This window comes from Musca domestica, unplaced genomic scaffold, assembly GCF_030504385.1.
Source record: "Musca domestica strain aabys unplaced genomic scaffold, Musca_domestica.polishedcontigs.V.1.1 2, whole genome shotgun sequence".
NCBI classification, from domain to species: domain Eukaryota; kingdom Metazoa; phylum Arthropoda; class Insecta; order Diptera; family Muscidae; genus Musca; species Musca domestica.
The window spans coordinates 40530982-40675160 of record NW_026712249.1 but is presented as its reverse complement, the minus strand read 5'-3'; the positions used below and the strand labels follow the sequence as shown (position 1 = coordinate 40675160).

The 144179-nt window shown below is 35.4% G+C and overlaps 2 protein-coding genes across 5 annotated transcripts in view; both read right to left on the bottom strand.

The window, feature by feature from the left end:
* Positions 1 to 40930: 40930 nt before the first annotated feature.
* On the bottom strand, positions 40931 to 126048 carry LOC101896135 (galactokinase). 2 transcript variants are annotated; one of them, XM_059122171.1, is made up of 8 exons: positions 125688 to 126048; positions 120272 to 120678; positions 119743 to 119882; positions 104990 to 105175; positions 104210 to 104335; positions 87871 to 88058; positions 63377 to 63492; positions 40931 to 41577 (listed from the first exon to the last, which is right to left on the bottom strand). In XM_059122171.1, exons 2-8 carry the CDS (start codon positions 120458 to 120460, stop codon positions 41281 to 41283), a joined length of 1242 nt encoding a protein of 413 aa, XP_058978154.1. In that variant the 5' UTR covers positions 120461 to 120678; positions 125688 to 126048; the 3' UTR covers positions 40931 to 41280. The 2 variants fall into 2 exon arrangements, with proteins under 2 accessions (XP_058978154.1, XP_058978153.1); XM_059122170.1 differs by having other exon boundaries at positions 125694 to 126048.
* A 13580-nt stretch (positions 126049 to 139628) lies between these two features.
* The window catches only part of LOC101901391 (peritrophin-1), a 289820-nt gene continuing 285269 nt past the window's right edge, over positions 139629 to 144179 (bottom strand). For all 3 annotated transcript variants that reach the window (XM_059122169.1, XM_059122166.1, XM_059122168.1), the window contains one exon: positions 139629 to 141191. In XM_059122169.1, the coding sequence (XP_058978152.1) occupies positions 141126 to 141191 (66 nt within the window). In that variant the 3' untranslated portion in view covers positions 139629 to 141125. The remainder of the gene's footprint in view (positions 141192 to 144179) is intronic.

Below are 144179 nucleotides of genomic sequence, written 5' to 3'. Positions count from 1 at the left end.
AATGTGTACTATAATTGTACGAAGAGGACTGAATGGTACTATGCTTGGTATTGGGTGATCGGATAGAGATAAAATTCTGAAATTTGATATTTGGATTACTGATACCATATCTGGGAGAATTACTGATACCAAGGGAGAAGACATAGAGATAAATTTCAGAAATTCGATATTAGGGTCATTTTTGGTTTCTAGAGTTTACATATGAAGACGTTGAAATAGTTTTGGACAGAAAAAAGGAAATATTTGAATAATATAAAGAACGCTTAATGTCTGAAAATTTAATACAATGTATGAAGTTTTGATAAAAACATTTTGGTAATCTGACTAACACGAACTGCTAGAACGAATCTAAAAATTTAAGCTGGATTTTTCGCTGACGAGTACCGGCCACTTGCTAGTCTCATATAAAACCTGTCGTGTTCCAGACTTATGCCCAGGAATAGGCATGGAAAATATTAATGCTAGGAGCAAACATCAAAATGAGCATCAGGATTATTTCTAAACTTTTCTATATCAAAACCGATCAGAAATCTTAATTGAAATCGTCGTTTGGTGGTAATAAAGAAGGTGGTAATGTTTACCAGTGATTAGGACAGGGAAAACCATGGTTTCGGATTTGTTGTAGTCTTGTAGGCGCGGTTATAAAAAAAGCGAGAAGAATTTTATTTTTTTTGCTTCTCTTCTATAAAGCTTATTGATATCGTAACTTAGTTATAAATGTTTCTGTCATAGGAGTTATTTTGAAATAACTCCTGGGGAGGATATCCCGAGTCAAAAATCAAGATACTAATGAGGATTTTTTTTTAATTTACTATAAATTAATAATTTATTTGCAAAACCAACATTCAATACTGGATTTGTGCATTTAATGTCTATTTTCGTCGAATAAACTTATTTTATGCGAACTTTTAACTTTCAGTTCTTTTTAAACAATACGAAAAATACTTGAAGTCAACTTAAGGGCAACATCTGTAAAATCTTCCCACTAGGTTACTAAACTTTACCGAGTGCAGTTAACAGTTCAATAAACAGTCAAAAGGAAGCAGCTTAACAACTTTGATGTTGGTTAAACAAACTAAAAGGAAATGTTTGGTAAAAACGAGAGTTTACAAGTGTAAACTTAATGTTTTGCAAAATCCGACAAAGACAGTAGCGTAGATGCACATAATTAACAAGTAAGCAAAGGCTATAGTCGTGCGGGGCCGACTACGTTATACCCTTTCGCTTTTGAAATTAAGATTTTGACTAGGGACATTTGCCCAACATTTATGCACTCCGTCGGGCTGTTAGTTGTTGTAGTCCATTTTACAGCTAAATATAATCCAATGGTCATCCAAAATGCTAGAATTCTTGCCTGTCCTTAACTCTCTTCACAGGCGTGTCGATTGGCTTCAATTGTGTTATCGGAAAAACTTTTCTGTTTTTGGTTAATTTGAACCCCTAAATATTTTCCAATCATCTCCAAAAGCAAGAAGCCCCTCTGTATCTCCAAATTTAGACTCATTTGTATGATTTGCTTGTCTACGATATTTGGCTATATTCGTCAACGAAATCAGCATAAAAAGCCAGAAGTTCGCCTTTTGTGTATTTCGGATATCGCCTGTAAGTAATGCTGGTATCTTTTCACACAAAATTAGTGGTCTATTCTACCCGCTGTCCTAAACTCTAACTTTATGCGAGATTTCGTGTATTTTGGTTTCTATTTGTGACCTTTATAACGGCTGCAAAATCAGGAAAATTTTTAGTTGTTGATCCATTTCAACCCCCTAATATAATGCGGACATCTTTGAAAACAATAGGCCTAGCCCTTCTGAGCCCAACCCTACCCTTGTGAAATTTTCGTGAGAGTCAGACGATATTTGCAATATTTATATAATATCCCCAACTTGTGTTGTATGGTAAAAAAATATAACAAAATATTAAAAGTCAAACTGAAAAAATCGCATGCGATAAAAAAAATATAAAAAAATGTCACAAAATACTACAAAATCTATATTAACATCATTATTGGCATATTTTTCTGCGATTTTTTTAGATTTTTTACTTTTATGTCAAGAGGGCATTCTGAATTGACAAAATTTGTCAAAATCGGTCCAGCCATTCTTGAGATATAAGCATTCTAACTAACATACCCTTTCTTTGTATATACACATTGTATATATTTCGCTATGTATAACCGATATAATTGCTATCGGCATCTACATAACGGTCAGAATTGACCTGTTCATCTATTTGTGAATTCGTCGGATTAAAAATATTCGCGGTTTAATGGAAAATTTGACTTTTATTTAAGACAAATGTTGTGGCCTATTTCACCCACTAAATATTACCCGATGACCATCAAAATTGTAAAGCTTCTGCCCAGACCTAAGCTCTAGCCCCATGCTAACTTCCGCTTTGATTGGTCTATAATAGCGACCTGTAGAGCAACTGCAAAATCAGGTTTTTTTTTCAGATTTTGGTCCAACCCATAAATATTATGCGATCATCTCCAAAAGAAATAGGGTTCTATTCTGGGCTCAACCCCACCTCCATTTTCAATTTTGTGAGGATCGGGCCATAATTGCGACCTGTAGAGTGATTACAAATTAACATGGACAGACGGACGGACGGACATACATAGCTAGATCGACTCAGCTCGGCGAGATAGGAAGATCCATATATACGTTCCTATGTGGGAAACCAATATTTCGAAGTGTTACATAATTTTTGGCCCAATCAAACTTATAATACCCCCAACACATAGTGTTGTAGGGTATAAAAAGGGGTAGGTGAAACCTACCAGAAGTCCCTGAAAGGTTAAAAAATGCAGCAGTTTTAATAGATATTCCACGAAAGATTCCTTCAGGATAAACATAGACCTCATCGAGAGAAAGCTAAGTTGTTTCGTATAAACCTATGCCCTCGCTCATCGAATGTACTTTCAGAATATATATTTTTCATTTCACATTTTTATAACAACTTTCCCTTCATCTCATTCGGTCTAAATTACCTTTACCTTTACAGCATGCAATTAGAACAGCTAACGACTTAACTGTTCCAAATATGGCAAAACTTCCAAAAGGGATTTTGCACGTCTCATTGTTTAAAGTTTTGCCGCAAAGTACTACTTCGTTTGTTTGTTCGTTCGCATTACAGGGTAGTTGTAGTGAAGACGAAAAAGAAATTGGCGAACTAGAACTCAGCGAAAAAATACAATAATTGGAGCAAAACCATCAACAATTTGATGTGGCATTAAAAGCTAATTAACACAGTTAGTTGATGTGGAACTACCTGATCCTTAAGGGTGAATATATTCCTGTACTTTGCTCGTTCGTTTTTGGTCTGTGAGGGAAAGAGAACATTAACATTATATGTATAATTTTATTTCCGTATGTAAAAATGTGATATTAGGATGGTTTTAATTATGGTGGTACGTATAAATATTTCAATTTGGTCTTATTTTTTTATTAAAAAAGTAATTCAAGAGGTAACCTATTTCTTACTAGCTGGCAAAAAAAAAAAAAACTGGTCAGAAGAACAAGGAAAACATGATATTTATCATTAAATTGTTTTCTCTTTGTGGGGGAGATGTCATGGATGGACCGATATTACCCCTTTTTCGTTTTGACAACTTTAGACTGCATCGTGAACTTCCGTCGCCATATATGATTTTTGTGAATTTTGAACTTTTTTGAAGGATTTACCAAATGGATTTTAGAAGTAGCAACCAAATTGGGTACTGCGTTCGTTTTCTATGAGATAACTAATTTGTATTTATTTATTTCTTTAATATAACCATTTGCGTGGAAGATGCCAGAAGGATAGGATCAATACTACACATCTCCGAAATTTATTTATGTTAGAAAGCAATATTTCATTGTGAAAAATTTGGATCAAAACATCGCTCAACATAAAATTAATTTTACAAAAAAATTTACAAAAGTCATAACTTTTTTGTAGAGCATTCTTTGGTATCAGAAAAAATGCTTATTTCGCTTCCCTTCAGTGATTTGTTTTTTCAAATCTTGACCCCTATGTGGGGGAGGTACCAGAAGAAATGGTCCGATCTCTACCATCTTTATAACAGATCTTGCGTTGATGCCCGTGAAGATAAATTGTAAAATATAAATGCAATGTGTTGGTGCGCAAGGGGTTAATTGAAAAATAATTTTTTTTAATATTAATGATTTTTACCATTTTTTTTGGATAAATCAACGTATTTTTAAATTAATTTAAATTAAATTAGCTAATTAAATTAATTTAACAGGAAAATGACACAATTTCCCGACGAGGACGAATAACCAGAGTGGTGTTGGCGGTAGGGAAACTGCATGGAAAATGCTGAATTGCACAAAAACTATGCTAGCTGCGTCATTGAGGCGGGTCTTAAATGAAAGGTCTCGAGGAGTACTTTCTGGCTATATATGCCTTATATTCCCAACTGATTTCAGATAATCCTCCAGAATGTAATCAAATGTTAATTCTGTGTTTTGTGAGCTTCATGAATATTCAAAATGTTGATCCTTTGTTCTGGAGGTACCAGAAGGAGAGGACCGATATATTCCATCTTCACACTAGACCTTGAGTTAATAAAAATATCATGACGTGTATAATTTGAAGAGAGCCAGATGTTTATTTTGGATTTTATGATTGTTTTGGTTATTCAAAACTTCGACCCTTTGTTGGGGGAGGTACCACAAGGAATGGTCAAATATTCAAAATGTAACCCTTTGTGGGGAACGTACGTATCGACTCCAAATATCCTGAAACGGATTTGGGCCAAAGAAACCTAGGGGTCTAAGACCATTATTTTGATGAGGCCATTTAGACCGTATCAAACGATATATACAATGGGTACTACAGTCTATGACAGAATATTGTCTGTGCAGGACCACGTCTTTGTATAGCCCCATACAACGGTACCTCCTGATATTCGGTATTTTAATGATTTTAGCGACATTATTCACCAGAAATGTTTCAAATTTGGTACTTGAAGTTCATAACGGATGCTAGAGCCTATGACAGAAATTGGTCTGTGCAAGTCCACGTCTTCATATAGCCCCCATATAACAGTACCTCCCGATATTCGGTATTTTAATGATTTTAGCGACATTTTTCACAGAATTGTTTCAAGTTTAGTTTTTGAAGTTAGTAATGGATACTACAGCCTGTGACGGAAAATTATCTGTGCAGGTCCACGTCTTCGTATAGTCTTAATATAACGGTACCTCCCTATATTCGGAATTTTGATGATTTTAGCTACCGAATTTTTTATTCAAATTTCGCATTTGAATATTGTAATGGTTTATGACAAAAGTTGCCTATGCAGGTCCCTAATACAGGGTTGCCCATATTCGACGGACCCATCTGGCAACGCCATAACTTTTGACAGAGATGTCACATCGCTTAATGACATACCGCGTTTGAAGCGTCAATCCAAGCAGATTTTTACCATGAACCAATAGACGCCACGCGAGCGCTCTGAAATAGTTGAAATTTACATTCAACAGAAGAAGTCAATTGTGAAAACTCAACGTGCTTTTAAAACATTAAAAAATGTGAGAAGTGCGCCTTCTAAGAACACCATTAAGCGTTTATACGAAAAATGTTCGACTAGTAAGGCTCTTTCTAATCCGAAGAGGCCATATAAAAGTCGGCCGAGAATAGTGTTGAGAGGTCCCCAAGAACATCCCAAAAACGCCGTTCTCAGCAGTTGAGCATGGCTCGGTCCACTTTACAACGGATTATTCGCATTGATTTGCATTTGTTCCCGTACAAAATTCAATTGACGCAGAGAATGTTGCCTGCAGACAAGCCTCGTCGATTGGAATGGGTCCAAAGGGCCCGAAGATCCGTCGAATATGGGCAACAGTGTATTTTTATGATTTTAACAGAATGTTTAATGGATTTTATTTTTTGAAAATTTTCAAATTTGTACCAAATGGTGGATGGTATTCCAAGTTCGTCCCGGCCGAACTTACAACTTTTTTTCTATTTTTTTTTTTTTTTTTTTTTTTTTTTTTTTTTGTCAAGAATTGCATTTACCACAGAACATGGTTGTAATGAATTTTGGGCAAGACATTTGGTTTCAAAATTTTTAAGGTATTTTTTCAAAGAATTCGCCAATCGATATTTTAAATGAAAATGACAAAAAAAATCATGGATTTTTATGCTATTTCCTTTTTGTTATTTCCAAATCATTAATTGTATCTAAATAATTTTGTATTAGCAATAATTTTTGATTTTTTCCCAGCATTAACTTTTTGGAAAAACTTGTTGATTTTCAAGTTTATTCATAGAACTTCATGCTAAGAAATCTCTAATAGTTTGAAATTTATGTAAACATTTTTATGGATTTCTGGGAAAAACGTCACTTTGAGCTTTCAAGGCCAATAATACCGTGTTTTTTAAATTGTTAAAGATATTGCTTCCTAATATCTGCTCTGGAAGTTTATTTAATCGTGTGACCATTATTTTGCAATACGGCATTTAATTTAAAGTATGTAGCGGTTATCAGCACGATTGAAAATTTGTTCTATTGCCTGTCTCCCCATAATTAATCAACCTTGAAACATTTTCCGGTAATGCTTAGCATATTTCCCCCATTTAAATTGAATAATTAAATATTCATGCCATAACTCAACTCTCAACGCACAATTAAACAATGAAATCTAATTGATTCCATTGTCTAAACGAAACTTTATCTTAAAGCCCGAGTATTTATAAAATTTAATCGTTCCATTGTAGATGAAAACTTTTTTAAATACTTTCAGAGTTCAATTTGCAAAACTATAAGTAATTAGAAAAACTATACACAAAGGCCCCCTTTGAGGGTAGCTGCTCTTTGACGACGAGAGTATTATTCTGGGCATTACTATGAAATGAACGGAAACGTAGTAAACTTCAATGAAAATAAAATAAAGAATGAAATAAAAGAACGAGCGAACGAACGAGAACGAACGAATGAGAATGAATAACAATGGAATCCTCAGCCCTGAACTAATTAACCAAACAATTGAGTGCAGGAACTTGATTGTACCAGAAGTCAAGATGACTTTCAAAGTTAACTTTTTTCTGTCCAGTTTGACTTTACAGTGGCGAGGGGAGAGGGAAAGAAGAGAAGAAAACAAAGGACGTTTTTTTCTCATTTTATGAGAGCCTTAGGCTTTGTAAACTAAATCACATATAAGTCCATATGCAGTTTTTCTTTTTGTTGTTATTTTTGTTTGGCATTGTCCAGGCTTAGCATTAGATAATGCGTTTTATTTGCAAATCGGCTTAGTCTCTCTCTGTAGATGTCTTTGTTGTTTTTTTTTTTTTTTTTCGAAATGAAAAATGTTTGTTTTCCAACAGAAATTGAGTATTCTATCATTTACGTATGTAAATAATGTATGAGTTGTTTATGTGAAACATACACACATGTACTTGAATTTAATGAACTCTACTTTATGTGGGTGTGTCATTGACATGCGGAGGAGTTCGGATGGCTGGATGGATGGATATTCAAATAAAATGTAAAAACCTTGCCAGTAATGAGGATATTAACATCATCTTCACAAACATTTATGTATGAATTTTTAATAATCAATGATTTGTTGTTGTTGTTGTTGCTTTATCATGCTCATCAGTTGTCACAAATTAGAAGAACTCTCGAATGTTTTCATCCGATTTGTTGGTAATGCATGAATCAATTTGAATACATTTTCAGATTCAATGCTTTCAAACGAATTTGGCGTTCAAGAGTATAAACATCAATATTTAATGCTAATATTCGAATAGATACGAAGATAATCTAATGGAGGGAGGCAGATACTTGAAGCAAAGTTGATAAATGACAAATAAATATACAAAAATTTGCACTGTGAGGTTGAAAGGTTAATACCCTAGACCATGTTGCGGGAAAGTTATCATAAAGGGGGTTTAAAAAGTTATGCCTCCGCTTGACAACCTCTACTTGTTGTTCGACCGAAAAAAAATATAGTGGTAAGGGTATTATGTCTTTGTGCATTTGTTTGTAACAGGCAAAAGGAAACGAGATAGACCCACAGTTACTTTTGAGGATCTCCATAGAATCACTTTCTGAGTTGATTTATGCATGTCAGTCCGTCTATACATGTATTCTTGTGAACAAATGTAGGTCGCATTTATTATCCAATTAAGGCGAAATTTTGCACAAGTCATTTGTTTGGCCCAAGGGCGAACCCTATTGAAATTATTGGAGATAATCGGTAAAAATTTAGATATAGCTCCGTCTGTCAGTCCGTCTGTCCATGTCTCCTTGTGAACAAAATGTAGGTCGCATTTATTATCCAATTAAGATGAAATTTTGCACAAGTCATTTGTTTGGCCCAAGGACGAACCCTATTGAAATTATTGGAGATAATCGGTAAAAATTTAGATATAGCTCCCATATATATCTTCGTCCGATTTGCATTTTATTGTGCACCAAACGTGTAATATCAGCCCGAATAGTATGGAATTTTGCCTATACACCCAAAATAGGCCTGAAAATATGTATGCCAAATTTGATCGAATCGGTTAAGATATAGCCATTGCTTCCATATATATTGTTCATCCGATTTGTTATTTTTGTCCTCCGCAGCCGTAATATGCACTCTGTAACAACAATATTTGGGGAAATGAATCAAATGCAGCTCAGAAATACCTTTGCTAAATTTTATCGAGATCGGTTCAGATTTGGATATAGCTCCCATAGATAACTTCGTCCGATTTACCTTTGATTGTGCATCAAACGTCTAATATTTGTCCAACTGGGATGAAATTTGGCACTTACGACCGAATTAAGTCTAGAAGCAAGTATGTCAAATTTGGTGTGGATCGGTTTAGATATAGCTATAGCTCCCATATATACTGTTCATCCGATTTGTTATATTTGTTACCCACAGCCATAATATGCACTCCGTAACAACGATTTTCAGGGAAATATATCAAATAAAGCTCAGAAATATCATTGTCAAATTTTATCGAGATCGGTTTAGATTTGGATATAGCTCCCATATATATCTTTATCCGATTTCAAATTGATTGTGCACCAAATGGGCAATATAAATCCGAATTTAAAATATACAAATGCTTCGGCATATTTAGTCCTTTGAACTTTAAATTATAATTATAATCATAGCGTGTATGATTGAATTCTTCCATAAAAACTTTTAATTGCTATGCGCAGCTCTACGAAATTAGCAAAGTGGTGTAGGGTATCAAAAAGTTGGCCCCGCCCGACTTTAGGACTTTCTTTACTGGTTTTCTTTTTTTTTTTAGTTTGTCATTCCGTTTGTAACACCTCGAAATATACATTTTAGACCCCACAAAGTGTATATATTCTTGATCAGCATAAAATTCTCTGTCGATTTAAGAACGTCCATCCGTCTATCCGTCTGTGGAAATCACTCTAGCTTCCGAACGAAATGAAGTAAGTTGATAAAAATTTACTCAAATGTTTATTATGTCTGCAGGACGTTTGGTATTGAAAATAGGCAATGTAGGTCCTCGTCTTCGTATAGCCCCCATATAACTGTACTCCCCGATATTCGGTATTTTCATGATTTTAGTGAATTTACCGGAATTGTTTCAAATTCGGTATTTGAGGTTCGAAATGGATACTACAGCCTAAGACAGAAAATGGGCCATGGAGGTCCACGTCTTCGTATAGCCCCCATATAACGATACCTCCCGATATTCGGTATTTTGATGATTTTAGCAACATTATTTACCGGAATTGTTTCAAATTTCGCATTTGAAGTTCGTAATGGATACTGCAGCCTATGAACGAAAATTGTCTGTGCATGTCCATGCCTTCGTATAGCCCCCATATAACGGTACCTCCCGATATTCGGTATTTTGATGATTTTAGCGAAGTAATGAATACTACAGCCAAAAAATTGTCTGTGCAGGTCCACGTTTTATAACCCCTATGGTACCTCCCTATATTCGGTATTTTGATGACTTTAGCTACATTATTAACCTTTTTTTTCTATGTCTCGCATTTGAATATTGTAATGGCTTATGACAAAAGTTGCCTATGCAGGTCCACGTCGTCGTATAGACCCTAATACACGGCTACATTTGGTATTTTTAAGATTTTAACATAATTTTTAACGGATTTTAGTTTTTTTCAATTGCCGAATGTGTTCCAAATGGTAGAGCGTACTCAAAGGTCGTTTTTTCTTGCTAATATCAATTAATATCAAGTTTCAGGATTTCAGCTCTATGATTTCCCTTCCCTACCAAATCTAGTGCCACATACTACAATTATTGTACGCATATCCAGAACCAGCTCCGTCTTTTAACTACAGACAACAACAGTAACATTCATATCAAATTTCAGGATTGCAATACCATCATTAGTAGCATTTAGTACGTTTCAAACAATTACAGTATTAATTTCCAAGACCACCTTCATATCTTAATTCCATACCAACAGATATCTCAATAGCAAATTTGAGGATTCAAGCTTTATTCCCACAATTTAATACTATTTAATACTTTTCGTTCAATTATAGTACACATTTCCAAAAACCGCTTCCATATCTTAACCACAGCTACCAACAGTGACATCCATATCAAATTTTAGGATTTCAGATCCCTTCCTTCACTCAATATCAAATTTAGTACCAATTAGTACTTTTCGTACAACTATAGTACACATTTACATAAGTACCTTCATAGATTAATCCCAAATACAACATAGACCTCAGTATAAATTTCGGAATTCCAGCTCTATCCCTTCACCCATTACCAAATTTAGTACTATTTAGTACAGGGTGAGATAGAAAAGCTGCAACATAGTCAAACGACATAATTTTTACATTTTATTAAAAAAAATATTGAATGAAAGCAAAAAATGTCGGAAATAGCATCAAATTTTAGAATAATTTTAAATTTGTTCGAATTGCTCACCTTTGGCACGAATTATGGCCTTCAAACGGCCAATGAAGCGGTCACACGCTACCCGAATGTTGCTCTGTGGTATTTTGGCCCATTCCTGATGGAGCTCTTGCTTGAGGTGATCGACACTTTGGTATTTTTTAGTGCCAACCTTGCTTTCCAAAATTACTCCAGACACAATAGTCCAACGGATTGGTATCCGGAGATTTTGGTGACCATTGTGCGCTGGAAATGAAGCGAGAAACCTCATTTTGTAAACATTCTTGGGTGGCGCGTGCTGAGTGCAATGGTGCTGAGTCCTGTTGGAATGTCCAAGGCCTGCGACCAAAATGTTTGCGTGCCCATGGCTTAAATACACACTCTGAGACTAGCTAATCTACAAAATTAGCGTGTGGATCCTCGTAGTCTAGAACAGCGACCTCTGTGGCCCTAATATCTACAGTAGCGACTTCTGAGGCCAACAGCTTGAGGTAGTGGCGTCTAACAAAAATTATTCTAAAACATTGACTTCTGAGTTCACAGATGTGAAGTGAAGAGTAGGGATAGCAACTACTCTATAACTCTGTAGGATCGATAGCAACGACTTAATAGTAGTGGCCTCTGAGGCCAGAATATTTTCGCCATAATATTCGACATTTATTCTGATGCCACGGTCGAATAATACTAGCGTCGGGCCACCATCGGCTGTTATGGCGGCCCAACCGAGTTCTGGTGGCCAACCGAAGGTCCACATTTTCAGCTGACCTCCTTGGCAAGTAACCATGATCATTTTGTTTGTTCTCAAACTACTGGACAACGAATGTTCTCTCATCAAAGAAAACCAAATTCGGCAGTTCACAACTTTCGGCCAAGCGAAGCAACTCTTTAGCTCTTTTGAACTTTTGGAATTTCAATGGCTTTACCCCGAGCTCATTTTTCAAAATTTGCCGAATGGAATTTTTGCGATATGTTCAGCTCATGAGCCATTTTTCGGCCACTGCGACGCGGGTTTCGATCAAGTCGCTTCTTTATTGTTCGAACCATATTTGCTGATGTTGCTGTTTTCTTCCGTCCACTTCCTAGACGTCGGGCTTCGCTACCAGTATCACGGTAACGAGCGATGGTATGAGACACAAAAGATTTATTCACATTTAAATACTGAAGTGGTCTAACGATAGCCACTTGTGGTTTTTCAGCCAAATATAAAGATATCACCCTATCACGCTTGAGTTCCATCACGGATAACTTTTTTTCTGGAAAATTCTCTCCAAAATGCTTTTGTACGCTTGTAAACAATATAATGAGCTGTCACAGGAATAATTTTAACAGCTCTCGGGCGAGTGGCTTAGAAACGCCAGCAGTCTGAAGTTGGTTGCAGTTTTTTCATTTTACCCTGTATATAGATATGTATGCATAAATATTACAAAAAAATTGCTCAATCATTTGTAATATTACAAATGACTTATTTTATATACAATATGAACCTACATGAGTAGAATTAGTCACATTCAATATATGAAGAGTTTATTGTCAATATTCTTCAATTAGTTCTTAATATCCTATAATTGAAAATCATTTCAATAACACTCTTTGCATCATACATGGTAAATAACACTGTTTTTTCGTTTCCTCAATATTGGCAGATCACCCAATAGCACAAGAACGACAGAGAAGAGAAGACATCATCGGTTTTATATTTCTTGTGTTCTCCATTCATTCATTTCTTTTAATAAAGTTCAGTTCGACATAAAAAATAAAAAAAAAATCCCTCTATCCCTTGGCAAAGGGTATACAAATCATTTCGGAAACCTCTTTTTGTCCAGAGCATTGTATCATCATTGGTTTTGTATTTTATTTCGAGCTTCCTGTCCGTTTTAAATATAGAGTTGCTTCATTTGAGCGTTCGGGGAGATGGAGGTCTGCACACAGCAAATTACAAAGAAACAAATAAAATAAATGCAGATGCAGATGCAGAGAAATACATTTCAAATGAAATGTATGAAGAAGCATCACCACCGACGACTCTTATGCATGGTTCGGATAACTTGCTGTTGTGCCAAATTAAAAATGCTAGAAAAGTAATTACAGATTGGGGAATACTATCATTGTGAGAACCGTCCGAAAGGGGAACAAAAGGAGGTAACAAATTAGTAGAGTTGAATAAAATGAACTTTTTGCTAAAGATCAAATAAATATATCATAGAAGTCAGGAAAATTGAGTAGAAACAGATAAGGAACAAGAAAAGAGTATCCAATATGTTCCAGGGAAAAAGAAAATTCTGCAATTAGGGAGACTGTTGACCTTTAGTAGTAACCAAAGTTAAGCAGTCTAGTTGTCGGAATCGAACAATTTTTTTGAAACCGGACACTGAGGCGTTATTCTATTCCGTATTTTTTCATATTATATGTGTCATCCAGTTTGTAACTCCTCTAACTATTCGTCTGAGACCCTATAAAGCCAGCGTAAACTTTTATGGCGACTTAGCCACGTCCGTCTGTTGGAAACATGACAGAGCTCTCGCTTTTAGAGATAGAGCATTGAAATTTCGTTCTGGTATATATATTATTCCAAGGAGGATCTTTTTTCGTGCCAATTATTGACAAAATCTGCTGTTATTTGAGGAAGTTATAATTGGGAGCTATATATTTAAATCTGAACCGATTTCCACTAATTTCCATCAAGTTTGCCCTTCAGCCGGTTTTCAAATATCTGAGCACAAATATTTTTATATATTTAGCAAAGAGTTTTATTCCTATAATTTAGGGTCGACTGCGGACTCAGCTTCGTGAAAAAATGTGCTCGAGGCGCAATATAATCAAAAATAAATTATTTCCGAAACCATGTCGGAAGCTATCCTTTATTGTCACCGACAACAGTAAATACTCTAAAGTCAAACAGTCTACGATGTGTGGCTTCTGAGGACCACTACTCTATAGAACTGGCCAACAGCTTTTTAGTAGTGGCCTTTGAGGCCAACAGCTCTGTGGTAGTAGCCTTTGAGGCCAACTACTCCATAAAATCGGCCTCTGAAGCCATCTACTCCACAGAATTGGCCTCTGAAGCCACCTACTCTATAGAAGTGGCCTCTGAAGCCACCTACTCTATAGAAGTGGCCTCTGAGACCGAATACTCTATAGAAGTGGCCTCAGAGGCCAATTACTCTATAAAAGTCGCCTCTGAGGCAACTAATCTGTAGAAGTAGCCTCTGAGACCCACTTCTCTATAGATGTGGCCTCCGAGGCTCTCTGAGGGCCACTTCTCTTTAAAAGTGGCCTCTGTTGCCAACTGCTCTACAGTAGGACTTTTAAGGCCTTATTCTATAGAAGTGGCCTCTGACACCAACTTCTCTATAAAAATGGCCTGTGAGGCCAATCATTCTTTAGACGTAGCCTCTGAGGCCAACTACTCCATTGAAGTGGCCGTTGAGGCCCATTTCGCTAAAAAAGGCCTTACTCTAAAAAAGTGGCCTCTGAGGCCAATCATTCTTTAGAAGTAGCCTCTGAGGCAAACTACTCCATAGAAGTGGCCTCTGAAGCCAACTACTCTATAGTAGTGACCTCAGGGACAACTATTCTATAGTAGTGACCTCTGAGGTCAACTATTCTCTACTAGTGACCTCTGGGGTCAACTACTCTGTAGAAGTGACCTCTGAGGTCAACTACTCTATAGTAGTGATCTCTGAGGTCAACTACTCTATAGTAGTGACCTCTGAGGTCAACTAGTCGATAGTAGTGACCTCTGAGGTCAACTAGTCGATAGTAGTGACCTCTGAGGTCAACTACTCGATAGTAGTGACCTCTGAGGCCAACTACTACTCCTCTGACGCCAACTAAGGTGGCCTCTGAGGCCTACTACACTATTAAAGTTTCCACTGAGGCCTACTACTCTATAAAAGTGGCTTCTAAGGCCAACTACTCTATAGAAGTGGCCTGTGAAGGCAACTGCTTTATGGAAGAAATCTCTGAGGCCTACTAATATATAAAAGAGACTCTGAGGCCAACTTCTCAATAAAGTTGGCCTCTGAGGCCTACTACTCTATAAAAGTGGCATCTGAGGACAACTTCTCAATTAAGCTGGCCTCTGGGGCCAACTTCTGAATAAAGCTAGCCTCTGAGTCCAACTACTAAACTATAAAACTATAAAAGTTTCCCTGAAGACAACTGCTCTATATTGTGACCTCTGATACCAACTTCTCCATGGTCTCTTAGGGCAACTACTCTATGGAAAATGCCTCTGAGGCCAACTTCTCAATTAAGCTGGCCTCTGGGGCCAACTTCTAAATAAAGCTAGCCTCTGAGCCCAACTACTCTTTAGAAGTGGCTCTGCAACAATGTCCTCTAAGACATCTACCCTATAATATTGAACTCTGAGGCCAACCTCTTATTTTAGACCATTTTCTCAACAATGGGACCCCTAGTGCAACTACTAATTGGGAGGGGTAGCAACGATCTCTGTGGCCAACTACTCTGCTTTTGGGACTTCTGAGGCTACAGTACAGGGCTCTGAGGCCAAGTACTCCACTGAAGTGACCTCTGAGGCCAACTACTTAACAGTATTAAAACTATATTGATGACTTGATTATACCCTCAATCTATCACATGTATCTATTTAGAAGACCTCATCCAGGTGTTGCATTAATATGAGTGAGGCACATACTCGTATACCAAACAAATTAACAAACGCCCATAAAAATTCAATTTCTTGCAGCTAATTTGCCAACAATTTATGCCTCATTTTTTCTTTCAAATCCCAAATCATAATTTTATTTTTTTCCCTCCCAGTTTTTTTTTTTTTTTTTTTTTTGTAATTGAATTTTCTATAATGTATTCTAACTGGCTGCAATGCTAAGTTGCCGTTGCGAATGGCACAAATAAAAACAAAATTTTAATGGACATTTTGTGCAAAGTTTTAACATTTCAAATCTATTTCATTTTTAATTTTTTATTGTGCAACTGGGCCGCGTTATATAGTCAGTCAGCCCTTTTATTTGTTGTTTTTCGTTTTGTTCTCTGTTGCAATGTCTTCGCCGTTTTCATCGTCTTACCCTCATTTGAAGCGAAGAGTCATGACAAAAGAATATTATTGCTGGAAGACTAAGTTTTCTATGAACGCCAAATGGATTTTCTGTTTCCTATTTTACTTTCATTTCGTTGGCTGGCTGGCTGGCTCGCTGTTTGGCTGCATTGTCGGCATTCTGGCTTAGCTCCAAAATCATAATGATAAGCAATAAATTCCTAGTTCTATATAGATACATGTGAAAGGGTGTCACGATGGGGTGATATGATTTGGTGATTTTGATGTCTGTCTCTTCCAATGGTACCCTCAGACTTTGTAAGATTTTTCTGCAGAAATTATTGATTACTAGCAAATGCCAGCTGCTTCGTGTGAGGAATAAGGAATTTATGTGAAGGTAATGTTTTTCCACAAATCATATGTATTAAGCGGATTCCAGCTCTATCAATTCGCCCAATACCCAATATAGTAGCACGTAGTACTTTTCGAACACTTATAGCATACCTTTCCGGAACCACCTTCAAAACTTAACCACACGTACCAACAGTGACACCTATACATATTTAAAGATTTAAGCTCAATCTCCTCACCCAATACCCAATTTAGTACCACTTAGTACTTTTCCAACAATTATAGTACATATTTTCAAAACCACAACCATATCTTAACAACAGACACCAACAATGACCTTAACATACATTTTCTGAATTCCAGTTTTATCGGTAAACACAAGTCCAAATTTAGTACATTTTAGCTTTCATAAGTACACATTTCCAAAACCACCTACATATCCCAATTCTACACTCCGACAATAATTTTATTTCCAATTTCGAGGAAACCACCTCTACCGGCTCAAACAAATCCAAATTTTACCGAATTTTGTAATATATACTTCAAATTTCCGAAACTACTTTCGTACCTCAATCATAGAATCCCATAGAATTCTCATTACCCAATTTTGGGATTCCAGCCCTATCATTTCTCCCAAACCCCAATTTTACTAAATGTGGTACTATATATTACACATAAGTATGAATTTCCAAAGCTTCCTACATACCCCAATTCTACACTCCTACAGTAATATCAATTCCAAATTTCAGGATTCCAGCTCTATTGGTTCATCAAAATCCAAATTGTACTCTGAAGTACACATTTTCATAACTATTTACATCATGCAGTCCAATGGAAATCTAATTTTCAAAATTTCGGATTTCAACTCTATCGGTTCACCGAAAATTTAAATTGTACCAAATTTAGTACCATTTAGTACACATGAGAATGAATTTCTAAAACCACCTACATAACTCCGTTCTACAATAAAATAGTTATTTTATTACTGAATGTCGGAATTCCAGCTCTATCGGTTCTCCCCAAATTTAAATTGTACCAAATTTAGTACTTTTCGGTACATAAGTACAAATTTGGAAATTTTCCTCCATATCCCACTCATACACTCCACCACTTTTGTTACTTTCAAACTTCAGGATTCCAGCTCGATCCGTTCCTGCAAATTGAAATTGTACTAAATTTAGAACAGTTTAGTACTTTTCGTATACATGGGTACACAAACGACATAATTTTTATACCCTCCACCAAAAAAAGTATGGAGGGTATATTAAGTTCGTCATTCCGTTTGTAACTCATCGAAATAATCATTTTAGACCCAACAAAGTATATATATTCTTGATCTCCGTAAAATTCTAAGACGATTTAGCCCTGTCCGTCCTTCTGTCCGTCTGTTGTAATCACGCTACAGTCTAAACGAATTAAGATAGGAAGCTAAAATTTTGCACAGATCTCTCTTTTGTCTGCAGGCAGGTCAAGTTCGAAGATGGGCTATATGGGTCCACGATATCGTATAGCCCCCATATAACGTTACCCCCGATATTCGGTATTTTGATGATTTTACCCACATTTTTCAATGGAATTGTCTGAAAATTCACACAAGTAGTTCCTTGTGGGTACTTTATACCTCGGCAGAGAATTATCTATATAGATCCACAATATCGTATAGCCTCCATATAACGGTACCCCCCCCGGTATTCGGTATTTTGATGATTTTAGCCACATTTTTCAATGGAATTGTCTGAAATTCCACAAAAGGAGTCCCTTGTGGGCATTTTACCCCCTCAAAAAGAATTGTCTATATAGGTCAACGATATCGTATATCCCCCATATAACTGTACCCCCGATATTCGGTATTTTGATGACGTTAGCCATATTTTTCAATGGAATTGTCTTAAAATCCACACAAGTAGTTCCTTGCGAGTACTTTACACGCAGACATAGATTTGTCTCTATAGGTCCACTATATCGTATATCCCCCATATATCGGCACCTTCCTATATTAGATATTTTAAAGATTTTAAAAGAATTTTTAATGGATTTTATTTATTTTTTTTTTTTTTTTGCAAAATTCGAAAATTCGATTCGATCCAAATGGTGGAGGGTATTCAAAGTTCGGCCATTTTCTATTTAATTTTATTGAATGAAAGCAAAAAATGTCGGAATTAGCATAAAATTTTAGAATTTTTGGCACGAATTATGGCCTTTAAACGGTTGCTCTGCGGTATTTTGGGCCATTCCCGGCGAAGCGCTTGCTTGAGGTGATCGACACTTTGGTACTTTTTTACTCCCAACCTTGCTTTCCAAAATACTCCAGACACAATCGTCCAATAGAACGGTATCCGGAGATTTTGGTGGCCATTGTGCACTGGAAATGAAGCAAGGAACCTCATTTTGCTGAGTGCGATGGTTGAGTCTAGTTGGAATATTCAAGGTCTGCGGCCAAAAATTTTGCGTGCCCAAGGCTTTAATACACCCTTCAGAATATTTTCACGATAATATTCGGCATTTATTCTGATACCACGGTCGATTAATACGAGCGTAGAGTGACAATAAGCCGTTATGAGAGCCTACACCTTCACCATGGTCGGCGCTTGAGTTCTGATGGCCAACCGAAGGTGCACATTTTCAGCTGACCTCTTTAGCAAGTAAACATGATCATTTGTTTGTTTACAAACTGCTGGACAACGAATTCTCGTCGGAGAAAACCAAGTTTTGCAGTTCAGCACTTTCGGCCAAGCGAAGCAACTCTTTAGCTCTTTGAGTCTATTTTCTTTCTGTTGCGGTGTAAGTTCTGGCACTTTTTGGAAATTCAATGGCTTTACCCCGAGCTAACTTTTCAATATTTGCCGAATGGAATATTATGATATGTTCAGCTCACGAGCTATTTTTCCGCCACAGCGACACGGGTCTCGATCAAGTCGCTTCTTTACTTTTCGAAGCATTTCTGCTGATGTTGCTGTTTTCTCCGTCCACTTCCTTGACGTCGGGCTACACTACCAGTATCACGGTAACGAGCGATGCTACTAGACACAAAAGATTTATTTACATTTAAATGCCGGAGTGCTCTAACGATAGCCACTTGTGGTTTTCCAGCCAAATATAAAGAAATCACACTATCATGCTTGAATTCCATCACAAATAACTTTTTTTCTGGAAAATTCTCACCAAAATGCTTTTGTACGCTTATAATCAATATAATGAGCTGTCACTGGAATAATTTTAACAGCTTTCGGACAAGTGACTTAAAAATGACAGCAGTCGGAAGTCGGTTGCAGTTTTTTCATCTCATTCTGTATAGCGGACCGGAGTATACCATTATCATACATCATCTAATGTAGATAAAAATATTGGAATGTGCAAAATTCGAAGGAAATCGATCATTTATACCCAATTTTATGCGGAATTATAAATTCCGGTAAATTACATATCAGATTTTTGGTTAAGCGAAATTTTTAGATATAGCAAGTTGTAAAGAATCGCCTACTTGTTTTGCAAGTTATGACAGATGTAAGCATTGGAAATTGCCACCCTTTGTGGGTGAGGTACCAGAAAGGGTTGGCAGATATATATCATAATTATTCAATATGTTGAGCCTTTTGTGGTGGAGGTACTTGATAGAGTGAAGCAATATCGGTCATTTTAACATATGTTCTGGCACTGATGCAAATTTTAGGACGTACAAAGTTGTTGCAAAATCGGATTATCCTGGCTCTTTCTGTGCAGTAAATTAATGATACCTGGAGGTACCAGAAGGAGTGGTCTGATAATGCCCATCTCCGAGCCCAATCTAAATTTAATAATAATATTGCAATGTACCAAGTTTGGACCAAATCGGATACTCCCTTCGAGAGTTATCGTGCGCACCAGCCAGAGAGGCAGACGAAGGGACGAACATCGCTAGATCGACTTCAATTGTCCAGAAAGGGATTTGGTCTAATAATACCTAGGGTCTTAACCCGTTATTTCGATGAGACACGTTTTGGCCGTATCGAATGATAAATACCCTCTCTGGCCATATGGCAGAAGGTATAAAAATATAAATGCCCTGTTTAAATTTTTTCTGGATATTGACATATCTCATATCTTCACATTAACAGATTTTGGGTTTATCCATAAAAAAAAACTCCATCACACCACTAACGTTTACCCTTTCTATCCTAATAAACCAACTAGAAAAGATGATAGAAAGTGGAAAACAAGGAAAAAATTGTGTCATAATAGTAATTCATGCAAATGTTCACAGAGTTAGAGGTGTACGTTGATACAAACAGTCGAAACGCAAACACACACTCGCAAACACACGGCACACACACATATAAACAAACAAATAGAGTCTCTAACTATGTGTTGCAACATTATGATATTCGGATGATAACTGACTTTTTCTGGTCGGTTGTTTGTTTGTCTGTTTTCTTGTAGCTAATGTCGCTCATGCATCCGTCGCTTTGTAGGTCCTTTAACTGTCCTCTTTTTGTTGTTGTTGCTCTTTTCTTTTTTTCTAATGGGCATACGGTAATGCATTTTACACTCAGTCACATCTTGCAGACCACCCACCCACCAACATCACCCACACAAATATGAATATCTGAAATGAGGTCTTCGTCATTTTGGCATGGACTGTGACAAAAGAATTTAACGTGTTAACCTCTTTGCTAACGTTATAAGGATAATAAAAGTACCGACAACAGAGAGAATAATAACGAAAAAACTTCGTTTGAAAATTCGAGCATTTATGGCTGCAACATAAATCCCGGCACATAATGGTCGGATTCTTGTGTTGGCAAATTACTTCAAGTAGCCAAAGTGGGCGAAACTTTAACGTTTTGAAATAAATAATGCATAATAATAAGCGGAAAATGTCCAGACATACTGAAGGATATTTATTTTGAGAGAGAGGGAAATAAAGACTGGTAGTGGTGTGGTAAACAGACGATGGTTTTATTAGACATTTCTAGTTCATTTAAATACAAAACTTTTGGCAAAAGCAAAGGGAAACCAAAGGAGACTTAGACGAAATGCAACCACTCATTTCGCCATGACAATCATTTAGTTTTGTATAACATTGAAACAATTTAAAACAGTTTTTCTTCAAAATTTTGATGTTTGTACAACCAAATGCCACAAGCGACTTTGCCACCAGCCACAACATTAAGAACTTTGCCATATTTTTAATTAAAGAATTGTATTTGTTTATTCATTAAGTATTATTTCGTTGCAAATGTTTTGCATTTATTTTTTTTGGTTTGGTTTGGTCAGAGGTCTGCTTGTCCTCAAAGTTCAATGTGGAGAGCATGAAAAACAAAAAAAAAATGTGAACTTAAGTGTCCATAAAATGAACAAGGACCACAAAATTTCATTGCCACATTGTCCAAACTTTGTTATAGTTTTGAATCGCAGGGAAATTTTTATTTATAATGCCAATTTAAAATAAGTAAGCAAAGGCTATAGTCGTGCGGGGCTGACTATGTTATACCCTACAACACTACAATATGTTAGAAGCCCCCTAATGTCCAAGTCCATTTTGGAAGATTTCGCTTTTGAAATTAAGATTTTGACTTGGGACATCTAATAATATCTAATATCTCTGTACTCTGTCGGGCTGGTAGTTGTTGTAGTCCATTTTTCAGCTAAATATAATCCAATGGTCATCCAAAATGCTAGAATTCTTCCCTGCCCTTAACTCTCTTCACAGGCGAGTCGATTGGCTTCAATTGTATGATCGAAAAAACATTTCTGTTTTTGGTTAATTTGAACCTCTAAATATTTTGCAATCATCTCCAAAAGCAAGAAGATACGGAGGGGTATCTCCAAATTTAGACTCATCTATATGATTAGCTTGTCTACGATATTTGGCTATATTCGTCAATCAGCATAAAAACGCCAGAAGTTCGCCTTTTGTGTATTTCAGATATCGCCTGTAAGTACTGCTGGTATTTTTTTACACAAAGTTAGTGGTCCATTGTACCTGCTGTCCTAAACTCTAACTTTATGCGAGATTTCGTGTATTTTGGTTTCTATTTGTGACCTTTATAACGGCTGCAAAATCAGGAAAATTTTTGGTCCATTTAATATATTGGGGACATCTTTGAAAACAATAGTCCTAGCCCTTCTGAGGCCAATCCTACCCCTGTGAAAATTTTCGTGAGGATCGGATGATATTCGCAATACTTATATAATATCCCCAGCCTGTGTTGTAAGGTGAAAAAATATTACAAAATATTATAAGTCAAATTGAAAAAATCGCATGCGATAAAAAATATTAAAATATAAAAAAATGTCACAAAATACTACAAAATCTAAAATGAGCGGACCGATATTACCTATCTCTGAACTCGATCTAAGCTTGATAATAACAATAATAACACGATGTACCAAGTTTGGACTAAATCGGATACTACATTCGAGAGTTATCGTTCGCACCACCCAGACAGACAGACGGACGGACAACGCTATATTGACTCCAAATGTCCTGCAACGGATTTGATCAAAAGAGACCTGTGGTCTAAAACCGTTATTTCGATGAGGCACGTTTTGGCCGTATCAAATTATGTATAAGCTTTATGGCTGAGGGTTTAAAAAAAACTTTTTCTATAAAACTTTGCACCGACAAGGACGTTAGCAAGTTTACTATCAAAATATTATCCTACTTTAAAAAAGAGTTTAAGAAATCATATCTAATTGGACATTCATATTTTTGTTACAATGCTAAATTATAACCTTTTTCCTAATTTCAGATCATTGCTTACTTTGGATGCTCAGTGTTCTCTCAAGTCTACAACTTTAGTCTAAAATAAAGGAAATTGTATTATAAATATATATTGGTTCACCTGCCTGGCCGTTGAGAAAAATAACTTATGGGGAGGGCATTCGTTTTTAATTTCGACCGGGTCGAACATTATATAACCTCCACCATTTGAAAAAATATTAAAATAAGTTATAAATCAGTAAGTTCGGCCGGGTCGAACTTTCTATACCTTCCACCATTTGGAATGATTTTAGAAGTTTTCAAAAAAAAAAAACTTAAATAAAATTAAAAAAAAAGAATCCGTTCAAAATTATTTTAAAATCTTCCAAATTTTGGGGTCTATACAAAGATTTGAACCTGAATATGCTGCTTTTCTGTCATATGCTGTAGTACCCATTAGGAACTTAAAATACGAAATTTGAAACAATTTCGGTGAATAATGTCTGAGGTATATTAGGAACTCCAAGTACAAAATTTGAAAAATAACGAATATACGGAGGTGCAGTTATATGGGGGCTATACAAAGACCTTGACTTGCATATGCAATTTTCTGTCATTGGCTGTAGTACCCATTACAAACTTCAAATACGAAATTTCAAAAAGATTCGGTGAATAATGTCGTTCATCAAAATACCAAATATAGGGAGGTACCGATACATGGGGGCTATACGACAATTGTTTGTCTAAGATCGTAGTACATATTTGGAACTTTAAATGCGAAATTTGAAATAATTCCGATGAATAATGTCGCTTAAATCCTCAAAATAACAAATACCTGGATCTGATGAGGTAATTTTTCACACAATCAGTCACAGTTTTTAGGACCCATTACGAACTGCAAATACGAAATTTGAAACAATTCCGTTGAATACAGGGTTGCCCATATTCGACGGACCCATCTGGCAACGCCATAACTTTTGACAGAGATGTCACATTGCTTAATGACATACCCCGTTTGAAGCGTCAGTCCAAGCAGATTTTTACCATGAACCAATACACGCCACGCGAGCGCTCTGAAATAGTTGAAATTCACATTCAACAGAAGAAGTCAATTGTGAAAACTCAACGTGCTTTTAAAACATTAAAAAATGTGAGAAGTGCGCCTTCTAAGAACACCATTTTCGACTGGTAAGGCTCTTTCTAATCCGAAGAGTCCATATAAAAGTAGACCAAGACGATCGACCGAGAATATCGCTGCCGTACGAGCCAGTGTTGAGAGGTCCCCAAGAACATCCCAAAAACGCCGTTCTCGCATTGATTTGCATTTGTTCCCGTACAAAATTCAATTGACGTAGAGAATGTTGCCTGCGGACAAGCCTCGTCGATTGGAATGGGCCCAAAGGTCCGTCGAATATGGGCAACCCTGTAATGTGTCTAAAATTATCAAAATACCGAATCTAGGGTGGTACCGATACATGGGGGCTATACAAAGACCTGGACCTGTATAGACAATTTTCTGTCATAAATTGTGGCACCTATTAGGAAATGTTTTACATTTTCGGTAAAAAGTGTGACACAAATCCTCAAAACTGTTGTATGGAGACTATATCGAAATTTACCCCTACATTGAAAGTTTTACGCAAGGATGTTTCTTACATGAGGAGAACATATCCTGCCAAATTGTGATTAAAGCAGCCAACAACACTTAATTCTGTTATATGGAGGCTGTAACAAAACTTGGACCTATATAGCCTATTTTCAATAACAAAAGTCCTACAGAACAAACACACATATAAGTAAAATTTTATCAACCTAATTCATTTCGTTCGGAAGTTAGAGTGATTTCCACAGTGGAGAGACAAATAGACGGGCATCACTAACTCCACATAGAATTTTATGCTGATTACGAAAATATATACTTTGTAGGGTCTAAAACGGAATGACAAACGTAACATACCATCTATACTTTGGTGGAAGGTATACCATTTACCCAATTTTAGAAACACTCTAACAAATGCCCGCTACTTCGTCAGCGAAAAGTCCACCTTAATATTTTAGATTCGTTTCAACAGGCCTTTTTTTACTAAAAATGCACAATTCGTTCATTAATTCTTGGACAACGATTCCAAACAAAACTTCATACATCGTTCTAACCTTTTAGCTGCACCAGTTCAAAAAGGTCTTTAAAATGTTTAATTTTCAAAATGGACCCACATCCAGTTTTTCTGATCGAACCTATTTTAATGTCTTTTCATAATAAAACCTGGCCATCGCCATATCTAAATCCTAAAAATCAGCAGTTACTACAATATCAAATGTCAAGATTCAACATCTATTCATTCAATCAACACTTTTCAAACAATCGTATTCCTCATTCCCAAATCCCCTTCCTTTTCTCAAAACTATACATTAATAGGGGCCTCCGTATCAAATTTCTAAATTTCAGCTCTATCGTAGTTTATTCTAAAATTCATTACCATAATTTTCGTACAGTTATAATAAGTATGTCCAAAACCACCTCCAACAGGGACGACTTCGATATCCAATTTTAGAATTCGATCTCTACCTAAGACGTGCGTTGTGGCATTTTGCATTTTTCGTACGTTCATAGTACGCATTTGAAAAACCACCTCCTCCTCTCCATATTTAATTTCAGGATTAAGGCTCTATTCTTTCACTTAGTACCAAATTTAGTACTATTTAGTACTTTTCGGAAAATCATAGCACACATTACCAAAACCAACTCCATAGCTTAATTCCTGATACCAACAGTGACTTCAATATCAAATTTTGGGATTTCAACCCTATCCTTCATCCTATACCACCTCCACCTCTACAGAAAAATTAGAACTTTTCTTACAAATATAGAACGTATTTCCAAACCCAGACACCAACCGAAGACACCAACAGGTACATCCACATAAAACTTCAGAATTAAAACTATGTCCTTGCACCCAATTCCACTACTTCTCGAACAATAATGGTACGAATTTTCAAAACAATTTCTCACGATCTAACAGTAACATCTATATAAAATTTCAGGATTTCAGCTTTATTCTTAACCCAACACCAAATATGTTACCATTCAAAACTTTTCGTACAATTACAGTACACATTGCCGAAACATCTATATGAAATTTTAGTACTCAAGTACTTAGTACTTTTCGCACAATTATAGTACACATTTCCAAACACACCTCCACATCTCAATTCCAGATATCAACAAAGACCTCAATAGAAAATTTGAGGATTCCAGCCCAGGATGAAATTCCAAACCACCGCCAAATCTTAAACACAAATACCATCAGTAATCTAAATAGAAAACTTCAGATTTGTATCTATATCTCCTTAGCCAATACCAAATATAGCACCATTCAGTACTTTCGTAGAATTTCCAAAACAACGTTCATATCAAATTTCAGATTTCAAGCACTATCTGTTCAATTGATACTTAATTTTACCAACTATGTACTACTATACTTATTTACTTAACACATTTCTAATTTTCAAATCTATCTGAGTTAAGTCCAAATACTATTCTTTTTTTTTTTTTTTTTTTTTTGAAACTCAAAATTCTAACCCTTGGCGAAAAACAACAAATTATTGTTTTATATGTAGGTCAGTAGTTTCCGAAAGCATTTAATATTGACGGAGAAACGTAGAACCTATTCAACATTCCCCATTTAACATCTTCAAATTTCCTCCATTCTTAAAGGTATTTCATTGAGAGCCTTTCAAAAGTCTTGACAATATTCTCGTGTATCCTCCGCAAACAAGTGCCACTTATGGCACTTCTCTTGCGGTGAAGCATCAAAAATCTATAAAAGCTCTTATGCAAAAACAGAAAACCCAGAACAAAAGCCGGCAAGCGTCACAATTGGGTTTCGAATGCAAGCTGTGGTTACAAATAATTTGTTGATAACAACATGAATGAAATCTTTGCAAAAACTTCAAGTTGTTATGGTCGGTCGGTTGTTGGGGTTCTCGTTTGGTGATTCAATTACTTGTATGTGTCATTTGTTATCTGCTCTTTTGTTTATACCTACATTTTTTGACTTTATTTTTGTGCAGAACGAAAAACTATTAAAAAATTCTTTATATCCTGGAAAATTGTTAAGTTGCGCCCATACATGTCTAAACGGATCCAAACAACAACGACATGAGTACAAAATACAACGGTCAGCAACAACAATAACCTCAAGCTGGTAGACAGAGAAAATTGGCCACAACCATAGGAGAGGAAGCCACATATCAAGAATCTGCTAAGATTTCATTTAGTTGATTTCATCTAACCACCATTAAACAATAGCCAGGGCAACAACATCCACACACACACATACATCACCAGAAAGGGGACCATCGGCATCAGCATCATCATCTGTACATGTCATCCGAAACAACACTGCTGAAGGATGCAACAAAATCGAGTACAAGAGACAGATTGTTCCTCCTATTAGTGTTGTTTGCCTTTAAAATCGAGCTCCTCACAACCAGCCAGAACCTACTCTACTGCTACCCCAACCGGATGGATAACAACCACTTCGACATTTTTAAGTTGTCTGCACGTAGCAGCCAGCATCTAAAGGATGTTGTTGCCACTTGGCCAAGAGAAGAGCTTTTAGTTGTGTACTACGGCTGGTGATGTCGTTGCTGTCGTAGTTGTTGTTGTTAGTAGTAGTAGTTTTTGTTGTTCTCGTTTTTGCTACTACTACTACTACTGTTGCTTGCTTGGCCATGTTTGTGTTACCAATTTGTCAACATTTAATTCTTTCCAACTGGACATTTAACAAGAAAAGGGCTGGAGATGGATGAGGACGATGTTGTTGCCGTTCTTGTTGCAATATTGTTTTAGTTTGTTTCCTCTTTTTTCTTCTCTCCATTGTGCCTCTGTTTCGTTTAGAAATGTTTACAAATTTAATAAACCTTTTCATATTTGTATACAAATAGTAAAGAAAAATTGTTGTATATACATCCATATTTAGGGAGAACGGCTACCGAGCTGATGTCCCAAAGGAAAAAGTCAATATTATGGGCCACATTAATTCGTATTAAAGGGTACGAAAAGTACTAAAAATTTAATACTTGAAAAAAAAAAAAAACGAAATGAGGTAGAATTCTGAAAATCGAAAACAAGGCCAATGATGGAGTGCAGGATAGATGTACCAAAGCTCTAAAATATAACTAAACTTCTAAAATGGTACCATTTATTATTATGGGAACGAATACAGCTTAAAACATGAAATGTGGTATGAGGGTCAAGATTGGAAAGTAAGTTGGATATATGAATGTGGTTTTGGAAATGTGTACTAAGCGAACTGGTACAAAATGGTACTAGTGTGAATGGATGAAGCTGCAATATGGTGATTGGGATTCCTGTTGGTGGTAGGTTTGTGAAAAAGATGGCTTTGAAAATGTGTACTATAATTTTACAAAAAGTACCATTGATACTGGGTGAACAGAAAGTACTTGAAATCTGAAATTTGGTATTAGGGTCGCTGTTCATATGAAAGAGATAAAATTCTGAATCTTGATGTTTAGATTACTGATGGTATCTGTCTTTGATATTTGACGGTGCTATATTTGTACAAAAAATACTAAGTGGTACTAAATCGGATATTGGGTGAAGGTATTGCTCTGGAATCCCGAAATTTAATATTGAAGCCTCTGTTGGTATTTGTTTGTGAGATTTGGCGGTGCTTTGGAAATGCGTCCTATATTTGTACGAAAAGTACTAAATAGTACTAAATTTGGTGTTGGGTGAAGGGATAAAGCTGAAACCATGGACCTTTAAATTGCGATAACTGTTGGTGTTTAGGATTGAGATATGGAACGGTTTTGAGTACTAAATCTATACGAAAAGTACTATATGTTACTAAATTTCATATTGAGTAAATAGAACTTAAATCCTGTAATTTGATAATGAATTCTCTCTTGGCATCTGGTGGTGGTTTTGCAAATGCGTACTATCATTGTGGATAAAGTACTAAATGATACTAATTTTGGATCACTGTTTTTTTTTTTTGTTTTTTTTTTTTTTTTTTTTTTTTTTTTTTTGATATGAGTTCTGAATGTTACTAAATTTACTATTGGGAGAAGGGATAGATTTCAATTGCTTTCAATTTTCGAAAGCTTGTAATATGCGAAATTAGCGTCCTTGTCAACTTAAGATCTTTTGTGAATATGGTAGATATTGGCCCATTCCTTCTGGTACCTCCCCCACAAAGGGTAAAGATTTGGAATAACCCAAATAAAATGTGAAAATCGAATTCTTCATACATTCCAATATTTCCAGTAACATAAGACCTGGTGTGAAGATAGAATATATCGATCCACTCCTTCAGGTACCTCCCACACAACGGGACAAAATGTTGAATAATTATATCTCTCACAAAATTCGTAATAAGCATCTGATTCATTCTAAACATCACTCTTTCCAATTTTTTGACACATTTTTCTCCCCCACAGAAAATTGTCAAAATTTCGAATAACAAAACGCAAAACGCTACAGAGCGTTCATAAAAGCAAAATAAGCATCCGATTCTCTTTAAAGTTCATCTCAATATTTTTATCTACACAAGACCCGGTATGAAGATGGAACATATCGGTTCACTCCCTCTTGTTCCACCAGAAGAATTACAAACTTGGTATGTCTGAATATTTTTTTTACCAGAGATTAGGTATGAATATGGAATTTATCAGGCCATTCCTTCTGGTACCTCCTCACACAAAAGCACAACATTTCAATTATTCGCACAAAATTGGAAATGATACAAAATGGGTAATATTGGTCCACCCCTTCGCAACCTCCACCTTATAGGGTCAACAGTTTGAACAATCATAACACCGTGCTGAGGGTATACATCTAACCGACAGATGCTGTTTAACTTGTATTATTAAAATTTACTTTTTCTGTCCTTAAAAAAAAAAAAACAAATAAAATCCTAACAAAACCCCGCTCATGGCCTTAATGATACTTGAAAAATATTCTTTAGGACCTGATGGTCCTAAACATTCTTTAAAAAATCCACGCATATTGCCCTATTTATCCATAAAAAACATTCTTTAAAATCCACGCATATTGTCTTGATTATCCTTGAAAAACATTCTTTAAAAAATCCGCGCACATTGCCTTGATTATCCTTGAAAAACATTCTTTAAAATCCACGCATATTGTCTTGATTATCCTTGAAAAACATTCTTTAAAAAATCCGCGCACATTGCCTTGATTATCCTTGAAAAACATTCTTTAAAAAATCCACGCATATTGCCTTGGTTATCCTTGAAAAACATTCTTTAAAAAATCCATGCATATTGCCTTGGTTATCCTTGAAAAACATACTTTAAAAAATCCACGCACATTGCCTTGGTTATCCTTGGAAAAAATTCTTAATTTTTTTTTAATCTTGCACACTGGGTCATTCGTGCATGGTTTGTATTCAAAGCAGGTATGACATGTTTTCACCCCATCAGAAAAGATTTTGTGATCCACATTTCGTTTTGAAAAATAAATCAGGTTCTTGGAACGACAGGTGTGGCACACATGTATATTTTAATTAACACAATACTGCATTTTGTTGCAAATGTTCACCTCCCGAACATTTCTGTACACAACAAAGATATGTTCTCCTCCTAATGACAACTAAATCAGCCATAAGCGAACATTTCAAAACAATAAGCAGGACAAGATTTTCCGTTTTGTTGTTGCTGGTGCTGCTGCTGATAGATGTATTGTTGCACACATATTGTATTCTTCTATGGGCGTGTGTGTGTGAAGTACTGTAGCTGTGTGCAAAAGGCGAGGCAAGATAATAGTTATTTCAGTTCAGCATTATAAGCATTATTCACAACAGCTTTGCGCAAAAATGCAACAATGCTTGGCAACACAAGCGAGCAAATGTACGACGCACAGACATAGTACATCATAAAATATAATCCTCATTCATGGTATTTACGACAGATAAAACATACACACACACACACTCAAACGTACAGAAAGCTGCCACATTCATTGATGTTGTCCTGCATTCGCCTAAACATAAGGACAATACATGTAGCCACTATCTTTCTGCTTGATGTTCCTTCATGGCGAAGCATGTACTCAGATTGTGTGCGAATGTTCACTTTATCATTATATACACATACAACTGCACAGATGCATACAAATGTACCTACATATGTTTGATGTCGTTCGAACTGGGGGAATGGTGCAAATTATTCTCATTAGTCATAGGGGTTTGATGAAAACAATAACGTCAAAGCGAGAAAAACATGGAAGAATACAAATAACACCGACAACAACACCAGCAACAATCAAAGCAATGTATGACACGACGAGAACAACAGCAACAAAACAAAAACAAAAACTGGGCTAAGAGAGTAGCTTAGGAGTTATTAATCCATATTTGTGCCCAACATGCTCCCATATATCACCCATTTTTTAAAGAGGCATATTGAGAACAGTGGAGTCATGTTAGAGTTAAAGTTTTTCCTTGGGGTCAACGTATTCTCAGAAAGTGTAATTTCCAAAAAAAGTGATGCGTTTTGAAATTTAAACTATTGGATTAAAAAAAATAAATTCAGGCTTAAGTTCGTTGAAGCCGACCCTTCCATTATAAAAAACCTTAATTCAAAATTAAGGATAAATGTTGGAGAGATACTGGAGAACCCATACAAATAAATGTAAAAAACGGCAGCTCACCCTGTTGGAAAATGTGGCTTCCAAACCTTATGTCGACCAAATTTGTCATTCAGTTTGCAACACTTCTAAATATTGTTCGGAGACGCCATAATGTATATATTATCATGAGAAGCGTAAAATTTTATGTCGATTCCCATGTCCACCCTTGATAGGGAAAATTTTATGTATCGCTCAACATTTAGGTAAATAAACAAATAACTGATTTTCGGTATTTTTCAAATTTCGGTCCCCTTCTCCAACTTAATCAGCTTTGGTTTCTCTGTGGGTACTTTAACTCATCACAAAAAGTATTCAATGTGGGTCCTCTATTTAACTATGCCTCCAGACTATTGGTTCCAATTAGACCAGCTGTAATTTAATAAAGGGTGATTTTTTAGCTATTAATTTTTGGCAGCACTGGTGCACACTTCGTGTTTTGTTTCACTGACAACTCGCTCGAATTTGTAGAAATGTGAAAATCACTAGAAAGCAGAAAAAAGTCGCTCGAATACGTGTAAATATATTTTACTCCTTTTTTTGAGAGGGAAAGAAATTCGCTAAAAATCAAGCAATTTCTACTTTTGCCGAGCACTGTTTTAGTATCTGTCATACCGTTCTTATATTTTTATGTATGTGTATTTTTCAGTACAATATCACCTCCATCAATGCATACTCTGTTAAGAAAGTTCATCGCGCACTTCCCGATCGATCGACTGAAGCAGCCAAAGCTTAGCAGATTTTTGGTATTTTTAACATTTCGGTCCCAATGCCCAACTACGTCAGCTTCGGTTTCTCAGTGGGTAATTTATCTTATCGCAGAAATTGTTCAATGTGGATCCAATATTTAACCGTGCCTCCAGATTATCGGCTCCAATTAGATCAGCTACAATTTAATATCTATTACTTTTTGGCAACACTGGTTTAAACAGCTCACGCACGTTTCGTGTTTTGCTTTACTGTCAAACATACCTCCAAAAAACTCGCTCGAATTTGTAAAAAGTGCGAAAATCACTTGAATTTGGTGCAGTGCGCCCTTTAAATCGGAGCCTAAAATTAAAATATGACTATGATATAGTAAAATAAAACTGTCCATCTCGTGTAAACGCTACAGTGAATACTTTTTTTCTTAATGACTTAACCTGCCCATTGGAAAAATACACACGTGTGCAAAATGTTAGCCTTCTATTTTAATTTGTTCGCAAGATAGCATGATCACAACAGACAGACATCGCTAAAGACTAGAATTTAGCTGATCCAGAATATATATACTTTGAAGGGTCTATTATGAGTATTTCGAGGAGCTACATTCTTAGTATGATGGAAGGTATAAAAAGTGATGTACCCACTGTCACTGTCATTACTTCATTGATAGCGAATGAGTTGCGTTTGTTGTCACATATTTCTGACTTTTGTTATTGTTTACTGTTACTCTTTTCGTCTGCGTCCTTTGTGGAGGTTAATAACTCATCATAATCTAAAAATTTATCATTGCTTTGCTGTCTAGAGCTACGCAACAAATCTCAAGGAATATTTACAGTGGATAAAACATGTTAAAGAATACCAGGTTTTTGGTGGTATCAGGCGTGGTTAAATCAGGACTACAGTCGAGGTCTTTAAAAAATATTTTTTAAAGGCTAGCAACTAACTGTAACAATATTGAGTGAAAATACTTTTCAAGTTTTTTTTATAGAATATTTTTTCAGGCGTTTTTTTAAGAATATATTTTTCAAAGACTGCCGGACTTAAAGAGGGCTCCAAGTGGGCTAAGGTCTGAAGAGGAAATGGAGAGAGATCTTGTGGTACCTCTTTTACAAAAGAACCAGAACTCGTGAAAAAGGCAAACTGTTTTCCTGATTGTCCCTAACTTAGTTTATCGATAATTGTGAACAATAAATGTATAAATTGTGCGAAAGGGATATAAAGGTTTAGTCCTCTTGGTACGATCACCCAATATAAACAAAAACAAGTAAGCAAAGGCTATAGTCGTGCGGGGCCGACAATGTTATATCCTACACTACACTACATATATTAAAAGCCCCCTTATGTCCAAATCCATATTGGAAGATTTCTCTTTTGAAATTAGGATTTTGACTAGGGACATTTGCCCAACATTTAGGCACTCCGTCGGTCTGTTAGTTGTTGTAGTCCATTTTACAGCTAAATATAATCCAATGGTCATCCAAAGTGCTAGAATTCTTTCCTGTCCTTAAATCTCCTCACAGGCGTGTCGATTGGCTTCAATTGTGTGATCGGAAAAACATTACTGTTTTTGGTTAATTTGAACCCCTAAATATTTTGCGATCATCTCCAAAAGCAAGAAGTCCCTCTTTATCTCCAAATTTAGACTCATCTATATGATTTGCTTGTCTACGATATTTGGCTATATTCGTCAACAAAATCAGCATAAAAAGCCAGAAGTTCGCCTTTTGTGTATTTTAGATATCGCCTGTAAGTAATGCTGGTATTTTTTTACACAAAATTAGTGGTACATTGTAGCCGCTGTCCTAAACTCTAACTTTATGCGAGATTTCTTGTCCTTTGGTTTCTATTTGTGACCTTTATAACGGCTGCAAAATAAGGAAAATTTTTAGTTGTTGGTCAATTTCAACCCCTAATATATTGCGGACATCTTTGAAAACTGTAGGCCTAGCCCTTCTGAGCTCAACCCTACTCTTGTGAAAATTTTCGTGAGGATCTGACGATATTTGCATAACCTATCCCCAACCTGTATTGTAAGGTGAAAAAATATTACAAAATATTATAAGTCAAATTTAAAAAATCACATGCGATAAAAATATGAAAAAATAATCATATGTCACAAAATACTACAAAATCTAAATTAACTGCGATTCTTTTAGGTTTTATACTTTTATGTCAAGAGGGCATTCTGAATTGACAAAATTTGTCAAAATCGGTCTAGCCATTCTTGAGATATAAGCATTCAAACTAACATCCCCTTCTTTTATATATACACATTGTATATATTTCGCTATATATAACCGATATATTTACTATCGAAATCTACGTAACGGTCAGAATTGACCTGTTCGTCTATTTGAGATTTCGCTGGGTTAAAAAATATTCGCGGTTTAATGAAAAATTTGACTTTTATTTAACACAAATGTTGTGGCCTATTTCACCCACTAAATATTACCCGATGACCATCAAAATTGGAAGGCTTCTGCCCAGCTCTAAGCTCTAGCCCCACGCTAACTTCCGCTTTTATTGGTCTATAATTGCGACCTGTAGAGCAACTGCAAAATCAGGAATTTTTTCAGTTTTTGGTCCATTTCAACCCCTAAATATAATGCGATTATCTCCAAAAGCAATAGGGTTCTATTCTGAATCTAGCCCCACCTCCATTCTAAATTTCGTGAAGATTGGGCCATAATTGCGACCTGTAGAGTGATTACAATTTAACATGGACAGACGGTCGGACGGACATACATAGCTAGATCGACTCAGCTCGGCGAGATAGGAAGATCCATATATACTTTCCTATGTGGGAAACCAATATTTCGTGGTGTTACAAAATTTTTGGCCCAATCAAACTTATAATACCCCCAACACATAGAGTTGTAGGGTATAAAAAAATCGAAGAAGTCCTTTCGTTTCCCGGTGTTTAATAATAGACACTCTTCTCAAATTCAATATATTGTCACGTAAGCTCTTTGTTAGTGATTTCATTTATTTATTTACCTATGCCTCCGAAATTACATTTTCTATTATTTTCTTCGGAAACCCCACTCTAATACCCAACTCCTACACACATTAATATAAATCCACACATGTCGTATATTTGAAAGAGAAATATTCCTCATCCATCCCACTCTAATGACTAACATCTCTGTTTTATTTTTGGATATAACACTGATGATGTTTTATTGTTAACATGAATGCACAATATTTTATGATTTTCCTCTAGTTTTTCTTTTTTCCCCGTTATTTCTTTGCGAATTGATCATGGACGACAACAACAAATGAGAACTGCGTGTAAGTGGATTGTGGGCACACACAAGTTTGGTTAGATGAATTGTTCTGTCACCAGAGCTGCTTGTGCCAACTTTGAACTCTGTCAACAAAAACGTATTCTCCACACACACACACACAATTTCATGCCAAAGAATAAATTGCCTGGGTGAGGAGTAGGAGCAGGAGAAGGAGCAGAGCGTAGGAACTCAATGATTGTCATTGTTAATATGCTTTGTTGGGATTTATTTATGAATGTGGCGTTGCTCATAGTTTTATTGTCCGATTTTAATCCTTAATGTAATCAAAAATGATTTTTCATCACATGTGCTATGCTATGCTGTGCTGTGCTATGTGGTGCTGAGCTGAGTCCTGCCATTCGGACATTGAGTATGGACTACATCATAAATCAGCATTTTGTCGTATTGATATAAACCACATACTCAGCACAGGCGAACGTACACATGGACTGGATTTTGCTATTCAAAGAAGGACATTTTTTTTTTGGAACGTCATGTGAACAATGACCGAATGACAAACGTATGCATTTTAATCATATTAATAAATAAAAAGAAAATAAAATAATATAAGAATATTGTATGTGGCGTTCCTATATATGGAGGAGTAGGGGTACGTGAATGATTTCAGCCATTGTTGGCGAAATTTTATTAATGTGACATTTATCACAATGAGATATTGCCGAAATTCCATATTGTTGTATTGAGAAACTGAAAAGTTTTTGGAGAAAAAAATTATGCTATATTATGGTACTGTTTGGAACATAAAGCTTATGAAACTTTCTCCGCAAGAAAAAGAGAAGAAGGAATGGGATTTTAGTTCGGCCAGACCGAATATTTTGTACCATCTATTATGGTTCAATTTAAAATGTAACCAACATTTTGGTTTTACCTTTAAGTGAGCTATGTGTCAGAAGCTGCAAAACACTAAATATATTTCAGACACAAACCAGTCGTTATTAGCCAACAATTTAAAGCCATTTTAGTAGGAAAATATCGCTAAGAACTTCAAAACAACAGTAAATGAGTATGAGTAATGTAACAATTAAACCCAAAACATCAAATTACAGGTGGTTTAGTTGTAAATCGGAGCCGAAAATCAGCTATGGAAAATTAGGAGGTACCGTAATATTTAATCAATGTTAGATTGCTTCGGGTTACCATTTTGAAAAATTACAACTACTGTAAAATGTGCAAAAAAGACTCTGTTGCCTTTAAATTTCGCACATCCCGACGTTCGTATTAACTCTGGAAATTGACAAAGGATAGAAAAGAACGGACCACTCTTTTTGGTACCCCCATAACGGACCACATCTTCTAGTATGTTTTCCTACAAAGGGAAGTTAAAGCAACGACTTTCTTCAAACTTTGTGCAACTCAATATATTTATACTCTCCACCATTCTATGGAGGATTGCAGGTCCACGTCTTCGTATAGCCCCCATATAACGGTACCTCCCGATATTCGGTATTTGGATGATTTGAGCGACTTTATTCACCTGAATTGTTTCAAATTTCGTATTCGATGTTTGTTATGGGTACTACAGTCTATGCCTAAAATTTCGTTAGCATGTCCACGTCTTCGTATAGCCGCCATATAACGGTACTTCCCGATATTCGGATGATGTTTTCGTATTCGAAGTTTGTCATGGGTACTACAGCCTATTTCTAAAAATTTCCTACGCAGGTCCACGTCTTCGTATAGCCCCTACATAACGGTATCACCCTTTATTCGGTATTTTTATGATTTTTGCGAAATTATTCGCCGGAATTGTTTCAAATTTCGTATTTGAAAATCTTAATGGGTACTAAAACCCATAACAGAGCGAATTACTTATGCAGGTCCACGTCTTTGTATAGCCTCTGAAAAAAGTGATAACGGTTTTTTTTTTTTTTTTTTTGAAAATTTTCTAGTTCTTTCCAAATTAAAAGTTCAGCCCGGCCGAACTTAACTGTTTTGTTACTTGTTATTAAGATAATATGGGGTATCTCCACCTAAAAGGGTAGCAATTTTTGGGGCCGATCGGTCCCTTACTTCTGGTATGTTCAACATTCTGAATATTGAATTTTGAATTGTCTTAAAAAATACAAAAAAAGATGAAAAAATGGGATATGAAGATCCATCCTCTATATTATGTCCCATAAAACCTATACATATAAAAATAAAAAAGGGTATATATCTGTCGGTAAAAAGGCTAATGCTTTTTAGTCTTTTTATATCTTTATGGTAGACATATACTTGTAAGCCGCATAGTAGGAAAATGTTTTATTTACTCCTAAAAATATGCAAAATATTATATCGGAATAACATCATTTAACAGTAAATCTGCGTTGCCAACTACAAAACTGGTCAGCTTTTACCAATATAACTCACCGGGCGCTCAATTCTAGTTTTCTGAAAACATGAAATGAAAAATGAATTATCTCATAAAAATGGGGAAAAATTTTTTATACCCTACAATACTTTGTCGATTCTGCACATAATAATGTATATATGGGTCTTTTATCTTCATTCGTCCTTCTGTCCATGTTAATTTATAATCAGATTACAGGTAGCAATTTAAAATTTACTTCATATGGTGCACGAAAAGCTCTTGACATATGCTCATAGATTTTTTCAGTAATCTTTTTGAAAAACCCCTTACATATTTATAAACGCTTCCCGCGGATATTAAGAATATATTCGTGCATTTTTAAGACAACTTTGCTGGGTTTCCCTTGACAAAATTGATTTTTTTAAGATTTTTTTTAGAATATCTAATGAATTTAGAAATAATTTATAAGGTAGATTTGTAAGATTTGTTAACAAGTAAGCAAAGGCTATAGTCATGCGGGGCCGACCTTTTGAAATTATGTCTCGGAGCACTACCCGGATATTTTGCGATCATCTCAAGCAAGAGGCCCCTCTGAATCTCCAAATTTAGATTCATTCGTTCGCATTTTGTGTGTTTCGGATATCGGCTGTAAGTAGTTCTGGTATTTTTTAAACAAAAGTAGTGGTCGATTCTACCCACTGTCCTAAACTCTAGCTTCATGCGATATATCGTGTCCTTTGGTTTCTATTTGTGACCATTATAACGGTTGCAAAAGCAGGAACATTTTTAGTTGTTGGTCCATTTCAACCCCTAAATATATTGCGGACATCTTTGAAAATAATCGGCCTAGTCCTTCTGATCCTAACCCAAATTTTCGTGAAGATCGAACGATAATTGCAATCTGTATATAATAACCCCAACATGTGTTGTAAGGTGAAAAAATATTACTAAATTTACACTTCAATATTTTAAGTCAAATTTAAAAAATCGCATGGGATAAAAAATATGAAAAAATGAAAAAAATGTCTCAAAATTCTACAAAATCTGTATTAACATCATTATTGACATCATTTTAAGCGATTTTTTTAGATTTTATATTGTTATGCCAAGAGGGCATTCTGAATTGACAAAATTTGTCAAAATCGGTCCAGCCATTTTTGAGATATAAGCATTATAGCTATCTTCTCTTCCTTTGTATATTATTATCGGCATCTACGTTACGGTCAGAATTGACCTGTTCGCCTATTTGTGATTTCGCCGGGATTAAAAAAATGTGTGTTTGTTTTCTCTTTCGAGACGAGCTTAATGATCAGGAATTTGCAGTGAAAAGGAAAGCCAGATAGACACTATCACACACTCACCACTATGCGACGCGTTTCGCCGTTGGTTAAGCGGCTCATCAGGCATATTTGGTGTGGATGATGGCTTACAAGGGCCGTTCTTTGGAAAGTATTTGGTTTAGTGGAAAATTTGACTTTAATACCACCACCAAATTTGGAAGGCCACCAAAATTGGAAGGCTTCTGCCCAGCCTGAAGCTCCAGCCCCCTGCTAACTTCCGCTACGATTGGTCCATAATTACGTCTTGTAGAGCAACTGCAAAATCAAGAAAATTTTCAGTTTTTGGTCCATTTCAACCCCTAAATATTATGCGATCATCTCCAAAAGATATAGGGTTCTATTCTGACCCTAACCCCACCTACATTCTTAATTTCGTGAAGATCGGTCCATAATTGCGACCTGTAGAGTGATTACAAATTAACATGGACAGACGGACAGACGGACGGACGGACATACATAGCTAGATCGACTCAGCTCGGCGAGATATGAAGATCCATATATACTTTCCTATATGGGAAGCCAATATTTCGAGGTGTTACATAATTTTTGGCCCAATCAAACTTATAATACCCCCAACACATAGTGTTGTAGAGTATAAAAAGCTCTTGACAGCTCTCTGTGAAATACTCTTTTATTGGAATGAATTTCAAGTTATTTAAAAATGGAAAAGAAAAGCCCACTTATTTTTATATCTCCCCCATGAAAGGTTAAAATTTTGGAATAGATTTGTAAATGGCTTTCAAAGGTGTTCTGCAAGCATTTATTTATTATTATTATTATTATTATTATTATTATTATTATTATTATTATTATTGTTATTATTATTATTATTATTATTATTATTATTATTATTATTATTATTATTATTATTATTATTATTATTATTATTATTGTTATTATTATTATTATTATTATTATTATTATTATTATTATTATTATTATTATTATTATTATTATTTTATTATTATTATTATTATTATTATTATTATTATTATTATTATTATTATTATTACTACTAATATTATTATTATTATTATTATTATTATTTATTTATTTATTTATTTATTTACTTAATTTTTTTAAGGTCTTCCTTGAGAAAACTTGACCTTTTTTAAGAATATTTCTATGGTGTCTTCGTCGACATAAATTATGGATTTTTATACACTCAGCCAGAGTGGGATATATCATTTCATACGGCTAAAAAGTGGTGGTTTTAGACGCTAGGTCTCAGGACATTTGAAGTCGATATAGCCATGTCCGTCCGTATGTCCATCTGTTTGGCTGGCTGCACGATCCAAGGGAGTATCCGATTTGGTCTAAACTTGAAATATTATTACCAAACATAGATCGAATTCGGAGATGGGCAATACCGGTCCGCACCTTTTTGTACTTCCCAAACAAGAGGTCGAAATTTTCAAAAAAAAAAAAATAATAATAATAATATTGCACGTAATAAGTAATTTGACTCATGTGGCGCCCAAATGTTTGGTGGAAATAACTATTATTAAATAATTAACTCATTTATCGTGTCGATCATGATCTTTACTTACCTGTTACTTCTTGGCTTCTTTGCATTAACTTAGAGAAGTTTGTTTTCGTTTCCCCTCATCAAAAATTTTGCTTTGACATTACCTGTTACATTGGCTTTCAACTCGAATCAATTTTCAATTAAACTAAACAAAACACTGCAGACAATGTTTTCGTTTTATTTTCTTATTAAATGCGTGTGTTTATTGATGTATTGATGATATCAAGTTCTACAATATTATCTTACACTGGACTACAATGTTATTTACCATTTAATTTTAACTTCTAATGCGAACATCCCCATTTCCGTTTCCTGTTCTCCATACATTTTTTTTTGTTGTTTTTCTTTCCGTTCACTTGTGTGCTTTGCGTTTGTCCGTTCACCATGGTCATGTTCAATCAATTTATGTTACACTCGAGGTTTTTTTTTTTGCTGCCATCACCATCACCATCCGATCGTATACCGCATGGACATGGCAACGGACACGAACACGCATTGCATCATCTCCCATGGAGTTGATTACAAATGAACTTTTCTGGCTCCTTGACTCGGTGTACAAATATAGAATTCAATATTTTTTGCAGCGTCTTTATTGAATTTCTTGATGAAATCCTCACGCATTGTGGTAATAACATTATCAACGGCACTCTGTTGCAGGAGTGTTACGGTGCAGCCACCGAAGCCACCGCCAGTCATACGTGATCCCAGAACGCCAGAGCAATTAATGGCCGCATCAACAAGAACATCCAATTCTATGCAGGATACTTGGAAATCATCACGTAGTGACATATGTGACTTTGTCATTAGTTCTCCCATCTGTGTAAGAGGTGGCGCCCAACATGAAATGAAAACAAAAAAAGACGGAATGTAAAAAGAGAACGAACAAAAAAAAAAAACAACAACAACAATAGTTGGTCAAGAGAAAACAATACAATTGAAATGAGATGAAGTGCGAAAAAATATATCCAGACTCATGCTACCACTCCAGCTCCCGCTCATGAACATGAACATACATATATCTTTTTAAAAACCCGACTATCATCAATTCCTCATTTTGCTGTTGCAGTATCAAAACATGTGGAAAAAGGACTCCAAAGGAACGCAATTGTGTTTGTGCAAGGACATGGAAGTTAAGCAAGCACGTCTTTTGTTGTTATTAGCAGGAGGAGCAAAAAAAAAGAACGACTGACAACATAAACACACACCCACTCCCCCAAACATAGCCCAGCCAAGAAGCAATTCATACAAATGTAACAGCATATGGTCTGTGGGGCCTCAGAGAGTTCCTTACAATTTCCTGTTAAATTAAATACTTTTAAACTTCTTTCAGTGGTCAGATGTTACAGTTGGCCCTCGCAGAATGCGATTTAATGACTTGGGAAGTAATAAAATCAACGTCCAGATGAAAAAGATCAAACTAGAATCTTGAAATTTTACACAAGGACCGGTCTTTGTGCGATGGAGTGTGATAAGGCTGGTTTTTTTGGAAATGCGTACAGGGTTGTCCATATTCAACGGACCCTTCTGGCAACGCCATAACTTTTGACAGAGATGTCACATCGCTTAAAGACATACCGCGTTTGAAGCGTCAGTCCAAGCAGATTTTTACCATGAACCAATACACCCCACGCGAGCGCTCTGAAATAGTTGAAATTTACATTCAACAGAAGAAGTCAATTGTGAAAACTCAACGTGCTTTTAAAACATTAAAAAATGTGAGAAGTGCGCCTTCTAAGAACACCATTAAGCGTTTATACGAAACATTTTCGACTGGTAAGGCTCTTTCTAGTCCGAAGAGGCCATATAAAAGTCGACCAAGGCGATCGGCCGAGAATATCGCTGCCGTACGAGCCAGTGTTGAGAGGTCCCCAAGAACATCCCAAAAACCCCGTTCTCAGCAGTTGGGCATGGCTCGGTCCACTTTACAACGGATTATTCGCATTGATTTGCATTTTTCCCGTACAAAATTCAATTGACGCAAAGAATGTTGCCTGCGGACAAGCCTCGTCGATTGGAATGGGCCCAAAGAGTCATGGGTCCGTCGAATATGGGCAACCCTGTACTTAAAGGATACGAAAAGGACTAAAATGTACTAAAACTTCAATACTTTGTATTGGACAAACGGAATATACTAGAATTCTGAAATTTGTAATGAGATGTTTGTTATGAGAATCGAGGTTGGAAAGCAAGTTTGATATATGAAGGTGATTTTGGAAATGTATACTAAATGTACTAAATTTGGAACAATTTGGTTCCGGGTGAACTGTTTAAGCAGATATTTTGTAATTTTGCATTAGGGTCCCTGTTGAAGGTAGCTATGTGATATATAAATGGTTTTGGAAAGGCTAGCTATAATTGTACGAAAAGTACTAAGAGTACTATATTTGGTAAAATTTGTTATTTTGTGAAGGGATAGATTTGAAATCCTGATATTTGATATTAAAATATCTTTCGGTGTCTAGAATTGAGATATGAAGGTGGTTTGGAAATGTGTACTAAATGTGCATACTGTACTAAATAGTACTAAATTTGGTTTTGGGGTAAGCAAAAAAAGCTGAAATTTTAAAATTTTGTATTGAGATCCCTGTTAGTGGTATGTTTGTAAAAAGAAGTGGTTTTTAGAAATGAGTAAGTGTACAAAAAGTACTAAATAGTACTATATTTAGTACAATTTGGTATTTGGTGAACGGATAGTGCTTGAAACCTGAAATTTCGTTTTCGTGTCGCTGTTCATCTGTTGTTTGACATATGGTGCGTAATTTCGGAAATGTGTTCTGTAATTGTGCGAAAACTACTGAATTGTACAACACTTAGTATTGGGTTAAGGGATGGAGATAAAATTCTCATATTTGAAATTTTTATTACTGATAGTACCTGTGTTTAAGAATTGGCGATTGTTTCGGACATGTCTCCTATGTTTGTACGAAAAGTGCTAAATTTGGTATTAGGTGAAGGAGTAAGCTGGGATCCTCAAATTAGATATAGGTGTCACTGTTGGTATCCTTGGCTAAGCTATGGGTAAAGTTTTGGAAATGTGAAACGTGAACTATATTTGGTACTTGATGAAAGAAACGAGCTAAAATCCTAAAATGTGATGTTTAGATTACTGATGTTATCTGTATTTTAGATTGGGCGGTGGTTTGAAAATGCGTCCCATATCTGTACGAAAAGTTCTATTAGGTACTAAATTTGGTGTTGGGTGGAGGGATTGGGCTGGAATGCTTATATTTAGTATTGAGGTCTCAGTTGGTATTTGGAATTCAGATATGGAGATGGCTTTGGGAAATGTGCACTGTAATTATACAAAAAGTACTAAATGGTACCAAATTTGGTATCGGGTGAAGGAATAGCGCTAAAATCCTGAGATTTGATGTAGACGTCACTGTTGGTGTCTGTTGTTAAGATATGGAGGTGGTTTTGGAAATGAGAGATTTAATTGTACGAAAAGTATTAAATGGTTCTAATTTTGTCATTGGGTGAAGAGGTAGGGCTGGAATTCTCACATTTGATATAGATGATACTGCTGGTGTTTGTGGTTAAGATATGAAGATCATTTTTTAAATGTACGCTATAAGTGTACGAAAAGCATTTAGTGAAGATACAGCGCTGAAGTTTGATATATATGTCACTGTTAGCGTCGGTAGTTAAGATATGGAGAGGGTTTCGGATATGTGTACAATATTTGTACGAAAAGTATTATATGATACTAAATTTTGTATTGGGTGAAGGAATAAAGCTGACATCCTGAAATGTTGATATAGATGTCAATGGTGGTGTCTATGGTTAAGATATGGAGGTGCTTTCGGATATGTATGCCATATTTGCACGAAAAGTACTAAATTGTACAAAATTGGGATTGGGTAAAGAGATAGACCTGTAATCCCGGAATTTGATTTTGAGGTCTCTGTTGGTATTGAGATTTTAGATATGAAGATAGTTTTGAAAATATGTACTACAAATGTACGAAAAAGTACTAATTGGTACTTAATTTGGTACAATTTGGTATTGGGTGAACAGATAATGTTTGCAGTTTGAAATTTTGTATTAGGTTGGCTGTTCAAGTGTAGCCTCGACATATGGAGTTGGTTTTGGATGTATGTATTATAAGTGTACGAAAAGTTCTAAATGATACTTAATTTGGTATTGGCTTAAAATATAGGCCTGGGTAGGGATTGAGGTACCTGTTGGTATCTGTTGTTGGTACTAAATATGACATTGAATGAAGGAATAGAGATGGAATTCTGAAATTTGATAGGGATATCACTGTCAGCGTCTGTGGTTAAGATATGGAGGTGGTTTTGGAAATATTTGCTATATTTGTACGAAAAGTATTAAAAAGTACTTAATTTGGTACTGGGTGAAGCTGGATTCCCCAAATTTGATATAGATGTCACTGTTGGTGGCTGTGGTTAAGATATGGAAGTGGTTTTGCAAATGTGTACTATAATTTTGCAAAAAGTACGAAATGGTACAAAATTGAGTGGTGGGTCAAGGGATAGAGATAAAATTGAAGTTTGAAAATTGATTTTTTTTCAAACTGAACACGTCGTACATTTTGAGCTCTAAAAACCCTAAGACGAACGGTTGGAACGAATCTATAGTTTCAAGGTGTACTTTTCGGTAACGAAGTAGCGGGCACTTGCGAGTTTACCATAAATCTTGAAATTCAAAAAAGTTTTCAGTCTTTTATAAAACAAGTTAGAAGATAGAACAGACCTTTCAAGAACCCCAAATGTCAAGTTTCAGCTGATATGGTTGGAAATTGTGGCAGAAACCTTGAAAATACCGAAAATCGATGGGTACTGTTATATGGCGGCTACATCAAATTTTGAACGCGAATCGTACACTTTTTGCAAGGAGAAAACAGACCTACAAGGAGTAGGTTATAGCTGATCGTGGACCCATATAACCCATTTCAATACCAATCAACCTGCATATAATATAAACCGTTGTGCCAAATCCCAAAGCTATAGATTAAATAATGTGTTGATTTCAACAGACAGACATCGCTTAATTTACTTTTTGAGAACTCCGATTAATATGCAAGCGGAATGTCAAATTTAATGCAGGAGGAGGGTATAACAAAGGGAGTGCTAATATCTCACAAAATGCCGTATAATCATGAAAGGTTGAACTTATGTATTCATCTGTCGTAAAAAATCGGCATATTCTTTCTAACTTGTCTTTTTCGCGCTCCACCAAAGGGGTCATCTGTATTTTACATTCGATGTCTTTATTGCCCTGCCTTATTACGCCGCTATTTTTACCATGCATTTTGTTGGTGTTTTTTTTTTTCTTGTATTTTCTAAGCAACAAAATTTTATTAAATTATAAACATTGTGGCTTGTTTTATGTGCATAGCTAGCTGGCTAGCTTCTCTTGGATGGTGGTGGTGGATGGAGGTAGTCTAAATGTTGTTTCATTTCTTCATTTATTTGTTTTTCTGCTCCCGTTTTTTCCTCGACTGCGACTAGATATTTGCTAAAAACACGGCATGTGGCTTTAATATTGGCGAGCATGGCAAAATATAAATCTCATTTATAGGACAGTAAACACATCGGAGCTCAGCGGTAACTGGCAAGGGAGTCAATTGACGCCAAGGAACTGGAAAGGCAGGCAGCATTGGGACTTGGGCCTAGGTAGGTGGGTGGGTGTATGCCATACAAATTTCATTTGCTGTCTTTGTTTGTGTGTGTGTGTGTAGCGTCAACATGATTGTTATTGTTATTAAGTCCCAAATGAATGATATTAAAACCACACTCACACACACACACACACATACAAAAATAACCACCAGCGTACAATTCGGTTTGGTTTTGCAGAGTGTGGGTTTGGTTTTATATCGTTTATATTTCTAATATTTGTTTATATTTTGTGGCATGGAATGCGTTTTGGTCGAAAGAGTGTATGTATGTATGTCTGTAGATCTGCGTGCATGGGAAGTTGTGCAGCAGTGCGTATGCTGGCATGTATGCACGTGTGTTTGTTTGTTTTATTTTATATACAGGGTAAATAAGTACATTTTCTTCCACGTAATAATTTTATGGTCTAAATAGCAATAGGAAGATACGGGAGGTGGCATGGTCGTATTGCGCATGCAAATTCATGCACATAGAGTGGAGTTGAAAGTTTTTCTCAAATACAATATTTAATCCTATTTTTCAACGATCGGTGTTTATACCCTCAGCCATACAGAGTAACGTTTTAAGATCCTAGGTCTCTTTTGACCAACTCCGTTTCTATACATTTAAAGTCGATCTAGGGGTGTCGGTCCGTCCGTCTGACTTGAAGAAACGCACGATAACTACCAAAGGACGTATCAGGGTTGGTCCAAGCTTGGTACATCGTAATATTATTATCAAACTTATATCAAATTCGGAGATAGGTAATATCAATCAACTCCTTCCGGTACCTGTCCACAATGTGTCAAAATTGTCAAAGATAATAATTTGTTCCATGGAACAAGAAATGATCGACATCGATTTCCCGAGAACTTTGCAGATCCTAATATTTTTTATCAGCTGCAAAACAGGCCAATACCGGCCTACACCATCAAGTACTTTCATGACAAAGGTTAAACATTTGAATAAGTACAGGGTTGTCCATATTCGACGGACCCATCTGGCAACGCCATAACTTTTGACAGAGATGTCACATCGCTTAATGACATACCGCGTTTGAAGCGTCAGTCCAAGCAGATTTTTACCATGAACCAATACACGCCACGCGAGCGCTCTGAAATAGTTGAAATTTATATTCAACAGAAGAAGTCAATTGTGAAAAAATGTGATAAGTGCGCCTTCTAAGAACACCATTAAATGTTTATACGAAAAATTTTCGACTGGTAAGGCTCTTTCTAATCCGAAGAGGCCATATAAAAGTCGACTAAGGCGATCGGCCGAGAATATCGCTGCCGTACGAGCCAGTGTTGAGAGGTCCCCAAGAACATCCCGTTCTCAGCAGTTGGGCATGGCTCGGTCCACTTTACAACGGATTATTCACATTGATTTGCATTTGTTCCCGTACAACATTCAATTGACGCAAAGAATGTTGCCTGCGGACAAGCCTCGTCGATTGGAATGGGCCCAAAGGGCCCAAAGGTCAGATTGTATTAAAATTTCGTCCATCTAAATTTTTTTATCCTCACAAGATCAGGTATTAAGAACGGATAGAACTTCCACCTTCTGGTACCTCCCCCACAACGGGTTAACATTTTGAATAACCATGGAGCTCATAAAACGTGAAATATGTATCCGATTCCTTTCAAGCTCGACATATCCCAAATCTTCTATCCAAACAAAATCTGGTGTAAAGATGGAAGATATCAGACAACTTCTTTTGGAGCCTCCTCCACCTTCTCGTAAAATTTAAAATGAGCATCCGACACATCCCAATTAACACAGGATCAGGTGTGATGACAAGACATATCGGCCTATTCCTTCCTCTACCTCCTCTATAAGGATATTATAATTTTAAATAGTCAAAAGTTAAATGGGAAATAAGCATCCGATTCTTCCTAAAATTCACAAGTTTCATTTTTTTCTACTAATACCAGATCTCTTGTAAAGATGGCAGAAATTGGCTCACTTTTTCTCGGACCTCCCCCACCTCAAAAATTTCAATAACATAAACACTAATAAAATGTGAAATAAAAATCCGATTCTCTTCGAATTTCACACATTCTAATTTTCTAAAAACTGGTGCGAAGAAGATAGGTATCGGCTCACTACTTCTGGTCTTCTGGTCTCCCCAAAAAAGGTTAACATTTTTAATCAATAATTATTCACTCAGCTGTGAAAATTATTCCAGAGGTTCCTGGCTGACCACCACAAATTTAGGTTTCTCACTGGCCACCAAAAATGGTCGGATACCAATCCGTGTCTGGAGTATATTGGAAAGCAAGGTATACACTAAAAAATACCAAAGTGTCGATCACTTCAAGCATTCCGGGAATGGGACAAAATACCGCAGAAAAACATTCGGGCAGCATGTGACGGTTTCATTGGTCTTTTGAAGGACATAATTCGTGCCAAAGGTGACCAATTCGAATAAATCTAAACATATTCTAAAATTGGATCCTATTTCCGATATTTTTTGCTTTCATTCAATAAAATTAAAAAAAAAAATCTAAAAATGATGGCGGTTGACTTTTTTGCAGTTTTTTATCTCACCCTGTAGTTCAATCTGGCACGTTGCAATATTTATATCAGCCTTAGTCAGGTACGAAATTTTCAATATTGGTTAAGGATTCCAGTTATATCCCTTGACCCAATACGATATTTAATACCATATTGTACTTTTTGACCAACTCAATGCCAAAAAGGACTAGTAGCTAGAATTAGTCATTTTTATTTCAAAACTGTAGTCCTACATGTATATAGCAGTGTTTTTGTGAGACATATTCAGTTAGATTGGATTCCTTTAAATGCAGAATAATACGCAAAAGATGTATCATTTTGGTTTCAATAAAATACATGGGTTCAATAAAATACATTAAAATTAGATTTTATGAGGTCGTATAAAAAGTAAGCATAATAATTTTGTGAGGTTAAGATTGCTTTATCCTCTTTAATAAATTTCGTATAAAATTAAGTATAATTCGTTTTCGTAGAATAGCCGCTACGATGGAACTGTTTTAACGATATATCTATTTACTTCAATCTTTTTCAAAATCACCAATGAATTTCTGCCCCTTAAAATATCGATAAATCCACTTCCCCATAACTATATCTTCCTTTCTGTAATATAAGCTCATACAAATCTATTGCCGCTCTTTCATATGCATTTATTTTATTAAAATAATTTGGTCATTAGTTGGTTGATACGAAACGAAAAAAAAGCAACACCAACAAAAATCGTAAGCAACTATATTATGAGCGGACACATTACAATAAAAGTTTCAACGGAAATCGCATTACATTTTATTCTTTATAAGCACTCAGCGCAAAGTATGCCATAATAACTATAAAAATAAATATATTAATATGCAAAAATAAGTTTTAATGCGGATGCCATCATCCATGGGTGCATGGGCGCAAAGTAAACGAACGATGGCGGGCCAAACGACCGCGCCACCGGCGGACCATCAGACCAACAACCAATTGTGGTAATCATCAGTCTGCCATTATTGTGTGGAATCCTCGCTGTGGATGGTGGTAGAGGTCATGTTGCCATTGGAGAAATGCCCCGGCAACAACAGAGTTGCCAAGTTTTTTTTTAAGAACTATCAGGTTCTCGATCGTGGTCTTGTTAATCATATTTTAAAGGTCAATTTGGGTTACAATAATAGATTTTAACAGGGATTTAACAGAGCTTCAACGATACATTTTTAGGAATATTATTTTAGAAGCTGTTAAAGAACAAAAAAATCGTGCTACAGAGGTAGGTTTTTTAAGCATACTAGAAAGTGGCCACTACTTTGACAGGGAAATGTCTACCTTAAAATTTTATATTCGTTTCAACAGTTCATGTTAGTCCGTTCTAGTACTCAAAATGCACAATTTGTTCGGTTTGGTAAAATTTTTAATCAAATCGTTCAACTTTTCAATCTTTGTTATTCAAGTTTTTCCTTTTTCGGAAAGAATAATAACATTTTTTTTACCTTTTTTACCAAAAAGTTTTCAAAATCTTTCATATCGAAGTTTATTGAGGAGGATATTAGTAAAACCGTTGCACAATTGACCCACATCCAATTTTTCTGTACAAAACTACTTTAACGTCTCCATATGTAAACCCTAGAAATAAACTGTGACCCCAATATCAAAACCATCACCAGATACCAACATAAACTTCACTAACAAAATTCGGGATTCCAGCCCTATTTCTTTACCCAATACAAAATTTAGTACCCACCTCCATATTATAATCATAGACACCAATAGTGACATCTATCTCAAATTTCTGGATCTCAGCTCTATCCCTTCACCTAATATTAATTTTAGTAACATTTAGTACAATTATAGTACAGGGTTGACTATACCTTTACTCAATATCTAATTTAGTACACTTTACGTACTATTACAGTACACATTCCCAAAACCGCCTCCATATCTCAATTCAAGATACCAACAGAGACCTCAATATTAAAATTGAAGATTCCAGCCCTTTTCCTTCATCCAGTACCAAATTTAGTACAATTTAGTACTTTTCGTATAAATATATGACGCATTTCAATATCACTGCCAAATCTCCAGCACATATAAATATCTAGTTTAGAATTGTATGTTCTCTCTCTCTCTCTCTCTCTCTCTCTCTTCAACCAGTACCAAATATAGTACCATTCAGTACGTTTCTTAAAATTATAGTAAACATTTCCGGGAACACCTCCATCTGTCCAGGATACACATAAACAAGGAGTCTAAAACTAAATTTCAGATTTCAAGCACAATCTGTATACCCAATACCAAATTGAACCAAAAATAGTACTATTTAGTGACTTTTGCTCATTTCTAGTACTTAAAGCAAAATCTCCTATTTATCACAAACTTGCCATAAAGAGGGACCCCAATACAAAAAATAAAAATTCCAGCTTCATCCAGTTGTGCCAATCTAGTTGGATCGAACGAACTAGTTTCATAACCAGTTCCGACTACCGGTTTGTATGAAATCTATGCGTATGAGTGATATGAAATGTAGGAAATCACTCATACGCGTACGAACTATTGTAATGAACTATGAACTAGATTGACCGAAGCTAATGATAACCGAGTGACTGACTGGCTGACTGATTCATGAAACGCCCAAACAAATCGGCGGAAGCTAAAATCTTAAAATTTTGCATGTATGTCAATATGGGTGTGCAGGTATGAGATTGTGCTGGGTTTTTTTTTAAATTGGAACGAAAAGTGTACAAAATATACTAAAAGGTACCAACAATTTATTTTCGGAATATGAGGAAGGGATGGAATTGAAAATTCAAAATTTGGTATAAGGGTCACTTTTTGCAAGGTGTAGTTGATATATGGAGGTTCTCTGGGAAATATGTCCTAAAAAAGTACCAAATAGTTTGAAATTCGGGGAAGGGATAGAGATAGGAAATCTGAATTTTGAAATTAGGGTCATCCATATTGTGCAGGATAGATGAACCAAGGGTTTTTTTTTTTTGAAAATTGGTACCATTCGGAATTTAGTGAACGGAGAAGGTACAATCTTTAAATTTGGTCAGGTTTGGGAAATAGGGTTGATATACAGGGTGACATGAAAAAACTGCAACCAACTTCAGACTTTTGTCATTTCTAAGCCACTCATCCGACAGCTGTTACAATTATTCCAGTGATATCTCATTATATTGTTTACAAGCGTACAAAAGCATTTTGGTGAGAATTTTCCAAAAAAGCTATTCGTAATGGAATTCAAGCGTGATAGTGTGATTTCTTTATATTTGGCTGGAAAATCACAAGTGACTATCGTTAGAGCACTCCAGCAATTCCAATGTGAATAACCATTTTGTGTCTCGTCGCATCGCTCATTACCGTGATGCTGGTAGCGTAGCCCGACGTCAAGGAAGTGGACGAAAGAAAACAACAAAATCAGCAGAAATAGTTCGAAAAGTAAAGAAGCGACTTGATCGCAACCCGCGTCGTAGTGGTCGAAAAATGGCTCTGGAGCTGAACATATCGCAATATTCCATTCGGCAAACATTGAAAAATGAGCTCGGGGTAAAGCCATTGAAATTCCAAAAAGCGCAAGAACTTACACCGCAACTGAAAGAAAATAGACTCAAAAGAGCTAAAGAGTTGCTTTGCCTGGCTGAATGAGGTGAACTGCCGAATTTGGTTTTCTCCGATGAGAAAACATTCGTTGTCCAGCAGTTTGTAAAAAACAAACAAAATGATTGTGTTTACTTGCCAAAGAGGTCAGCTGAAAATGTGTACCATTGGTTTGCCACCAGAACTCAAGCGCCGGCCATGGTGATGGTGGGACCGCCATAACAGCCGATGGTCGCTCTCCGCTCGTATTAATCGACCGTGGCATCAGAGTAAATGCCGAATATTATCGCGAAAATATTCTGGAGGTTGCATTAAAGCCTTGGGCATGCAAACATTTTGGCCACAGATCTTGAACATTCCAACAGGACTCAGCACCATCGCACTCAGCACGCGCCACCCAAGAATGGTTACAAAATGAGGTTCCTCTCTTCATTTCCAGCGCATAATGACCACCAAAATCTCCGGATACCAATCCGTTGGACTATTGTGTCTGGAGTATTTTGGAAAGCAAAGTTGGCACTAAGAAATACCAAAGTGTCGATTACTTCAATCAAGCGCTTCGCCGTGAATGGTCCAAAATACCGCAGAGCAACATTCGGGCAGCGTGTGACGGTTTCGTTGGACATTTGAAGGCCATAATTCGTGCCAAAGGTGACCAATTCGGACAAATCTAAAGTTATTTTAAAATTTGTTGCTATTTCCGACATTTTTTTTCTTTCATTCAATAGAATTTAAAAAAATGTAAAAATTATGGCGTTTGACTTCTTTGCAGTTTTTTGTGTCAACCTGTAGCTGCTAGTACATTTGTTTTTAAAGTGTAACAAATGTACTACATGGTACTTAATGGTATTAAATTTGGTACAATTTGGTTTACGATGAATGGATAAAGTTGAAATATTGAAATGTGGTTCGGAAGAAGGTCGTTCTAGAAATACGTATAAAAATTATATGAAAAGTGGTAAATACGAGTAGTACCAAATATTTTAGATGTTGGAGTTTTTAAAAATATTTCTAGAAATATTCTTCAAGTTTTGAGTAAATTTTCGAAATCTACCTCAGCTAATGTCGTGGTTTTAAAAAAAAAAAAAACACATCTCTTGTAAAAATTACCAAAAATTACATATTCTACCAAATACCATACCTACATGTTTCTGACGATGGTGGCAACTCCATTCACCACTACAATTGTGAACTATTATCAAAGCCCGAACAGTCATCATTAGCGTTATAAGGCTTCTTTTTTTCGCGGCATAGCACAAAATCGACATGCATAATATGCATTCAGTTAACATAATTTGGGTAATTCCCATAATATGCTGGCGTATTTTTATTTTCATTTTTTGGTAGGGTTATTTTCGGTAGTTTAAACAAACGAATCAAGTGTTGAAAATATGAGGGCTGAATCAGAAGTTTATGAAAATATGGCAGTAGCACAAACAAATTACATTTCAAAATAAATGCATAACTCTACTCATAATTGCCACAGGTTGATTGTTTTGCCAAAAGATATTTTGCTAAAAAAAAAACTTTCTAAATGGACCTCTATCCAGTAGCCATCTATGAAGAAAAAAACTTTAAATACGCAAAATCAAAGCCAAATAAAAGGAAAAAAAACTAATATCGAAAAGAGAGAAAAAAGGAATCCGCAAGATGCTGAGACTAATTTATGCAAAAGCGTTCGCTTTTTTGTGTTTTTTTTTTTTTTTTTTCCACAAATATAGAGAATACGGCAAACTATGCCTCCCGCTATGCTATGCGATTTTCACGTTGCTTTTTTCATACGGCGCGGCGACAGGATTGCTGCAATTTTCAAAGTCTTCAAATTTGCTGTGAATGTGTATTGTGTGAATGAGCAAATTCCAGCTTCGATGGCGATTGCGATGATGATGATGACGACGATGATATTTGTAGAATAAAGGCTTACTTTTTCCTTTGCCTTTGTTGCATGCAGATTATTTAATGGTGCAACCAGCACAAAAAATATACGAAAAATGCAGAAGAGGAGCAGCCATCCAACCGTGAGCTTTCGTACAATATCATGGCATTCATATAGGACAAACATGGTCATTGATGAACAGTGGTTAGGTTATACCCACCACCAAATATTGAATAGTTTGTTTGATTTGTTGTTCGAAATTATCATATAAGACCCTACAGGAACGTACGTCGGGGTGGGTAAACTGAGAGCCAGGCTCCCGCTGAAATGGCAAATTTTCTGTCACTTTTTGTATATTTTATATGGAAAAGTTAATTTTTGTGAAGATTTAGACGTTTTTCTGCCTTCGGAATGGGCTACAATTTTGAGCACTTCTATTTTCTAAAAAAATATTTTATTGTCTAGACTAGACTAAAATTTTGAATTAATTTTTTTTGTCATTGACAGCTCAACTCGAAAGAATAGTTATTGAAATCGGGGGTTGTTTAGTATAGTACCCACATAAAATGTTCGCCAACTTCAGATGTTTTGAAAGTTTTTTCCCCCGATTTTTAAAGGTGTTGCTTCATTCTAAAGTACATTTATTCACAATTTGCTATTTAGGGCATAAAGTATACGTCAAGGGTCTATGGAATGTATGTTCTTATCCCATCCTAAGAGAGTACAAAATAAGTGACTGACTGACCGATTAATTAATTCCCAGGCGAAATGGCTGAATCTTGAAATTTTGTATGCGGGTCAATGTTAATGGGTAGCGGTAAGGACCAAATTTCAGCTATATCCAAAATATCCCTTTTTGAGTACTTTTGGTACATTTCTAGTCCGAATTTCCAAAAACCTAGTCCTAGTTTTTGGAAATTCGAACTATACATGCTCCGAAGGTACTAAAAAGTACTAAATTTAGTCTAAGCTTTTGGAAATTCGGACTAGAAGTACCATAAGTACTAAAATCTACTAAATTTCGTACCTTTTAATATAGCTGAAATTTTGATATATGGGCGGATAAGGTACGGGTTGCCCATATTCGACGGACCCATGACTCTTTGGGCCCATTCCAATCGACGAGGCTTGTCCGCAGGCAACATTATTTGCGTCAATTGAATTCTATACGGGAACAAATGCAAATCAATGCGAATAATTCGTTGTAAAGTGGACCGAGCCATGCCCAACTGCTGAGAACGGCGTTTTTGGGATGTTCTTAGGGACCTCTCAACACTGGTTCGTACGGCAGCGATATTCTCGGCCGATCGCCTTTGTCGACTTTTATATGGCCTCTTCGGATTAGAAAGAGCCTTACCAGTCGAAAATTTTTCGTATAAACGCTTAATGGTGCTCTTAGAAGGCGCACTTCTCACATTTTTTTATGTTTTAAAATGATCTGATGATCTGAAATTTGGCGTTAGGTTCAAATTTGGAGATTTTGTAGGCTTGAGATTTGGAATTGGAAATAAGGATTTGGAAATGCGTACCAAAAATTACGAAAAGTGCAAAATAGTATTAACAGTTGTTTTTTGGGAAGGAATAGAGGTGGAAATCCACAGGGTTTTCGAAATTCTGGCAGTGTTTTTAACAGAAGTACAAAAATGCACTAAATTTGGTATCATTTGAAATTATGGTACCAAATTTTAGAGCTGAAAACCTTAAATTCGGTGCGAAAATAAAGTCTGTGAAATCAGGTTGGAAGTGTGTACAAAGTGTGCGAACTGTACAAAATGGCACTAAATTTGGATCCGGTTGGTTTAGGGTGAACTTACGAAGCTGAAAATTAAAATTTTTTTATTGGGGTCCCTGTTGGTGGTAGGCTTGTGATAAAGTGGTAGTTTTAGAAATGAGTACTACAAGTGGACGAAAAGTACCAAATAGTACTATATTTGGTACAATTTGGTATTGGGTGAACAGGTAGTGCTTCAAATCTGAAATCTAGTATTTGGATCGCAGTTCATGTTATGCCTTGACATATGGAGGTGGTTTCGGAAATGTGTAGTATAATTGTACGAAACGTACCGAATGGTACTATATTTGGTACTGGGTGAAGGTGTAAAGCTTAAATCCTGAAATTCGATTTAGATGTCATTTTTGTTGTCTGTGGTTAAAATAAGAGGTTAGGTGAGGGGATAGAGCTTGAATCCCGAAATTGAGATTTGAGGTATACTGTGTTGAGATGTGGTGGTGCATTTGCAAATGCGTACTATAATTGTTCGAAAAGTAGTAAATGGTACACATTTGAAATCACCGTTGGGGCCTAGGATGGAGACATGTTTGGTTATTTTACGAAAAGTTCTGAATGGTACTATATTTGGTATTCGGTGAAGGGATGCAGATAAAATTCTGAAATTTTATATTTAGTTTACTGATGATATCTGTGTTTAAGATTTGGCGGTGTTGTGAAAATGCGTCCTATATTTGTACGAAAAGTACTAAATGACACTAAATTTGGTAATTGGTAAAGGCACAGGGCTGTAATCCTCAAATTTGATACTGAAGTCCGAAGTTGAGATATGAAGGTGGTTATGAAGAGCTGAAATCCTTATATTTGATATAGATGTCATTTTTAATGTATGTGGGTAAAGTATGAGATATGGGTGAACGGATAGAGCTTGGATACCGAAATTTGATATTGAGGTTGGTACATTGTTTTGAGATCTGGTGGTTGATTTGCAAATGCGCACTATAATTGTTCGAAAAGTAATAAATGGAAACACATTTTGGATCACCGTTGGGGCCTAGGATGGAGAGATGTGAATTGTTTTCGATATGCGTACTAATTGTACGAAAAGTGCCGAATGGTACTATATTTGGTATTATGGATAGAATTCTCAAATTTGATATTAAGATTTCTGGTGCTATCTGCGTTTGAGATTTGGAGGAGGTTTGGAAGTGCGTCCTATATTTGTACGAAAAGTACTAAATGGTACTAAATAAGGTAATTTGGAATGGGATATGGCTGGAATCCCCAAATTTGATGCTGAAGTATGAAGTTTCGAAAATGTGTACTATAATTGTACTAAAAGTACTAAATTTGGTATTGGGTGCAGCAATAGAGTGGAATTCCTGAAATTTGATATAGATGTAATTTTTGATGTATGTGGTTACGATATGAGATATGGGCGATCAGATAGAGCTGGAATCCCGAAATTTGATATTGTTGGTATCTGGTTTTCTGATCTGTTGGTGGTTTTGCGAATGCGTACTAATTGTACGAAAAGTACTGAATGCTATTACATTTGGTATTGAGGATACAGATAAAATTTTGAAAATGAGATTTTGAGGAGGTTTCGAAATGCGTCCTATATTTGTACGAAAAGTATTAAATGGTACTAAATTTGGCATTTATTAAAGGGATATGGCTGTAGTCCTCGAATTTGATATTGAACTCCGGAATTGAGATATGAATGTGGTGTGCACCATAATTGTACTAAAAGTTCTAAATTTGGTATTAGTTGAAGGAATGCAGTTGAAATCCTGAAATTTGATATAGATGTCACTTTGTACTATAATTGTACCAAAATTACAAAATAGTACTAAATTTTGTATTGTGTAAAGAAATTGAGCTGAATTTCTGAAATTTAATGTTGAGGTCATTTGGGAGGTTGGTTCTATTGTTTACATATGGAGACGTTGAAATAATTTTGGACAGAAAAATTAGATATTGGTCCAATGCTTTATCCTCCTTCGCACACTTCAAAATCAAATATTTTAAAGACTCTGTGGTGTGAAAGGTAAACATTTTCCTATTATTTTGTCCGAAAAAGGAATAACTTGACTAATACCTGAAAAGTCTGAAAATTTAGTACGAACTGTCGAACTGAATAAATTGTGAATTCTGAGTACTGAAAAGCCTAACACGAACTGTTGGAACGAATTTAGGACACTTTTTAGTTTATAAATAATGTTAATGTTGGCATATCCTAGCCATTTTTTTTTTCGAACGGAATAGACTATATTTCGATATGGGGTGTCAGTGCATAATTGTAATTTCCTATATAAGATATTACGAAGTCTATTGTGTACTCCTCCAACTTGCTTTAATTTGTCCAATTTTCTTTCAAAATCACCACTACCACTGTTATTAATGACAAACATACACCCACACACATGTACGCACGCACACATTCTCCCATGAATATCCTCTATATTTGCCATCGTTTCCTTTCCAAATAGATAGACATTACATGAAGCGAAGCGTAGGGAATTTGTACGCCATCCTTTTGATTCCAATGTGATACCCCCACACACACACACGCAAACACATTCACTCACATACACATACAATGTATATCGACCATAACGAGCCAAACTCGCTTGAAAAGCGGCCTCAGCGAACAAACACAAAAAAATGTCGTTAGTTTTGGATGGTTTCAATGGAATTCGGTGTGTGCGCTCGTTCGTTCGCCCGTTCCCGGCGTACAATTTGAGGGAAAAAAATTCAACTGCAATCAGCAAATTTGATTTATGCATTTAGGGTTCCATATGTAAACATACATTCCATCAGCCGACCAACTCCATAACCCAACTGGGCAAATAGCAATCTTCCCGTTGTTGCTGTTGATGATGATGGCGATGATGCTACTGCTCCTGCCGCTTCTTGTTCTACAGCTTTGCCAAAATTCACAGCCATTTGTTAAAGGTATTTATTTTTGTACCATTTCACAGACATTCACAGCTACAACAATGAGCGTGGGGGAGGAGAGCGCGGTGGGAGGCATGATGCCGGTATTATCCCCCCAAAACCGATTGGTAGGCCCTTTTAACTATCTAGGCTTTCATCCAGCATTCTTTGTATGGATGTGCGGAACGTTTTATTCAGCTTTTTTCGTTCGTTCATGTCGTCTTGTTAAATAGCATTCGGTGGTTCAATTGTATGCCTCACCTACTACCACCACCACCACCATTACCAACATCACCCTATCCCACCACAGTCAAAAGCCATTGATTCATGTTAGCGAAAAATTAAGCTAATGATTGCATGTGCTGCTGTTCTCTGTTCATTTTTGAATGTTTTTGAGAAAAAGCAATGCAGAGAATGAATGAAAAGGTGCGCTTTAAAAAAGACAGCCAGGCAGGCATTCAGGGAAACGACATCATTCACATTCAAATATTCCTTTTTTCGTTCCGGGGGAATATTACTCCGGCGCTAGGGAGTAGACAAAACCGCATAGAATACGGAAATACAATACGTTTATTTGGGCATACAATTAGAACAAGGTAAAATCCAACTAGCCAAGATTAAATTAGAGTTGGAAACATGGACAAATAAAGGAGTGGAAAATGTTTGTAAGGAAAATGCAGAAAATGAATTTATCTGCAATATTTTGGAAATTTTGTAATTTGAGATAAAAAATAATACAGGTGTTTTGAATCAAGTTAAAAAAAATGCGGAGAAGATTTCGAACTTTTTATATAGGAGACTCTGAATTCTTAACATTGTATGTATATTAGAAATCCAGAGATTATATGTTGTCCATATCCTTAAACCACCTTGAGGTGATCTTCTGTACATAGCAGACCTACATAGAACCCCCTATTGTCAAAAATACCTTGAAGGTTTCTATAGCCACTATAACATTTTGAAGTTTTATATTGTGCATAGAAGGGGTGGAAGTCGATCTTCTATTGTCCATAAAATAATTTAAAGTCTTATATTTTCCACAGAAGAGCTTGAGGTCATCTCCTCGCAATAGAAGAGCTGAAGGTCTTCTATTGTCCGTAGAGAACCTAAAGGTCTTCTATTGTCCGCAGAACCCCTTGAGGTCTACTATTGTTCATAGAAGAGTTGGAGGTCTTCTACTGGCTATAGAAGGGATGAAGGTCTTCTATCGGCCATAGAAGAGCTGGAGGTCTTCTATCGGCCATAGAAGAGCTGGAGGTCTTCTATCGGCCATAGAAGAGCTGGAGGTCTTCTATCGGCCATAGAAGAGCTGGAGGTCTTCTATCGGCCATAGAAGAGCTGGAGGTCTTCTATGAGCCCTAGAAGAGCTAGAGGTCTTCTATCGGCCATAGAAGAGCTGGAGGTCTTCTATGAGCCCTAGAAGAGCTAGAGGTCTTCTATCGGCCATAGAAGAGCTAGAGGTCTTCTATCGGCCATAGAAGAGCTAGAGGTCTTCTATCGGCCATAGAAGAGCTAGAGGTCTTCTATCGGCCATAGAAGAGCTAGAGGTCTTCTATCGGCCATAGAAGAGCTAGAGGTCTTCTATCGGCTGTAGAAGAGCTGTAGGTCTTCTATCGGCTGTAGAAGAGCTGTAGGTCTCCTATCGGCTGTAGAAGAGCTGTAGGTCTTCTATCGGCTGTAGAAGAGCTGTAGGTCTTCTATCGGCTGTAGAAGAGCTGTAGGTCTTCTATCGGCTGTAGAAGAGCTGTAGGTCTTCTATCGGCTGTAGAAGAGCTGTAGGTCTTCTATCGGCTGTAGAAGAGCTGTAGGTCTTCTATCGGCTGTAGAAGAGCTGTAGGTCTTCTATCGGCTGTAGAAGAGCTGTAGGTCTTCTATCGGCTGTAGAAGGGCTGTAGGTCTTCTATCGGCTGTAGAAGGGCTGTAGGTCTTCTATCTGCTGTAGAAGAGCTGTAGGTCTTCTATGGGCCCTAGAAGAGCTGAAGGTCTTCTATGGGCCCTAGAAGAGCTGAAGGTCTTCTATGGGCCCTAGAAGAGCTGAAGGTCTTCTATCGGCTGTAGAAGAGCTGTAGGTCTTCTATGGGCCCTAGAAAAGCTGAAGGTCTTCTATGGGCCCTAGAAGAGCTGTAGGTCTTTTATCGGCTGTAGAAGAGCTGTAGGTCTTCTATCGCTCACAGAAGAGCCGTAGATCTTCTATCGCTCACAGAAGAGCCGTAGATCTTCTATCACCCATAGAAGAGCTGGCGGTCTCTTCTATCGCCCATTAAAAAGGTGGAGGTTTTATCTTCAGACCGAGAAGAATTGGATGTCTTATTTCCAGAGATCTAAAAAAATAAAAAATAGTTTGAGGTCTTACTTTCAAACCTAGAGAAGTAGGAATTCTTATTTCTAGACCTAGAAGATTTGAAGGTCTTATCTCCAGATCTAGAAGAGTTGGATGCCTTATCTCCAGACCTAAATAGTTGGAGGTCTTATCTCCAGACCGAGAGGAGTTGGAAGTCTTATCTCCAGACCTAAAAGAGTTGGAGGTCTTATCTCTAGACCTAGAATATTTGGATGTCTTATCTCCAGACCTATTGGTTAATAATATTGGTTTCCCACAAAGTATATGTGAATCTTCCTATCTCACCGAGCTGAGTCGATCTAGCTATGTATGTCCATGTAAATTTGTAATCACTCTACAGGTCGCAATTATGGCCCGATCTTCACGAAATTTAGAATGTAGCTGGGGTTAAGGTCAGAATAGAACCCTATTTCTTTTGGAGATGATCGCATAATATTTAGGGGTTGAAATGGACAAAAAACTGAAATTTCCTGATTTTGCAGTTGCTCTACAGGTCACAATTATAGACCAATCGAAGCGAAGTTTAGCATGGGGCTAGAGCTTTGGACTGGGCAGAAGCCTTCCAATTTTGATGGTCATCGGGTAATATTTAGTGGTTTAGTAGACCATAGCATTTGCGATAAATAAAAGTAAATTTTTCCATTAATCCGCGAATATTTTTACTGCCGGCGAAATCACAAATAGACGAACAGGTCAATTCTGACCGTTACGTAGATGCCGATAGTAAAAATATCGGATATATATAGAGAAATATATACAATGTATATATACAAAGGAAGGGGATGTCAGCTAGAATGCTTATATCTTCACAATGGCTGGAGCGATTTTGACAAATTTTGTCAATTACCCTTGTGGCATTAAAGTATAAATACTACAAAATCGCATAAAAAGATACCAATAATGATGTTCATATAGATTTTGTAGTATTTTGAGACATTTTCTTTATTTTTTTCATATTTTTTTTTTTCGCATGCGATTTTTTCAAGTTGACTTCTAATACAACACAGGTTAGGGTTATTATTTATATACAGATTGCAATTATCGTTCGATCCTCACGAAATTTTTCACAAGGGCTAGGCTCAGAAGGGCAAGGCCTATTGTTTTCAAAGATGTCCGCAATATATTCATATATATATGAACCAAAAACAGAAAAAAAAAAATTCCTGATCACACAATTGAAGCCAATCGACACGCCTGAGAAAATAGGTAAGCACAGGGAAGAATTCTGGCATTTTGGGTGACCATTGGAATATATTTAGCCGTAAAATGGAACACAAAAACTAACAGCACGACGGAGTGCATAAATATTGGGAAAATGTCCCTTGTCAAAATGCTAAGGGTAATATCTGGGCAGTGCTCCGTCACATAATTTCAAAAGCGAAATCTTCCAAAATGGATTTGGACATGAGGGGGCTTCTAACATATTGTAGTGTTGTAGGGTATCACATGGTCGGCCCCTAACGACTTTAGCCTAATGTATTATTTATATTATTAAAAAACTTAACAAAAATCTATAAAATAAATAACGATTCATCTCAATAAAAAATATAAAATTCAGTTAGTAATAAAAAAATTAAATTGCGTAAAAATAAACAATGAAAAATAAATTTGTACCCAATATGGAAAAAATCCGCCCAAAATCCGCCCAAACCACAAAATTTATCTTTTTTCCGCCCAAATTTGGACGGAAACGCCCAAAACGGCAACACTGCTCCAGACCCAAAAGAGTTGAAGGTCTTACGTCTAGACCTAAAGTAGTTTGAGGTCTTATCTCCAGACCTAGAAGAATATGAGCCTCTAAAGTGAGGCTCTTAAGTATCTAAGTATCGAAAATTTATTAAATCGAGTACATAACACATTCAATATTATGACTTTTTTTTAAGATTTTTTTCACATTCTCTAGTTTTCGTTTTCAAAAGATTCTGGGTAATTATTTGCCCATCTCCTTTAAAATTGTGTAGTAATTTTTCATTTTATAATAAAAAGTTGATTATACTAATTTTTTTTCCAAAGAATCCTACCTTTGCAAAGTCATGATTTTTCAATGCCTCGGCTGCATCTTGGGTTCGTTTAATTTCCGTAATAACATGACGTGCACGTTTCACCAGAACTTCCTCACATTTGGTTTTCTTCAAATCTGTAATTAAATTAAAAAGTGCAATATGTCAAAATTTATTCACTTTATGTTGTTATTTTATTTTTAATAATACGCATATGCTAGTTCATATGAAAACGTCTTACACATATACATATATCAACGTTGACATACTACAGTGGAACCTCTACTACATATACGTTGTCCTGTCTAAAATTTCACTTCATTTGGAAATGAACAATTCTTTGCCGAAAGAATAAATAATTTTATTCTACGCATGGAAAGTATTTTTTCAAGGTATTTTCCTTTGTTGCAGTTTTCACTGTCTAATAAAATCAACAACACCAACAAAGGACCTTCATTTGCGTACGAACTCTTTGTTTTGTTTCACTTTCTTTTCCAAAAAGGAAACAAACTTGCCGTTTTATTATTCCTCCATGCCTTCCTTTTCGTCTAATGAGCACCTAAATCTAACTTCCGTCTAACTGTAAATTCTTCATTTGCATACACGATCTTCGTTCATGGTTGGGTGAATTGCAAGAAAGAAAAAAGAAAAGCCAAATAGAAAACTAAGGAAGGTAGAAAGTAATGACAGAGCGTGCATGTGGTCTTGGTTATGTTGCATCGACACTCCTTGTGTGGGTGTGTGAGCGAGTGTGTGTGTGCTTGCGTTTACCTTCAATGTTTATTCCTTTTTCTTTTACCGTTGCCGTTGCTTCAAGATACGCATTAATTATTTTCAGAATACAAAAAGAGAGCAAAGCCAACACGAACATCATGTGTGTGTGTGTGCACATGTATGTGTGTGTTCACATGCTCCACTTAGACCTCAACACAGCCCCAGACATTCTCAGCTTCAACTTTTCAAAACCAAATAATTGCTATTTTACACGAAAGATGTCTGCCCGACACCATGGTGTTGACAATGTCGGTGTTGCTTTTGTTGAGAGTCCTTTCCAGCGCCATAGGGCTTGTGCTCCGCTCCGCTCAAGTGCATTACGAGTATTTAATAACAAACTGCCACTGTATTTATTCACACCTAATGATTTCCTCTGTTCTTAGGAAAGCAACTAAGTTGGTGTTATTGTTGTAAAATTGCATGGGGAATTACAAAAATAAAAGGTCGGTCGGCTTTTAAGCGTAGACATTTAATATTTAATTTTACACACACATGTGAAACGTTTAATTGAAAATAAGTTTTGGTAAGGAAAATAAAAAAATATTTTATATCTTTGGGAAATATTTTTCATATCCAAATGTCGATATTTTTATAAAATATTTATCAAGGTAGATTTGTTGACAACGACCTTCTTCTTAGGAAGAATGATCTCGGACCAATCATTAATTTTTAAGGATCCTTCGTGGGTATTTTGTAAGAAAACAAGTTAAAAATGTGGTTTTCATAAATATTTTTTCAAGGACCAAACGAAGATATGTTGAGAAGATTTTTTAAGGATCAGGTGTGGATTTTTGGAAACTTGTTTCTAGGATCAAACTATTATTTTTGAGAAGAATTATTTATAACATCTAAGATGTTTTGAAAGAACAATTTTAAGGATCAAACGTGAATTTCGTTCTTAAAAAAACCAAACGTGGATTTTCTATGTTTATCAAGGACCAAACGTGGATTTTCTAAATTTATCAAGGACCAAACGTTGATTTTCTAAGAACATTTTTTCAAGGACCAAACGTGGATTTTCTAAGAATAGTTTGTCAAGGACCGACCGTGGATTTTCTAAAAAAGTTTATAAAGGACAAAACGTGGATTTTCTAAGAATAGTTTGTCAAGGACCGACCGTGGATTTTCTAAAAAAGTTTATAAAGGACAAAACGTGGATTTTCTAAGAAAACGTTTATCAAGGACCAAACGTGGATTAAAAAAAAATATTTTTTGAAGGACCAAACGTGGATTTAAAAAAAATATTTTTTGAAGGACCAAACGTGGATTTAAAAAAAATATTTTTTGAAGGACCAAACGTGGATTTTCTAAAATTATTTTTTGAAGGACCAAACGTGGATTTTCTAAAAATATTTTTTGAAGGACCAAACGTGGATTTTCTAAAAATATTTTTTGAAGGACCAAACGTGGATTTTCTAAAATTATTTTTTGAAGGACCAAACGTGGATTTTCTAAGAATATTTTATCAAGGACCAAACGTGAGTTCTATGATTATTTTATCAAGGACCAAACGTGAATTCTATGATTATTTTATGAAGGACAAAATGCGAGTTTTCTCACAATACTTTATGAAGGACAAAATGTGAGTATTCTCACAATACTTTATGAAGGGCCAACGTGGATTTTCTAAGATTCTAAGGATCAAACATGGATGTCCTAAGGATATTTTATAAAAGACAAACGTGGATTTTTCTAAGGATATTTTATCAAGGATAAAATGTGGATTTTTCTAAAAATATTTTTTTCAAGGACAAAATGTGGATTTCCTGAAATAAAGAATATTTTTTTAAGGACCTAACATGTATTCCCTAAAATACAGAATATTTGATCAGAATCAAATGTTGATTTTCTAAAATATAAAATATTTTATTAAGTGCAAAACGTGGATTTCGAAAAAATAGAATATGTTATCAAGGACCAAACCTGGATTTTCTAAAATATAAAATATTTTATCAAGGACATAAAACCGGATATTGATCCTTCAAACTTTTTTCTTAAAAAATCTGTAGTAGATCCTTGAACTAAATTTTGTTTCTTTGGAAGAATTCTGTCTTGAAAAATCCACGTCTGTTGGTCTTTGAAAGAATTCCGTCTTGAAAAATCCACGTCTGTTGGTCTTTGGAAGAATTCCGTCTTGAAAAATCTACGTCTATTGGTCTTTGAAAGAATTCCGTCTTGAAAAATCCACGTCTTTTGGTCTTTGGAAGAATTCCGTCTTTATCCTCGAAAAAAAAAAAAAATCTCTTCAAAAATCCACGTTTTGTCTTCGAAAAAATCTTTTTAAAAATCCACAATTTGTCCTCGAAAAAATCGTTTCAACAATCCACGCACTTAATTATTCATTTGTTTAAGTCAAGTCTAATTCTTAAATGAATTGCCTAAACATGTTATAACTATAATGTTTTAAATATTTTTCCTCTCATAATTACACTTTTATTAATAATTTCCCATTCAGCGAACTGAAAAGTTCATTAGCCTTAGCAATTGATGCAGCAACAACAGCCGAAAAAAAAATCCTCAAAATCCTTAGATTAGATCAGTGAAAATTACCAAGCTCAAAACACACATTTCTTTGACAATCAACAGCCAAAAAATTGTTGTTGATGCAAAAACAATAGCAAACAAAGCATAAAATGTCACATTCAATTCAACCGGACGGTTGGTCGGTCGGTCGATCTATTCACAGACAGGAAAACATTTATCTCCACCCCATTTAGTTTTGGAGCAGAGTTCATTCACATCTTAAATTGTTTTGGCATTAGTCCAATAAATGCTGGTAATAAATCCATATTCCTACATGGAAAAGCGAGAAAGGGAAGGAAGAAAAAAGACTGAAAAATAAATCCATCCATTTAAGCATTGGCTGCACAATCAAACCAAACATCGTTACCAGGACTATTTCAATTATGAAGAGATAACAAACGGTTTCGTTTGTTCAAACAGACATTTTGGTTATTGAATTGGGTTTGGCGTTGGTGGAAAAAGGAGGGTTTAATATTTTCTATCCATTTTTAGTTAATAGAAGATTTTTGTAGGTATATCTATATGGGTTTTGTTTGAAACGATTTATTCGTGTTGTGGCTGTTTTTTTTTTTTTTTTGCTTTTGGTCTAAACTCCACAAATGCCTGCTAGCGAAATGTGGCATTCAATTCTCCTAAATGTTGCAAAACGAAGACACTCTTAATTTCGCTGGTTTGATGCGAATGCCATTATGTGACTTGATTATGTAGATATTTACCAACTTCATATTATTAATATTTCCGAAATTGATGTCGAAGGTAGGACAACAATGTGTTGTATCGACCGGCCCATTCTTAACTGGGCACCATACAATTTTAGATTCGTTCCAGCAGTTCATGTTAGAACTCTTTGGTACTCAAAGTTCACAATTTGAAGAGTTTGTTATTTTTTAACCAAAACTTCATATATCATTCTAAGTTTTTAGACTTTCAAGGATTGATATATTATTCAAGTTTTTCCTTTTTCGCATAGAATAATAAAGAAAATATTTTCCTTCTACCCTAAAAAGTCTTCAAAATCTTTCACTTTACCAGTACAATACAAATTTGTGAGTTTTTAGGCACTATTTTACGTCCCTATGATTTTTATACCCTCCTCGATACACAGCATGGAGGGTATACTAATTTCGTCATTTCTTTTGTAACTCATCAAAATAGTAATTTTAGATCCAGCAAAGTATATATATTCTTGATCAGCGTAAAATTCTAAGACGATTTAGCCCTAACTGTCCGTCTGTTGTAATTACGCTACAATCAAAACGAATTAAGATAGGAAGTTAAAATTTAGCTCAAATCTATATTTTGTCTGTATTGTCTATATCGGTCTACGATATTGTATAGCCTCCATAGAACGGTACCTCCCGATATTCGATATTTTGTTGTTTTTAATCACATTTTTCAATCGAATTGTCTGAAAGTCCACACAAGGAATTCCTTGTGAGTACTTTATCCCCTAAAAGAGAATTATATACATAGGTCCACGATATCATATATCCCCTATATGAGGGCAACTCCCGAAATTCGGTATTTTGATGTTTTTAGCCACATTTTTCAAAGGAATTGACTTAAAATCCACACAACTTTATCCCCTGCAAGAGAATTTATGCATAGGTCCCATATGAAGGTAGCCCCCCCCCCCCCCCTTAACTTATTTAAGAACATTTTTTTATGAACCGTCGGGGCTGGATCTTTCGCAAAAAATAATATATGATCGCAATCTAAAAAAATAGGATCCTTGGATCCATGAATTTTAAAAAATATATAGTTATTTTCTTATAATTATTTCTTATAATTATAACCACACATTTCCACAACCACCTCAATGTCTCAATTCCAGATACCTCAACCTCAAATTTCGAGATTCCAGATCCCTTCACCCAGTACCCAATTTAGTGCCACTTAGTACATTTCGAATTATTATAGTACACATTTCAAAAATCACCTCACCACAGACATCAACATGAAAACTATATCAAATTTCGGGATTTCAGCTCTATTCCTTTACCCAATACCCCATTTAGTACCACTTAGTACATTTCGAACAATTATAGTACACATTTCCAAAACCACCTCCATATCTTAACCACGGACACCAACATGAAATCTATAATAAATTTTATAGAATACAATGCCAAATACAGTACTATTTAGTACTTTTTATAAAATCATAGTGCACTTTTCTAAAACCACCTCCATATCTCATACCAGATACCGACGGGGACCTTAATATCAAATTTCACATCTTCAGCTCTATTCCTTCACCCAATACGAAATATAGTACTATTTTGTACTTTTGGTACAATTATAGCACACACTTTCACAAAAAAACTCCATAATTCAAGAGACATCAGTATTAAATTTCGGGATTCCGTCTCTATCACTTCACCCAGTACCAAATGTAGTACTATTTTGTACTTTTCGTACAATTATAGCACACATTTTCAAAACCACCTATGTGTCAGATCTCAATACCAGGCTACATATGAACAACGACCCCAATACCAAAATTCCGATTTCAATCTATTCACCCAATATCAAATTGTACCAAAGTTGTACTATTTAGTACTTTTCGTGCACATGTAGCAGACATTTCCAAAACCACCTCTTTATCACAAACCTATCACCAACAGGGTATCCAATACCAACATTTCAAATAACTAGCTTCATTGGTTTACCCAAAACCAAATTGTTCTGAATTTAGTACCTTTCTTTACAGTTGTTACAGTGAGTACACATTTCGAAAAATACCTTCCTACCAAAGTTGATACTATTAAGTACTTTTCGTACCACACAAAAGGTGATCGTTATGCCAACATTTAGACACCTAATTCAATCCCTTACCCTAATACCAAATTTAATACCATGTACTTTTTTTGGTACGTATTTCCAAAACCACCTCCAAATCTCAATCCTATACAGTAACGATGAACCCAATGCAAAATTTCAGATTTCAAGCAGTATCCGGGGACGCAATACCAAATTTAGTACCTTTCGTACACTTGCTGAACGCGTTTTCCAATCCAACTCTTTATCTTAACACAACTCACCGGCAGAGAAACCAATACCAACATTTTAAATTTCCAGATCAATTCGTTCGACCAAAACCAAATAGGTACAAATTTAGTACCATTTAGTACAGTTCACACACTTAGTACACATTTCTAAATTGATTCTCATACCAAATTTTTAGTATTAACTCTATCAGTTCACATAATACCAAATGGTGCCATTTCAGGAGTTTAGTATCATTTTCGAAAATTTCGTAACCTTAAAGTTTGAATTTTCGGACATTTATCCTGTATTCTATTAGTGACTCTCATTCCAAATTTCAGAATTCAAGCTTCTTCCGTTTATCTAATGCAAAATATTAAATTTTTATTGCATATTAGCACATTTCGTAGCCTTTTAGTACGAATTTTCAAATAGATAGAGACATGACAAGATCAGCTACTAATGTTCTTAAACGGATTTCTCTTAAGGAAAAATGAGTTCTAACACCGCTATACCGATAGGGCACATGTTGGTAATTTCACATGATATATACCCCTCTGTAGCATTTCCCCTTAACAACATAATCCATCCCTGTGTGATTTTTCCCTTTTTTTCTTTTTTATTAAGTTCTCAATATAATTTTTGGCTTCGGCCAGCAATTGCATGTTGAAAGCGGGAATAGAAAAAGAAGCAATACAAAAGATCAAGATTTTATTTTTGATAGACTATTTCATTTAGTAGTTTTTTCTCTTCGTTTTGTACCTCATACCTCTGCAACGGTATAACTTGTTTGCAGGGTTTAGTGATTTTATTCTTTCCCTTCCGGTTGATTCTGTTCGTGCTTTTTTGCTTTTGTCCATTTGCAGGGAAAATAATCTGTGATGGCTTTTATTGTGTGTCAACATACCCCTTAGCGATTATGGTTACAGTATCGGAGAGCAGTTGTTAGAAAAATTAGAAAGTGCACTACATTTGGTCATTGGTGACTTTTGCTTATTATTAACCATTAATGTTGGAAATTATCTTCTTAATAAAAATATATATTAAAATAATTTAAAGGTAAAAATATAAAGTATTAAATATAAAATTTGGGATACAAAGTTGCAATTTCCCAAAAAATGAATTTGTAGCACTGCATTTTTTTATTTATACACAATCTGAGTTCAATTTTAAACTGAATTCCGTGGTCAAAATTACGACGACGTAAAATGAATTAAGGCCTTGTATATATACGTCACTATAAAAACCCAAATCTATATATGTTTTTCAAATTTTTGAATTTTTATTGAAAACTTTACATTGAATTTCTGCTATTATTTCGATTTTTTTTCTTTTGACATACTTAAACAGGCCATAAAACTCTGTAACCGAATCATCTATGTCATTCAAAGAAAAGCATATTATATTTTACAAAATCGTAGAGTATTTTTAAATCGCCACGGTCCGCCGTTGACTTCATTTTTACATTCCATTCTTTACTTGTCCTTCTTGGTTAAATTGCATTTAGGAAAAATGCTCTTTTCTATTAACTTTTCATATTTTAAATAAACATGCTTACAGCAGTGTGATAAATTGTAGCAGAAATAATCACAAGAATCTCAAAGACTATTATAATTCCAATAATGCATTACTTGTCAGTGGTGCAGTTCTTCTGGCAGCATTTTTTCGATACAGGTTCATTTTTCTATAATTTTGAATAATTTTATAATTTGACTTAATTGTAAATGGCGCCCATAATTGCTGTCAGTTCCTTTAGCAGAATTATTTCTATATAGATCCATTTTTCATATCGCCCACATCAAACGGCACCATTCGATATTCAGTATTTTGACAATTTTAGAGATATTTCTTTATGGAATTTTTGAAAAAATGGCATTTAAGGTTCGTAAAGGGTGTCATTTCCTCTCTTAACAAGCAGTTTTCGCAAACGGAATGAGAATGACAAACGAAATGAGAGTCACTGTTGTACTCGAGCTTTAAGGTTCCGAAAAGTTTGTCCAAGGTCTGAGGCCAAAATGTTTGCGTGCCTTAGGCTTTAATACAACCTCCAGAATATTTTCGCGACAAAATTCGGCATTTATTCCGATACCACGGTCGATTAATACGAGCGGAGAGCGACCATCGACTGTTATGGCGGCCCACACCATCACCATGGCCTGCGCTTCAGTTCTGAATAAATAGAAATTCATGGCTTTACCCCGAGCTCATTTTTCAATTTTTGCCGATTGAAATATCGCGATATGTTCAGCTCATGAGCCATTTTTCGGCCACTGCGACGCGGGTTTCGATCAAGTCGCTTCTTTACATTTCGAACCATTTCTGCTGATATTGCTGATTTCTTCCGTCCACTTCCTTGACGTCGGGCTACGCTACCAGTATCACGGTAACGAACGATGATACGAGACACAAAAGATTTATTCACATTTAAATGCTGGAGTGCTCTAACGATAGCCACTTGTGGTTTCCAGCCAAATATAAAGAAATCACACTATCACGCTTGAATTTCATCACGAATAACTTATTTCTGTTAAATTCTTTCCAAAATGCTTTTGTACGCTTGTAAACCATATAATGAGCTGTCACTGGAATAATTTCATCAGCTGTCGGATGAGTGGCTTAGAAATGACAGCAATTTTTATTCGCAAATCCTATTGAAAGCCTAAACCGTCATTTCAAATTAATAAATTCTACCGAGACATATTATTTTGTACTTTTTAGTACTTTAAGCTCATATGGAGGATATTCTAACTATATTGAGCAATTTTACAACGATGTGCTAAAATTGCAGTCATTTCCTCTTGAAAATGTGAATATAGCTCTCAAACTACCTAATTCAACCAACTCCAAAAAGTCTTTTGTCGAAATTCGGTCCGGTATTAAAAGATTTTCTTAAGCCGATCTTCATTTTGCAAATACTCAACTAGTTCGTTTGAAAATACTTGTCAAAAATTTTAAAATATCCAAAGTCAGGCGGATATTCTACTGGATGTGCAAAGTATCGCATGTTATAAATGGCCCTTTGTGAGAATGGTACCAGAAAAATGAGCCAATAAATTCCATATTATCATCAGATCTATGGTTAGGAGATATGTTTAGATGAGAGACATGAGAGACATAATTATTTAAAATGTTGACCCGCTGTGGGGGAGGTACCAGAATATATCCCATCCTCACACAGATGTTGTCATCTTCACAGCATATGTTTTGTTGGGGGCAATCGGACTTTTATTTCAAATTTTTAAAAAGTTTAAGTTTTCAAAAATTGTACCCTTTGTGTAACAGATACATAGTGGGGTGAATCGATATTGTACATTGTACAATACACTGATAAAAATACTAGGATTTGCACAAAATTGGATGATCCTTTCGTTTTCTATACAGTAAATTATGTGGAAATTTTGACCTTTTGATGGGTGGTATCATAAGGTGTGACGGTTTCATTGCGATCTTCCCAACCGATCTAAGTTAGACAATAATACCAAGTTTGGATCAAACCGGATACTCCCTACGAAAATTGTTGTGCGCACCAGACAGACCGACGGACGAACGAACCCTCCTAGATCGACTCCAAATGTTCTGAAACGGGTTTGGTATAAAAAGACCTGGGGTCCAAAACCATTATTTCGATGTAGCACTTTTGGCGTATCAAATGATATATATCCTCTGTATCACATGTGTGAGGGCATAAAAAATTATTTGGTTTTTCGCCCTAAAATTTTTAAGGACTAAATTCAAAAGTAAAAAAAAAATGCTCAAATTTTTTCGTAGCAGCTGATCCTTTGGGTAAATAGGCATTGCGGTCGAAAATGAGGCAAAAGCCTTAAAAATGTCGAAAATTGTGGAAGCACTAAAATCATCCCAAATGTTAAGTTGAACTTATTTTCAGGAACAACTTCCGATAACAATCTGTGCTATTTTCATACAACACAACTGCATATAGCAACCGCTTACGGCATATCTATCTAATGCTGTGTGTGCAAGTAGGGATTTGGTGAAGGTTTTTTTTTTCTGCTAAATTTTCTTTCCATTTCTGTGGTTTAGATAATCACTGGATAATGGAATATTTTTCTGTTGCAAGAATTCTCCTTTGGCTCTGTTTCTTCCTGTGATTATTGTAAGAATTTTTATTGTCCTGTTTGGGGTTCTACTCTTTTTCCTTTTTTTGGCTGCGACTATGATTTTGCTACTTTTTTTTGCAGTTTTATAATAATTGCGATTTTATCTACAAAAATACAATGTGGTGATTTTTGGAATTTCCGGGAAGCTTAAAATTAAAAAAAAAGAAGAAAAAACCTCTCCGAAAAAGAAAACTCTTATTTTTTATCTTCGCATTTGTTGGTCGTTTTTAAATAATTCATCCATCAGTTTAACCTTAATTTCCTAGGTATGGCCCCTTGCAAATGTTGGCTAATTTTTTTTATTTTCCTAGCAGATGGCGCTGACACAAAGTAATGAACTATTCATGCAGTGCATTTTTGTAAATAAACAACTGCAAATGACAATGACTATTTGCAGGATGGACATTTTGTGCAAATTGAAGTTTTCCCGTGGCCCTATTGCCACTAATGCTAAGCAGTATTCAGAAACTTTTTTTTTTTGCCTTTTCAGATTCCATCGACATAATCATCGTCCTCGGCACCATCCTTGCCATAATTTAATTCACTCCCCTTCGCCACGCCACCCAGTATCGTTCATCCTCATCATCTTTTACTTACCACAATATCCGCAGGTGATGAATTTACCGGATACAATGTTTCTCCAAGTCCCACCATGGCACAAACACTTTAAGCAGCAAGTCTGGTCATGATTGTACAATGGGATATGACAAGGGAAACACGATGACAACATCGTTATATGAAGAAGAAGCAATAGTAGAAGAAGTTCTCTTTACAACAAACAAACATGCAACCTTTTGAATTTTCCAAGGTGAAATGCCATCTAAATGGTGTGATTGAAATTGCTGGCGAAGTGTTTCCCTTTGTACTGCACGGAAGTGTTCTAAAGTACCCTCATTTCTTTGGTATGCGGACAGAAAGTTTGTGTTTTGGAAATATTGGAAAATTAGAAAGCAATCAGCATTGCATCCCGTTTGAATTTGATAAGGTATGCACTTTATATTACTCAAAAATCAAATAGGGGTTTAATCAATAAAATTTTTGAACTCGATAAGGTATTTCGATAGCGAAATGTTTAAAAATCAATCGAAAATTAAAAACAATTTTAAAAGTAGCAGTCGGTCGGTATCTGTTGCCGACAGATGTATGCCCTCAGCCAATGTTCGATTATTTAATTTAATTATATCTTGACTTTTGATATGATTATTCAAATGTTTGACCCTCTACAGGGTGAGATGAAAATAAGTAAGCAAAGGCTATAGTCGTGTTGGGCCTATCATATGATGCCCTACACACTAAAGGGGGCTTATAACACTACAATATGTTATAAGCCCCCTTATATCCAAATCCATTTTGGAAGATTTCGCTTTTGAAATTATGTCACGGAGCACTGCCCAGATATTACGCTTAGAATTTTGGCCAGGGACATTTGCGCAATATTTACGCACTTCGTCGTGCTGTTAGTTGTTGTGGTCCATTTTATAGCTATATAATCCAATGGTCATCCAAAATGCTAGAATTCTTCCCTGTACTTAAATCGATCCAGCCATTCATGAGATATAAGCATTCTAGCTAACATCCCCTTCCTTTGTATATACACCTTGTATATATTTCGCTATATATTTCCGATATATTTACTATCGGCATCTATATAATGGTCAGAATTGACCTGTTCGTCTATTTGTAATTTCGCCGGGATTAAAAATATTCGCGATTTAAGGGAAAATTTGACTTTTATTTAACACAAATGTTATGATCTATTTCACCCACTAAATATTACCCGATGAGCAACAAAATTGGAAGGCTTCTGCCTAGCCCTAAGCTCTAACCCAATGCTAACTTCCGCGTCGATTGCTCTATAATTGCGACCTGTAGAGCAACTGCAAAATCATAATTTTTTTTAGTTTTTGGTCCATCAACCCCTAAATACTTTGCGATCATCTTCAAGTGATGATTGGGCCATAATTACGACATATAGCGTGATTACAAATAAACATGGACAGACGGACGGATGTATGTATGTCCATATATAGCTAAATCGACTCAGCTTGGCGATATAGGAAGATCCATATACACTTTCCTATGTGGGAAACCAATATTTCGTGGTGTTACATAATAAACTTGGCCCAATCAAACTTATAATATGCCCAAAAAATTAGGTTTCTAGGGTGTAAAAACAGCAACCAATTTCAGACTGCTGCCATTTCTAAGTCCCTCCTCTGACAGCTGTTAAAATTATTCCAGTGACAGCTCATTATATTGCATACAAGCGTACAAAAGCATTTTGGTGAGAATTCTTAAAAAAATTATTCGTGATGGAACTCAAGCGTGATAGTGTGATTTCTTTATATTTGACTGGAAAACCAAAAGTGGCTGTTGTTAGAGCACTCCAGCATTTAAATGTGAATAAATCTTTTGTGTCTCGTACCATCGCTCATTGCCGCGATACTGGTAGCGTAGCCCGACGTCAAGGAAGTGGACGGAAGAAAACAGCAACATCAGCAGAAATGATTCGAAAAGAAGCGACTTGATCGAAACCCGCATCGTAGTGGCCGAAAAAATGGCTCCTAATCTGAACATATCGCAACATTCCATTCGGCAAATATTGAAAAATAAGCTCAGAGTAAAGCCATTGAAATTCTAAAAAGTTCAAGAACTTACACCGCAACAGAAAGAAAATAGACTCAAAAGAGCTAAAGAGTTGCTTTGCTTGGCCAAAAGTGGTGAACTGCCGAATTTGGTTTTCTCCGACGAGAAAACATTCGTTGTCCAGCAGTTTGTAAACAAGCAAAATGATCGTGTTTACTAGCCAAAGCACATTCGGTTGACCACCAGAATCCAGTGCCGGCCATGGTGATGGTGTGGGCCGCCATAACAGCCGATTTTCGCTCTCCGCTCGTATTAATCGACCGTGGCATCAGAATAAATGCCGAATATTATCGCGAAAGTATTCAGAAGGGTGTATTAAAGCCTTGGACAGGACTCGGCACCATCGCACCCAAGAATGGTTACAAAATTAGTTTCGTCGCTTCATTTCCAGCTCACAATGACAACCAAAATCTCCGGATACCAATCCGTTGAACTATTGTGTCTGGAGTATTTTGGAAAGCAAGGTTGGCACTAAAAAATACCATAGTGTCGATCACCTCAAGCAAGCGCTTCGTCGGGAATGGACCGAAATACCGTAGAGCAACTTTCGAGCAGCGTGTGACGGTTTCATTGGCCGCTTGAAGGTCATAATTCGTGCCAAAGGTGAAGTAAGTAATCTAAACTTATTCTAAAATTTGATGCTATTTCCGATATTTTTTTTTTTTCGTTCATTCATTCAATAAAATTTAAAAAAAAGTAAAATGATGGCTTTTGACGTTGTTGCAGTTTTTTTATCGCACGCCGTTTGAATTTTTAGACCATGCACTGTGGAAATATTCATCATAGACCCCATATATATGCATTATCAGTATATTATTCCAAGACGATTCACGATTTCCGTCTGTCTGTCGGTTGAAATCACCACACTATCCAAGTCATTTGACTGGAAGTTTTGAAAATCCGCACAATAGTTAGTATTGTGTCTAGGGTGGTTGGTATTGAAAATAAGATATGGCGGTCCACGATTTTTTATAGCCCCACCTATAACGGTACATCCGGTATTTTAATGATTTTAGTCACATTTTCCATAGAATTGTTCCAAATTTGGATTTAGAAGATTGTAACGAGTTCTATCCCTGGGGTCAACGTTTTCCTATATTTATATTATATACTTTCGGATTTTCGGTGTTTTATGATGATTTTAGCCCCATTTTTCAACGGAATTGTTTGAAAATCCATATTTGCCCTTCAAACGGGTCTCAAAACCCGGTGTCAGAACATTATATATTGTCTACTGGTCCAATATTTCGAAATAAGGGTTCCCACCGATCTTCGGTATTTTGATGATCCCAGCCACATTTTTCCATGTTGCTTTGAATTTGGTACTTAACAAAAAATTGCGTATACAAGTCCACGTTTTCGTATGGCCTCTATATAACGGTGCCTCCCAATATTCGGTATTTTGATGATTTTAGGGACATTATTTCTCCGGAGTTGTTTAAAATTTAGTATTTAGAGTTCATAATGAGAACTACAGTCTATGACAGAAAATTGTCTATGCAGGTTCAGGTCTTCGTATAGGACCCATATATCAGTACCTCCTTATATTCGGTATTTTGACAATATTCACAAAAATATTCACCGAAATTGTGTAAAAATTCGTGAAGTTTCTAATAGGCACGTCAGCTTGTGGTCTTCGTATAGCCTTGATATAACAGTACCTCCATATATTCGGCATTACATAATTCATCGGATATATTTTTTCGAATTTGAATATTGTAAGGTCTAGTGACAAAAAGTGCCTATGCCGGTCCACATCTTTCTATAGGCCGAAATATAACGGCTATATTCGGTATTTTAAAGATTTTAACAGAATTTTTAACGAATTATATTTTTTTGCAAATTTCCAAATTCGTTCCAAATGGTTCAAAGTTCGGCCCGACCTATCTCGCTGGTATTGGAATCCAGATACTACTATTCAAAAAAATTGTTTTTCTAATGGAGGAGATTTTAAATTCGGAACCGAGATAGATCATATACCCTTTTGATAATCTACATAGAATCACATTCTGAGTCGATTTATGCATGTGCGCCTGTGCATGCATTTTTCTAAACGAAGCTATAGGAGTTATAGGACTTTGTTACACAAGACCAAACTCAGCCAGGAAGAAAGTGTGAAAATCGATTCAGATATGGCTTAGGTCCCATAAATATGTTTCACTCAATTTTGAGTCCTTACAATCATAAAATGGCCTTCAAAACAATGATGTTTAGTACCAGCTATCGGATTACATAGAAATACCTGCGCAAAATTTTTTTGGCGATCGGTTCAAATTTTATCTTTTTATCTTCATCCGATTTCAGATAGCACCAAAATTTAAATATCAGTTCAAATAGAATGGGTATTGGTGAAAATCTGTTCAGGCACAAATACCTCCGTCAAATTTAATGGAAATTGATTCAGGATATGACATATCTCTCATATATTAGATCCTTACCGTTTCAAATTATAACTGCTCGAAAGCCATAATATGCATTGAAAAACGATCATAGCTTATATGATATACTCCACATAAATTTCGTATATAAACGATTATTTATTATTTGGTGTAGGGAAATGACAATCTTATCAAAATTTTAAACAATCTAGAATTAGGACTTTGACCCCACAGTCTTTACCAGCCATTGGTAAAATTTTCATAAACTCCTTTAGTTCGATTAACCCACCATATCCATATGCTTTCCTTGTGTAATACGCGGACATTCGGCACAAACTTATCTACATTAAATTAGTTTGCAATGCTTCTTATGTTTCTTGTATTTGGTGTCTGTGACGTCTCGCCAAAGATGATACAAATAGATATACATCATTAGTCAATTCGTTTCCATTCAAAATAAACGTAAACATATGTTTTTAAGCATTGAAAACTCCCAAGGTATTAATAAAATTAAAGAATAGATGGTGACTGTTACAACACCAAAGACTTCCTACAAATCCTTTGAAAACATTTGAAGAAAGAGATCTGAAACTTGTCAAGATGACTTGCATAATAGGGCATTAAAAATAAAGTCCCATAGAATATTCATATTTTTTCTCCAAATAAATAAAATAACAATCATTAGTGCGTATAAGTAACAGCCAGTAACGTTGACTACCACTAACTATAGAAAAATATGAAAACTCAAAACACTTTTGATTAGAAAGAAAATACAATTTACATTTCGTTGTAATTCTCGTCAAGGCTTCCATTCATTTGCAGGGAATTACGCGAAAAAAATATTATTTAACGTCGTAGTTAAGTGTAACTTTATTTGTTGTGACATTTATATATATTTTTTGCAGCAATATTTTTAAATTTTTTTCAAGAATTTAAATATTAAAGAATTTTATGGATAAACATCTGGACTATGACTCGCATTTTCGTTGCCTGAGGAATGTAAAAAAGATATCATCGCTTCTGGCAATTTCCATCATTATTTGAACTTTTAGAGTTTTGCCCAGCAACGAATCTAACGTGGAAAGAGGAGGGAGGGGGATTTGTTTTGTTGTGTTGCAGTACAGTGTTTTTGGATAGGGGGAAATTTCCTCCAGTAAAAAATATATTTACGGAACATGATAATAAAATCGTAAAGCTTAAGCATTGCCTTTTAAAAATGTGAAGTTTGACATAAACCGAACCCAATATTGGGTGGTATTGGCATTACCTGATCCACGATTCAATCTTCTTTATCATAATCCAAAAGTATAAAGTCTAGTGTTAAGATGAATTATATTTGTCCACTCCTTCTGAAATCTCCCCCAAAATTGGCAGAAATTTTCAAAAAAAAAAATTGCACACAACCGAAAAGATAATCAGAATCTTAATATTTGCGTCAGTGCTAGGTTAGGTGTGGAAATGGACAATATCGGTCCACTTCATCAAGTACCTCCCCCAAAAATGGTCAAAATTTTTAATCCAATTTTGCTCCAACTTTGCAAATCCTAATATTTGCGTCAGTTCTAGGTCAGGTGCAAAACTGGATAATATGTGCCCACTCCATCAAGTGCCTCCCCCACAAAGGGTAAAAATTTTGAATAATTACAACTCTCTAAAATGTGATGTAAGAATGCGATTGTCTTAAAATTTTACACATCCCAATATTTTTATAAACCCAAGATCTGGTGTTAAGATGGAATATATTGGTCCACTTCTTCTGCTACCTCCCCCACAAAAGGTCGAAATTTTGAATATCCATTAAGCTCATAAAACGCGAAATTAACATAGGATTCCATTTAGACTTGCCACGTCTGAATATTTCTATTAACACAGGATCTGTTAAAAAAAACCAAAACGTTTATAAAATCCGAATTAAGCATCAGGTTCTTTTTATATTTCACATTTCTCATTATTTTTCTCATTTTTTTCTCATTATTTCCACTACCAAAAGATCCGTTGTGAAGATGAGATATATCGGTCCACTCCTTCTGGTACCTGCCCAACAAAGGCTCACAATTTTGAATATCCATGAAACTCATAAAAAGCGAAATTGACATCCGATTTCAGTCAAGACTTGGTAAATCCCAATATTTCCATTAACACAACACAGTCCAAACCTGGCACGTCGCAATATTTATACCATATTTATTTAGGTCCGTTACGAAATGGCCAATATTGGACCATTCCTTCGGAACCTACTGCATAAGTCAAAATATTTTTTAATAATCGAACATTGGCTGTGGGTATACATCTGTCGGCAAAACCCACCGATTCTTTTTTACTTGTTTAAATTATATTGAATGAAAGCAAAAAATGTCGGAAATAGCATCACATTTTAGAATGAGTTTAGATTTGTTCGAATTGGTCACCTTTGGCACGAATTATGACCTTTAAACGGCCAATGAAACCGCGGAGAGCGACCGTCGGCTGTTATGGCGGCCCACACCATCACCATGCCCGGCGCTTGAGTTCTGGTGGCCAACCGAAGGTGCACATTTTCAGCTGACCTCTTTGGTAAATAAACACGATCATTTTGTTTGTTTACAAACTGCTGGACATCGAATGTTTTCCCATCGGAGAAATCCAAATTCGGCAGTTCACCACTCTCGGCCAAGCGAACAACTCTTTAGCTCTCTTGAGTCTATTTTGTTTCTGCTGCGGTTTAAGAAATTGCACTTTTCATTTCAGTGGCTTTACCCCGAGCTCATTTTTCAATATATTTCGAATGAAATATTGCGATATGTTTCGCTCACGAGCCATTTTTCGGCCACTGTGACGTGGGTCTCGATCAAATCGTTTATTTACTTTTCGAACCATTTCTGCTGATGTTGCTGTTTTCTTCTGTCCAATATCACGGGCGATGGTACGAGACCCAGAGGATTTATTCACATTTAAATGCTGAAGTGCTCTAACGATAGCCACTTGTGGTTTTCCAGCCAAATATAAAGAAATCACACTATCACGCTTAAATTCCGTCACGAATTACCTTTTTTCTGGAAAATGCTCACCAAAATGCTTTGTACGCTTGTAAACAATATAATGAGCTGTCACTGGGATAATTTTAACAGCTGTAGGACGAGTGGCTTGGAAATCACAGCATTCTGAAGTTGGTTGCAATTTTTTCATCCCACCTTGTATATTTAAACATACGAGATATTTGTAGGATGTATTCCAAAGGATAGAGTAGGACAAGGTTTTTAACTTTTGTGGGGAAGTACCAGAAAGGGTGGACCTATATTATCCATTAGCGTTGCACTAAGTTTCGGCTTAATCGGTTCAGGTTTAGAGAGTTATTGTACACAAGGCTCATCTCCACATCAGTGCCTCATCTTCATAGTTTAGCAACATGTTTGTCATTTATCTTTTTACCTTTATCATATTTCTCTCCTTATCACTGTTCGAAGCACGCCATCATTATACCTCGAAAGAGTGTCATTGTATCCGTATTTGTATAATGAATAATGTCTGTTTCTTTGGCAAAATTATCGAAACCGAAATGCAAAAAAAAAATAACGAAAAGGAACCTGCAGGACATTTGACGCTGTCTGTCGTTTGATATTGCTGCTCAGAATATACATTGAACATCCCCATTGCAACATAGTTTGGAACAAATTGCAATGCTAAAGGAATACCATGGCTCCAGAAGTGCAACAAATGTTAAGCAAAAAAAAAAAAAAAAAAAAAACAGATACAACACAAAAACAGGAATCTATAAAAGACCAAATACTCTGTTGGAGGACATTGTATAGTGTTGCACCATAAACAACAACAACAAGAGCAGCATCAACATCTAGACAGGAGGGCAGTATAGTCATTAAAAAGGATCAACTATCAAAGAAACATTGGTCTTTGCCTCCCCTGCTGGCCGCATGCTAGTCGCTCTGTTTTTGTGTACCGAAAGATAGATAGTTTCTTCCAACCGAACCGTAGAGCAGAGAACTCCAATGAGGGCATTGATGAAAATACAAGTTGTAAATTGATTTTAATGATGGCAAACGACAGTATTAATGATGTGAGATTAAAGTATTTTTTCTTGTCTTTTAATTTGGGACATTTGCAGTGCATAATGAATGTCAGCCAGAGGGCATCACAGGATTTGTCGCATATTTCTCTTTAGATTTTTTTTCAGTTCAACATAGTTCATTGAAATTTTCCATTTTTTTTTTTTTTAATTTCCAAAGGGAATTAAAGATGAATTTCAAAAAATTGGTAATATTTAGAGAAGTTTCATTATTTTCTGGGGTTACAATTTAACTATTCTCTTAAATTCTCTTAAAATTTTATTGTTTACGAAGAACTACCCTCCTTCGGAAACTGTTATTTGTTTATCATCAAATTTAAAAATACATGCAAAGAACCATCTTTCTAACATTTTTTGTTACGAATAATGGCCATGAAACCGGATATTGATAAATTTTACAACATTTAGCCTGAGGATATACATCGATACTATCCATTTCCCCACTCCATTTATTACTTTAAAGAGGCAAGTTAAAAAGATTATTTTTAGCTTCTTTGCATATTATTCCCCTTCCTAACAATAGCCTAAAGGGAAATATACAATTTCCTTTGACTAGTATCACACGTTTATCAAACGGCACTCGTGCATCTTTTGGATAAATAGAAAATTCAGTAGTTCGTCGTCGGCAGACATGTTTATAAGTAGAAAATCATGTCATTTTTTAACATTTAATCGGCTTAAAATAAAATCAACATTTTTGTTTGGATATTGGAAGATAAGTGAAGACGATGACTGACTTATAGTCACTGTGAACTGATAAATTGAGTGGTGTTTCCACCACATTCGTTTTTGGGAATGAAAGGCATTGTAGAGTAAATGAAAATAACCCGAAAGACAGTTTCGCAGTGAGTCGAAATTCCGAGCTGAAGCTAGATGAATACCTTGCTTTTGACCCCGAAAGTACGTTATGAAATCGCCTTATATATCGATTTAAAGCTTATCAAACGTACGCAAATGTCCTATAACAAGTTAAAAAGTATCCGTCGGTTTTGCCGACATATTGATACCCTCAGCCTTTATCCGTTTATTGATGTATATTTTTACATATTTTATTATCTCTGATTTATTTCGCATATATAAGGGTTATTCATAATGTTAAAAAGTGGGGAAGTTCCAGGGGGATTGGGTCCCCTTGTTGGTAAAAATATTATAATATACAAGGTTTGAAGAAAATCCTTGACATATTTCGCATGTTATGAGAGTTATAATTATTCAAAAATTGTACCCTTTGTGGCAGAGGTACCAGAAAGAGAGGTCCGATATATTATATCTTCATAGTAGATCTTGTGTAGTATTAGGTTGTTTCAAGTTGCCTCATGTTTGTTTATTCAAAATATTGATTCGTTATAGGGAAGGTATCAGAAGGAAAAGTTCGTTCTATCCATTCCTAATACCTGATCTTTTTGTTGGTAGAAATATTGCGATGTGCGAAATTTGAAGACAATAGGTCTCTTATTTTACATTTCATAATAATTATTATTATTCGAAATGTTGACCCTTTGTGGGGAAGGTATTAGAAGGAGTGGGCCGATATTTCCCATCATATTTAAAATTTTGATCTTTGTGGAGCAGGTACCAGAATATTGGAGGCGGTATATCCCATTTTCACACTACATCTTGTAGTGGTTAAAATGTTTATATGTGCGAAATTTAAAGGGAATCTGATGTATATTTCGCATTTTATGAGCGTTTCATTTATATAATTTTGACCCTTTCAAAGGAGTAGTCCGATATATCCCATCTTCACATGAGATATTGTTTTGATAGAATTATTGGTATGGGTGAAATTTGAATCTGCAGCATATTTTGTAGATTATGAGCGTTTTAGATATTACAAATTGGGCCCTTTGTGGAAGAGGTACTAGAAGGAGTAGTCCGATATTAGCCATTCTCGCACCCGATATGGGGGTAATGTAAATATCATGATTTGAACAAAATCCGTTCTATTCATATGCGGTAAATTATTATCAATGAAATTGTTGACCTTTTGTGGGGGAGTTCGCAGCAGCTAGAAAGACAGATGGACGGACATCGCTAAATCGACTCCAAATGTCCTGAAACGGATTTGGACCAAAGAGACCAAGGACCTTAAACTGTTATTTCGACTAGGCACATTTTGGACGTATCAAATTATATATACCCTCTGCCATATGGCAGATGGTACAAAAATGTAGTTTATAAAATTATAGCTTTGGTTCTCACATACATATTAGTCGATTTTGCCGACAGATGTTCACCGTCAGCCAATATCCGGTAATTTAAATATGTTTGACTTGCATTATGATTATTCGAAATTTTAACCCATTATTAGTGGTGGTTGCGAAGGAATCGGCCAATGTTGTCCAATTTCGTATCTGCCCTATGGCTTTTATAAATACTACAACATGTCAGATATGTACTATATCGGGTACTTCCTTCAAGTAATAATTTTTGGAAAAATATACATTGGATGACCGAAGTATTCTACTTCGCCTAATACTGACCTGCACAGACAAATTTCTGTTATAGGCTGTAGTATTCATTACGAACTTCAAACACCAAATTTGAAACAATTTCAGTGAATAATGTCGCTAAAATCATCAAAATGCCGAATATCGGGGCTATAAGAAAACGTGGACCTGCACAGACAATTTTCTGTCACAGGTTGTAGTACCCATTACTAACTTTAAATACCAAATGTGAAATAATTCCGGTGAATATTTTCACTTAAATCACCAAATACCGAAAAGTGGAGATACCATTACATGGGGGCTATACCAAAACGTGGATCTACATAACTCATTTTCAATACCAAAAGTTCTGCAGAGATAATACATATTTGAGTAACACTTTATCAACCTACTTCATTTCGTTCGGAAGCTAAAAATATTTCCACAGACGGATAAACGGACGGACATCGATAAATATAATTGTTTAAAATTTTGACACATAGTACGGGGGGTGAGGGGTGGATGTGTACCAGACGGAGTAGTCCCATATTGTCATTCTTTACAACACATCTAGTGTTGATATAAGTATTGGGCTGTGCCGTGTTTGAAAGTAATCGGACGCTCATTTCGCGTTTTGTGTGCTTAATGGTTTTTCCAAATTCTGACTCTTTTGGGGGGTACTAGAAGGAGTTGTCTGACAATCACACCCAATCTTGCTTACGTAGAAATACTAGGATATATGAAATTTCAACAGAATCGGAGTTATCAGAAGGAGTGGACCGATATTTCCCATTTTCGAACTCGATCTAAGTTTAACAATAGTATTACGATGTTCCAAGTTTGGACCAAATCAGATACTTCCTTCGAGAGTTATCGTACTCATCAGCCAGACAGACAGGCGGGCGGTCATCGCTAGATCGATCCCGAATGTCCTAAAACGGATTTGGTCTAAAGAGACCTAGAGTCTAAAACCGTTATTTCGATGAGGCACGTCTTGCCGAAGGGTATACCTAGCCATGTGACTGAGAGTATAAAAAAGAGCTCTGGTTGAGAGATATCAATATTAAAAAATGTGATCCTTTGTTGAAGATGTACCAGAAGGGGTGAGCCGATATATATTATCTTTTCACCAGATCTTGTGTTAATCAAAATATTGAGATGTGCGAAATTTGAAGAGAATCGGTTGCTTAATTCGTATTCTATGAGATGTATAATTACATTGTTAAACAAATCCCAAAAAAACTTCTTCTTCTAATGATCCAATTCTGTTGTGTGGTTATCCACAGCCTTTACTAACTTTTGGGCTAATTTTTAAAAATTCCAGGTCCATTATTAGTATTAGTTTTCAAATGATACCTACATTGTCGATAAAAATAAAAGTACTTTCTCGGTATCAGGGTGCAAAAATCCGAGAGTTTCCACTAAACTAGAGTTGTTCCGTTAGGGGCTTCAATTAATGTCATTGATTTTAGGTCATTTTTAGAAAAAGAAGAAAAAAGTTAAAACACAAACTACTAGGGGTTTTCTATAAAAGACCACCAAGAGATACACGGTATATAAAGGATCTTCTGCCTAAAGAAAACCTGTGGAAGATCTTGAGTTTATAGATAATTGTAAAAGGTCTAGTCTCTATAATATACATTCAAAACATTTCCTGCTTATAGAAGACCTTCAAAAGGTGTTCTGTCCGTCCGATATTCCTGTGTATTGAATATTGAGATACACGAAGTTTGAAAATATCGCTGATCCGTTTTGAATAGTATTCGTTGGAGAAGCCGATAAAAGACCATTGTCCTGCGAGAATCTGCTGCAAACAGTGTCTATATATGTATGAATGACTTTTCGAAAATACTAAGAAATATTTGATAAAAAAAACCCTCCAAAAATTTTCTTTTATCTAAAGCAAAAGTGTTCATTCCAAAAAAATTGTATTCAAACAACAGCTGCATGTGTCTAGCTATAGCTCACGATTTTTTTCTGGCAATAATTAAAATTAATCTAAACCCCCTAAATACACACAAAAAATATAAGCCGAAATCAAAAATGATAATTAGATATTTCCATTTACTGCCAAAATTTTTCAAACATTTTCCCGTCCTTTCTTATTATCTTTAGGAAGCAGGAAGTGGCTTTGTTCTCGTTTTTTTTTTCGTTGACTGATTCCAAATGTTTGTCAAATCCCATTTGTTTGGCATCTCACGTGCAAAGATGCTTTAAAATTTTTTGGCAAGCCAAATTGTCTTTATTATCTTCAACATCAGCTCTTGGAAAATGGCCACGCGGCAAAATATTCATCTTGCGTAGCAAGTAGAACATTGAAATTATGTTAATGTGCATAGAGCGAGAGATAATGAAGCCGCCAAATATATGGCGGTAATGCTGGGATACACCTAAGCAAATACGCCACACAAGACCGGTGCCAAGCGAGCTCAGACATATTTAGATGAATAATCAGCCATTGACTTCCATGGCTGGCGGTAATCGTTTGGGCATACCACCGCATGAACATATCACTGCACGCTCGAAGGGATGCAAAGGGAAAAGTATAGAGGACCGACCGAGCAACCGGCTGTACAATAATAACATAAGCATTAATTACCTGACAAGTTGCCTTCTGTTGCATGTCTATAGCTCCTTAGTCCCATTAACTTGAGTGCCTCTGAGCATTGTTTGCGCCTTGTTGGATATTCACTGTCGGATAACTCATGCCGCACATCTGAATTGCAAATTAAAACCACCAGATCCTTTTCGCCGGCAACAAATGGAATTTGGAATGTTTCCAACGAGCTACAATGACAAAAACAAAACAAACAAATATTCAAACACATACACAAGTACACATACACACACGATCATAATCATACATGCAAATACAGCGACATAAAAAGACAAAGGACACTTCATATGCACACTCCAAACTCAAACGCACACACAGACACCTGCATATAAATTCAGTTTCCCTCGGTGTTTGGGTGCATGCATTGTTGGGCTACAGGATATAAACAATAGGAAAAAAGGACAAAGTTTGAAAACGTATTTGAAATGTAATAGGAAAATTCAATTTCTCTTATGTTGGAAAATTTATACAAATTCTCACAGGTTATAATAAAAACAATGTTTGGGTTTTGGCTGTCTATTCGAAAATGAAAAAAAAAACGAAAAGGGATTTTAACAGGCTAGGGAAAAGGAATAAGTTTAACATTGTTCGCTTTGTATGGGTTACCTACCGGGAGAATGTATTTGTAATTTATAAGTGGAATATAACGGTACAGCAGAACATATTAGAGGGCTGAATGTTTTTAAATGAAAAAATTCAAATATAGATATGATCACGATAAATATTTCTAAAGACAAATTCGGAAAACATTATAGAGACGGACTCGATTTTTAATTCATACCTTACATTGTTATAGATTTCTTTTGATAGTAGAGTAATTCTTTAATATCGTCCATGAGCAAGAAACTTATCGAATGTTCCTTTTACGGGTGAGATAAAAAACTGCAACAAAGTCAAACGCCATAATTTTTACATTTTTTTCTACCCTCCACCATTCTACGGAGGGTATATCAACTTTGTCATTCCGTTTGTAACACCTCGAAATATTTGCAATTGACCCCACAAAATATATATATTCTGCATCAGCGTAAAATTCTAAGACGTAAAAATCTGCGTAAAATTCTAGCGATGTTCGTCTGTCTGTTGTAATCACGCTATATTTCGAACGAATTGAGATAGAAGGCTTAAATTTGGCATACATGCATATTTTTCCAGTAGGGTACTACGTGATGGGTACTACAACCTATGACATTTTTTTATGTAGGTCCACGTTTTCGTATAGCTCCCATATAACGGTACCTCCCGATATTCGGTATTTTCATGATTTCAGCGACATTATTCATCAGAATTGTTTCAAATTTCGTATTGGACGATTCTAACGAATACTACAACCTATGGCAGGTCCACGTCTTCGTATAGCCCCAATATAACGGTATCTCCCGATATTCGGTATTTTGATGTTATTATCGACATAATTCTCCGGAATTGTTTGAAAAATTTGGTATTTGAAGTTCGAATAGGTACTACAGCCTTTGCCAAAAAAATCGTAAGCAGATCCTCGTCTTCGTATAGTCTCCATACTCCAAATGGTGGAGGGTATTAAAAGTTCGGCCCGGCAGAACTTAACTGCTTTTTACTTGTTTAAATTTTATTGAATGAAAGCAAAAAATGCCAGTGTAACCGTCACATGCTGCCCGAATATTGCTCTACGGTATTCGACATTTTGGTATTTTTTAGTGCCAACCTTGCTTTCCAAAATACTCCAGACAGAATAGTCCAACGGATGGGTATTCGGAGATTTTGGTGGCCATTGTGCGCTGGAAATGAAGCCAGGAACCTCGTTTTGTAACGATTCTTGGGTAGCGCGTGGTGAGTGCAATGGTGCTGAGTCCTGTTGGAATGTTAAAGGTCTGCGGCCAAAATGTTTGCGTGCCCAAGGCTTAAGTACACCCTCCAGAATATTTTCGGGATAATATTCGCAATTTATTCTGATGCCACATTCGATTAATACGAGAGAGAGCGATCATCGGCTGTTATGACGGCCCACACCATCACCATGGCCGGCGCTTGAGTTCTGTTGGCAAACCGACGGTGCACATTTTTAACTAATTCGTTCGAAAGATAGCGTGATTACAACATGCAGACTGATATGGCTAAATCGACTTAGAATTTTATGCTGATCGAAAACATAAAAACTTTGTTGGGTCTCACATGAGCATTTCGAGGAGTTACAAGCGAGTTACCAACTGTTGGAACAAATCTAAAATTGTAATGTTGACTTTTCGCCGTCAAAGTAGGGGGCACTTGTTAACTTCTAAAACATTTCTTAAAAAGTTCACAATGTAAAGATTTTTTTAATTCACGTTTTTAAAAGTTCTCTTAAAAAATCAAAGATTTCAAAAATATTCTTTTAATACACTATTGAAAAAAATTAAAAATGATAGTTTTAAAAAAAATTATTTTTTATTTCAAAATATATAGCTATGATTAAAAATGTTATCAAACTGAATAACTTATTCATTTTGAATACTAAAAATGCTTTATACGAACTGTTGTTAGCTAGTCTCTAATATTTCTTTAAAAAGAAGAATATTTCTAAAAAAAATCGACGTTTCTTATTTTTCTCCTAAAAATTGTTGATATTAAATCCACAAATAAAAAATGGGGATTAAAAATTTCTTTTTATTTGTTTTAATTTTTTCTATCAGAAATACTAAACAAGTAAAAAAGCAGTAAGTTCGGCCAGGCCGAACTTTGAATACCCTCCACCATTTGGAACGAATTAGAAAATTTTCGAAAAAAAAAAAATAAAATCCATTAAAAATTCTTCCGATATGGGGGAATATACGATATTGTGGACCTATAAAGACAATCTGCGTGTAAAGTACTCACAACGAACTCTTTGTATGGATTTTCAAAATACCGAATATCGGGGGTATCGTTATATGGGAGCTATACGTTATCGTAAACCTATATAGAGAATTCTCTGTCCGTTGAAACATATGGCTAAAAACATCAAAATACCGAATATCGGGGGTACCGTTATATGAGGGCTATACGATATCGTGGACCTATATAGATAATTCTCTGCCGAGGTATAAAGTACCCACAAGGAACTCCTTGTGTGGATTTTCAGACAGTTCCGATGAAAAATGTGGGTAAAATCATAAAAATACCGCATATCGGGGGTACCGTTATATGGGGGATATACGATATCGTGGACCTATATAGACAATTATCTCTCAGGGGGTAAAGTACTCACAAGGAACTACTTGTGTGGATTTTCAGACAATTCCATTGAAAAATGTGGCTAACATCATCAAAATACCGAATATCGGGGGTACCGTTATATGGGGGCTATACGATATCGTGGACCGATATAGCCCATCTTCGAACTTGACCTGCCTGCAGACAAAAGAGAGATCTGTGCAAAATTTTAGCTTCCTATTTTAATTCGTTTAGACTGTAGCGTGATTACAACAGGCGGACAGACGGACGGACAGAGCTAAATCGTCTTAGAATTTTACGCTGATCAAGAATATATATACATATATATTGTTGGGTCTAAAATGATTATTTCGATGAGTTACAAACGGAATGACGAACTTAATATACCCTCCATACTTTTTTTGGTTGAGGGTATAAAAAATGTTCTTAAAAATTCAACGAGGTTACGATTAGCAAAAACCCACAATACTCATACGTCACCACCCATAGTTGAATTTTCCAAAGTAATACGTTTGAAGGCTACTGTATCTAAGCTAAAAAATTCAAATGAATTCGATGCCTTTAAAATTGCTGGGCCCATAAAATTGCATCATATCTTGCAGTTCAATTCAATATATTCTTACAAATTGAGGCCAATACCGTATTCCAGAAAGTCGCACTGTCATGTGAGGGTAAAATCATTTTTACTGCAAATTTTACAAGGTTCTCAAATATCCTGAGCAAATGGTCATGGAAAATGAATTGTTGGTTAACGGAAGAGGAGGAAGTACGAATAATCTAATATACCATAACGACGGTGTATTTTCTACATTCAACTGAGTCTACACAAAGTCCAGGAATACGGATATAGGTACACTATGTCATTTTAGTTGAACCTATGTTTTTGTGTCGTACGGAATCCTGTTCATCCATTCCTTCATCCATACTCACACATTCATTGACACATTGTGATAAAGGTAAAGAGGAACATTTAAACCATTGTCTGTCGTATAAAGTTTATCCTTCCTCTCCATTACAATAAACTATTATGAAGTCTATATTCTCGCACAGGGCATACAATTGAAATTATTAGCAGTGCTAATATTCCCCTGGAGAATACCATAATTTGTAATGATTAGTGTTTCTTTTGTTTTTGTTGTAACCAACTTCCATTCCATTATTCCATAATTCTTTTGTTCTTTTATTTGAATTTCCTTTCTATTTGAATAATTTTACTTCACCTGTGTTCACATGATAATTTGTTCGTTCAGCGTCCATGTGTTCCCATCTCTATTGCAACCTGTATTGGTATTGGTGACGACGGTGGCGATATTCCACTTGAGTTCATTCTTTCGTGTGTGTGTTTGTCTTGTGGTTTAATTCTTCTAACTTTTTCAAACAAATCCAAATCCTGCCGAATGGAGTTTTGTGAAATTTTGTAAAAAGGTAAATTGTGAAAGTTTTTATTGTACAATTCTAGTTTTTCGTTTGCATATCTTGCGCTAGTCTTTGAGAGAGTGTCTGTGTGTGAATGTGTGTCAGTCTATGTAAATCGCATATCCTTTTTTTGGTGTGGATTCTTTTTCCCCTGTTGTGGTTGATTGGCCTACACAGAATTAAAGTTGGTTTGTAGTTTTAATTCCATGTCATTCAATAGCTGAACTACAATTACACCGCCAAAAAATGTCAGTTAGCGGAAAGTTTTTTTTTTTGCTTTGTCCACAGCGTAATTTGAATGGCTTTCTTTGGCATTAGCTGTGATTGGCCATAAATCTTTGGCCTAAATGTGAAACGTCGTTTTTTTTTTTTTTTTTTTGAATTTAAATGGTTTCCGACATGACAAGTTAGAAGGTAGCATTCGGTTTTGCCGTCGTATACCCCCAGCCAATATCAGTTTATTAAAATAAATTTTGACTTGAATTATTATTAATATAATGACCCTTTATTGGGTTGGTATTGAAAGAGTGGGCACACGTTTTCCATTTCGAATCTAGCTAAATTCAGATATAAATATTACAACGGTAGATTTCGACTATATCGACTCTTTTCTTCGCTTTATATGAGATATGTGATAAATTTTGGAAAAATTTGAAATATCCGTGAGGTTTCAGATGTAGTGGGCCGATTTATTCGACTTCGTCTATAGAAATAAAAATTTGAAAAAAAATAAAACATTTATTTCCAATTTTTTACGGATTAACAACTATCCGTAAAAAATTGGAAATAAATGTTTACGTGTTTAAATACACGATCTAGAGAGAGAGAGGTCCAGTGCTACAAGAGAGAACCTCTAGATCAAGAAGCCTATCAGGCAGGTCTGAGTGGCATTCATACCGGTGCAGTCGCGGATGCTATTAGCAGTTATAAAATGAATGCCGTCCTCGGAGTCCACCTCATATTGGGCACGTCTCAATTCATATTGGGCACGAATTGATGAAGATGTGCGTAACGCCTGCCCGGCGTACGATACAGACACGCACAATACGCTACACCTCTTTAATTGCACAGCCAAACCTACCCAACTCACTTCAGAAGATCTCTGGCTACAGCCCGTTAAAGTAGCCGAATTCCTAAACCTGGAGCTGGAACCAGATTAGAAGAACGCAAACACATGCATGTACTACTGCTACAACAACAACCGATATATTCAAATCAAATCTCTGGTTGAAAGAAATACTTAGCTCCTGGAAGAATCTCTGACTTGTTTCCCCCTATGTTGGGAGAGGTACCAAAAAGAGGTTGGCCGATTTGTATATTTATTAATAGAAGACAAGTTAACTAGCTGCAAACCCTCAGCCAATATTCGCTTATTGCATTATGATTATTCAAACTGTTGACCCTTCATAGGAGATGTTCCGAAGGAATGGGCAAGGTGAGATAAAAAGTTCTGCTGAAGCCTGTTGGAATTTTCAAGGTCTGCGGCCAAAATCTTTGCGTGCACAAGCTTTAATACACACTCCAGAATATTTTCGCGATAATATTCGGCATTTATTCTAATGCCACGGTCGATTACCATGGCCACCATGGCCGTCGCTTGAGTTCTGGTGGTCAACCGAAGGTGTACATTTTAAGCTGACCTCTTCGGCAAGTAAACTCTATCATTTTTTTGTTTACAAACTGATGGACACCGAATGTTTTCTCATCGGAGAATACCAAATTCTCCAGTTCACCACTTTCGGCCAAGCGAAGCAACTCTTTAGCTCTTTTGAGTCTGTTTTCTTTTTGTTACAGTGTAAGTGGGCAGTGTGAGATTTTAAAAAATCGGCCATTTAAAATTTTGACCCGCTGTGGGGGAGCCACCAGAAGGAGTAGTCCGATTTTGTTCATCTTCATAACCGATCTTGTTTGATAGAAGTATTGGGATATTGGATGCTAATTTTCCGTTTTATGAGCTAAATGGTTAATCCAAATTTTGACTCGTTGTGGGGGAGGTACTAGAAGGAGTGGTCCATTCAATCCGTTCTTCACGCCAGACCTTGTGTTAGTGGAAATATTAAAATGTGCGAAACGTGAAGATAATAAAACTCTTGGTTTACATTTTAAAATTATTCAATTTTTGTTGACCCTATGGGGAGGTACCAGAAGTTTTAGTCCGATACCTGCCATCTTCACACCAGATCTTGCTTAAGTAGAAATATTGGGATGCGTGAGATTTAGAAAGAATCGTATGTTCATTTCGCGTTTTATGAGCTTCATGGCTATTCAAAATTTTGACCCGCTGTGGGGGAGGTACCAGAAGGTTTGGACCAATAATGCCCATCTTCATACCACCTCTTGTACTGGTGAAAGTATTAGAATGTGTGTAATTTGAAGATAATCGGACTCTTATTTTTCCATTTTCTAACAGTTATAATTATTCAAAATATTGACCCTTTATGGGGGAGGTACTTGATGGAGTGGACTGATATTGTCCATTTTCACACCAGACCTAGCACTATGCTAGAATTAGAATTTGCAAAGTTGGAGAAAAAATAGGATGATCCTTTCTCGTTCTGTGCAGTAAAATATTTTCTTTGAAAATTTCGACCTTTTGTTGGAGAGGTACCAGAAAGAGTGTACCGAAATTGCCCGCCTCCCAACTCGATCTAAGTCTGATAATAATACGACGATGTTTGGATCAAATTTGATACTCCCTTCGGGAGTTATCGTGCGGACAAGCCGGACGGACACCGCTAGATCAACTCTAAATGTCCTGAAACGGATTTTGTCCGTTCTATAAGAGTCTAGGTTCTATAAGAGTTATAAATTTTCCAAATTTCGAACCTCTGTAAGAGAGGTACTTTATGTCCATTTTCGCACCTGACCTAGCACTGACAAAAATATTGAGATTTCCTGTTCCATAAAAAAATATTTTCTATGAAAATTTGGACCTTTTGTGGCGGAGGTACGGGTATCAGAAAGAATGGAACGATATTGCCCATCTCCGAACTCGATTTAAGTTTGACAATAATATTATGATGTTCCAAGTTTGGATGGACGATCGACTCCATATGTCCTGAAACGGATTTGGTCCTAAGAGACCCCTATAGCCATATAGCTAGAAATATATAATTAACGAAAAACAGGGAGATCTATACTTATTTGAAAATTGTATAAACTCAATAATGATAACAAAAAAGTTTACTTAAGTAAACTAACATATTCAAAGACAATCAAAACGGTGAAGTAGCAAAATATTACTCTTCTCATTTTCAAATTTCCCAATTTTCCTAAATCAACATAGAATTCTATTACCATATGCACATAATACACGGATCTCCAAATAATATAACCGAAAGAACAACACACAATCTGACAGCAAAATAAATTTGAATTTGAATATTGTCAAATCTAATTTGAAATTTATGGAAATTCAAATAAAAGAACACTGCACCCTCTGCATTTCTGCCAGGACAGCTAACTCCTTCACAAATAATCCTCCGGCATTTCTTAACCTCAAATAAATCTTTACGGAAAGAAGAAAATAAGACAAAAGAGCATTGCATATGAAATAACCGGAAAACGAGGAAATTTTTGATGAAGATATCGCAAGGAGTTGGTATTGTTTTCCGAGAGTACATTACATTCATATTAGTAGCTGCACTGTTGCTTCCATAAGTGACATGGAAACGTGGAGGGATTTCCTCCACTATCCACAATCCCCTGTAGCAACCTATGCCGAATTGTTTCTTTAGCTACTTATGGAGATACCACCTTAAGCCTTGATACACGAGGGTTACATTCACTGCAGTCAAGATGTTATTTTAGCGGTTGATGGGAGGTTTTTCGTTAATACGTAAAGGGTGTGATATTTGGTATGAGGATATTTTGGAAATTAATAAAATATTCTATATCAACAAAAGATTAAAGTAATTGATTGACTGGTTTAACGATTCATTAACGCCCAGACTCATAAGTGGTGCTAAATTTTGTACAATTTCGATTTGGATAACCGATAGAGCTGGAATTCTGAAATTTGTTAGTTATTGTTATTTAGATTACTACATTCAAGGACTAAGGAATTTAGGTAGTTTTAGAAGTAGTTTGGTACTAAATTTGATACAATTTGAATTTTGCGAAAACCAATAAAGTTGGTATTCTGAAATTTGGACACAAGATTACTATTGGTAGGAAGTTTTGGAAATTCGTACAAATGTGTACCAAATGGCATTCAATTTGGTACAATTTGAATTTTGGAAAAAGTAGTAAAGATGAAAACCTGAAATTTGAAAATAAGATTACCATTGCGTTGTAGGACAGAGGTATGTAGGTAGTTTTGAAAATTCGAACTTATGTGTAGTAAACTTTACTAAATTTGGTACAAATTGGATTTTCGTGAACCGATAGACCTGGAATTGTGAAATTTAGAAATAAGATTACCATTGGATTTTAGAAGTGAGCTATGTAAGTAGTTTTGGAAATTCGAACTTATGTGTACTAAATGGTACTTAATTTGGTACAATTTAAATTTTACGAGAATCAATAAATTTTAAAATAAGATTTCTATTGGACTGTATGATCAAGGTAGTTATGAAAATTTGTACTAAAGTGTACTAAATTTGGTAAATTTAGATTTGGATGAACCGGTATCCCGAAAAATGTGAATAAGATTACTGTCGGAGTGTAGGATTGGGATATGTGAGTAGTTTTGGAAATTTGTACTTATATGTACTAAAATGTACAAAATTTGGTACAACTTGTATTTGGAGAAACCAACGGGAGGGGAATCCTAAAATTTTTGAATTAGGGTTACTGTGAGAGTGTAGGATTTTTTTGGAAGTTCGTACGTATGTATACTAAGTGGTAATACATTTGATAAAAATTGGAAATGGTAATGAACCAATAGAGGTGGAGTTTTAAAATTTGGAATTAGAGTCACTGATGGAGTGTAGGATAGATACACCAAATGGTACCGTTTAGGATTATGTGAACGGATAAAACTAGAAACTTTAAATTTGGTATGAAAATCAAGGTTGAAAAGTAAGTTTGATATATATGAAGGTGGATCTGAACTAAATGGTATTAAATTTGGTTTAGGGTGATCGCATGGAGCTGGAATTTTGAAATTTTGTATTGGGGTCCCTTTTGGTAGTAGTTTCGAAAAAAGAATTGGTTTTCCAAATGTGTACTACAAGTACACGAAAAGTGCTAAATCTTCCCACATTTAGTACAATTTGGTACTGAATGAACGTTTAGTTCTTGAAATCTGAAAATTGGGCACATGGAGGCGATTTCGTAAATTTGTGCTATATTTGTACGAAATGTACAAAACGTTACTATATGATATTGGGTGATGGGAAAGAGCTGGAGGTAAGAAGGTGTTTCTGGATATGCGTACTATAATTGGACGTAATAGTTCCTAATTTGATAATTAGGAAATTACAAAACTGAAATGCTGTTAGTATCTAGAGTTGAGATATGGAGGTTTTTGTTTTTTGGAAAATGTGTACAATAGTTGTTCGAAAAGTACCTTGTGTTAATAAATTTAGTATTGGGTGAAAGAATAGAGCTGGGATACCGAAGTTTGGTATTGGGGTCTCTGTCGGTATCCAGAATTAAGATATGGAGGTTGTTTTGAAAATGCGTACTAAAATAGTACTAGATTTGGTTTTGGGTGAAGGGAGAGGGCCGGAATACTGAAATGCGATATTGAGGTCTCTGTTGGTATCAGGAATTGAGATATGGAGGTACTTTAATCGTTCGAAAAGTACTAAGTGGTAAAAATGTGGGTGTTCGGTGAAGGAATGGAGCTGAATCCTGGTTTTAGAAATGTGTAATATAATTGCACGAAAAGTACTATCTACTACTAAATTTGGTATTTGGTGAAGAAAAAGAGTTTAAATTCTGAAATTTGATGTAGAGATCCCTTTTGGTGCTTTTGGTTAAGATATGGAGGTGGTTTTGGGAATGTTTACCATAATCGAAAAGTACTATCTAGTACTAAATTTGGTGTTGGGTGAAATGATAGCGCTTGAATCCAGAAATTTGATGTTGGTGTCTGGTGTTGAGATCTGGTGGTCGTTTTCCAAATATGATCTATGATGGTTCGAAAAGTACTAAATGGTACTAAATTTGGTCTTTTGTAGGGGTAGAGATAAAATTCTGAAATTTGATATATATATAACAGAGGCTATCTGGAAGTGAAATATGGAGGTGTTCTTGCAAATGTGGACTATAATTGTAAGAAAAGTAATAAATAGTAATAAGTTTTTTATTGGATGAAGGAATAGAGCTGAAATCCTGAAATTTCATCATTTTGGATGTGGGTCCATTGTGCAATGGTTTTACTAATGTGTCCTCCTCAGTAAATTTTAAAATTAAAAAATTTGAAGAATGGTTGGTGTAATAGTCAACTTTCCGGTTCTGGAAACTTGAATAATAAAGTCCTTGAAAATCTGAACATTTAGGACGATGTATGAAGTTTTGATTAAAATTTTTGACAAACTAAACAAATTGTGCATTTTTTTGTTATGAGCTGTAGAACCTTTTATGAAATTTTAAATAATTCTGGTAAAAAAATATAGCTAAATTCATCAAAATACCGAATATGGAGGCTTTATGGGTATTATATGAAAATTTAGACCTACATCGCCCATTTACATACTTAACCTGCCTACTGGCAAAATACACATGTGTACAAAATGTAACCCTTCTATCTCAATTCGTTCTAAAAGGTATCGGGAGTACAACAGTCAGACAGACAAACAGACAGATGGACATCGCTAAATCGACTTAGAATGTTACGCTGATCAAGAATATATATACCCTGTTGTGTCTAACTTCAGTATTTCGAGAAGTTACAAACGGAATGACAAAGTTAATATACCCTCCATAGAATGGTGAAGGGTATAAAATCCTATCACACCAACCTTGTATTGCCCTTTCATCGAATTACTAACACCCCAAATAAAAATCTGAAAATGTTGTGGGTGCATATGATTATGTTAGTAGCATTACGACAGCTGCAGTCGCAACACAACATTTCTTTACGAAAGGCACAAAGATATGCCAACATAAGAACGCCATTCGCTCCCAAAAAGATAACTTTGCATATTCGTTTACCGAAAAAATAAACAACAACAACAGCAATATACATGGCAAAAGAACAAAGCATCTTCAAAATAAACAAAACGAGAAAAAAGAATACGAAAATGCAAAATATTTCTGGGAAATTGTAAAGAAATCATAGACTGAAGGGGTTGCAATGAAACAAAAGCAAAAAAAAAAACAATATTTTTTCAGAGGCAAACCACCAATTTTCTGACATCTCTTTGGGGTTATTTTTTTCCATTTTGCTTTGGTTGTACTCTACGCCTACTTGGGATATTATTAAGTTAGAGGGTTGATATGAAATAGGATATTCTGCAAAGTTTAAATGTACCGTCCGATAACATTTTTACTACACTTTGGTTTTCCATTTATTCCATTCGGCAAATATTGAACATTGAGGGAGGCTCGGGGTAAAACCGTTGAAATTCCAAAAAGTGGAAGAACTTACACCGCAACAGAAAAAAAATAGTCTCAAAAGAGATAAAGAGTTGCTTTGCTTGGCAGAAAGTGGTGAACTGACGAATTTGGTTTTCTCAAAAAATGATTGTGTTTACTTGTCAAAGAAGTCAGCTGAAAATGTGCACCTTCGGTTGGCCACCAGAACTCAAGTGCCGGCCATGGTGAAGGTGTGGGCCGCCATAACAGACGATGGTCGCTCTCCGCTCGTATTAATCAACCGTGGCATCAGAATAAATGCCGAATATTATCGCGAGGGTATATTAAAGCCTTGGGCACGCAAAAATTTTGGCCGCAGACCTCGTACATTCCAACAGCACTCAGCACGCGCCACCCAAGAATGGTTACAATATGAGGTTCCTAGCTTCATTTTTAGCGCACAATGGCCACTACAATCTGCGGATATCAACACGTTGGACTATGGTGTCTGGAGTATTTTGGAAAGCAAGGCTGACGCTAAAAAATACCATTGTGTCGATCACCTCAAGCAAGCGCTTCGCCGGGAATTGGCCAAAATACAGGAGAGCAACATTCGGGCAGCGTGTAATGGTTTCATTGGCCGAAGGTCATAATTCGTGCCAAAGGTGACCAATTCGAACAAATCTAAACTTATTTTGCTAACCTATGATGCTATTTCCGACAGTCTTTTGCTTTCATTTAATAAAATTAAAAATTATTGCGATTGACTTTGTTGCAGTTTTTTATCTCACCCTGTACAATCATTAATCGATCATTACTTAAATTTGAAAAATCAATTTTATCATATTGGATAAAATAGGTCAATATTTTTCTTGGAGGAGACTTGCGTAGTGTCCGGAATAGTCGACACATAAAGTGAATTTTGACAAAATTTCGTCTCATAACTCCTTGAAGACAACAAATGATTCCATTCGCCATTACCCCCACTGCAGTCTTTGTTACTCGCAACATTAACTGTCAACAACAGCGCATTTTTGTTAGCAACAACTGTCACATAAAGTATTACCCAAAGAGCCGAGTTGTGGAACACTTTGTATTCTCGAAAAGTGCTAACAAAAGCGCATATCAGTGTCTGTCAGCCTTTTTCGCGTTGTGACTGGCGAAGCAGTTATTTTTTCTTTCTTTGTTCTATTCAAAGCAAATTTGTGCATTTATTCAAAGTTATTTGTTACTGCCTGGCACGTTGTTTGGTGCATGTGGGTGTATGAAAAGGGATATTTTTTGTCATGGCATTGTTTTGAAAAACAAAAAAAAAGCTTTGAAACAATTTAAATATTTTATGGTGATGACGATAGAAAAGCTGACTGGCAAGTTGGTGAGATGGTAGCATGTGTTAAATTTTATTGAACAAAAACAAAAAAATTCGGAAAAGCATCAAATTTTAGAATAAGTTAAGATTTGTTCAAATTGGTCACCTTTGACACGAATTATGGCTTTGAAACGGCCAATGGAACCGTCAGACGATGCCCGAATGTTGCTCTGCGGTATTTTGGCCCATTCCCGTCGGAGCGATTGCTTGAGGTGATCGACACTTTGGCATTTTTTAGTGCCAACCTTGCTTTCCAAAATACTTCAGATACAATACTCCAATGGATTGGTGTCGGGAGATTTTGGTGGCCATTGTGCGCTGGAAATGAAGCGAGGAACCTCATTTTGTAACCATTCTTGGGTGGCGCGGTTGGTTGGAATGTCTGCTGCAAAAATGTTTGCATGCCTAATACACCCTCCAGAATACTTTCGCGATAATATTCGGTATTTATTCTGATGGATTTATTCTGAGCGGAGAGCGACCATCGGCTGTTATGGCGGCCCACACCATTACCATGGCCGGCGCTTGAGTTCTGGTGGTCAACCGAAGGCGCACATTTTTAGCTGGCCTCCTTGGCAAGTAAACACGTTCATTTTGTTTGTTTACAAACTGCTGGACAACGAATGTTTTCTCATCGGAGAAAACCAAATTCAGCAGTTCACCACTTTCGGCCAAGCGAAGTAACTCTTAAGCTATTTTGAGTCTATTTTCTTTGTGCTGCGGTGTAAGTTCTTGAACTTTTTGGAATTTCAATTTTTCAAGATTTGCCGAATAGAATATTGCCATATGTTCAGCTCACGAGCCATTTTTCGGCCACAACGACGCGGTTTTCTGTCAAGTCACTTCTTTACTTTTCGAACCATTTCTGCTGATGTTACTGTTTTCTTCCGTACACTTCCTTGACGTCGGGCTACGCTACCAGTATCACGGTACAATGCGATGGTACGAGACACAAAAGATTTATTCACATTTAAATGCTAGAGTGCTTTAACGATAGCCACTTGTGGTTTTCCAGCTTGAATTCCATAACAATAACTGAGCTGTCACTGGAATAATTTTAACATCTGTCGGACGAGTGGCTTAGAAATGACAGCAGTCTGAAGTTAGTTGCGGTTTATCATCTTACCCTGTATAACAGATTCCTTATATTACTTAAAAAGATCCACGTATATTTCTCATATATAAGTCTTAACACCTCTTAGTAGATCCTCGAATATAGCTCTGATAGTCTTAGAGGATCCTCGGAGATAGCACTGATAGTCTTTAAATAGATCGCTTGCAGTTCGTAAAAAATTCCACACACATAACCCGGATAATCCTTAAAGGACCCATATATAAGGCCTGTATATATAGCCCTTAAAAGATCCTCAAATGTTTCTTGATAGTTCTATAAGATCCACAAATAAGCGCCAATAGTCCCTAAAGTATCCTCGAGTATAGCAATAATAATATTAATGAATTATAATAATATTAATGAATATATCCCTTATAGTTCCACGTATATTCTGCTCTTGAAAAGATTAACGTATATAGCCCGTATAATCCTTAAAAGAACTACGTATATGGCCCGTAAATATAGACCTAACAGCTATTAAAAGATCCTCCCATATAGCTCATATAGTTCTTAAAGCCCAGATAGCCCTTAAAAGATCCTCGGATATAGCCCGTACAGTCTTTTAATTATCCTCATATAGTCTTTAAAAGATCCTCGAATATAGCCCAGATAATCATGGAGAGATTCTCGAATACAACCCCTACAATCATTAAAGTATCCTCGAATATAGCACTGAAAGTCCTTAAAAGGTCCTCTAAGAGAACCCCTTTAGTCCTTTAAAGTTTCCTCGAATGTTGTTTGATAGTTCTATAAGGTCCACAAATAAGTCCCAATAGTCCTTAAAGCATCCTTGAGTATAGCACTGATAGACCTTAAAAGATTATTGACTAGATCCCTTATAATTCCACGTATACAACTCCTCCTTAAAATATTCAAGTATGTAGCCCGGATAATCCTTAAAAGATCCACGTATATAGACCTAACTGCTATTAAAAGATCCTCGAATATAGCACATATAGTCCTTAACATATCTTCGAATATTGCCCAGATAGTCCTTAAAAGATCCTCGGATATAGCCCCTACAGTCCTTAAAATATCCTCATATAGTCCTTAAAAGATCCAGATAGTCATGGATAGTCATGATATTATACTTCCTTCAAAGATCTACGTTTATAGCCCCGCTAGCCCCTGAAATGTTCACTTATGTAAGCCTGATGATCCCTAAAAGGTCCCCATATATAGTCCTAATATTCTTTAAAATATCATAGAATATGGGCCTGAAGATTCACATATAATGGTCAGATAGTCCTTAAAACATCTACGTCAATACCCTTGATTATCCTTTAATGTTCCACCTATTTAGCATTGAAAGTTCTTGAAAGATGTACTTATATAACATTAAATTATGAATTGTTAAAGCACTGATAGACCTTGTAAATGTAGTCATATGAAGACCCCACGATTATTATGTGGTGCCTTATTGAAACTGCGTCTCATAGATTGCAACTCCGACAAACAGGCTTGACTTAAATCAGGGACATGTTGTGTTGTAGTCGAATTTAGTTTAGGGGGTTCCATGACTGGCCCGACTTTTAGTTTCTTTGTGAATTTAGAATTGTCCCCTTCGATTTAAACAAAATAGCAATCCACATCCTAAATCCTTTGATATCAAAGTAAATTCAATTGGGGTCAAGTACGCTTTTATATAATCCCCACAATTTTCGGAACAATTGCCTTTTTGATATCATTTCAAATAGGAATAGTACTTTTTCACTTTTTAACCATTGTTGGGACAATGGAAAAAAAAATGACCCTCACCAAAATTTTTATTTAAAAAAAAGACTTACCGGCAATCCAGTTTCAGGGCAAAGTCCTTTTGTCCAGCTACCGAAATCATTTGATCCATGATTCCACATGGCATACCAACAAACTTGTGTTCAGCTTTTTGGCAAATTAGAGCTCGTTCGGCGTCACTGTAACGTTGTGTGTAATCGTTACCCCAAGTCGAAATGACAGCCAATTTGATAAAGAGAAAAAAATTAAAGGGAGACAGAAAACATTAACCAAATACTTGATGTGTAAAAAGGGAATAAAATTTTTTTGTATAAATAAATATACTTTAAAAAAATAAGTTAAAATCATTTTCTTTGCAAAAAATATAAAATTCCATACAATATTAATTTTTTTTTTTTTTTTTAAGTAATTTCAAAATTTTCCTTTACAAAAAACATGAATTTCTGTATACAATTCCCATTTAGAGATTTTCAAGATTTTTTGAATATTTTGGCCGCCCCAATTACATTTGGTATCATTTGTATATTTAATTTGTGTTTCACTTAAAATATCACTTTTTAATTTTTAATTTATTTTTTATTTTTCCTGAGTTCCTCAAAATTATAAATTTTCCATATTTTCCCCAGCACAACCCATTGTCTGGGAATTAATTTCACTTTACGGCAAACGATAAACATTTACTGCTCTTTAAACTGATGTTGTTAATTTGCGAGTTCTCCAACGTTCATCCGAATATCGCCCCCCTTTAGCTGTGATGAGCTGCCCTGCGCTGTGATTGAAACATCAGCAACAACAACAACAACAAGAAAAAACATTAAAAAATAAAATTTTACCTTTCAACTGCATGGCCCGTAAAATGTTCGAGGAATGTCAATGTGGCCACTTCAATGGCAGCACTCGACGATAAACCAGCCCCCACAGGCACATTACTCACAATGACCGCACGGAAACCATTTGCAAGTTGTACGCCAACGCTTGCCATAAAACTGTGGATTACACCTTTAACATAGTTAGCCCATCTGGAAAATTAACAACATGAAAATCGTCGTCATTAATGGGGGGTGAGAAGAAATAAGTTCAAATATAATAAATAAATATACAAATTAAAATTTCTCTAGGTTTTGTATTTTTGAATTAATTAAGAAAATAAAGGCAATTTCGAATACAAATACGAAAAAATTGAAATCGAGATCCACACCTGCCCCTAAACATTTAATAATTTCATTACGAGCTTAAACTGGTATATGAGGATAGGAAATCAATAATTGTTGTTTTATATAATAAATTATATAACAATTATTTGAGATCTACATACATACATATGTATCTGCCAGTATTCAATAAAAGGTTACTTAAATTATAACTTTTTACTAAAGAACAAATTAAGAATTTCGGGGAAAAAAATGAGCAACAATATATTTATGTCATGAAAAACCCTAAAACACTTAAAAAATAGAATCTTGGTTTAAAAAATACATTTAAAAAAAAAATCTGTAAAGACCTTTAAAAATTTTTTTCAAAATTCAAAATTTTGGGACGTTAAAAATTTATTTTTAAAATATTGACGATCTTTTTTTTTTCAGGAATAGGCCAAATTTAAAAAAAAAACATTAAATTTTTCGGGGATTCGGAGTTGAAAATATTTTCAAAAGAATTGTCGTCCTAGAAGACCTGGATTTTTTTTAAATCTGGGAGAACCTCAAAATAATTTAAAAAAAAAGCTTAGTCTTTTTCCAGCAGAATCTTAAAAATATTTTTAAAATACGTTAAAAAATAGTTTTAAATAGATTCACTATTCTTGGATTCGAGACGGGAAGTCCTCCAAAATTTGGCATCCGGTATCAATGTGATACTTTGAGCGGGAAGTATTGTAAGAAGTTAAACCATTATCACGATCGGGGACAAATTTCGCTTATTACGACTTATGAAATTTTCGATCATTTGTGGGAAAGCTAGCATAAAACTTTTACAGATATATGATTCCTTTTGATTTAATATTGAGCAATAATGGATGTGGATAGTTTGAATAAAAAGTCGGTAGTAATAAAAAACAACATGCGAATTAAATCCAGCAGAATATGAGATTTTGAAAGTTTACATAGCAAAGTAACGGAAATAAAGGATGAAATTTCCTCTTTCTTCCCCAATCTGGGATTAAAATTATTCGATATCCGTGCATTTTAGGTGTATAGTGTATTTGGAAATATTGCAGATGGTCCGGAATTTCAACAGTCAAGCGAGTCGACAAGAGGGTCTTGTTGGACCTTTTTACACCCTCAGTCAGATGGCTACAGAGTGTATGTATCATTTGATACGGTCAAAACATGCCTCATCGAAATAACGGTTGTAGACCCCAGGTCTCGTTGGACCAAATCCTTTTCATGATATTTGGAGTCGATCCAGAGGGGCCGTCCGTCTGTCAGTCTAGCTGACTGGGGCACACGATAACTCTTGAAGGGAGTATCTGATTTGCTCCAAAATTGGTATATCATATACTGCAACCAATTTCAGACAGCTGTCATTTCTAAGCCACTCGTCCGACAGCAGTCAAAATTGTTCCAGCGACAACTCAAGCGCACAAAAGCATGTTTGGTCAGAATTTTCCACAAAAAATGTTATTCGTGATGGAATTCAAGCGTGATTTCTTTATATTTGGATGGAAACCCGCAAGTGGCTATCGTTAGAGCCCTCAATCATTCAAATGTGAATAAATCTTTTGAGTCTCGTACCATCGCTCGTTACCATGATGCTTGTAGCGTGGCCCGACGTCAAGGAAGTGGACGGAAGATAACAGCAACATCAGCAGAAATGGTTCGAAAAGTAAAGAAGCGACTTGATCGAAACGCGCGTCGCAATGGCCGAAAAATGGCTCGTGAACAGAAGATATCGCAATATTCCATTCGGCAAATACTGAATAATGAGCTCGGGGTAAAGCCATTGAAATTGCAAGAACTTGCACCGCAACATAAAGAAAATAGACTCAAAAAAAGTTAAAGAGTTGCTTCGCTTGGCCGAAGGTGGTGAACTGCCGAATTTGGTTTTCTACAATGAGAAAACATTCGTTGTCTAGCAGTTTGTAAACAAACAAAATGATCGTGTTTACTTGCCAAAGAGGTCAGCTAAAAATGTGCACCTTCGCTTGGCCACCAGAACTCAAGCGCCGGCCATGGTGATGTTGTGGACCGCCGTAACAGCCGATGGCCGCTCTTCGCTCGTATTAATCGACCATGGCATCAGAATACATACCGAATATTATCGCAAAAATATTCTGGAGGGTGTATTAAAGCCTTGGACACGCAAACATTTTGGCCGCAGACCTTGAACATTCCAACAGGACAAAGCACCATCGAACTCAATAACCAAGAATGGTTACAAAATGAGGTTTCTCGCTTCATTTCCAGTGCACAATGACCACCAAAATATGCCGGACTATTGTGTCTGGAGTATTTGGGAAAGCAAGGTTGACACTAAAAAATACCAAAGTGTCGATCACCTCAAGCAAGCGCTTCCCCAGGAATGGGCCAAAATACCGCAGAACAACATTTGGGCATCGTGTGACGGTTTCATTGGCCGTTTGAAGGCCATAATTCGTGCCAAAAACGACCAATTCAAACAAATCTAAACATATTCTAAAATTTGATGGTATTTCCGAATTTTTTGCTTTCATTCAATAAAATTTAAAAAAAATGTTAAAAATACAGCATATGACTTTCTTGCAGTTTTCTTAACTCGCCCGACGTTTTTTTTTTTTCGAATTTTATAAATTCAAAATATTTTCAAAATAGCTAAAGTACAGACAAATATATTGGGATGTGAAGAATGTAAAGAAAATCTGACATGGAAATTTTAATGGGCTATTATTAGTTAAATTTTTGACCATTCCTTCAACATGACCAGTCAACAAAATTCTAATATGAAGAGGTACTGATACATGGAGGCAAAAGGAAAATACTAAATTTCATATAATTCCTATGAAAACATTGATAAATAGTAGTTCTTTTGCAAGAATATTATTTTGCCCTCTAAGAGCTCAAACTGTAGATTTACACCAAGTTTGCTTGAGAGCTCCTTTGAAACACACAACCTAAATCATGCCTTATGAAATTTACCAAATCTTTGACCTTTATCTTCCATTTTCAAAATAGACATTTTTGATCTCAGTTTTTCAGTTTGAAAATAGAGACCAATTTCGAAGAGTTATAGGCGGAATGAAAATCTCATTATACTCTCCATCGTAAGTCCGTCGATTTAATGTAATTTCAAAGTTGAGCAATATTTTAAAATTTTATAAGCGGACTTTCAAGCCAAGTGTCCATTTTTTAATATCTCTATTATGAGCCAATAACTAAGATTGGAAGGACATTATTTTCTCAAGAAAAAAAGTATTCCCGCCTTACCTTATCAAATACTGTAATACCTTTCTTGGTAATGTTTAAAATGTTGTATAATTTATTTCTTTAATGAGTTCCACAAAAATCAAAATAAAAAAGATCTAACAAATATTCGGTAAGCTCCTACTTCAACGTTAAAAGCAAAAGCAGAAAATCCCATAACCCTATTATTACTTCATTATTTGTTTGTTGGTCCCTCCACTCCACTCCACTATCTTGATAATTGCTATTGCCATTATGAACACAGCATGTACACCATTTTTTTACTCTAAACAAATTCCATTCTCAAAGTTCCATTGCTGCAATGATTTCGGTGTGCACTCCAGGAGCAAAGAAGCAAAAAAAAAAAAAAACGACTACAACTCGACAAAACTTTTACCACAAAAGTAACAGGACAACAATACCTTCTCACCACTTTGTTAGTTTAATGTTCTTGCGTCCTTGCGTCAAAACTTTTGTTGTCAGTGACTGAATGAACGATGGACAAGGAGTTTCAGTTTTCAGGTAAATTTTAGTCTAAACTCTACTTCTTTGCTGCTGCCACTGCTGCTGCTGCTCTTATCTGACATTTTGGGGGCTCTTTTGGGGTCAGTTGTAAGTTTATGCTTTTTTTTCTTCTTCTTCTGCTGCTGCTGGACTGACTTAAGTTGTGACGTTCCTACAAACAATGCGCTCCGTAGTTTTTCTGATAAATCATAGTTTCTCATATTTTTGTGTAAGTGGGTATGTGTGTGTGTGTGTGTGTGTTTGTTTGTTGGTAGAAGAACTTTTCTAATACACTTAAACAAAACATTTGTTCTAACAAAAGATTGTTTGGTTGAATTTGTAAATCAGATAATGGCATTAAAATAAAGTTGAACATAATACAACTTGTTCTACATTGAAAGTAAAAAAAAAATAAAAACAACTTTTGCACATTAGAATATTATATGCTGGTTGCTTATTACATTATTGTAAAATGAATAATTAAAGAGGTTTAACACACTTGAGCACCATGATTATACCAAATATGTTAAAAATGGTGAATAACATGTTGAGGAGTATCAATAGGTTGGCCCACAAATATATATCGTCGCTGTCATGCTTAAGTGTTCAATACGCCATTTTGAATATAGAGAGTGTTTATTGATTATTCTTATTTAATGTATACAAACTATACCAGAAAGTCAACCTACATGCCCCATTTTTAAGATCAATAATTTTTGAAGTCATTCATAGCTCTTTATAAAATTTCAAAGCTCTATAGGTATCAAATTTTAAAATAGAGCTTTGAAATAACGGGACCCCTATGTGTTTTTTTTAAGGTCATGTAAAGGTTTAGGTTTCGAAGGAATGGGACAAAATTGTCCATTTTTTTATCGGACATAAATAAATATGATATAAATACTGTCAGGTTTGGACTAAATTTGTTATTTCCTTTCCTTTATATGAGATATGTGATATTTTGTAGAAAATTTTAAAATGTACCTGAGGTACCCGATATAATCGACCACAATATTCCATTTTCCTACTTCATCTAATACAGATAAAACAAGTTAAAAAGTATCAGTCGGTATAGTCGACAGATGTATAACCTCAGCCAAGGTTCGATTAGTCAAATTGTTGGCCCTCGGAAGGAATAGGCCAATATTGGACCATTTCGTATCGGGCCTAAATAAATATGATATGTAGATATTGCTATGTGTCAGGTTTGGACTGCATTGGTTACTTTCTTCACTTTATATGAGAAAAGCGATTATTATTAGAAAATGTTGAAATGTTCGTGTGGTACCAGATATAGTCGACCGAAGTATTCCATTTTGCTACTTCATCTAATACAGATAATAATATTGGTATGGGCAAAATTACAAGAAAATCGAACATATATACGATTTTATGCCAAATCATTGCTCATTTTGCTTTATTTGAGCGTTTTGTTTTTCAAAATCTTAAACCCTATGTAGCGGAGGTACCAGAAGAAATGGTCCGATCTCTACCATCTTTACAACAGATCTTGTGTTGCTGAAAATATTGAGATATACCAAGTCTGATTGGAATCGGAAGTTAATTTCGCGTTTTATGGATTTCATGGATATTCAAAATGTTGACCTTTGTGTGGGAGGTAGCAGAAGCAGTGGACCGATATATTCTATCTTCACACCAGACCTTAGGTTAATAAAAATATTGGGATATGCGAAATTTGAAGACAATAAGTGTCTGCCATACAGATATATTTTATAAGAGTTATAATTATTCAAACTTTTGACATTTTTTGTGGGAGGTACTTGATGAAGTGGGCCGATATTGCCCATAAAAAAATATATTACGATGTTGGGTTAAATCGGATACTCCCTTTGATAATTATTGTGAGCACCAGCCAGTCAGATAGACAGACGGACGGACATAGCTAGATCGACTCTAAATGTCCTGAAACGGATTTGGTCCAGAGCGACCTAGAGTCTAAAACCGTTATTTCAATGAGGCAGATTTTTGTCGTATCAAATGATATATACCCTCGTTAGCCGTATGGCTTAGGGTATAAAGAGTGACTGACTGAATCATCAACGCCCAGGCGAAATGGCTGAAGATATCTTGTTGAAATTTTGGGTCAATGTTGAAGAATAGGGGTGAGCTAGGTTTCTGGAACTTCGGTCTGGAAGTTTGCTAAACGAAATACGTGCTGAAAAGTACTAAATATTTTTAACCTTGGTTTTTGGGGAAGGAATATAACTGCGAATCTGAAATTTGGATTGAGAGTCTTTAATGTTGTATAGGATAGTCAAAATAAAGGGTTTTTCGAAAATCTAACCAAGATATTACTAAATGGTACTAAACTTGGTACAATTCTGTTTTGTGTCAATGGCAGAAGCTGTTAAGTTGAAATGTTGGTATTGGAGTTCTTGTTGGTGGTGGGTAAAGGATGGTTTTGAAAATATGTATTACAAGTGCACGAAAAAAAAAAAAAACTAAATAGTGCTATATTTGGTACAATTTGGTAGTGGGTGACCCGATTAAGCTTTAAATCTGAAATTTTTTATAATGGTACAAAATTTAGTCTTGGGCGAAGTGATAGATATAAAATTCTTATTTTTGATATTGAAAACTCTGTCTGTATCTCGGAAGATTAAAACATGTTAATTGTTCAAAAAGAACTTAGTGGTACTAAATTTGGTATTTGGTAAAGAAATAGAGCTGAATTCAGAAAATTAAATATATATGGCACTATTAGTGGTATTGTGCAAATCAGGACTAAAATTATACGAAAAGTACTAAATGTTACTTAATTGGGTATTGAATGAATGTATATAGCTGGAATCCCGAAATTTGATATTGAGGTATCTGGTGGTTGTTTTGCAACTGCTTACCTAATTTTTAGTCATTGTAGCTATCTAAAATGGAGAAATGTAGGATAGAGCTTGATATGGAGGTCTCTGCTGGTATCTAAAAATTGAGATCTGGAGAAAATGTGTACTATAATTGTTCGAAAAGTACTAAATAGTACGAATTTTGGATCACTGTTGCCTTCTCTTATGGAGAGATGTAGATTGTTTGATGATGATGAAGTTATAGAGCTAACATTGTAGTGGACTTTTCGCTGGCGAAGTAGTCAGCACTTGCTAGTATCCATATATATGTTAAATTATAATATTTATAGTGACATTTTGTGCAGAAAATTTCTTCTGTCTTCCTTCCTTCTGCCCGAAATGAAATTTTGTGTTACTTTCGTGCAACAATTAAAAAAAAGGCCTAGGAAAAATTGATCGGTGCAAAATCTTGTGTTAGTCTATTCCCCAGATCAAAATTGCCGTTTGTGGAGGTCTCTTGGAGTTTATTTAGTTTTTCTCACAGTGTTCCATTTCAGTTTCACTACTTCCTACATAGTTTACAAGAAAGCTACAAGTTTTCCGAAACGATCACTTGTCTAAGAAGGCAACAAAAAACACAACTGAAAACTACCAAGCGGAAATCACAATTTAGAGACCTGGCAAACGAACTACAAAAATGGAGTTTACCTTTGTCTCAAATGCAAATGTCACTTTAAAGGACATAAATGTACTTTCTCATGAGCAAACAAACGCACTCACACACACACATTCGTACAAAGGCACCTGTGCGAAATAAACATTCACAGGGGAAGATGGAAAAAAGGCTAAATGAAAACGACAAACATAAGACAATCGGCAGGACATACATCTGTCTCTCCGTGTGTGTTTTAACGTCCTGTGTAAAATATCGGACGGAAATGAACACAATACTGACGCACCACACAGACATCCGAGTCACATAGATGCTTGCACACTGACACAACTTACATCAAGGATGAGGACGGGCACAAAGCACACAGCTGCATGACAAGGAGAACGCATTCAGGAAAACATGAAAAAGTTCAGCGGCATTGTTTCAAATGGCATGTTACTTTTTGTGTGTCCTATATTGTTGTTGTTGTTGTTTTATTTTTTCTTCTTTTGCTCATTCGCTGTTCTTCTTTTGTCAGTCGACTTGCTCTTTTGTTGGATGCGAAACGAAGCAGCCACTGTTGATTTTCATTTCCATTTGCATCCTTTGTTTGGCTAACTTCTACAGTTACTTTTGGTCTCCTTTTTCACCAGTAAAGACAGGTGATGAACACTTAAGGCAATTTTCAAGATGTAAAATTCCCAAGACCAAGAGGGAGATGGGGAAAAAATTTAAAACCAAAATTTTTCACATAAAACAATTGTCCAGTAATGCTGGAGTGTATTTTACTAGAAATTTTGTGTAGTTTTGTGGAATGATTTTTTTTTTTTTTTTGATGTCATAAAAATCGTAGGAGCCTTAAGAGAGAAAATTTATAGATTTTAGTTAAATGCCTTATCTAGCGACGCAATACGTTTAAAACTCGCGTTTCTCACAGACAAGAGATTTGTGCCCTCAGAAGATCTCCAAAAAATCCAATCAATAATAGACCTATTACGAATATTAATAAAAGATCATTACCAGGTTTACCAGAACAAAGAAAACTATTAAAAAGTCAAGTATCAGGATTTAATATTCGAGTTTCTTTTTTGCCAGTGAAATCGGTTTAGTTAGCAATAAAAGTCACCAAAAGTACAATTAAGCTGGCGGTGCCTTTACGAGGGCGCTGCACAAAAATGGGAAATTACATGAGAAAATGTTGTGAAATTTTCCAAATTTGAAAAAAAAAAAAAAATAATTGAAAATTTAACTAAAATGTAAAATATTCCGAGGTACCGCTACATGAGGGATATGATACAATACAGACCTATTTAACCTACTGCTACAGGAGATTTATCCCTGGAACTTCTATGGACGATTCCGTTAGGCGATTGGCTAAAATCACCAGAATACCGAATATCGGGACATATCGTTATATGAGGGCTACAGGAAATCCTGGGCCTATATAGACAATGTTCTGCCACAAGAGGTAGAACCCATCACGAAATTACAAATACTGAATTTGCAACAATTTCCTCTGTCAAAATATATATAGGAATATCAATTTAACCTGTCTGCTGATAAAATTCCCACGTGTGCAAAATGTTATCCTTGTGTGTAAATGTTTTAGCATCATAATCGGGCCGAACTTTTAATACCCTCCACTATTTGGAACGAATTTGGCAAATTCCTTAAAAATTCTGTTAAAATCCTAAAAATACCGAATGTAGCTGTTATATTAGGGTCTATACGACGACATGGACCTGCATAGATAGCTTTTGTTATAAGCCATTACAATATTCAAAGGCGAAACTTAAAAATAAAAATCGGTGGATAATGTCGCTAAAATCATCAAAATGCCGAATATCGGGAGGTACCGTTATATGGGGGCTATATGAAGACGTGGACCTGCACAGACAATCTCATGTCGTAGGCTTTAGTATCCATTACGAACTTCAAATACCAAATTTGAAACAATTCTGGTGAATAGTCTCGCTAAAATCAATAAAATACCAAATATCGGGTAGTACCGTTATATGGGGGCTATACCAAAACATGGACCTACATGGCCCATTTTCAATACCAAAAGTCCTGCAGATATAATATAGATATGAGTAAAATTTTATCAATCTACTTCAATTCGTTCAGAAGCTAGAGTGATTTCCACAGACGGATGGACATCGCTAAATCGAAATAGAATTTTATGCTGATCAAAAATATATATACTTTGTGGGGTCATAAATGTACATTTCGAGGTGGTGGACGTACGAACGGACCTTACAGGGTGAGATGAAAAAAACTGCAACCAACTTCAGACTGCTGTCATTACTAAGCCACTCGTCCGACAGCTTCGCAGTGGCCGAAAAATGGCTCGTGAGCTGAACATATCGCAATATTCCATTCGGCAAATATTAAAAAAATTAGCTCGGGGTAAAGCCATTGAAAGTCCAAAAAGTGCAAGTGCACCGCAACAGAAAGAAAATAGACTCAAAATAGCTAAGGAGTTGATTCGCTTGGCAGAAAGTGGTGATCTGCCGAATTTGGGTTTCTCCGATGAGAGAACATTCGTTGTCCAGCAGTTTGGAAACAAACAAACTGAAAATGTTCACCTTCGGTTGGCTACCAGAACTCAAGCGCCGGCCATGGTGATAGTGTGGACCGCCATAACAGCCGATGGTCGTTTTTCGCTACTAATAAGCGACCGTGGCATCAGAATAAATGCCGAATATTATCGAGAAAATATTCTGGAGGGTGTATTAAAGCCTTGGGCATGCAAACATTTTGGTCGCAGACCTTGGACATTCTAACAGGACTAACAGGACCATCGCACTCAGCACGCGCCACCCAATGGTTACAAAATGATGTTCCGCGCTTCATTTCCAGCGCACAATGGCGATCAAAATCTCCGGATACCAATCCGTTGGAATATTTTGTCTGGAGTATTTTGGAAAGGAAGGTTGACACTAAACAATACAAAAGTGTCGATCACCTCAAGCAAGTGCTTTGCCGGGAATGGGCCAAAATACGGCAGAGAAACATTCGGACAGAGTGTGACGGTTTCATTGGCCGTTTGATACTATTTCCGACATTTTTTTCGTTCATTCAATGAAATTTAAAAAGAACTGTAAAAGTTATGGCATTTGACTTTGTTGCAGTTTTTATCTCACCCTGTATTTCCCCGAATATCATTACTAACGAGTGAATATTGCGGCTGTGCAGGACAAATACAACAAATCGGATGAACAATTTACATGGGAGCTATACCTGTATCTGAACCGATTTTCCTCAAATTTGACATACTTGTTTCTACACCCCATTAGTAAATTCCATCCCATTTGGGCTAATATTACACGTTTGGTGCACAATAAAAGGAAAGTCGGATGAAGATATATATTGGAGCTATTTTCAAATGTGAACCGAACTCGATAAAATTTAGCCAAGGTATTTCTGAGCTGTATTTGATTCATTTCCCCAAATATTGTTGTTACAGAGTGCATATTACGGCTGCGGAGGACAAAAATATCAAATCGGAAGAACTATATATATGGAAGATATATCTAAACCGATTTCTATAAAATTTAGCATACTTATTTTCAGGCCTAATTTGGTCGTATGTGTAAAATTCCATACTATCTGGACTGATATAAGACATTTGGTCCAAAATAAAAAGCAAATCGGATAAAGAAATATCTAAATTTTGACCGATTATCTTCAATTTTAATAGGGGTTTTCCTTGGGTCAAACATGATTTGTGGAAAATTTCGTTTTGATAGGGCTATAAATGCAACATGTACTTTATTTTAAAAAATACCTGGAAAGACGGGCATGCATAAATCGACTCAGAATATGATTCTATGCAGATCATCAAAAGGAACTATGGATCTATCTCTTTTCCATTTTCCTGTTATAAACAAATGCACAGAGACGTAATACCCTGACCATCGTGTGGTGTAGGATATAAAAATACACATACTTTTGTGTAGACAAATTCAGAGCTCTAGCTTTCAGCGATCATTTAATAGCATTGGTCCAATTGTCTGTACCTTTTAGAATTTTTTGCAAATTTCTAGAAAATTCCGTACTATTGAACCTTTTTCCAAAAAAAGTCTGCATCCAAGTTAGTCTGTCCATATGCAATTTATAAAACAACAAGTAAAAAAGTATCGGTCGGTTTTGCCGACAGATGTATACTCTCAGCCAATATTCGCTTTTTCGATATTTTTTTAAATATTTTGACTTCTGTAATCAATTTTCAAACTCTTGGCCCACTATGGTTTGGGTTTGGAAAGAATGGGTCAATAATGGGGTAGAGAATCGCTGAGTTGTTTCATAATTTATGACAGATAAAGGTATTAAAAATTTTGTCTCTTTGTGGGTGAGGTAGGAGAAGGGGTTCGCAGATATGTAGCATCTTCACAACAGATCTTGTTTAGCAAAAATGTTTGTATACGTTAAATTTGAAGAGACTTGGATGCTTATTTCGTTTTCTTTGAGCGTTATGTTTTTAAAAATTTTGAACCCTATGCGGGGCAGGTAGCAAAAGAAATGGTCCGATCTCTACCATCTTTATTACAGATCTTGTATTGATGGAAATATTGAGATGTACCATGTCTGGAATGGAATCGGATGTTTTATGAACTTCATAGATATACAAAGCTTTTGAGCTTTTGTGGGAGAGGTACCAGAAGGAGTGGACCGATATATTCTGTCTTACTGCCAGATCTTAGATCTTAGTTCATAAAAATAGTAGGATGTGTGAAATTTGAAGACAATCGGACTTTTACATCATATTTTTTAAGAGTTATAATTATTCGACATTTTGAATCTTTGTGGGAGAGGCACTTGATGGTGTGGACCAATATTATCCATTTTGGCACAAGACCTAAAACTGACGAAAATATTAGGATTTGCAAAGTTAGAGCAATATTAGATTATTCTTTTCTTTCTGTGCAGAAAATATTTTTTTTTTGCAAATTTCGACCATTTGTGTGCGAGATACCAGAAGGAATTGACCGATTTTGCCCATCTTAACACCAGACCTTGGGTTAATATAAATATTGGGATGTGTGAAATTTGAAGACAATCGAACTCTTACATCACATTTTATGAGACTTATAATTATTCAAAATGTTTACTATTTGTGGGGGAGGTACTTGATGGAGTAGACCGATATTGTCCATTTTCACACCTTACCTAGCACTGACGCAAATATAAGGATTTGCAAAGTTGGAGCAAAATTGGATTATCCTTTATCTTTCTGTGCAAAATATATATATACACTGGTGGCCAAAACTAAAGCAACTGAAATTACAAGGAGAATGAAGGCCCTTTAACTTTTTCAAAAATTAAGAAAATGAGAAAGTTTTTCTTGTTTTAAATTAGGTACTTTATTCACTTTTTAAAAACCTAAAACATAAAACCAAAATTCATTTTTATATAAAAAATAATGTTTGGTAAAGTCAATTAACCCGATTTTGGCTTGGACAAAACAAAAGCAACTCTGTTGTACATTCATATAACCGCTGCAATTTCAGTTGTTTTTACTGTGATATTTATCGCTTTTTGCTTCCTTCGACAATTTCGCTTGTCATAAATCCTTTTTGAGAAGTTTTTTTATAACAGTATGTGTTTTTCTTTTCGTTTTTTAAGTACTGCCCAAAAAATTTAAAAATGGCTAGAAGCCAATACAGTACCTGAATAAAACAGCAAATTATCAGTGACTATCAAAACATCATATCACAGAAAGTGATTTCCGAGAAATAATTCATAAATATTTATGTGATTTCATAATTATTTCTTTATACTAAGTCCGTTTTTTGAAACTAGATCAGTAGTAACAGTCTATTACGGACGAAGGCCGTGAAAAACTTCAGCCCGTACTGATCCACAAATTGAGAGAGAAATAAAAAAACAACTATTTTAAGAGTTCAACTGGATTGGTGAGAGAGCAATCATTTGATATAAGCTCGAGATCAGTGCGTAGACGAGTAGTGGCAGCTGGTCTACATGCCCGTAAGACATCAAAAAACCATTTATATCTGAAAAAATCAAAAAGGCTTTCGGAAACGATAATATTAAGTGGAATCAAGCTCAATGGAAAAAACGTTATTTCTGGGATGAGTCTACGTTTAATATTAAAGGCTCAGACGTGAAAAATTTTACGGTGAGAAGGCCAAAAAATGAAGGACTCAAGCCGCAGTGTTGCAAAGGTACAGTGAAGCATGAGGGAGGGTCAAAAATGGCGTGGCGCTGTTTTTCTTTCTATGGACTTGGCCTATCTATAAAATAAAGGAAGTTGTGGATCGGTTTGTTTACAAAGATGTGTTGGACATCACGTTGTTCCCTTACGCTGAGTAAAATATTCGGCTGATTTATGTATTTCAGCATGACAATGATCCCAAACTTGTATCAAAACTTGTCAAATATTGGTTGCGGGAGTCAAAAATGCATGTTTTGTTATGGCCGGCACAATCACCTGACCTAAACTCCTTAGAAAACCTTTGGAGCATCGTAGATAGGAAGATCAAGAGAGATTCGGAAATAAATCAGCACAACATTTTCTAAAGAATTCGGGGTGCCTGGGAAGGCACACCCAAGGATCAAATTGAGCGTGTTATAGATTCAATGCCTCGTAGGTGTGAAGCTGCTATCAAAAATAATGGTTATGCAATCGACTACTAGCCAAAATTTAATTATTTTAAAATAAAAAATCAAAAGTTGCTTTAGTTTTGACCAAGCAAAAATTGGGTCATTTTAGTTTTCCACATATTATTTTTCGTTCAAATTTATTTTTGTATTTTTATTTTTAGTTTCTTAAAAGTGAATTAAACCCCTCATTTAAAACTGGAAAAATAATTTCGATTTGTTTATTTTTGTAAAAGTTATAGGACATTTATTGTCTTTGCGATTTCAGTTGCTTTAGTTTTGGCCACTAGTGTATATATATATATTTTTTTTTTTTGAAAATGTCGACCTTTTGTGGTGGAGGTACCAGAAGGAGAGGACCGATATTGCCCATCTCCGCACTCGATCTAAGTTTGACAAAATTATTACGATGTACCCAAATGTTCTGAAACGGATTTGGTCCAAAGAGACACGTTTTGACCGTATCAAATTGTATATACCCTCTGTTCCCATATGGCTGAGGGTATAATAAAATATATACATGTTACTCGCTTTTGAATACCTACATACCTACATACCTACCTAATCATTTATCTTTTTCTTTAAAGCACTTAAAAATCTAATTATAATAATTCCATTTTCTAAATTAAACTTACTTTGGTTTTTGGCTAGGTTGCAAGTCCGTTAATGAAAATTTAACATGCTTTGGATCATCAGCACCGGCACAGCAAGTAATTAAATCGACTTCATTTCCCGGCCGTTGACCGCCAACAATGACCGTAACCATTGGAAGGGCCTAGAGAAAATAAACAAAAAAGAAACGGAATGCAATAGCATGAATGCCAGCCAGGCAGCCAGCCAACATGAGGAAGCTCATTAGAAAACAAACGTTTCAAACGCAACATTCATGATGTTGGCCACAAACAATTTTTCGTTTTAGTTATAACACATTTCCTGGTTTAAATGGTGAAGGTGGGTGAGTATTAAAAAAAAATTATTTAAATTTTTTTTTTTTAACCAAGTTTGTCTGATTTGAATATTTTTTTTTAATGAGAAGAAAAAAATTACGAAAAATTTTCATTTTGTTCGTTTCCAACTAATTAGCATGAGTTGCATTCGATGTTTTTTTATCTTTATATTCCATTCAAAAATTAAAAAATCTGTCGGAATTGCATTTTCACTTACCATGGGCAGAACATAACCGTCATTGTAATCAACATGTTCACCAATCAAATTAACACGTCCCGGTGCACAGCAGGCTAATTCTGGCTCTTGGCCAAAATTTTGACGAAATGTCTCTTTGGCCGCTTCTAGAATCTCTTCGAATGTTGGTAGCTTTGCGGTTAGCAAAGAGCTGGAGGCGGAGGTGGACATCTTTCTATTTGGTTTTATTGCTTGGTTGTAGAATTTCCGGACTTTTTTTATTCTCGGCTAAACCGACGACGGACAATGATGTTCTGTGTTGTTGATGCACCACCACTAATGATGTTGTGGCTGATGAAGATGACGGTTTGTTGTTCGATGTACTGTGATAGCGTTGATGTGCCCTATCGTCCGGTTCTTTCAAAAGCTTCGTTTGAGTTTTTGATTGACTGCAATTTAAGGGAAACGAAAAAGAAGGCTAAATGTGAGGGTTTATTGGATCATTTAAAAGGGAAAATAGTTTTTTTTTTTTTTTTTTTGTAGTAAGCTTAAAGGAAATTCATTGGTTCTGCTGCGATTTTAAAGCATTTTGCTGCAAGAGAGACATCAGTCAATATATTCCTGTCTTAAAAAGTGACAATAGAATAGCGTATTTGCAGAACTTTACCATTTTGAACATTACTAATGCTTTTAATTCAATGACTTGCAACTCAATTAGGTTTCGTTTTTAAAACGACATAAATCCAGTTTTAAGTTTGATTGGGCCAAAAATTGTGCAACGCCTCGAAATATAGAGCTTCCTATCTCTCCGCGCTGCCCATGTTAATTGGTAATCACGCTACAGGTCGTCACTATAGCCCGAAATCCTCACGAAATTTAGCATGGAGGTGGGGTTAGGATCAAAATAGAAGTCTATTGTTTTTGAAATGGACCAAAAACAGACACATTTCCTGATATTACAGCTGGGTAGAAGCCTACCAAATTTAATAATATTTAGAGGGTAAAATAAACCATAACTTTTATAAAAAAAATTAGTCTCGGCGAAGTCACAAATACATTAAAAGATGTCTCCTGACCATTACAGTGATGCTGAGAGACAAGATATTGGGTATATAACAAAATTGGTACAATCTATATGTAAGAGAATTTGATGTTAGTTATACTGTTTATAAGTCAAGAAATGCTGAACTGCTTTTGGCAAATTTGCAATGATTTTTTACAAAAAAAAAGTATAATACCAACGAAAATCGCGCAACACCATGTGTTAAGAGTATTATCGTTCGATCCACACAAAAAGCCTTTTGGGTGAAGTTACTAAAAAATGGGCTTATATTGTCGATTTCGTATTTGACATTAGTTGTTATAAATGTTACAACGTACCAGATTAGGGTCATATCGACCTCTATCTTCACATATTATTAGATATGTGATAATTTTTTGGAAAAAAAAAAAAAAATATATATATATATATATATATATATATATATATATATATATATATATATATATATATATAAATATGCGTGAGCTACCATATTTAGCGGACCGAAATATTCAACGTCATCTAATATTGAACATTCATGTTTAATTATACTTTTTATTTTATTAAGTTTCGCTTAGTTGTTTCGCATATTATGTCGAGATATATAAATATTGACAGCAGTGACCCCTTGTGGCGGAAGTACCAGACGGGGTAGGCCTATATATATATATCATCTTCACACCAAATCTCGTGTTAGTAGAAATATTGGAATATGTGAAGTTTGGAAAAATATAGATGCTTATTTCGCTTATGAATGTTAAAAATATTAAACATTTTGACCCGTTGTGAGGGAGGTACCAGGAGGAGTGGACAGATATCTGGTATCTTCGCACCAGATATTCTGTTAATTAAACTATTGGGATTGGTGAAATTTGAGGAGAATTGGGTGTTTATTTCGCATTTTCTGGTAGGTATAGTTATTTATAACTTTGTCCCGTTGTGGGGGAATTACCAGAAGGAGTGGTCCGATATATTTCACCTTTGTATAAGATCTTGTGTTAGTAAAAATATTGAGATGGACAAATCTTGAAAGCAATCGAATCGAAATCACATTTTATAGGAGTTAGCCCTTTGTAGGGGAGGTACAAAAAGGAGTAGGCTGATGATGTGTTGGTGAAAATATTAGGAGTGTCCCATTTGAAAATAATCGGATGCTCATTTTGCCTTATTATGAGCGTCTTGGTTATTCAAAATTTTGACCCGTTGGGTAGGTGTGTGTGTGGGGGGGGGGGTGGATGTACCAGAATAAATGGCCCGTCTATCCATCCTTGATTCCAGATCTTGTATTTGCAAAAGAATTGGTATGTGTGAAATTTGATGACCATGGTACACCTTTTATAAATTTTATAATTGAAACGATAAATTTGACCCTTTGTAGGGAGGTACCTGAAGGAGTGAACCTATATATCCCATCCCACACAACATATTGTGCTGATAAAAAATTGAGATGTGCGAATTTTGAACACAATAGGACACTTATTTCACATTTTATAAGATTTGATAATTATTCAAAATTTTGACCCTTTGTGGAGGAGGAACTTGATGGAGTTGACCTATATATTAAATTTTCCGACCTCACCTAACACTGATTAAAATGTTAGGAGCAACCTTTGCTCAAAATTCGTCCATCTTTTCCTGTTCTATTAATTAAATTATTTTCTGTGAAAATATTGACCTTTTGTGAGGGAGGTACGAGAAGGAGTGAACCGATATTATCCACCTCCGAGCTCGTTCTAAGTTTCATAAAAAAATATTACGATGTATCAAGTTTGGACCACATAGGACACTCCCATCGATAGTTATCGTGCACATCAGGCAGCCAGACAGATAGACATACGCATCCATAGATCGACTCCAAATGTCCTGAAACGGTTTTGGTACAAAGAGGTCTAAAACCGTAATTTTGATGAGACACGCTTTGGCCGTATCAAATAATAAATACCCTCTGACTGCGGAGTATAGAAAATATGTTTAAAAATGTGGTTAGATTACCAAAATACCAAATATTCGGAAAAACCGCCTTATGAGTGACAAAAGAAATATTGAACCTATTTCAGCAATTTTATGCCGCAGAAGAGAGAATCAAGTACAAACTATACTTACCGAACTTAAAACAAGTAAAAAAGCAGCAGTTTCGGCCAGGCCAAACATTCATTTGGAACGAATTTCGCAATTTTCAAAAAAAAAAAAAAATCCGTTAAAAATTCTATTGAATCTTTTCAATACAGCCGTTATATTGGGGTCTTGAAAAAAAAATCTGTTGAATAATTTAGCTACAATCATCAAAATACCGAATATAGGGAGATACCATTATATTGGGGATATACGAAGACCTGGACCTGCATAGACAATTTTCTGGCATAGACTGTAGTTCCCATTACGAACTCTAAATATGACATTTGAAATAATTTCGGTGAATATTGTACCAAAAATCGGCAAAATACCGAAAATCGGGGTAAACCGTTATATGTGGGCTATTCGATATCGTGGACCCAATATAGACATTTCTCTTCCAGGGGGTAAAGTGGTTAGAAAGAACTTCTAGTGTGTATTTTTAGACAATTCCATTGAAAAATGTAACTAAAATAATCAAAACACCGAATATAGGGATGTACCGTTATGTGGGGGCTATACGCAAGCATGGACCGGCATGGACCAATTTAACCTGCCTACTGACTTTAGCTTTCTATTTCAAAGTTTGCGTGATTACAACATAGGCACTGAAAGACACACATATATCGACTAAGAATTTTCGGGTCTAACATGAGTACTTCAAGAAGTTACAAACGGAATGACACACTTAATATTACCTCCATAGTCTATTTTTCTTTCTTTCTTTTTATAGCATTTTCAAAAAAAAGTTTTTTAACGTATACTGTGGTATTTATGGGTCCAACTCTGTAAAAAAAATTTCGGAATTGATTCATGTCTTGGTATAGGACGCATATAATTGTCAATGTTATTTAAAAATGCCCATCCCGATTTTATGTTTTTAGAGGTTCTTCATTTTAAAGTAATATACAGGGTGAGATGGAAAAATGCAACCAACTTCAGACTGCTGCCATTAAGCCACTCCTCCGTGATACTGGTAGCGTAAGAAAACAGCAACATCAGCAGAAATGTTTCGAGAAGTAAAGAAGCGACTTGATCGAAATCCGCGTCGTAGTGGCCGAAAAATAGCTCGTGAGCTGAACATATCGCAATATTCCATTCGGCAAATATTGAAAAATTAACTCGGGGTAAAGCCCTTGAAATTCCAAAAAGTGTAAAAACATACACCGCAACTGAAAGAAAATAGATTCTAAATGGCTAAAGAGTTGCTTCGCTTGGCCGAAAGTGGTGAACTGTCGAATTTGGTTTTCTCCAAAATCTCCAAATATCAATCCGTTGGACTATTGTGTCTGGATTATTTTGGGAAGCAAGGTTGACACTAAAAATATCAAAGTGTCGATCACCTCATGCAAGCGCTTCGCCGGGAATGGGCCAAAATACCGCAGAGCAACATTCGGCCAGCGTGTGACGGTTTCATTGGCCGTTTGAAGGCCGTAATTCGTGCCAAAGGTGACCAATTCGAACAAATCTAAACTTATTCTAAAATTTTATGCTATTTCCGACATTTTATGCTTTCATTCAATAAAATTAAAAAAAGAAATAAAAATTATGGCGTTTGACTTTGTTGCAGTTTTTTTACCTCACTCTGCATTTTAAATTGGATATTTCAACTCTCAGTGGATAGTTAACATTGTGCAAGCCAGGTCTATATTACAATGTAGTCTATATATTATTGTACCTCCCTATATTCCACAATTTCTGGGTTTTAAAACATTTTAGAAACTTATTGACATTTAGGATTTTTAGTAACTCCAACATAATTCGGAACGGGTTAATACAGACACATTTTCCATTTTTTTTCATTTAATCAGAAAACATGTCGATTTCTTGCCTTTGAGGATTATACAAATAATTATGTCACAATTTAAAGGGTCATCTTTTGTTATTTTTCACGTTGTTCAACATAATTTAATAACTCTCTTTTAAGCTTGAATTAAAAATCTCATTATTTTTTACTCAACCTGCTTTATTTTGCTCTTCAGTCATATCCGAGTGAAATTTGTAAAAATGCTCAAAGAGTATTGTTTGACATGCTTTGTACAAGTAAACAAAAATTCCGAAAGCAAAGAGGAACAGAAAACAGATGACCAGCGCCAAAAAGACTCGCCATCGTCACTTGTCATAAACACTCACAGGCCATCCATTCATACTCAGAAAACATATTCACTTGATTTCCAACTGACAAAGAACATTGGAAGGCACGCACGCACGCACTCACATCGCAACCGGGAACAAGCAACACAACAGACAGTCAATGAACTTCCACAATGAGGACACCGGTTGTATTGCAACGCAGCTGTTTACCTTTACCTGATGAATTTCTGGAATAAACGCTGGCTTTATTGTTTATTTACACACGTTTTGGTTTCCACAGTTTGGTTTTTTTATTGAAATTTTTGACAGTTCTTTGTAGAAATTTGTTTTTATTATCTGTTGTGTTTTTTTTTTCTTTCACTTGTTTTATTATTTTCTCCTCACTAATTAAGAGTGTGTGTTTCGGCTTTGTGCGACTGCTTAGAGAGCATGACAAAAACTGATTGCATTCGTTTTAGAACACCGGGCATTACTTGATGTGAAATGTTATTTTTATAGCTTCCCAAGTTTAGAATTCGAGTACTATTTACTTATTATTAAAATTTATTTGTTGTTCTCGAGTTTTGATAATAATTCTCTTGGCGTTTTTTGCTATTGATATAGAAAGATTATTGTTGTTATTATTCCGGGCACTTGTTAAATAGCACAATACTTGATTGTGATTTTTAAGGGTTGCCAATGTCGTTGGAAATAATGATGTAATCTTTGTAATTCTCTTCTTTTTACTTTCAGTTATTTGGTCATTAATATTTGGATCAGAGGATTGTTTTATGGTTATATGGAATATATTGTATGTGATTTGATGATATTAAATATTTGAGGTATGCTATTTTCAAACCCAAAGGAAATAATCTTTTTAGACCCAATTTAAAAATCTGACTTGGATAGGCATTAAAAGCTAATTTTTTTCTGCGGTCTGGTCAAATTCGATGATGGGCAATATCCGTGCGCCTAATCAAACAGATTTTCCATACATGTGCCATTTTGAATTATTGCTAATTGGAGAAAAATTAAAAACATAGGTTCTCGTTTTGTTATGGACACCATAAAAGGGTTGGAGATTCTGTTCTGTTCATTATACCCTCAGTCTACAGAGGGTACATATCATTTGATACGGCCAAAATAACGGTCTCCTAGGTCTCTTTGTACCAAATCCGCTTCAGAACATTTGGAGTCGATCTAGCGATGTCCGTCCGTCTGACTGGTTCTTACGTTAACTCTCGAAAGGAGTATCCGATTTGATCCAAACTTAGTACATCGCAATATTATTGTCAAACTTAAATCGAGTTCGGAGATAGGCAATATCGGACCACTCCTTCTGGTACCTCCGACACAAAATGACAATATTTTCAAAGAAAAACATTTACTGCACAAAAAGCGAAAGGATAATCCGATTTTGCTCCAACTTTGCAAATTCTAATATTTGCAATGGTGGTAGGTCAGGTACGAAAATGGACAATATCGGTTCACTCCATCAAGTATATCCCCCACAAATGGTCAAAATTATACTCATAAAAATGTGATGAAAGAGTCCGATTGTCTTCAAATGACACAGATCACTACATTTTTATTAACCCAAGGTCGGTTGTGAAGATGTAGTATATCGATCCACTCAAAGGGTCAAAATTTTGAATATTCAAGAAGCTCTCAAAACGCGAAATAAACGCCCAATTCCATTCAGACTTTGTAAATCTCAATATTTCCAAAGATGTTACAAAGATGGTAGAGATCTGACCTTACCCTCTGGTACCTGCCCCAAAAATGGTCAAAGTTTCGAATAACCAAAACTATTATAAAATTCGAAGTAAGCATCCGGGTCTCTTCATGTTTGACACATCCCACTATTTCTACTAACACAAGGTCTGCTGTGAAGGTGAGCCCACTCCTTGTAGTACCTTCTCCAGAAAGAGTTAAAATTATGAATATTCAACACAGGATCTCTTGTAAAGAGTAGAGATCGGAGCATTCCTTGTGATACCTCCCCCACAAAGGGTCAACGTTTTGAATAACCAAAACGATTATAAAATCCGAAATAAGCATCCGGCTCTCTTTATATTTGACACATCCCACTATTTCCTCATAGTAAACAGAAGATCTGCTGTGAAGATAGGATATATCGGCCCACTCCATATGGAACCTCCCTCATAAGGCTAATAAAACGCGAAATTAACATCCAATTCCATTCAGACTTGGTAAATCTCAATATTTCCATCAACAAAAGATCTTTTATAAAGATGGTATGGATCGAAACATTTTTCCTGGTACCTCCGCACCATAGGGTGCAAGATTTTGAAAAAAAAATTATCATATATCTTACATAAAGTGAAGGAAGTAGTTGATGTAGTCAAACCAATATATCATATTTATTTAGGTCATATACGAAATACACAATATTGGCCCATTTCCTCGGTACCTATTCGGTAGAGAGTCAACAATTTGAATAATTGTCGGCAAAACCGCTAAAACTTTTATACCTTTTTTTTTTTTTTTTTTTTTGAATTTTTTGTTTTGCAATTATTGTTGTTGTTTTTGCAAATTATTGTTATTATTATTATTATGTGAAATTTATAAAATATGTTTGGCAACCCTGTTTTTGAGGTTTGTTTTAATCGAAGTGTTTGGTTTGACACTCACGCTTTGAGTACGTTTGCAGATAATTTGTTTCTACAATGCCCATTTCGTGCTCTCTCAGCGGTGGTGAGCGTGCATTTCACATCAAAGTCACAGCACAATGTTGTTGTCGAAATGGTGTCTCTGTTCTTATCAAGCCTTATCAGAAGATTCAAATGCTCTCAGAGATTGCAACAATAGTATAGGTCGTTGAAAAATGTTTTCATAACGCTGGACAGGTGAACCTCACATGTCGCGCTTAGCTACTTGAAAGGCTGCAACACCGAACATGTAATCAATTCAAGAATATTTCGTTCATAATTGTTTTCTGTTATAAAAAATATGTACTAAAACCAGTAAGGAAAAGGCAAAAGTGGGGCGGGGACGACTATTCGATACCCTTAACCACTATGCATATTTAATAGAGTTCCCGTAATTTAAGAATTTATTTAAAGTAGATCATATCACCAATCAACATTTGGCTTTAGAGCAGTTATGGTTTCATTTCAGAGATAGCTAATATATGGGAGGTATATCCAATTCAGAATCGATTTTCACTAAATTTGACGAAGACATTTTGATCTTTTATACCAAATTACATAGAATAGAGTACATGATATCACTTCGAAAAGGATTATTTTAAAAAAAATATATATATCGGAGCCGAGTTCCACAAAATGGTAACGAACGTCCCGAAATTCACTCCATTTGGGCTGAATTAGCAAAGACCTAAAATGGTAAAGACTAGACACAATGCATTTTGGTTTGTGTCTATACTATCTAGATAACAGCTCATGACAGGACCATGTTAATATAAAAAAACCCATTTATAGAAAAAAAGACAAACAAAAGTTTGAAAAATCCAAAAATTGAGTTTCAAAATTCTACTCCCTAGACTTTCCCAGTTAATTGCATATTGCCTAAGCGGTTTAAATCGCTTAACATTGCTAACTATGTTGTTACGATATCATAACAACAGAGGTATCTTCACAGGGTTGCATTATCTTGACTCTGTCTTGCCTCATCTTTATACTTCTATGTCTTTGATATTAGCCATTATTTGCACAATAAACCTGAAATCGGATTAAAGATATATATCCAAATCCGAGCAGATCTTGATAAAATTTGGCAGAGGTATTTTCGAGCTAGGTTAGGTTAGGTTAAAGGACGCGCGGTTACCATATGGCAACCGCTCCACTCGGAGACCTATAGGTCCATTGTGTTCATCCCAGAAGAATGTTAAGAAAAGAGGAAAAAAGTGGTTGGTAGAAGAGATGAAGATAAGAGATAGAGTTGTTGAGTGTGATCTACGGCTGAGGAGTTTGCCGTGTCGTTTTTAGCCACTTGAATCTTCTGGCTAATTGAAGGATTACTATAGGGTCAGTGTTAGAAAAAGAAGACAGATCATGTGACACTAGTTCTCCGACTAGTCTGTGTCTCACATTAATGAGTGCTGGGCAGTGGCAGAGCAAGTGTTCGACTGTCTCGATTTCTTCTTCATCTTGACAGACCCTACAGTAGTCAATGTCGTCGCTGTCCCATTTCGAGGTCATAGCCCTCACCTTACAATGACCTGTGATGATACCCCCACAAGTTTTAAATCAGGTTTTGACAATGACATCAGCGACCTTGTTCTCTTCTCTGAGAGTGTGGGCCAGATTCTTTTGAAGATTTTTTTCTTTTCGAGCTATATATGCTATCCGCTGGTACCGGATAAAACATATATATAGAAACTATATCTATATCTGAACCGATTTTCTCCGAGTTAGATGCTCTTTCGATCGGATGTAACAAAATTCGGGACTTTTGGACTGATATTGGTCATTTGGTACACAATTAACCCGAAATGGGTTAAAGATATATATGGGAGCTATATCCAAACATTTTGATAAAATTTGCGCGAAGTATTTCTGGGCTGTATCTGATATGTGGTACCAAATATCATTGTTGTCGAATGCATATTACGAATGTGAGGGACTTACACAACAAATGGGATGAAACATAAATATGGGAGCTAAAGCTATATCTGAACCGATTTTCACCAAATTTGATGTACTTGCTTCTAGACTGAATACATGGACAGACGTACGGACGGACAGGCGGACTGAGATACATAAATCGACTCAGAAAGTGGTTCTATGAAGATCCAGCTCCATCTCTATGTTAAAATCAGATTTTGGAAAATCTAAAGGCGAACATATATTTTATCTGTTATTTTTAAAACAAATAATTTCAGAATGTGCATTAAATGATAAACTCGTGCATAGTATATGCGTTGATGGGCATCGTATCATTTATGAAGGGTGTGTGATATTGATACCAGTTGTTAGTATGCATGGCACATATCCAAACAATATCAGTATGTACACTTAAATAACACCAATAGTGGATATTATTGATGGACCCAGTAGACGAAATTAAATTCAAAATTTCCTTTCAATCAGTAATCGATGTAAATACGTTTCTTAGGGGTATCTTCATTCGAGTCAAAGGCTGCAAAAACTTCACTGCAAATTGTAAAGTTTTAAGTTATCAAATGGTCGGCCTCGCCCGACTATAGCCTTTGCATGCAGTACGCTTACATATAAAGGGGTTAACCCACTGGTTTTGGATTGAAATTGTCATTTCCATTGCTTACATTTATAAATGCTTTCAAAGCATTTCCTTATTCGAAAACACAAAAAATTTTTTGGCTTAATTCATACGAATAAAAAAAAATTTTTTCAAGAATTAATTAAATCAAATTTCAAAATGAGTAACATTTAAAAAAAATACTGTCGTTGTTAACTATTGGTGTGGCTAAAACCGTCATTCTGTGAAAATAGAATATATTATTTTCTCGTCTGTCTTTAATTTTGAATTTTATTATGAATGTAGAGCTAACAAGTAAAAAGGCAGATTGTTCAGCCGGGCCGCACTTCTATTTTTATAACCTCCACCATAGTATGAAGGATATATTAAGTTTGTCATACCGTTTGTATCACCTCCCCACAAAATGTCTATTTAGGGATGAATGAATTGAATTTTCCCATAACCATTTTTCTGTGTTGCATAGTGTAATGTGTTACTCCCTTTTACAGTGTACCTTAATTACGTTGCATCCTTGAAACCACAGTTCAAAGAATGTAACGGGAAAGCAGGATTGCTGATAGAAGATGAAGCTGTTTTAATTTAAACGCATTTGTACTACAAAATGGAATTGCAATTACATTTGACCGCATCGTATTGGTACGGTCCTATCCATACCTCGATACTGCACACAGCCATTACTGTAGTGTACCCCACCAATTTCATACAGATGGCTGTGGCCACGTCCATCCACATGTGTGTCAATGGTCATCCGGAGCCTTGGCCGGTCATGTGAAGACATTAAAAAATACGCTGAATATGTTATTACAATATAAATTGATTTTATTTTACTGTGTCTTTTCCCGTTCGTTCCCATTATTCGTTAGTCCTTTTGTCCTTTTGCCTGAGTGTCGTTTGTGGGCACATTTTTAAACGCATTGCAAAGGTTAAAAAATCAAAATGGACTGTATGTCCGTCTGTCTCTTTTGAACATTTCGAATAAATTGAAATGAAAAGAAGGAATATCGAAAAAAAAAAAAAAAAAAAAAAAAAAAAAACAGAAAAAATAGAGGAAAACACACAAAGGATAAATTGTTGTGATTGTCCTACGAAATTCCAGTTTTTCTCATTGTTTTGATAACATCGGTTGTTTGTGTTCGTGTCGGGAATATAATTTAAATGGTAATGGAAGTGCGTGTGTGTTTTTTTTTATTGAAGCCATATCACTTATATGTGGAGGCTTCACGTGACAGGGCATTTAATAATATGCATAAGAATGATATATCAATAGTGAAATATAAAATTGTTAAAAGATTAAATAGTGCAACTCAGTTCTTCCAAAAGAAATATGTCAATTTATAAAAGTTTTTTTTTATTCTGAAAAAATTAGGAAGAAGCTTATTTATCAAGACAAAAATCTACAATTATATACACCAGCATTGGCCTAAATTAAAAAAGGCTTGACTGCTGTCATTTTGCATATTTGGTAATTAGTTCAAATCTACAAAAAGGCCATCAAGGGTATCCCATACCAAAATAAGGGCAAAAATTGCTTCACCACGATTTTTTATACCCTCAGCCGTACACTATATATCATTTGATACGTCCAAAACGTGCCTCATCGAAATAACGGTCTTAGACCCTAGCTCTCTTTGGGTCAAATCCGTTTTAGGAGATTTGGAGTCGATTTAGCGATGTCCGTCTGCCTGTCTGTCTGGCTAGCTGGTGCGCACGATAACTCTTGAAGAGAGTATCAGATTTGGTGCCAACTTGGCACACTGTAATATTATTATCAAATTTAGATCAAGTTCGGAAATTTGTTATCTCCCCCACAAATGTCAAATTTTTCAAAAATATATTTTACTGCACAAGAAGAGAAAGGATAATTCGATTTTGCTCCAATATTTGCATCAGTGCTAGGTCAGGTGCGAAAATCGACATTATCCGTCCGCTTAATTACTTACCTCCCCCACAAAGGGTCAAAATGTTAAATAATTATAACTCTCAAAAAATTCGATGTAAGAGTTCGATTACCTACAAATTACACAAATCACAATATTTTTATTAACCCAAGGTCTGGTGTCAAGATGGAATATATCGGTCCACTCCTTCTGGTACCTCCCCCACAAAGGGTCAACAATATGAGTATCCACGAAGATCATAAAACGCGAAATTAACATCTGATTCAGACTTGGCACATCTGAATATTTCTATCAACACGCTCTGTTATAAAGATGGTAGAGCTCGGACCATTCCTTCTGATACCTCCCCCACAAATGGTCAAAGATTTAAATGTCCAAAACGATTATAAAATCCGAAATAAGCATCCACTAACATAAGATCTGCTGTGAAGATGGGATACAACGGTCCATTCCTTCTGGTACCTCCCCTACAAAAGGGTCAAGATGTTGAATATCCATGAAGTTCATAAATCGCGAAATCATCGGATTCCATTCAGACTCAATATTTCCAGATATGTTATAAAGATGGTAGAGATCGGACCATTTCTTTTGGTACCTTAGCCACATGGCGTTCAAGATTTTGAAAAAATATTTATATCATATTTATTTAGGTCCGATACGAATTGGACAACATTGGCCCATTCCTTCGGAACCTACTCCATAGAGGGTCAACAATTTGAAGTCAACGTATATATAAATAATCGAACATTTTCTGAGGATGTACATCGGTAGAACCGACTGACACTACTTAACTTGTTTTTAATTAATTTTGTTGTGTCATATTTCGTATCCTGTAAAGAGAATGTTCTCTCAGCAACATTCTTTGACCATACGTTGCTAAGATAAACACTATCTTCCATAAAAAATTACATAAAAATTGTAATTCTGAGACCTTGCTTCTGCCCTGGTGACAGTAATGAAAGTAAAAGTACGTGACTTTATAAATATCTGCGTAATTTTTTTCTCTTGTGTACGTACGTACAACTTGAATAAATGTCAAGAGAACGCAAGCGAAATAATGATGAATAACATTTCAGTGTTAGAGTATTGATGGGAAGGAAGCTGGCACTAGGATTCATTCGTCACAATTAGTGGCATCATGATCGTCAATGTCGTTATGGTGGCATATTGTTATTTACAAAGTTTGTATAAATTATAAATACGAGGGTCGGTAAATAATGATGCGGTGTGGATGCAAAGGAGTATCCTATGTAGCAACAGAGACCTCAATATCTATTCCTTCAGCAAATTTAGTACTATTTATAACTTTTCGTACAAATATGTGACGCATTTTCAAACCATTGTCAAATCTCAAACACAGATACCAACAGACCCCTCAATATTAAATTTCAGAATTTTATCTCTATCCCTTCAAACAATAACAAATTTGGTACTTTTCGAACAATTATAATACGCATTTTCTAAACAATTTTCCACATATCAACCTCAGATACCAACAGTGACCTTAATATTTAATTTCAGGATCTTAGCTCTTTAATTTCCCCCCTTACCGAATTTAATACAATTTTAGTGTTAATATTCAAAACCGGCTCCTTATCTCGACCACAGACACAAACTGTGACGTCCACATAAATTTTTAGGATTTCAGCTCTATTCCTCCACCCAATACAAAATTTAGTACTATTTAGTGATTATAGTACACATTTCCTTCCCTAGTACAAAATTTCAGATTTCAAGCATTATCTGTTCACCCAATACCTAATTGTACCAAATATAGTACTATTTCGTATTTTTCGTGCACTTGTAGTACACATTTCCATAACCATATTTCCATAATCACAAACCTACCATCAAAAGGAGCCCCAATACAAAATGTCAAAATTCCATCTTCATCCGTTAACACTAAATCTACCAGTTCCAAATTTAGTACACTTAGTACACATTTCCAAAACGAGTACACATATCAAACTTACTTTCCAATCTTGATTTTCATACCAAATTCCAAGTACCCGTTCATATAGTACCAAATGGTACCATTTTAGAAGTTTAGTACTATTTTAGAACTTTTCGTAACCTTAAAGTTCGAATTTCCAAAAATCATCACTGCACTTCATCAGGGACTCTCATTCCAAATTTCGAAAGTCCAATCCAAAAATATTGAATTTTTAGTCCATTTTTGTACTTTTCGTACCCTTTTAGTACGAATTTCCAATTACAAGCTTAAAAAATGTTACGATGTATAAAGTTCACGACAGCCAGCCAGGCAGTCGGACAACTCAACATCAACTCTAAATGTTCTGAAGCGGATTTGTCCAAAGAGACCTAGGGTTCAAAACCGTTATTTCGATGGAGCACGTATAGCCTCTGTTGCAATATAACTGAGAGCAGGATTGAGTCCCGGAAAGGTAATTTAGATATTATTTGGGAACTTTGCTTGAAAATCGATTTTTTGTCAGTCGGGACCTAAAAAATGGTTTTGAATGGTATTTCTGGCTACTTCGGTTACTGTGGGTATTAAAATCCAAGTCATCTATTCACCTATCACCATTGGACAAACAATTTGAAATGCACCGAAATTGCCCCCAGATCGGAGGCCTCGAACATATTGTATGAGATTCATGAATTTCGTTGAAATTTTTCCAAACTACCCTAAATTTGCGTATAATTTGCAGAAAGTATGTTGTGACCTTTCTCATATCATTTAGCGAAGCCTTCGGTCTGTGTGTCTCTCTGTCTGTCCGTCTGTCTGTCTGTCTGTCTGTCTGTGTGTCTTTCCGTCTGTCTGTCGGTTGTAATCACGTTATCTTTCGAACGAATTGAGATAGAAGGCTAAAATGGGCCATGTCGATCCACGTATTTTCGGTAATTTCGTATTTAAAGTTCGTAATGGGTACTACAGCCTATGACAAAAATGTTTGTATGCAGGTCCACGTCTTTGTATAGCCCCCATATAATGGTACCTCCCTATTTTCGGTATTTTGGTGATTTAAGCGGCACTTTTCACCGGAAATGTTTCAAAATTTGTATTTGAAGCTTGTAATGGATACTACAGCCCATGACAAAAAATTTCTTATAGGGCACTACGTTTTTGTATAGCTTCCATAAAAAGGTTTTAATTTAAGCGGCATTTTTCGGCGGATTTATTTTTATATTTATTTTTTAATTTTCAAATTCCTTCCGAATGTATAAAAAATGGTATAAAAAGTTCGGCCCGGCTGAAATTAGCTGCTTATTAATTTGTTTCACTTAAAGAACTACCGATTAATACTTTCAATATCTCAATAATGTATTTAACGACATATAAGTATTGCCATCACTACCTCGACTTATTTCCCTGCCACTACTCTATTACCCGTGGTAGAAAGGTAAGCCCCACTCAAAATAAATACGCAGTTACTACCCATAATTGTAATAAATAAGCTTCCTAAGGTTCTCGTTTGGGTGTTGTTGGCGTAGGAAAATAATGAGATTCTCATTTCTGGCTGGTGTTAGTGACAACCGAACAGCAAGTTGATGGCGGCGGAGTAACTGCGGCTGTGATGGAGAAGGCGATGGCGATGGCGATGGCGTTGATGATGCTGATGACCATGACGATGACGACGATGACATGGTACAAAGGAAAATGACGTTAAAACAAAGTCATTGTGTTCTTAATTTGTATTAATTGGCAACTAATTGTTTGTTTTCGCTTTCACATTCTACTCTCGCCCTTTCGTTCGCCCATGCTGTTTACATGGCCCAGACCATTAGGACACACCAACCGAACAATTATTTTCTGTCTTCAAGTTATTTATTCTTGGAGTCATTGTAATTAAATGAAAACACCACGCAATATGACTACGGATCAGCAACAGCAGCAGGACAACATTGGAAATGCCATAAACCATGATACACCACCACACCGCCACACAGCAGCAAATTGTGGCCGTACACCCCCACCAACACTGGTCAATGTTGCTCACTTTGACAGCAAATGAGGCACAGGCAATAAATTCCAAGATGCGTTGGACTAAGTGAGCTGTCAATAGATTTTCAGTCAATTAATGTGGCCCAGGACATCTGTGGGAGGACAACACAAAGCCAATGACGAGTGTAATGGTAGGTTGGTTTTTGGTTATTAAAAATGTCCCGCCGAGAGAGGTATCTATCTATTAGCAACTGGTCATGGTTTATTAGGTATCTATTTTATTTTAAGACGAAAATCCAAAGTGTTGCCGCAAACAATTAAATTATGGTTGTATGCATGACTGGAAAATTATTCCTAAATCTCTTTAAATAATACAAGTGTATGTGTCATTCAAACTAAATTGAATTACAAAAAAAAAACTTAAACAAGATAAATATGTGAAAAATTCTTTTATGCTTCTTCGAAATTTTGCAATTCTCTTTCTTGTGTTTGGAACAATTAAAACAATTATTTTCATAAAAAATTGTAACTAAATTGTTTGAAGTGCTAAATTTAATTTTCTTCTTAAATACATGATTGCAAACTGTTGTTGCAGGTTCCATTGTTCGTTATACGACATATGTATGTATGCCCAATTGTTGACCCATCATAAACAAAATTCGTTACAAAAATAAAAACAATTTAATAACAAGCTTTGTTAAACGAAAATTATTTTCTTATTCTTTGTGAAAATCAAGAAAAACTAAATAATGAATATATTTAAGAAAATTTAACAATATATTGACCGTAGAACAAAAAGTAACATTTATTGAGATGCAAACATGAACATTAAGATTTTTAATTGGAAAACGGAAACAGATCGTCTATAAATATCAAGTTAGTTGTACACCATATGTTTGAGTTTTAAGTTCGTTGTAAATCCTCCACCTTGGAAAGGAGGGTATATTATTAACTTTGTCATCCAAATTACAAATATTGATACAAATTCGGTACTTAGAGTTTGTGACGGGTTCCACCTCCTGTGGCAGAGCATTGTCTATATAGGTTTTCCCATCGCCTCCCATGTAACGATACCTCCTGATATTCGGTTTCTGATGATTTAAGACTCATTTTCTAATGGAGCTGTTCAAAATTCGGTAATTGGGGTTCATATTTGGACCTACCTTCTGCGGCAGAACCTTGCCTACATACATTTAGGTTTTACTGTAACCTCAAACTGTTTAAATATTAGGATTTGCAAAGTTGGATAATAATAATATTACGATGTCTACTGCCTATGGTTTTTGGATATGATCGCAAAGATTTATAGGATGAAATGGACCAGAAAAATGTCCTGATTTTGTAGAAGCTCTACAGGTCACAATTATGGAACGATCGCAGAAAAATTTGCATGTGATACGAGTTTAGGTAGAAGTCTACCAATTTCATTGGCCATTGGATAAGAAAGGCACCACAACTAAGTTGTAAAAATGCAAAAAATTTCCATTAAACCGATTTTGACAATTCTCACCCATTCCGAATATACTCTTGGCGGTAAAGGATAACATTTACAAAAATTGAAAATGCTCATAAAAATTTGAATATTTTTTGTTACATTATTTATTTTTTGTCATATTTATTATTGCATGATATTTTTTCCAATTAAATTGTACATTTTGCAATATTGGTCGCAATTATCATCCTCTCGAAATTTTTCATTAGTGTTGTGTTAGGGCCTGAATAGAATTCTATTGTTTTGAAGATGTTCGCAAAATATTTAAAAAAATATTTTGCAAGATTGTATGGCATTATTTTGAAAACATTGACAAAAATGATTTTGGAACTCAGGGGGGTCCCCAATATATTATGGTGTTGTAGGGTATCACATAGTCATCCCGCTCAACTATAGCCTTTGGTTACTTGTTTTCCATGTCTTTGGTTATAATATCTATCAAAAATCATTCCTAAAATTTCACAATATCAGTCCAAAAAATCCATTAAAAAATCCAAGATTAAAAAAAAATATTCATAACATTCATTTTACCATGACAAAATTTTTGTCAAAAAATTCTCTATAGAAAAAATCCACCATTTGTGCCCAAGAGTCTCTTAGAATTATTAGGGAACCTAGAGAGAACATAGGGTGATCCTTAAAAACTTATTTTTAAAAATTTCACTATGTTTTTTCCCGGAAGTTCTCTCCACATTTTTTTATGGAACTGATTTAAAAACCCAGGATTTTTGGGTCAAAAACCCTTAAAAAAATTATTAAAAATCCCTTAAAATATCATCTGTAATTGGTCGAGAAGTACCAAATATTCTTAATAAATGTACGATATTTTGTCAGCTCCATAAACATATTCTAAAAAAATCATTCAAATACATCCCAGAAAAATCTAAGGTTATTTGTCAAATATTGTTAGACAATCCAAAATCATTGGTGAGGAAGTTTTTGTCAAATATTATTATTAATATTATTAAAAATTCAAGATTTATGAAGCAAACATTTTAAAACTGGGTTTTAAGAGGTCTGCACTTTTTTTGTTTAGGTAAAACTCTCAAAAAAATTCTTCAAGAAAGATGCGATTTTTCGTCCAAAGTTCCTGGAATGTTTATTTTTAATCTACGATTTCTTTCATGTCTTTTCTTAAATCTATGATATTTGGTTCAGGGTGTCCTTACACAAAAATATTCTTAAAAAATTGGAAATAGCTAGGCCTTCAGATTCTGGGCAATAGATTATTTATTTCACGTTTTATGATGATTGTAAGTATTAACAACACTGTTTCATTGTCATCTCTGAACTCCATTTAAGTTTTGTATTAATGTTATGATGGTTAAGAATTAAATGACATGGCGGTAAATTTTAACCACTCTTAATTTTACAAAACTTTCATAAAAACTTTTACCTAAAAATATTTTTTATCAGTATATGCTTGAATAATTACAATAAGTATAAAAAACTATTTTTCATTTAAACAAATCCGGTTCTTTTATTCATCACAAAAGAAGATATAATTTCAATAAAATGTAAAGAGAGAGTAACATTTACCACCACCTCGTTAGTTTTTTAAACAGATAAGTGATTTGTTTAATTTTTATCAACCCACCTTCATTTAAAAAGGTTTAAACAATTACAAAACACTTTGTTAGTTTTACATCTACATGTCTTTATTAAATTTTTCTTTTTCGTACAGAATAAAATACAGATTTAAAAATACTACAAAGACGCTGATGTTTTTAAAAACTACGTTTAAATTGTTGTTTGTTCTGCTATTGCTCTTATACAATATTTTTTCTGATAGCTTAAGGATAATGGGAATATTTTTTTCCGGCTGGCTGGCTAACTGGACGTCGGTGCTGCTGTTGTTACTGCCACAATTCTATGGTTATTGTTATGTTATGAAGTAGCTGATACACAAACCACACTTAAAATGATGGAAGAGGACAATGGGGGCAAGGAAGTGTGTTGTCTTGTCTATGATGCAGATGACGATAATGATGATTTTGCTGATGGCATAGAATTGAATATTATTAAAGAAGGATTTCAGAGGAAACAACAGATGTTTAAAAAATATGGCATTATTACATGATGGAATGGAATGATGACGACCGATCATAATGCCAAAGATGTTGGCCGATTTCGTCTCTTTTTTTCAAAAGGCCATTGTTGAAATGAAGTCGCGTTTTGAAGATGATAATTATTTTCCAGCTTCTGGTGATGATTATAATTTTAAGACTTTCTTTGTAATGATATTACGATTTTTTTATCACCTCAAAAAATAAGTTGGTCACAAGTTTTCTTGTGGCATGACTGAAAATCCTGCTCAAGCAAATCTGGTTTCTGTCATGGAATTTTATTTACTTGAATACTTTGATGAAGAAATGCGATGGTGGTGGTGTTGGTGTGGGTGTAAGTCAGTCAAGCGGTCAAAACTAATTGCGCCATAATGTCCTTTTGTAAAACAGAAATGCGAAAGATTTCTTGCATTTTTTTCCTTCATCTCCATCACATTACACTTTGGGTGATGAGGGTGCTGGCAAATAGCAACAACAACGAAAAAATGTAAATGTGATTTATGCAAATGACATTGTGATTTGATGTCTATCTTAAAAAGGCATGGGGGCAAGCTCAGAGTGTATAAGTGTGTGTAAGTGTGAGGGGGACAACAGTAACAACCACAGCAACAAATGTAAGAACAAAAAAATGATAAGTTTCTATCTGAAGATATTTACTTCCTCTTGCCTTTACTTTACAAATCATACTTATAGCAAAAAAAATGAGTGGTGTTGTTTTTCATGATGATGCTGTTGTTGTTGTGTTTTTAATGGTATAATTTTGTTTAAATTACATATTTTCTACAAAAGAATTTGTTTCTTGTTTGTTCTGCTTTCAAAGAAGCCATTTCTGCTGCTTTTCTTGTTAAAATATATAAATTTCATCGGTGTTGTTGTTGTTGGCGGTGTTGGTATTTTGTTTTCCTATTTAAGAGCATGACTTCCGCTTGGTCACTCATCAATATTGTGTTGAAATATATAGCCGCTGATGATGATGAGAGAGAGAGAGATGTGAGTTATAAGACAGGCTCTCTACTGGATGATGTTGTTGTTTTCCTTGATGAAATTTAGTTGTTTTTGTTTTTCTCTTGTTTTTGTGTGTTTTTAATTTCTGGCTCTTTGGAAATTCTTTCCCTGCAATGGTAGTGGTGGTACACCTTCATTGGCCAACTGTAAATATATGGAGCGAAAAATTAACGAAATTAGTCAAAAATACATTTCACGAAAATAATGAGAAATAACAAGCAAATTAATCTATGTAATTTTGTAGGGGGGGGGGGGGGCAAAATATAAAAATAAATATAAAAACGAAATTAGGTTAGGTATTTTATGTTTAGGTCGTAGAAATTAAAACGAACTAAGGAAAACATGGTAATTAAGCATAAACATCATTTTATTTAGACTGAAAGTTTAACATCGACTAGGCATTTTTACCATCACTCTGTATTCGGAAAAGGAACAATTCTGTCAGATTCACCTAAAAATATATTAAGTTTTATATGCCCATTTCGGTTTTTATTTGGATGAGCAAAGTTTATTTACATTTACTTCCAACATGTGCCCTTCCATGGGGGAGCTACCAATGTGGATTTTGAAGAAGTAAATTAAGGAAATCTTGTTCCGATCTAAGGCAGACATAGGTATAACGATATGTCACTGACGTAACCTCCTGCATGACCAATTTTTTCATAAACCTTTCTTAAAATTTGTTACATTTGTATTTTTTAAGCACTATAATATTTTTAAATTTTTGATTAAAGAACTTTCAAACAGAACTCATGAAATTTGATACTTTGGTTAAAGAAGTTTCATATCTTCGTATAGCCCCAATATAATGATACATCCTATATACGGTATTTTTATTTTGACGATTTTAGCGACTGACGACGGAATTGTTCCCAATTTTATATTTAAAATTCGGAATAGGTACAATAGCCTATAACAAAAAATCACTTATGTAGGTCAACGTGTTCGTATAGACCTCATATAACGGATTTCTTTCATGCGACATTTTTCGACGGAATTATTTTGTAACTTTTCAAGTTTCTTCCAAATGATGGAGGGTGTTAAAAGTTCGGCCAGACCATACTAAACTTTTTTTTTTTTTGTTGTTTTTTTTTTTTATACGGCCAAAACGTGCCTCATCGAAATAGCGGTTTAAGAACATACGTCTCTGTGGACCAAATCCGTTTCAGGACATTTGGAGACGACGCACATTATCTCTCGAAGGTCCAAACGATTTGGTCCAAACTAGGTACATCGTAAAATTATTATCCAAGTTAGATCGAGTTCGGAGACGTGCAATATCCTCCCAAACCAAAGGTCAAAATTAAAAAAAAAAATATTTTATTGCACAGACAGAGAAAGTATAATCCGATTTTGCTCCAACTTTGCATATCCTAATATTTGCATGAGCGCCAGGTTGGGTGTGAAAATGAAAAATATCAATCCACTCCATCAAGTACCTCACCCACAATGGGTCAACATTTTGAAAAATTAAAACTCTTATAAAATAGGATGTTAATTTCCGATTGTCTTTAAATTATATTACATTGCCCTACAAAAATTGTCGACATAGATCCACGTTTCGGTGCAACCCTATGCAATTCATACGGATAAAGCAATTAAATAAACTTCATAAAAAACTATTGAACGCATGTATGGACTGATTAACATTTTCCATGGTCTGAAAAAGGCCCTTCTTAGCTATTTCCCTGTGATATATTTCTTTGTTATTTTTTTGCCTTTGGAAATTATATTTCTTTGAAATTTGAATATAACCACCCGTTTTAGATGGAATTCGAAAATGTTTAATTGTACTTTTAGAATTCATATCACTTCAGTTTCATTTCGAGAACTACATTTATAGTTTTTATTATCTAATTATAATACCACTTCAAATTCGATACATTCAATAAAGAAAATGTAGGTCGTTAGGGTAGATCTTTAATCAACGTTCAATTTAAAATATTAAAAAAAACAGACCTTTAAAATAATTAATATTGTTTTGTAAATAATATATGGGAACTGGACTTGTATTGATTTGCGCCTAAAAGCAGACTTTAATGAAGAAATTTACCGAAAAGTATTATAATGTGATTGGCAGCACTGGTAACAATATGAAAATAGCGCCATCTATTGAAAGCCATGATCTCTGAAGGGGAAATATTTTTTATTTCAATTATTTCTTGGCAACATTCAGTAGGCCAAACTGTTAAAATTGTCTGCGAAAATTTTGGATTTAATTAAAAAAAAAAACAGAAAATCAACCAAAAAAGGTAAAAACTTCCAATTTTTGTTCTTCTTTAAAAAAAAAAAAAAAACAACCATTCCAAATCAAAAATATCAAAACCGGCTGATTTCTTGCCTCAGGAATAAAAAGAAAAAAAAAGGTTTTAAATGATTCGAAAAAGAAATGTTCCGACAAGAACTTTCAAACTTTAAATAATAAATTGAGTATTTTCTGATCATTTCCTATTTACACCTCTTAACATTCTTTCAGTTAATATTTGTGATTAGCATACAATTCTAAGCCGACAAAGGGATTTCTGTCTATTTGTTGAAATCTAAGACAGAGTTAAAAATAGTTAAGCAAATAATTGAATTTTTGCATGTAGATGTACGATGTTTGGTATTGAAAATGGTTGATAACGGTCATTGAGGTATAGGCCTAAAAAAAACCTATGCAATTTTATTTTTCGAGTGCTCAGTTCGTAGGTCAAAGAATACTCAGTAAAATAGGTTCATATATTTCTATAGCTATAGCTTTCATATAACGATAACATGACGATTTGACATCGGATTTGTTTTAAATTTTGCACTTATAGTTCGTAATGAGTTCTACCTCTGGTGGCAGAACACAGTCGATCTTGGTCAACGTTTTAGGTTATGCCACTCTTTTTGTCAATAAACGACATATTCTTAACCAGAATAATATTCTGATGTCTGTTTTTGGGGAAAAAAATTAAGATAATAACTTGAGTCTGCAGGCATGCCCAGTTCAAGGGTGAGCTCTATTAGTCCACATTTTCATAGAGTTCCATGTAACGGTACTTTCCGAAATTCTGCAATTTTTATGATACTACATACACTTTTGAAACGGAATAATATGAAATTTCCTCTGGCAGAAAATTGTTGATATCCCCACATAACGGTACC

Bases quoted from the DNA above. Each gene is read 5' to 3' on its own strand.
- LOC101896135 (XM_059122171.1), bottom strand. From the start codon at position 120,460: ATGTCCACCTCCGCCTCCAGCTCTTTGCTAACCGCAAAGCTACCAACA. The intron at 105,176-119,742 runs GTAAGTTTAATT...TTAATTTTCCAG, and splicing joins CAACCTAGCCAAAAACCAAA to ATGGGCTAACTATGTTAAAG. The intron at 104,336-104,989 runs GTAAAATTTTAT...ACAACGTTACAG, and splicing joins ACGGGCCATGCAGTTGAAAG to TGACGCCGAACGAGCTCTAA.